The sequence below is a fragment of the Leptidea sinapis genome, chromosome 40 (assembly GCF_905404315.1).
Source record: "Leptidea sinapis chromosome 40, ilLepSina1.1, whole genome shotgun sequence".
NCBI classification, from domain to species: Eukaryota; Metazoa; Arthropoda; class Insecta; order Lepidoptera; family Pieridae; genus Leptidea; species Leptidea sinapis.
The window spans coordinates 130,248-248,740 of record NC_066304.1 but is presented as its reverse complement, the minus strand read 5'-3'; the positions used below and the strand labels follow the sequence as shown (position 1 = coordinate 248,740).

The following is a 118,493-nucleotide window of genomic DNA, read 5'->3' as shown; positions in this document are numbered from 1 at the left end:
AAATAAAAATAATAAGATTTATCTTTATTTATAAATATATATTAATTATTACAGGTATATACCTCCTGATTTCATCAAATTGTAAAAGCTATTCCTCCTAAAGCCTTTCGATGATTCACTGCCATCTTGCGGTGACTAGCGATACTCTGAGATATATTTAAAATTAATACCTTTATAAGTTTATGCTAGATGGCGGTAAGAGGTTTTAAAATGACAACATTCTGAAGTACATTATATTATTTTTGTCGGATATTTTGTTGAACGAAAACTAACATAAATCGTCAAATCAAACAAAAATCTACTTATTCATTAAGAGTCCAGAAAATAACACTTATGAATGCCATAGTTTTTTCTTTCAACCATTTACCACCACTTCGGAAAAGGTTCAGTTTTAATGAGAAGAAGTGGCAAGAAACTCATTGCCACTCTTCTAAGTCGAACATTACAGCTTTATTGATTTTATAATAGTAGATATTAGTAATAAATTAACTAATTAATTAATAAAGGAACTAAATTATCAATGCCTTACACGTGTAAGTAAAAAAATAAAATATGTAAAATTAATAAATAAAAACACAAGAGTTATTCAGTACAGTTGATACATCGTAAATACATAAAATAAGCTTTATGCGAGCATTTTATTAACGATTAAAAATATATAAATATAACTATAGAAATAAAAAAGAATTGTTAAAAAACGTTTGTGTTGTAAAGGTTACAAAGTTATAAATAATTCTAATATTTTTATGAAGAAAAAAAAGAAGCCCGCTGGGTTTATTGCGCCCGTTCGTCTCAGGTCTGAGGCATACTTTTTCGAAAGGGATAGTAATTTTTGACGTTCAATAAGTGATTATTATAATTCTCCTTTTTTGAATAAACATATTTGAAATTGTATAAATACATTAAATGTACCATCACAATAGCGTGCAGCATCGTTAGTACCTACATACTATAAATACATAGTATTATAAGCACATTTTATTCCCACTTTCTAGGTTTTGACTTTTGTTCAGACATACTTATAGCATCATTGCCTAGCATTCTTTACGAATATCGCTTTAATTAAAATAATTGTCAGATCCGACTGTGTTTCAATTTTAATATTAGAAGTAGATAATAGTTGATAAACTATTTCATTTTTCGTGATAATTTTTTGTTAATACTTACGTTTTTTTAATGTAAACTTTACTATATTATACCATATAGGTAAATATTTGTAAGCTTCATTATAATTGCATCCTGTATCTGCCTTAAAATAAAAAGCATTTAGAATTAACTTTAGTAATAATAAATTGTACACCTGTTAATTTTTATTTAATAATAAATTGTCCATAAAATCAAAAAAAATATTTTTGCTTGTCAAAATGCAATCCACGAACTCAAGACCGAGACTAAAGCACTTGTATATTTTTTGTTTCTATTATCAATCAGGTCTTCTTTTGCTGTATCAAATTATTGGCACAGAATTTAGATAAATTTTACCATTTTATAGTAATTAATATAATTTTACAAAAATAAACGAATATGAGCCTTGACGTATCCTTGGCAGTCCTTTATTCAAATTTACTTCATTTCGTGATTTTGCGATGTCAATATGACATAGGTACGGGACACCAAGAAGAGTTAATCTACCCTAGCTACCAACTTCTCTATGGCGCCCAGTCGCGGGTGATGGTGCGACGGCGCTCTGTGTCCGCCGGCCCTGACGCCTCTCTGTTATAGTGACATTGTACATTGTACATTTATATTGTTTTTTCTACTTTTTTTTTAAAACAAAGTTATATATTTTTTTTTATATAATAGCTAATAAAATGCTCGCATTTTGCCTTTATTTTATTTACGGTATGTGTGGATTGATGCATCTACTCTATTGTAGTTTAAGTAGGTACTCGGTAACTTTTTTTTAACATGTTTTTACTTATTACTTTACATTTTTTTTACTAACTTGTTTAAGGCATTGTTGCATCACTGCATATATTGTAATTGAAATGATTTGTAAAATTAATTTGAAAATAAGAATCTGTAATAGCATTCAGTTTTGAAAGAGCAACCTTAGAGTTTTTTGTTCGTTCTTCTCTAAGGACATCTGCCTTCCGAAAGAGTTGTAAGTGACATATTTCAAGTGTAATGCATTTTACCTACGAAATAAAAATATTTTTGTTCATTTGTTTGTATGATAGATATTTAGTTTTAGTAGGATACTAAGGATGTAAATATATATGTAGATAAATTCTACTATCTGAATAAAGGCTTATATTATTATAATTATAAATAGTATACACAAGTTTGAGATACAAAAACTATTTTAAGAGTAATAAAAAATATTGTGATTTCCCATTGGACGCCAGGTGGTAGCCCTGTCACGTAGGCTGGCCTCACCGGAAACAGGTGCGGGAGTTCCGGCGACACATATTATGGGGTTATAATAAAATACAAAGCCACCGACCGATGAACTTTTGAACTTTTGTTTTGAGCTGTTTTAAAGAAATTTATTAGTCAGGATTCTTTTTTTTTATGAAAATAAGGGACGAAACGAGCAGGACGTTCAGCTAATGGTAATTGATACGCCGGAGTGCCGCTCAGGATTCTTGAAAAACCCAAAATTTCTGAGCGGCACTACAATTGCGCTCGTCACCTTGAGACATAACATGTTAAGTATCATTTGCCCAGTAGTAGTAGTACTAGTAGTAGTTACGGCGCCCTTCAGACTGAAACACAATAATGTTTACACATTACTGCTTCTCAGCAAAAAGGCCAGCACAAATAGGCGCCGTTGTGGTACCCATAATCTAGCCGGCATCCTGTGCAAAGGAGCCTCCCACTGGTTCTATAAGGCATTAATGATGATTGTTATATTTTTTAATTTTCAAACAAAAAGCGTGTGTAACTTGGGACAGAAGTGATAAATTAAACAGCTAATCTAAGTTGAACTATTTAATATTAAAATTGTTTAACTCGAGAAAAGCTTAGGTTATAACTTTAATCTATATATATTCTTAGGATAATGTAAATAAAGGTTATTGATTAATAAAATCTTTTATGTATTATAAAATATTATTTTATTCTTAGTTACAATTCTTGAATATGTCGGTACATTTGAATTTTGTGTATGTACATTATACACCACCAATAGAAACAACCATTGTAATGTGATAAAATATTTTATTTTATGCATTTATGTAGCGGAACATAATATAGTCTTACCCCCTTATTCATAATAGTCTGCTAACTTAAAGCATTGCTAATTCTCACTCTGTCTTCTTCTATTGACCTAAGTCAGAGTGTGATAAAACACTCCTTAGCGGCTGTTTAAAGTTAGCGGACTATTATGAATAAGGAAGGGGGTTAAAGTGCACAACAGAGCCCAATAACGAAAATTTGGCCGCTATATATTTATAAAATATTAAAAAGAATATAAAATCAATTCACTTGAGCATTACTTAAATAGAAACAATTAATATATATTTTTTATGCAAATACCATCTGTATTTGCATTGTAGGCTAAATATACAGTTTTTTTCAGACAATTTTATGAACCCCTTATATTAATAAACAGGTATAATTATGTTCCCATTTATTTTACACAATTATATTAAAAATATTATGAATCCTTGCACGCCACCGTATGCCGATCTGTCGAACCAAGTCTGCAAAATCGTATATATGCACTCTTTATAGCAAACATTTAAAATGAATAATCATGGTAAAGGCACGGACGAGTAAAAAAATATAAGGACTCCGTGTCACGTACATAACAGTGAGGCACCAAAACAAGCCGGTAAACGTGTAAATACATAGCCCCACGCATACACTTACACTAGTACAAGCCGATCGGCCGCCATTATGAGATTTGCCATCGTCGGTGACAGATCAGTTTGTGTCGCAATAAAATATTTTAAAATGCCGTCGTGGGTTGTGAAAAAGTGTAAAAACAATAATATAAACGTATTTGTGGATATATGATTATTTAAGGTAGAAAAAATTGTGTAACTGGTATACCCCGTAACCGCACACACACTAGCATAAAGGTGCTTCACTTGCTAATAACACGGCGCGGAGTCCTTCTTTTTTTACTAGTCCGTGGGTAAAGGTACTTGTTACATATTCTTTGGTAAAGGTATGAACCGGTTTGCTGAATGCAAAACAGAAAAAAAGCAAACATTTTGTTTTAATCTGGTAGGTAACTAAAGATTCGATAGATGTTAAAAGCGTTGAAAATTTTAATAAAATCTTGTCCTTCGATTTTTTTTTAAATAATGTGTAACAAAATAGATTCTAACAAAAAGGTCGTAACAATCGGCCTGCGTTCACACCGTGTTATTTTATAATCATTAAGGAATGTTACTCTAATTGGTGTAATAGGCGGTCTAACATGTAGGTAACGATATTATGCTGTAGGCGGAATCTTCCGGTAAGTTTGTTGTATTTGAGACTGCAGTTAGGTATTTTACTGGATTATCTTCATTATAATTAAAATAAGATAGGTGGTACCGAAGTACATATATTATACTTTTTACTAAAGGGTGGTTGGGTTTATTTACATTAAGGTCTGAATATTATTCGTTGTCGACATGTGCTCAATGAGATTTTATATGTTGTAAGTAACCTTTTTTCTCTGGCGGAGTACTCGGGATCTCACTAAAACACAGAGATTGCCAGGCATCTTTTTGAAATTTTATGTTAAAAGTTTTATACTTCTTATGGCACATTTGGGAAACAATAAAATTACTTTAATTATTTGCTATAGTACTAAAACGTGAAATTATTCGATAAATAATCCTCTGATACTATATGAAGCCCACAGACGAATAAAAAAGGAAGGACTCCGCGCCATGATATTCTGAAGTGAACCAATATTACGATAGTGTGTGTGCAGTTAAGGGGGATACCAGATAGGACAAATTTTTTCCCGTTATTAGTCATAGTATTATATAGCCACGTTACTTGTAACTCCGATTTTTTAATATCTGATAGTCAGATTGTTTTCTTAAATAAAAATAAATATCGTGATATTATGACTAAATAAATAAATTATATAAACAGTTACACCTTGAAAGTACGGATTGCGGGTTTAATTCCTGTGCCCGTGTCTTGTTTGCAGTATCTTTGTTTTAACTGATATAAAAATGACGTACTTACGTTTGAAAATTTAAGAATACATACACAAAATTCATTCTTAAATTCGTTTTTTTTTGTCACTGACGTGGTATCAAATAAGTAGATTTTTAGAGAACAAACAAATACCTATGTTCTTTACAGTGATTTGGTTGCTAAGTAATTACACATCATATAGTAACACTTATATAAAGGGTAAAGGGTCTTAAGTTCAGTTCTCGGTACAGCGTCATCTGCCTAGAAAGACAAAATTACAATTCATACTTTTATGTCCGTGACAAATGCGGTCTACCATCAGTCAGTCATTTTGTGTCTTCTAAGACACCACGTTTCTCCACAACGCCAAGTAATGGAAATTTTCACAGACAATAAATTACTGGGCAAATAAGACTTGACATTTTATGTCTCAAGGTGACGAGCGCAGTTGTAGTGCCGCTCAGAATTTTTTGGTATTTTTTAGAATCCTGAGCGGCACTGCAATTTAATTGACAAGGCGTACCAATTATCATCTCGACCCTTATTTTCATAAAAAAAAATATTATCTACTTAGAACACCATTAAAATATGGATAACCCAATTTTTCGGGTAATGTCCCTGTTTATTTTCCGGTCACACGGATGTTACTATCACGCGATGTGGAGGTTTTGTGTTCCAAACATCAAATTAATTTGTATTATGAAAAGAACAAAAAAAGTGTGATTACTACTATTACTACTATGTGTGAAAATGGCCGCTTGTCGGCTTGTATTAGTGCTGTAATAAAATGCTGTGGCCATATTGTCCCGATAAGGTTTAAAATTTGCACATTTACAACATGTTTAGCTAACCAATCCGCTATATATTGTACTTATTTTTATTTTGCTATATCAAAAAGTATAACGTATGTGTACATAAGTATGGTACCCATACATTTCCTTTATAAACCACAAAGACATCAAATTTTTCATTGTCACTTCGAATATCCGAGTTTATAAATAAGACTGAAGCGTAAACTTAATAAAAGGCATAAAGGCATAAAAGGCATTTATTTTCTCAAAATTGATTCCTTTAGAATTCTTTTTGATGTCATTTCTTATACTACTAGATACTACTACCGCTTCGGAAACAAATGGCGCTCTGAGAGAGAAGAAGCGGCGCAAGAAACTCTCCCAGCATTCTTTTTTTTTTGCGCTCTTTTCAATAAAAAATAATATTTGTGTATTTAGTATTGAAATATTATCACCGGATTTTTTGGCACGCTTTTAACAGCTGTAGTATAAAAATACGGCCGGATTTGTCACAGATGATCAATAAAATAATTTGTAGCTAGTGGCATACAGCATTATTCAATGTTCAACTCATGTAAACATTAAGCTTGTTTATATACCGTTTTGTTTTTTAATGTTTTAACCAATTTAGACAGTAATCATGACTAATATATTTTTTTATTTCAGTTATTGAAACAGTTATTAAAACATCCTTATTCGTGTATTTATTGTGCCCTGCACATATTCTACTCGAGCCTACGCTCTTTGATTCTAATTCCCCTTAGAGATTGGCGGTTCTTAAAGCTATTAACTGTTCCTTTTGCACTGCTTCAGTTTTGTATGTATTTTCTTTAGGCATATATTACTTTAAAGAGTCGTATTATCCTCAATAAATGTAAGAGGAGTATGTGTTCCTCTATCAAATATATGGATTTCAACTCAGCTATTAGGCCAGCATATAGCATCAGAATGTCACCACATGCATGTTTACGAAGTATCATAAGTGCGAAGTATCATAAGTGCAATAATTTTGTTATCTAATTTTTTTATTGCTTATATGATGTAAAATCCTTTTGTCTTTCAACAACTACTTTATAGTTGGAGACACTTGTGCCAGCGCGAACGCGACTAACTATCAACTCTTTTCTCCCTCAACATTTGAACAGGCGAGGTCTCACTACCTAGCATTGTATCTCAGCGATAAGATTACAATAGATACTAAAGACGAACTGATCAATGTTCGCTTGGCATACTATTAAATATAAATCTAACCTAACCTGTAAGCTGTTTTTCGATACATCACTAGAACCGATTGGTAACTGTCACGAAGTACTGACAAGTAAGTATACACATTATTTTATTAAAATATTTGCATTAAAATAAAATATCTACCTACATATTGGTTAAAATTGGCAGATGCATTAACGTGATGAGGGATGACTTTGCTGCGAGGAAGTTTTTCTCAGTTTTTCAACAATTTAATTCAAGCATGTGTTTACATACCGTTTTTAACCGTTACTGTAGTTTAAGGTCTGTATTGTCGAATAAAGAAGGAATCATTTTCGTACCAATGCTTTTACTCATCTCAACTTAAACCAACAACCTTAAAAACAAAATAAAAAAGCAAATCTTAAGCAAACCTTGAAAAGGAAAGACCCATTCCACTGAAATCCTTTTTCTATCTTCTGTTTATTTCATTTAAAATATATACAAAAAAGTAAAAAGCTTAAGTAAAATATTGATTCAAAGTGTCTATAAAAATATCTTGCTGCGTTTTGGTTATAATATAAACCGAGTATCAAATACACTTTTCTTAACAGGAATAGCAACGCAAAAGCATAGGCTTAATATTATTTTGTTTTTATTAAAGAGAAGCGGTGTAGAGTAGGGACTGCCTAATGATGGGTTAGAATACATTCTATAAATAGAAGTATTTGCGAATTAGCAGATCTCTTTCATTATCTGTTTAAGGAAAGGTGGTTGTTAGATAGAATAGCAATAAAAAGTTAAAATTAAATTACAGATTTAGAATTCGAAACCACTAGCGCACTATCTTGCCTTGCTTGATTAGTTGAAATGAAAAATAAAAATGGTATACTACGTAAAATACTCTACACTTTCCAATGCAGCCATGTTTATACACTTAGATAAAACTAGCTAACCCGGCAAACGTTGTTTTGCGATATAGATTATTTTTAGAGTTAGACCGTTTCTTGGATATTGAAACATTACTTTATATTTCTAAAATAAAAGATTTTTTTCTTAAATAAACGTAGCCTAAGTTACTCCTTATTACATCAGCTACTTGCCAATAAAACACCCGTCAAAGATTATCCAGCCATTTCAGAGATTAGCCGGAACAAACAGACAGACAGACAGACAAAAATTATAATTTTAATACGCAATTATTTTAGTGCACATTATATCTATTGTTTGGTGGTTTGGTGTTTTTGAAGTCGGTTGTTTTTTTGTTAAAAAAAAAATATATTTTATGATATTTAGTGAATTTGAAGTACACTTACTAACAATTTGTCTAAATATGTGAAGATATACGAAATTTTTCAATGCAGGTATGAACGTAAGTGCTTTTGCAATTTGATTACAGACTTACTATAAGTCGTTAAGGAGTCCCACTGATCATCATATTCGACTACGACAATTACTTGACCATAACTGTGTTATGGTGGATGAGTTATATATCCGGATAGCACAAAAAAGATTCGGCCGAGTATCGCTAATTTGCTCCTAGGAATTGAAGAGTTCCGTTACTTTGTCATTCCGTAGTCAGAAGCTAATCAAACTCTCGCCAACCTATCTTTGAAGTATATCCATTCCAATAAAAGAAGAATCATCGAAATCGGTTTGCGCGATATTGATTTATTGGTAAATTTATCGTCCACTTTGCTATACGTATGTATAACAAATTTAAGACTTTTATGGTTTTCTCATGGATGCCACTGTCAGATCTGGACCAAATTACAATGGGATCACACGGGACGCACCAGCTTTAAAATAACAAAAGAATAATCAAAGTTTAGAGTTAACAAACATAAAAAAATAGAACATACCGACGAATTGAGAACCTCCTCCTTTTTTGAAGTCGGTTAAGAATTAAAAAATTTATTGTTTTATGTGTGATCCTGGAATTGGGGGGGGGGGGGGGGGGGAATGACCAACTAAAGCAAAAACCTTAGTTACGAGGTCGCTCGAAGCAGTCTGCGAACAACCCAGGATTGTTCTGAACTTCTGGAAGGAGCTGGGCTGATTGGACTAACTGGCCTATACTGCACGGAAAGTGGACCCAACTTAGTGGTTTAATTGCGCAAACAGGAGACCCTATACCATACCATAACATGGCTTCTAGGACGGTACGGAACGCTTCAGTCCAACTCTCACTTTTCCGCTTTATTTAGCATCGTAAATGAGAAATCTACAAACTAAATCTTTAGATAAAAATATTTTACTAGTTAATACTTCACGTGCTTCACAATATTCTAGCTCTAAAGTACTTAATATAAATAATCGCATGGAATTTCGCAGTAGGAATAACCTGTTATGCAATGTGTGGTAACATTTTATCAGCATTTATACTGAGTATATAATTTAAGTTTGAATAATCACTGGCATTATGTATGTGATACTGGCGTTACAGACAGACGGAAACTACAATATATTTACTGTTTTTCATAGTGACGTAACTAAAAAAAACGAGTGCGCTTTAGACCACACGAATACATAAGTAAAACAAAATATTAATCAAGAACGAAATGAAATTACGAACTAATCGAAATGTGTGTTGGGACACAGTGGATGTGAAACCTCAACGGACAAAATTAAAAAACAAATATTTCAAAGTTATAAAAAAGTGTTTAAAAATACTTTAAATAAAAATTCAAATGTTTTTGAGAAAAACACACTTATTTAAATCATATTCCAAATAAAACTATTTAAAAAAAAACATAAAAAAATAATATTATTTTAAAGATGTTTAAAAAAAATATGTTAACAAAACTCAACCTCCTTTCGCCTTGCCCGATCACAATTTTCGTAACGCATTCACCAGCTTACCCCCCAAGTCAAGCGTACGTTATAAAAGGTTTACTTCAAAAATTATATTCTAGCACAAGCACTTCAAGAGGAGTGTTCGGCGACACATGGATTAATTGCTCTTATCTCTTGCCTGGTGAGCCCCACCAACCCTCGGAGCTACTCGAATACTAGATACGGGTAGATTACTTGGCGTTACGTAGAGGCACTTCATTGTGTGTCTTCTACCGCATTTCTCACGGAGTATTTCGAGAGTAACCAAGGTTGCTTTGATCACACAAGAGTAATTACTGCGGACGAAAAAAAAAACAAAATTCTTTATATCTCGATGTGTAAGTATATAATAATCTCTTCAATAACATTAAGTACTAGTTTAAAACAAAAAGTTGTGAGGTTCATGTAATTCAATTGGTCAATTTATTTAGTCCCTACTGTGTCTGTGTCTTAAGTTATTACATAATTAGGGAAGCTATCAACATCTAAACAATTTGATTTTTTTTTAAAGTTTGAAAACAAATTAAATGTAAAGAAGATCCTGTAGTCACAACCTGAGAGTTGACCAAGACAAGTTTTATCAATGATATAACACTCGAACGGTTGTCGCGGGTTCGAGTCCCGCATCTTTCATAAATTTTGTTTTCACTTTGTCTAACAACATCTTATAGTGACCATACCAATATTGAAAATATTTAATGTTTTAATTAAATAGACTAACTTGGCCATCGCACTTAACAAACTTAGCGTCAAACCACTATTAACAGATAATGTATCTATGGGCAATTCAAATAACAACAAATAAATGAAATGGAAAGAACGGTTCTTGTCATTCCTGTAGTGCTTCATCAGTATGGGCAACAGTGATCACTTTCCATGAGGTGACAAGTACGCTCATTTGTCCTCCTATACCATAACAAATCTAAAATTCAAAATATTCCATATGAAAAGCTCTTAATGAATATAGCTTAAATACATACTAAATATATAGTAATATATACGGTCTAGCAAAGAGCTTTTAAAACTATTGAAAATTTCCCATACAGCAATTTAAACCTAATTTCAGTAATAATAAAGTGTAATCTCGCTTGTGGTTGATATATTCAAAAAGAGCGGACGAATAATAATGAGATGGACTGCGGATACTTTTAGTTGGATCGTATGATTTTGATACTTGTTTACTAATTAAATTAAAAATTGCATGATTTGTGTATTTTGAAATTAATAATGACATAACTTGAAATAATTCATTTTATATGTTGTAGATTTTAATTGGCCGCTAACTTATAATAATAATAATAATCATAATAACAGGCTGTAGGCTTCACTAAAAAGAAAAACTAGAAAAAGCGTCATAACGTATAAAGGAGACTGAATCATGTACATTTTTGGACATATCTTTCGGAAGGTTAGCACAATGGTACAGTAAAGAGTAGAAAGCCTATGCTCGTGCAACCTATCACCCAGAAGATGGATATTCATTCAATCGTCGACCACGTGTTTCCTTGCTAAATCTTATACTAAGTGAATAAAGAGTTAATATGGAGATGTCCAACAAAAATCACAACTTATGTAATAGACGAAGCAGGATCATAACCACTCTATCAAGAGGTAAGGACTAAGATTAAGAAGAGATAGTATGGATGAGCATAAGATTACGATACAATATTTTAAATTTTACAAAAGTAGTAATTGTTCGAAATAAAATAAACTGTTGGAGTCTCTTCTTTAATATAATTAAATTCTGATAAAGTAAAGTTATTTCTCTATACTATTTTAGTTTGGTTCACTATCACATAAATCTTGCTATCACATCCACGTAATGCACGCACACTAAACATAAACAAACACCCAAACAAACCGAAATGATTTGGCAAGGAAAAGTTGTTATCAATTTTTCTCTTACAGTAGGTACTTACTGTGAAGAGATATATTCTATTTTATATAGCTTTATGATATAACTTTCCATTTATATCTATAGTCTACAAAGTAAATTATAATAAAGTATCATAATTGTTTCGCGCTGCAAAATTTCCACGCAAGCGCGATATCCACTTCAATAATTACTTTTGTATAATATTCGTATTAAATATAGCATTAATATATTTTATATAATTAGCTGGTCTACAGTTATTTTATATATTTTAACGACGTTTATTTTGAAGCCATCAGGTGAAAAAATGTTATTTGCAATCGTATGGTAATGTAGTTTATATAGGCTTTTTGTTTTGTTCCCCAAAATAGTGGGAGGCTCCTTTGCACAGGATGCCGGCATGATTATGGGTACCAAAAAGGGACCTATTTCTGCCGTGAAGCAGTAATGTGTAAAAATTATTGTGTTTCGGTTAGAAGGGCGCCGTATCTAGTGAAATTACTGGGCAATCATGACTTAACATCTTATGTCTCAAGTAGACCAGCGCAATTAGAGTGCCATTCAGAATTTTTGGATTTTTCAATAATCCTGAGCGGCACTGCATTTAAATAGGGCGTATTAATTACCATCAACTGAACGTCCTGCTTGTCACGAAAAAATATAAAATATAATGTAATAAAAAAAATGTCAGATGAATTTCAACCTCTCGGACCAACCACAGAGACTCTAGGCCATCATGACTTGAAAGTAGTAGTTTAAATTATTGATTCAACCTTCTCCGTGGCTTTCTGTAAGTTAATTTATTTTACTTCCAAATTTTTTTTACATACCAAACAAAAGCATGCTGATATAGGTGCTAAAACATAGGTAATAATAACATGAAAAACTAAATAATTTACGAATACCCTCAAAGTTTAAAAAATGTGTACATGTCCGTATCTTGTTATTATTTGCCGTTTTGTATCTTTACGTCCTTTTTGACGATTTAATTAATTTTTATTGCTTTATTTTATTTTATTTTTCTTATTTATATTTCTACTTGGTTGACTGGCGTTGTTGTGTACATAATAAATTAAATTTTGTTTTTTATGAATTTGTCAATAATATTTTATAACGTTAAGATTTATTTCGTAAAAATATGCTCCCTGTTGTAATAATGAAATTGTTTCACAGCAGAATTACTGTCAAACCGTGCGTCAATAAATTATCTCATAGAAAATATGTCCATACAAAACAAATATTGGAAATAAAAATAATTATGGGTCCCAAATCGAAATAAAAATTATCATATCTGTCAAGTTGAACTGCTGCTATAAAGTAATCCCCATTAAAAGCATTTCATTAGTTTAGGAGTTCACTAGGAACAAACATCAGGACACTGGATTTATATATATTAAGATGGTTCCCATAGACTTAAATTATACTAACGTTTAGACGACCTGACAGCCCGACAATGCATAACCTATTGTAATTTTTCAACGTGTGCGTTAGCTAGTGTACAATTCAAAATACTTCAGAATACCCAGTCTCCTTTGCACAGGATGCGTACATGATAGGTACCACAACGGCGCCTATTTCTGCCGTAAAACAGTTATGTGAAAGCGTTACTGTGTTTCGGTCTAAAGGGCGCCGTAGATAGTGAAATTACTGGGCAAATGAGACTTAACATCTTATGTCTCAAGGTGACGAGCGCAGTTGTAGTGCCGCTCAGAATTGCTAGGGATTTTCAAGAATCCTGAGCGGCACTGCAATGTAATGGGCAGGGCGTATCAATTACCATCAGCTGGCGCCCTGCTCGTCTAGGCCCTTATTTTCATTAAAAAGAAAAGAAAATAAAAATACAACGAATACCAAGCGTGGCTGACTTTTTACTACTTGTCATCAAAATGGGTTACAAAACCTAACAGAAGATTCTCTTTAGTTTTCTATCTTACCATATCTCCGTTTAAGATGTTCCTCTCTCTCACACGCTTTGTTCGTCTATACGCTAATATATAGTAAGTCTATATATAGTATAGTCACATACCCGTTGCGTAGACATCAAAATGCAAGTAAATAATAAGGTTTATACGTCAATCCATGAGTTTGTCTTCCCATCCCATAAAAAATATAAGTATATAAGACCATAAAAACCAGCTTTATTTAAAAATGCACTAAATATGTATAAAGTTCATTCCTATAACAGACTTTGTTCCAAATAACTTTATTCGATTATGAAAGACGGCGTCGTACATTCGAAAAACGGTCCATGAATTTATTATACAGCCGATTTCAAATTTAGAACATTCGCCTTGTTCTAAAAATGGTTGACACATTCACCATACAGCCAAATTCAAAATTAGAAACTAAACGCGTTAGAACATTCACCGTCTAGGATTATAATATATATGTACCTATCTTTAATATAATATAGGGCCGTACGAAAGTTACTGTTATCTTGGCATATCCTCTCTAGGCAACGCGTCTATAAAGTATCGTATTTATTATCTCTGCACTCACGAACAACGGTATAGCGTACTTCATGCGCGCGCCTGGTTCCCCCTCCCTGCTATTGTTACAAACTGCTCATAAAGTACCGCTTTAGAGATGGAAAATATTTCTACCTCTGGCTTCGGATTAAAACCAGAATTAATCAACACTAGCTTCGAATATGGAAAAGATTTTAGCAGCAACATTTAAAGTAAAAAAAATCCAATTTTTTAAGCCACCAACATCCATATCACGTTATAAATTACGCCTGTAAAAAGCCTATTTCATATAAATTCCTTATCTCTCTGGCGGCCATTTTAAATGCGGTCCTTTATGAGCATGCGCGTCCATGTATTACCAAGTTTATTTGTAGACGGAGAAAGCTAAACAAACTCGGTACTTGCTGAGTCTCGGAGCAACCCTTCGTCTTATTCTCCGTCCTCCTCTTGCACGACGTTCGGCTGCACTGCTCTACTTAGGCCTGCTCGCACAGCCCGCTATGATATCGTTTGATATTTTTTTATACAGAACAAGATATCAACATCATGATCTAAGCCTTAGATTCTAAGGTGTATGGCTGGAAAAAACGACTAATAGCAGTTTTCTATAAGTGTATAATTATTGTTAAAAGAAAATGATCACTGCCCCTCATGTGATTGTCTGTTTGATCTATGCATGTCCATGCAAAACGCAAAATCTACCGAATAGACTTTTCTTATTAATCTACGAATTAATATTTCATATAATTGAATGTTTGCTCCAATTTCTGTTGATAATATTATAAGGACACGTTGTAAATTTTGATGTTCTGTGACGTTATAATTGTGACACTTGGTGTGTGATCATGGAATCAAGCAGTAACAATGGATCGAATAGTATATTTAACGTGCTTGTTGATACATTTTCAGGCTAGAAGGCTCCAAAATATATATGCATTTTTCTGCAACAGTGTACAGCCTAAAAAAATTCCATTCCATTTAACATTATTTATTGGTGGTATGTATACACGTGAATATACAATTTCATCAAAATTCGTAACAAAGCTATAAATACTTTGAATATATTTTAACATCGTCCTAAATGCTTATCGCTCACACAAATAAACGATGCAATTCAATCGTACGGCTAAAATACTCGTCATCCAAAGTGCTTGTGCCATCGTCAAGGATACTGTAAAATTCTTAAATTTGATCTATAGCAATGAAAGGCAATTGTCGCTAGTTCGAACAAGAAAATATGCTCAGTTAGATATATTTGTAAAATGATGATATTTATATCCAATTCAAGTGTCATAAGACAACGTACTGGGAAGCCTTAGCTACTAAATTGTATTAGTAACCTTTGATATAAACAATTTTTTTTCAGCAACATATAGTTATGTACTGAATAAAAATCTTGAAACTATTTTAACTGTGAGATATAGTTTATTTTATAATTATATAGTAATGTAAACAATTCAATGCCTTGAACAGCCGAAAGCTTTTCAATATCACTGGTAAACCGCCCTTAAGCCCGCGTCCCGCTTTGGAGCGCCTACGTAGTTATAGCGCGAATGTACTTTTGCCCACTTTGAAATAAGACGCCCAACGCGCATAAATACGTTGCTATTCTAATAATTTTTTTTCTGAATAAGTGACAGAACGATATGACTACGAATAAGCATCAAAACTATTAATTAACTCAGATAAACACACACCCCTTAAAACCTTAGTAAGTATTTTAAACCATCATATTATAATGGTTAAAAATTGTTTCAAATTGCTCAGTAATATTTTCTGAAAACCTCCAAGTGTATTTATTCATTTCTGACTACTTTGTAATAAATAAAAATTCTCAGTCTGACGTTTGCGACATTCGTTAATTTTTCTTCGTCCATCGGACAGGCAAAAGGTCCTAGCCCATCGAGCCATATTCGTTAATATTCAATTACAACGTTATATTGATATGTGTAATATTAATAATATAATTATTTTTATTCAGTTTTTTATTAATAACACATCTTTAATTAATATAAGTACATATTTAATGGTAAAAATTAAATCTTCTTGTCTTTCAACTTTTTAAGAATATTTCTTATATACTGGATGTCCTAGAATAGGTGGGACAAACAAGGGCAAACGAAAATAAAATATTTTGCCTATGAGCTTTCAGATAAGCAAAAAAAGTATACATATATGTATCTGTTAATTATTCCTAAAGTTAATTAAAGTTAAGTTTTACTTCAATCGCGCGTAAAGATTACACGCACACAGTTTTTTTATTTATATTTATTATCAATTCATACTAAAAAAATAGTATCAATTATTTGAATATTATTCTTCTGCAACTCCAAATTATATAATTGACAAAAAAGATATGATTTTTTTTATTGAAAACAATATCACAAAAACTCAGTTACCTCTTTATTCGTTTAGAGAGTCAGCTGTCTAGAAGCGGGCGCTTTTTATACATCGAGAGCCCATCCGAGGAGGAAACAAAAAGACTAGATTTATATTTTTTTATTATTTTATTTATTCACTTTTATAGTGATATTTTATATTCGTAAACATATTCGCACTTTTTTATTGTCTCTGTCGTTTGACGGTTGCGAGCTTTCCTGACAGCTGTCATCGAAATAATAAAGCAAAGTTAAAAAATGAAGCCACAATAAAGGCTCAATACTTGTGCACAAGTTTTTTGTCATTTTATTCTTTCATCATTTCCCTTATTCTTTCATGATATTCCTTAGAAAAACTATAAAAGCACATTTAGTAAATTTTAGATTTTGTTTTCATTGCCCCAATTTCCAAATTCTAGAAAGCCATAACCAAAGTAAGTAATATACAGGCTGTCCCAAATTTATGGGACATGAAGGGAAAGTACCTTAAATATCGTAAATAGGGTATTTTACTGAAAGAAGGGTATTTTATCTTATTTTTAAAAGTTAGTAATTCTGCATTCAAAGATTTTCTAAAAATTACTTGCCTCGTCCGGGAATCGAACCGACTTAAATGTAAAAAAACATATTTATGATATGTAAATATGAGAAAGTAGTCAATTAAATGGGTATTTTTTTGTAAATTAATTAATTAAATGCTCAAAATATGATCCTCTTACGCAAATCGCCAATCTCTTAATGAGTCCGCAGCCTTTTGATTTTCTTATAATTTTATGGTGAATACTCGATATGATATGGCACAATTCTGACTCGCCCACGTTCTCGTATCGCTTTTAAAGTAAAAAAAGACTATGCTATAAAGTATTTTAATTATGAAGTGGGTACTTATTTACGAATAATCAATGCTATGGAATGATACTATCTCTACTTTTCAGACGTCGTCGTCGGCAATAAATAACTTTCTTGAAATTGGACTCAAACATTTTACGTTGCTTCTTTTTTTTTAAAATACTATGTTACTTAAGAAGAGTTATTAGTTTTTGGCTATTCTTTCGATTGGCATCGTAAAAGTAGGGGTGTTTTTTTTTACATTTTGTCGGTTCGAGTCCCAGACGAGGCAAGTACCTAATTTTTAGAAAATCTTTGAATGCAGAATTACTAACTTTTTAAAATAACATAAAGTCTTCTTTCAGTAAAATACTCTATCTACGATATTTAAGGTACTTTCCCTTCATGTCCCATAACTTTGGGACACCCTGTATATAAAAATTATGAGAATGGTATAGCAAAAAGTCCGACTGTCACGTGATTTTAGTAACTGTCGTCTTAGTACAAAATGGAATGCTAACCTACAGTACGAAATTTGGTTCCACACAAACCTTTAGGGGAATTTATTCTTGTGATCGAAAATTTTTTTTACATTACTGTGTTTCGGTCTGAAGGGCGCCGAAGCTAGTGAAATTACTTGGCGAATTGCTCAATTGTAGTGCTACTCAGAATTATTGGGTTTTTCCAGAATCCTGAGCGGCACTGCATTGTACTGGGTGGGGCGTATCAATTACCATCAGCTGAGTGTCCTGCTCGTCTCGTCCCTAATTTTCAAAAAAAAAAATTGAGAAATGGTTTTAAATAATATTGGCCGGTGTGTTTTAATTTGAGATAATAGCCTCATTGCTAAAGCTCTTAGTAAATACTAATTAATAATTAAAGACACTCGCAAGAATAGGAGTTAATTCCATTAAAAGTCGAAGTCAAATATTATTAATTTATTTAAATAATAATAGTATATAATAAGCACCTTTCGTCGTCACTAGAAATATTTCTTTTAAATCACTGAATTTATGTTCGGAATAAGTAGAGCTCCTGCGAAGAACATTCAAGAAACTCAACGGCCACTTTTATAAATCACTTAGAGTATTTTACAATGGCTTTAATAAACATGACATTTTTTAGTTTGTAAGGTTCTGCATCCAATATGTTTGTGATAAAATAAATATTTTGTATATATAATAAATATTAATATTAAGAGGAATCATAATAATAATAAAAAGCCTTTTTATTTCTTGTTAACAATATTTTTTTTACAGTTAACACCAATTTACATTGTATTTGTAATTTAAATTTGTTTTTTTTTTAGTAATGTGTAAGATTAAATTAAAATATCATATAAACAATTTATGGGTTAACAAGAACCCCTGTATGAGTAAAGGCCTCCTCCAAAGATGCCCATTCTTGTCGGTCTTGTGCTATGGAGCACCAGTCTATGCCAGCTAGTCTTTTCAGATCATCTTCCCAGCGGGCTAAGGGTTTTCCCCTTCTCCTCTTGCCTGAAGGACCTTTCCACTGGGTAACTCTTATGGTAATATGTGTTGTGATAGTATAAATATTTTGCATATATATAAAATAAGTATTAATATTAAGAGGAATCATAATCTCACCTTATTAAAAAGGTCAAAAATTTTGATCAGCGTTGCGTTACACGCAGATTTCAAATGCTTCGAGTGGATGGATATTGGGGTGCAGCAGACTAGCCAGCGCTTTGTAGAGCGCTAAAATGTGTGCCGGTTTGAAGTGAAGTGAAGGCCTTGCTCAATTTATGGCTTCCTAGTATCTTCAAAATCAATTTGGCTTAACCTTCCAAGTGACCCAGGAATTGGAAATCGCTCTAGATTTGGAAACCTAGTATTACACCCAGGTATTAAGAGGAGCGGTTATCTCAGTTGGGAGAGCACTGGCACGGAACGCCAGAGGTCGTGGGTTCGAGTCCCGCATCGTTCATAAAATTATGTTATCAAATTTTATTTGTGTATTAATCCTAGAAGTGAAGGTTATCACTTTAAAAATATAAGAAATTGTTTAGATTTACAATGAGCGACATCTCAAGTCAATTTCCTAATATGCAAATATTAGGGTTGAGCAGGTCCTAGATCCTGTAGATGAAGCCACAACATGAGAGTCTAACAAAGCATACAAGATATTATGACGATACGTCACTCGAACGGTTAGCTCAATTGGGAGAGCACTAGCACGGAACGCCAGAGGTGGTGGGTTCGAGTCCCGCATCGTTCATAAAATTTTGTTATCAAATTTTATTTGTCATTTTTATCAGTCAATTAGTTGGTTGTTGTATACTATCAATACATTCACAAAGATGGTCACAGATATTATCACGTTCACGTCTCAATTTTATGCTTCAGTTAGAACGAGCGCACAGAACTCTACTAAAAACAATTCTTAATAAGCCGTTTAGGTACCCAACCAACCAATTACATGAAGAGAGTAAACTTCTTAGTGTCCGTCAGCAATATATTTATGGAATAATTACAAGATTTCATGTAAAAAGTAATATAAACTCTAATGATAATAACAGAATAACCACATTTCGTACCCCAATCACTGAAACAGGCTTTGCTCAGTCACAATATGAATTTAATTCGGCATACGCTTATAACTACTTCAGTTAATATAATAAAAATATAAGTAAAAGAAATAAATACTGTTTAACAAAATCTTTAAAATCATGGCTAGTAGTATTAAAATACGACGATACAGAAAACGTTCTAAGAATAAAAACTTAATATTAAATTACTAACATTTATTTAATCTTGAGCACACACACACAATAAAAATAAATAAAACAAACACACACGCAAACACACACACACTTACGCACACACGCACACACACACACACACGCACAACACAAACCTCTTTTTAGTGAGTTTGCTAATTATGTTTAATAATGTATAGACTTTCGGAAGGACCTAGCCTCTGCAACTCAGGGTATCCTATCGCAGAGGGTAGGGCACAAAATATTCTGTACCACATATTATTAGTTGAATAAATGATTATTATTATTATCAATTAACTGAACCAGGAATCCACAGAGTTACGAGACGGATCTTCATCACCAAACGAAAAAGGAAGTCTCCGGCAATTTTCTTGATGACTTGCTACAGCACAGGGGAGCCTACCAGGGGCTCCGTCTGCAAAGGATGCCGGCTAGATTAAATTAGAAAAATCAGGCACAAATATTTTCTCGACTTTAATTCATTGAACTGCCGTCACACTGAGCGATGCCACAATATAGAAACAAATGACAATCACACATACTAATAGTACCAATATCGCAAGGCGGCACATTCAACAGCCAGAAAGATCAAAGTAATGTGAAACATTCTTAATTAGTTCTGAACCATCTTAAATGATATGCCACTGTGGACTTAAATACTTTTGTTAAGGAAGCTATTTTTTTATTTGCATGGCGGTCATATTGGTATCTGTGTGTATTATTGTAAGAGCGATTGATTGATTATTCATAATAAAGCGCTTTTCAAAGGTATACAGCTATATTAGTTAAAACGTGTTTTAAGCCTATAGAACGTTCGATAAAATTCCTTATTCATATTCGTTAGATAAATCTCGCATAACTAATACGTCTCTATAGTACGCAATGTTGCCATTTCTTACAAAAAAACACGATTTTAACTAATTTAATGATGAACTGTCAATGGAAACAGACATCTTTTCAATGTCAATGGTTTGTCAGTTGTCAACAGTCGATGTCAAAATAATTTCTAAATTCAAAAATCAAAGTTTTGAAGTTTGTCCGTTGTCAATCTATGACGGATATCCAATAACTTTGAGCGGGAAGCTATTTAACACATTATTTAACGAACAGCTGATCGATGTCGGCCATGTTTTCTGCGTTCAAGTGCTTAAAATAAGTTTATAGAAGGGTCCTTGCTACTATCCCCCTTATTCATAATAGTCTGCTAACTTAAAGCATTTCTAATTCACATAATGAGCGTTTTAGCTCTAATATACGATTATGGATACCATTTTTTAACAAGCGTATGTTAGCGATGTTTTAAATCTCCGCTAAGTCATTATGAATAAGACAGTTACAATATAATAGCGTATAGAGAAACAAAGCACGCAAGAACACTTCTAACAGATACGGCACGATACATAAAGAAAGCGAATCTCTTGTTAATTTAATTGATTGAAAAGTCATAAACAATCAGCCACGCTAGGCATCACTCCTTAGTATTTTGAGAAACTCAGAACGTAATGCACACATTGACAAATCAATATTGGTCACGTAATATCAAGCTGTCAGGTCGTCCATGGCTCGGTTGCATTGTATTAGCTGTTATAGTTAAGATTTAAGTCAAATTTAACGTTACCAGTAACGCTGACTTTAACATAGACTGCGGAATGTGGTGCACCATCGTATTCCTTGGCATGGTTAAAGTTAAAAATAAATATCAAGTGAATATCAAATATTTATTTGAAACTTTCCACAGGTCGCTATTTAGCTTTTAACATCCACAATAGCTTAACAGCCGTTTCAATAACCTATCTATCATTAGTTTAACTTACTTATGGTAGACAAATTTATCCTTTTACGCTTACTTCCATTTCAATAACCTATCGACATAAAGTATTGGACTATAACGATGGATAGATAAGATCTTGTCATTACACAGTGACAGCATTGTATCCGTAACTAGAGATACGTTATTGAAAACGGCCGCGAAACGGCGAAGATTGTACGGTTACGGTGTAAAGTTATTATTAAGATTGTACGGTTACGGGGTCACGTAAAAATTGTAAAAATGGTGCAACTCATTTTAATATGTTTGTTATTGCTATAGTTAGTTGGCGCAACCCAACCTTAGTCTATGAGGAATACACACTCTGACATCATTTCTACTGTTTAACTATGCATGACCATTATATATACACAGACGACATAATATAAGTACTTCTATTAGTAAGCGATGCGTCATGTCTGCGAATACCCTGTGAATACCTATCATATCCTGTCACCGAGAACCCTGCTTTCGTAGTTAAGTTTTATTTTCTATTTGCTTCACGTTTATAAAGTGATCACATAATACCTTTGTTTATTTACAGTGTGTCAATGTCTCTACTCTGGTAAATAGTAAAATCAGCCTAGTCTCTAAGAAAAAAGCGATTGTATGAAACGTGCAGTCATTGATAGATTGACTGATGACGGCTACAATGTTGTAAAAAACCGAAAGCCGAAATTTCGGCTATCTCCGGTTTTACCACGGTTCACTTTCAAAATAAGCCGGATTATACTTCGTCGTCATAATATTGTAATTACTATTTCAAAGTTATGTCGAATCACTGCACGTTTCATTCGAAACTTAATTTAAATTTTTGTCTAAGTAAAAATTGACCCCGCCCGTCTCATATTACGTAGTCTTTACATCCTCTTTGAGTAAAATGTAAGACTTTGACATACAATAGTGTGATTTCTTGACCTCCATGAAGAAATTATTATGATTTTTTTTTCGCTGACAGCGATGTCTTAGTAATAGAGGTCCACTGACAACACACACACACACTGGTGGCTGTCAAAGTGCTTTTGTGCCTGTTTGATATTCGCCATTTTGGCGCTGTTGGCCATGTAGCGAGAGTCTGCAGAACTAAAACTAGTGATGACAACCGCACGTAAACGAACATCAATAGAAAAACTATTTACAAAAAAAAATTGTGTACTTTATAACGTTGATTCCTGAATTATTAATAACACGGAAAATGACCGAAATTAATTCAAAATGCAAAAATACTTCAGAGTAATGTACGTTCCTCTCACAGCCATTTGTATTATACGTCAAACTTAGTTCTTTGGACGCTCGCGAGTGACGCTTCAAATAGGCACAAAAAAAAATCTATGAAACACAAAAACCCAATTGGTTTAATACAGTTAAATGATGAGTATAGTTGTAAGTTTGCTTGGTTAGTTAAATATCAGCCTTTTACGTGTCTAATATGAAAATAGAGCTACAAAATTATTATCAAAATGACAAAATCTACTAATAAATATATTTCATATTATATATTTACGTCATATTACTTATTACAAAGTAGTCCGATTTTGATAATTCTTTTTTTATTTGGTATATACCCCGAAGTTAGTCCCATAAAAATTTGAAAAATGCACTACGGATGGGTAGGAAAATTAGAAATGTGTAAACTAATGTTAGTTTAACCAAGTTATTTTGAGTCCTCGATTTATTAATTACGTAAAGCGTGAAGTGCAGCCGGGCACGACTCAAAATTACTTAGGTATACTTAAATTTGTTGTTAAGGTCAAATAAAAATAATATTTTACTATTTTTAGTCTAATTGGTGGTTTAATTTTTGTGTTTAAAGGATTTTGGTATAATTACTTATATTTTTTCTGAATTTTAAGCGCCTTGTTATTTTTTTTATGAAAATTTAAAACAACGTAAAGGGCACACACAGCGCTATACGTTGCGTAATTCTTAACTTTCTTTACATTTACTTATATTCATATCATAAACAATATTGCCATGTCGCATAGTTATTAAAATTGCTCCAAGCAATAAAACTAAAAACTCCAGTACTTTCTATAAAAATATTGCGTTACAATGTTTCAATTTTAATCAGGGCAGCCATAATACGCCAGTAACCAAGCAAGGCCAGTACAAACAGTGTGTTACGTATGCACTGGTACAGTCGTGCACAAAATGAAAACGAATTAGATTAAATAAAATTGTGTGCGTACATAGTACACCTGTCAGAAGTGAAACCTGCGTTGTGCAAGAACCTCTGCATGAATTGCATAACACATGCAGTTTGCATATGAAGGCCTAAGCAATTTGTTATGTTTTTAAAGTGATAACCCTCACTTCTAGGATTAATACACAAATAAAATTTGAAAACAAATTTTATAAACGATGCGGGACTCGAACCCACAGCCTCTTGCGTTCCGTGCAAGTGTGTGTTCAACTCTCAGGTTGTGGCTTCATCTACTTCAAATTTTATTTGTACATGAAGTCCTGTAACATGTTTTCAACCGCTATGAAAAACATTACTATGAACGGTACCATATTTATATTCCTTGGTGTCTATAAGACAATCTCTTCTTCAACTATGATCGCCTGGTACCAAAACACTGTATAATACTTCCTATCTCATTTTCTTCCACGTTAGATGTTACAAATGTGTCTGTCTCTTTTTTGTTTCATCGACTTTCAAATTAAAACGATACTAAAGAAGTTTTCATTTCAAAGAAATCCGATCAAGAAGAATGTAATTTAATAATATTAATGTCAGAGTCAGGAATCCGTACAAGCACAAGCACAATTGCACAAGATACCATGAAGTACATTTAAAATAATTTTGTTATGCAAAATTATATTTATTTGCATGCCAGCCATTTTGTCATCCGCAATCCTGGGTTTTTATTAAGTTGTTAGTTTTATAGCGTTAATATATATTTAATAACGTAAGTATCTATCCCTACTCTGTGGGAAAAATACTGTTCGTCCATATTTCAGTAATCTTCAGTTAGCTCTATGAACGAAAGAAGGACGGAGAGACAGACAGTATTGGTCTAAGTAATAGATCCCGGTCGCTCCATTGGTTATTGAACCTTGAAAATGTAAATGAAAAACTTTTTGATAAAATATAGGTACGACTTAATGAAATATGACCGTGATTTAAAAGGGACTATAATATAGTTTTTGAGATAGATACAAATAAAAAATATCTATGTATATATGTGGTCCGTCCGAAACCACAGGGCACTTTTAGTCGTATGTCTATAATGGAAAAGGATTACCAAATTAATTGACATGTTCGATCGTCGGAAACTGTCATGAAAACATTTATTATTTTATATTTTACCTTTACTTGAATATTTGTACGTGATTGTACCGTATACATATAATATTAACAAGGTAGGCACAAAGTGGGCGATGAACAAACAGAATGCAGACGATATTATATGTACATAAGCAACTTTACACTGCGAGCCTTTGAGGGTGGTTGAACAAAGTACAAACTAGTTAATAGAATACATACCTTCGACGTACCGTCTAATGAATAGATCGATGAATAGAGAGTGCATTTCTGGGTTCGTTCCCGGAGGTAATCAACGGGAACCGTATTATTATTATGAATGCCGGATTCACATGATACAAAAAAAATAAATAGGCGAGAGAAAACCTGACGAACGAAACGATACGAAATCTGAGTTTGTGTAGCAAACAGAATGAAAGAGAAGGGACTTTTTGATCACTGATTTCTTGAGCTGCGGACAAAACAAGTAATAAAGATTTTATTATATTTAATAATGTTTTAATAAGACTTACCTTCGTGATGGAATTTAAATTTTATGTGTAGTCAGTATGAATAACTTGATACTGTGAACGCCATTTTTTTTACACCTGACGGTATGTTGTTTCCTCCGCTAAAACTGACAGCCTTATAAGAATGAATATAATCTGTAAGTGTTTATTAATTCCTTTATAAATGACCGTGATAAATGACTTAGAAATCATCCATACCATCGTAGAAGATACAAATATATAATATACATATATACAACACAGCGACAACATTTGTCGAAAGAAAGGTCTCTGTAAAGATAAAATAAAAAATCAAATGAATTTTATATTATTATATTTTCAATTATTATAATAGATTGTTTCAGTAGCTTTCAAATAAATTTCACTGAAATCACCCTAACTATATGTAATCTTTTGCTAAACGTAAAATAATACGCATAGATAAACGGTCGCACGCAAAAATTCGCGCGCCAAAATCGCCAGGTATTCAAGGGATATTTCATGTTTAGAGTGCCCGGAACGCGTTGGGAGATACATCTTCATAACTTATTGTTATTGCGGCATCTGTAGATAACATAGATTAAAGCTATTGCTGTTAATAAGATCTAGCCTGCTGTCACCGTGAGGAGCCTTAGTAATACGATTCCTGTTGCTTATCCTATCCGTACGGAACCCTAAAGATTATATCAATGTAACATAACGTTATGCTAATTTAATATTAGCCAAGTTGTAGTGCAGTAACAAATCTAGAATCACGCGAGCCGCCGGCGTTTCAGGGTAGTTCTAAATAATTATAGGTCTTACCCATGTTGTGACGATACATATCGTGCTGTTTGCCCTATTTCGATGTCAATTCAAATTGGATTTAGGGAGCTAAGAACTTATTGGATGCGGTAATTTTTTGTGGCTATAATTTGTTAGCTTAGTGTGACGTTCACAGGTACAAACTGAAACATCTCTAAGACGTTATAATCTATCACCTTTTAACATTATTCTTTCCGCTACCAAACTAATAATGAATCGTCAGCGACCCTTTCTTGTATTTATTGTGTTACTCTAACGGGAAAAGTAGTATCTTGGCGCTCGCTGTTGCGGTTGAAAAAGAGCCGTTTGCCCATTTTAAAATTACGTGTGAGTTTTTTCGTAAATGAAACTGCTGTTTGAGTGCGAAAAGTTTAGTTGTCGCACGCAAATTTAGATAAAATAGCTAAAATAATTAAAATAATAACAAAAAAAAAACACCGAAATATCAAAAGTGAATTGAGGTTGGCGCGTCTGACAGTTTAATTTAATAAATAAAATTATAATTTAAATTACAAAAATATAAAAACGAATATGGGGTCGGAAATAATTCATAAATCGTCGCATTTGTAATACAAAATAGTATGTGCAACTCGTGCGACAAATTGTCGATTGCCCTGGGTCCCCGGTCATTTAAATGTCAAACACCGACTATCTCTTATAGGTGGCGTTTGTATAAATGTATATCCAATTAAAATTAAGCGAATTTCGTAACACTAAATTCAGTGTAATTATTTAATTTATATTCAAAATTATATATTTTTATAATTTATTGTATAATGACAAGTTAGTTTCCTACAAGTATGTACTCCTACTCCCTCCAAACAACTCTTTGACCGGAGCTTCCTTCCTAAAGCAATTTTATCTCATCATCGTTTGACTCGCCTCCCTCTAGTTTAATGTGAGCCTTTTCCTTAATTATTTCCTATATTATGCCGAAAAAAGCGGCTGCCATGCTGCTTTGTCTACGTGGCAGATTCCTGCTAGAGCTAAAGTACACTTGCCAAACTTACTCTAATACATGTATTAATATACATACATATACCTGTAATAATATACATGTTTTAGCTTTAATATTCTAAGAATCAGTATGAGTTAGTCTAGAGTAATCTGCTACGTATCCGTATTATATATCAATTTTATTTTATTAGTGCTATGAACGCCGTAATTGTTACACGTACCAGAATAATACAAAAATCTGTAAATATAGCAATGTGTGTTTAATGTGGCAGTACCTAATCAATAAACAAAAAAATATGAATTCTCTCTGATGCAAACAAAAAATCAGACCACACAACAGAAGTAGGTACTTTAATACTAAAATATATACTTCATCAGGGCAAGGTTAACGAAATACAACATTTTTGGTACTGTACGATACATATTTACTATGTTTAATTTATTCTGGTAGATTTTAGTAGTCACGCAGTGACATGTTGTATTACTTATTATTATGTCAAAATCACGCGAGCGCGCGGTTGGAATTAAAATTTATTTCTAGATAATAAGAATTATAGGGTTTACTGTTTAAGTGACGATAAAGGGCGTGTTGTTTACCCTCTTTTCATGTAGATTTAAATTGGCTTTGATGAACTAAAAAACTATCTGGATGCGGCAGCTACCCTTAGTGGATATATAACATATGGAAATATATAATTATAATATATATAATTTTACCGCATTTAATGTGAAGTATTCCGAAGGGCTGTTTGACCTGATTCCTGCCACTGAATTCCACCTTCGCTTGACACATAAGATAGGATATCATCCCCACCATCTGGATGAGTGGCGTTACTTCACAGTGCGGTTTTCAAAGGAACTTTCTTCCACGTACAACCAAGCTGTGGAATGATCTTCCTTGTGCGGTGTTTCCAGGACGATACGACTTGCATACCTTCAAACAAAGCGGTTACACTTTTCTACAAGCCTGGCAACGCTTTGAATACCTCTTCTTACAATTTCACCATTTTGCTTAAATTTGAATAATATAATTCATAATTATTAATATTATATTTTATTTACTTAGAGTAATTTAAGCTGAAATCCTTTAGAGCAATTCGTTCCCAATGTTTCTTATCATCTAAATAATCCCTTAAATTGCAATACGATTTATCTATAAGTTTATGTTTAATTTTGTTTTGGTTTTGAACTTGTTGAGTCCAATTATTTAATTATAATAATATTTTTGCTTTAAAGAGCTTTCTAAAATTAGTTTGTACATACTTTATTCATTTCTGCAGCACAATTGCCACATCTATAAGAATTCGTTTTCGCACATCCACTTTTTTGTCACGTATCAACTTTTTTGCATCGCGTGCTCTGTGACAGACAGACAGATGGACAGCGCAATTTATTTTATGTCCTTATCTTGGAATCTAAGCACGCTACAACAAAACCATCTTAAATAGACCCACCTGCCGCATATTGTTTTAAAGCAACTATTAACAGCGCGAAGTTCTGTGTTAAGTGGACTATTTTTTAGGACCAGATTGTAATGAGCCGCCAATTATTGTAGTTTCTACAGGCGCGTTTTGGAGGGAGAGGTCAAGGATGATTGGTCTTAGGTTTTTAGTCTGATGTTAAACCGATACACTAGGCTATATAATTAGTTTCGTGGAAGGGTTTCGTTGCTTTTAAATTTTTGTCTGTTACATTTGTGTTGATACTGCAGTATCATGTAGGTATAATTGGATCATGAACATTATTACTTGTGTAGTTAGTTCGATATTTCATATCGTACGCTTACGATATAAATTACCTGCGACTTCTTAAAGATATGCCACGCGGTTTGTGACAGATGTTCAACATGTCAATGAGTATTTAAATTTCTAAAAAACAACAAATAATCCTATAAAAATAAAGTCAGATAATATCAATAGCCGACAGATTGACCTCGAATTAGACGGAGGCATACCCGTAGGTGAGGACAGATAGGCAGACACACGAGTGATCCAATAATGGTCCGGATTTGTTTAATCGTACGACGTTTTATAAGGTTTTATGGAACCAAAAAACTAAAGTACGTAAGCATATATATGATGCATATGAATTTAAGATATTAATTTAATAATTTTAAGTTCGATGTCCACGATAGCTACACCAAGAACCTTTAAAACGACACCCATATTGTTGAAATGTCATAGTTTTGCACAGCGGCCATCTTGGATTATTATTTAAATTGAATTAAAAAAAATCATAAACAAACCGACTTCAAAAAAACAATAATTGTAACTAGAATTAGATTAATTAGATTGTATAATAATACGCAATTATCTATTACTTTTAAGTGCACATTATTTCTATTGTTGCAAGCCATTTCTGTTGCGTTACAAACTAATTTGTAATGTATATTACAGCTATTGTAAAATACTCTATTTGTTTGTAGAGAGTGGCCGATGAGATTCTTGTATGTTCTTCTTACGAGCTCAATTTAGAGTAGATTTACTAATTTAAAAGAAATATTTATAATGACGATTTAAAAGCGCTTATTTTAAGCCATATTGAATAAAGTCTATTTGACTTTGACTTAGTTTCATGCTGGAAATCCTCATCTAAAATACTCTGATTTTCAATATATGATACTTATGTGAGATGTATGATAAAGTTCAATGATCTTTACTTTCGCCGGATAAATTTTTACTGAATGAATAAACAAATTAAAATCAATCTTGCACGTTTTTTAAATCATGAATGACCAGGCGTCATGTGAAAAAAGTTTTATTTTAATCTACATTGCAGCTTCATACTAATTAGAACCATATTATTATATATGCGTATACACGGTGAATCTTTATGGGTATACTATGCTTTGAATCAGACATTCCTTGGGTCATCTCTAATGACTATGTGAAGATAGAAATGTATTAGAATTATATTTTAATACAATATTTAAAGTGTTAAGTTTTCCCAAAAACTATGCATGCCGCAACCCTTATCAGCTGTTTTTCTGAACTCTCTTTGACCTAAAACAGATGGATAACGTTGATGTGACATAATATCAAATAATAGTAAAATGCCTACCATTCATTGCAGCTGTGAGGCAAAGAATGTTCTCATTTTGCCATGAAGACGAAGTTATTTTGTATGTGCATTTTCTTTACCTGACATTGAAAATCATTCTTAATATGTATCTATTAATTTAGTTATGTATTTCCCAATAAAGATAGGTAATTGTAATCCAATTATGAAACTATGTAATGCAAACATTTAGGTTAAAAAGATCGGCTTGTCTGCGTAACTTATACTCTTTGAATTGTGCTTTGAATCATGATATTTATTGCTCTGTGATTGGAGAATATATGTTCAAAAATTAAGTGTGTTAACCGAAGAAATTAATAATGTTTTGTTATCTAAACACTACATACATAAAAGTTGATGAGGTACAAAAGCCAACATAACCGGCGTAACATGAACGCTAACGACCGTACTAGTGCTGTAATAGTTAATATCTTGGATTACGATGCGATTAGCGATGTAATATGATACATACCTATACGCTACCGGCTTGAGTGAAACATTTTAAACAACATTGAGAAAAAACTAAGGGCTGATTCCACCATTGAATGCGATAAGAACAATTTGAACTTAGTTTACACGTGGAACTTAGTGTACTCTCGATATTATTGACGAGTACTTCTACTTTAGAAAAATAATCCAGACAGGCTGGTCCAATTTCTCGAAAGAGGTCACTCGTCGAATCCAACTCGGATGGGCAACGTTCAGGAATCTATGTAAAATCTTCTCGTCCCAAGTATCAGTGTCGCAAGACGAAGGTTTTTAACCAGTGTGTGTAGTCAGTGATAACATACAGAACGCAGACAAGGTGGCAAGCTGTGGGCTTTATGAGAAAGCTCAAGGTCGCTCAGAGGACAATGGAGAGGGCTATGCTCGATGTTTCCCAGCAAGATCGAATCAGAAGTTTGGAGATTAGTAAGAGAACCACTTTGGTTGAACGTGATAGTGAAGTGGCAGTGGGTAGGGTACATAGCTCGACGGACAGATGGCGGTTGGGGCAGTAAAGTCCTCGAATGGCGACCACGTAGCGGAAGACGCAGTGTTGGTAGACCCCCAAGATGGATGATCTGGTCAAGATCGCCGAAATTTGTTGGATGAGGGCAGCGCAGGACCGACCGTCGTGGAGATCTTTGGGGGAGCCCATTGTTTAGCAGTGGACATCTTTCGGCTGAAATGAAGGTGTCGATGAAGCTGCCAACGTGCCTGTTTAAATGACCAAACTTATTCAGGTAGGTACGTATGGCAGAACTAAGGTCACCTGTCAAATTATGAGGCGTGATTTTTCTTGCATTGAATTCAGCATGGCCAAAGGTGACCACTTACCGTCAGGTGACATGCAGGTACATTCATTCGTGTCATAACACGAATTTAATAATTTCATATGATATTTTATGAAATACATACATTATGTAGTAGTATATAAGCTTCTAAACTTGCCACTAAATATGTCTAAATAATCGTAGATATGCATGCCCATACTCGTACAGTACGAATATACCCGTAAGGGGTGGGCCCCGTATTTCATTCTCAACTCATTACTGCAACCCTTTACGTTTCAACCCTAGTACGGTGCGCAAAAGCATTATTTATTAATAATTAAAAACAAAACTTTATTTACAATAATTGAACTTGCCGTGCATTTCCGGAGTCTTATTTTCGAAATCATAACAGTGATGGAAAATAAAATTAACAAAAAATAACATGAAAAACCCGACTGCGTAAAAGTAAACTAAATAAAAAGTGAACTCAAAAATCGGAAACAAGATCTAAAGAAACTATTTGTAACCGGAGTAATCAGTCCATGTTTTAATACTGCTACATGGATTTGTCATTGTGAATAGAACACTATATTATAGAAAATTGTTTGATGACATTACTTACAAACAGTTTAGGACATATTCCAAGTGAACCAGAATGAATAATACTTTGATCAATTATTGTGTGCACGTATAAGAATCAAGTTTTCAATAAGCAATAAAAAGCCTTAACTTAACTATACTTTCTCATTTATTTTATTTCCTACATCATATTATACAGAAAGACAACAATATCGCAATATTTTTTTAATAAGGCCATAGCCAATAACGACTATCCTTTGGCAGTCCGGTGTGTTACCAGTATGTCTCACGGCTTATCGCTGTACTTTTCTTTTTGGGGCTAGCATGGATCTTTTTAAAACGTTGACTCATAATGTTCGTAACCAACGCACGGGACGCAAGATTGAATTTATATTTTAATAATAATAGAACGAGCTAGTGAAAAGGGGTCCTGAGACTAAACATATTTGTTTTCAAGGATTCACAAAAAAACGCGACGCCGCATAGAATTCTGGGTAAGTTTTTAAAAAATCCAAAAGCGGCCTTGCGTTGTAATGGGCAAAACGTTATACTTAGCGTCAGGAAATATGTGTATGTCGTGTCACTTCTTATCATATAAGATATCCTACCAAGAATTCCGGACAAGAAAATGATAAAATACTATGAGAAATAATAAACGCACGTGAATATGCTGACGGTACGGTTACCCCACCGCGTTGCGTTGTGAGGTGCGCGGGGGTTCCGCAGGCATTTTTCATTCCGACTTGATTAAATCCTGGACCATTATACTGTAATATATACTGCATATAGTATGCACTTTGCGTTTATTACTAGTTATAAGAATTCCTTTTCCACAGACCTAATATTTCATAGATTTTTGCCATTAAATTTCATTTAGGTATATCAATCAGACATTTTAATTAAAAAAATAATTTAAACTAAAACCAGAAGGACAAATACTCGTTTTAGTTGAATAGGTAATTTGTACGTCACTTGATTGTTGAATTGATATTATAATTGTAATTTATAATATGATGCTGAAACAATTTGTTGTATATTTTCCTCGTATATTATATAGCACTGTGTGTACCTGTATACATTAAATTTATGTCTAAATCAGGAGAAATCTATGGATATACTCTTAAATGATCCCAGTAATTGTAAAAAAACTTTTGTCACTATAATCTGTGATAAGACTTTCTAAATAATACCTCAAAGCAATGAAGCGACCGCCTTCAGCACCATTAGTATTTTTTATTTAAAAAAAGAGTCCCGCGAATTTGGTGTGCTCGCCATTTTCAAGTCCGAGACATGTATTTCGTATGGTAGATTTCGACGTACAATAAGTTATTTAAAATAGTATTTTGAACAAAAATATATGAATATTGAAATGGACTAAATTACGAAATTGAAATTCGGGTGTACTGAGGCCCTCGGCTTCGCCTCGTATGATCGCTATAGCTAGTATTCTCCGCTTCGTGAACAATACAGATACAATAACCTTCTTCTTCGCGTGCCTCTCCAACTAGCGAAGGTTGGCAGTCAGCTATGTAATTTTAACTTTTTATTCTTATACTGTACGATAGCCCTAGATCATTAATACGTGTATATAGACTGTGATAGCTGTGAAAACGTCGAGAAAAATTGAGGTTGTCAGTTAACCTCTATTTTGAGCTACGCACACACACTAACACAAAAAAGACAATCAAAGAAATCGCGAGTGTAAGACGTAGCTTGTCACGCACACTAACGTAATAAACCAGGCCTGTTTCCATCGGTTGTCTTGCAGCAACAGGCTCTATCTGCGTATAAATGTAAGATAATAACCATATGATTTGAACCTACGGTGTTGGCCTACTTACCCCTTGTTCCTGTATCTCCTCACTGGGGCAGAAAAAGGCCGAGTCCATATTGCATCTTCATCGATCACCGATCAGTTCTGACGATGGAATTCTAAACAATAAGGAAATATTAATGTGCCACTAATTCCGTGCAAGATGATTGTCACCCGAAATCGGATTGGAAAGATGATTAGTGCCCAGGAACGAGAAGGGAGTGACCACGCGAGCGGGAGCAGCTGCAGCGGCAGAGGACGAGTCACAAAAAGCATCCGGCTCTGGACTCAGTGCGACCGTGTCAGCACCGCAGGCTCCTGCCGTACACATCACCGCGCTCATGCAGCAGATGGCCGCCATGATGCAAGAGCAAGCGCGCCGACAGGAGGAGCAGCTGCGGGGCTTGCAAGAGGAACAAGCGCGCCGACAGGAGGAGCAAGTGCGTCGACAGGAGTTCTAGTTCTGACTCAAAGAAGAAGAAGAAGAGAAGAAGAAGAAGAGAAGAAGAAGAAGAGAAGAAGAAGAAGAAAAGAAGTAGTGAAAAGTGGAAGTCTTCCAAAAAGAAGAAGGTAGAAGAGACCTAGTGTTCGGTGCAGTGTGACGCGTTGAAGGTACTGCCGCCCACAAGAGGAACAGCGGCAGACCGGCAAGTGAACGCAAACAAAGACTCGTTCCTATAAGCGGAGTATTATTTCCAATCCCTGACCCACTTTCGTGTCAATATATAATAAATAAACAAATATTGACACACTTACACAAATTATCTTGCCCCAAACTAGGCATAGCCTGTACTTTGGTTACAAGACACTGATATATTTAATACAATATACAGGGTGGCGCAATAGAACATGCATATTGCATCATCTTTTTTCGCGGGGTAGAAAGTGCGCGGGCGGGGGGAGTCTGCCTCGTTGGGTAGGCGGGATCATGGAGTTTTAGTCACTATGAGTCACTTCGACGGGAAGCGTCGCGCATTTTGCGTGCGCGCATTTTACGAGATCTCTCGTTCATACATCGTTACTAGGCTTTTATATTGTTCTGAATATGGACTACGGCAAATTAGTGAAGCTCCTAGTGCTAATTTAATTAAAATATGGGTACAGCGTTTTGAAGAGACTGGTTCAACGTTTAAACCACAAGCAACAATATTGAGAGAGTTATGCAGTCTGTACGAGGAGATCCACAAATGTCTACTCGCAAGAGATCGTCTGTCTTACACTTATCGAGACGAAGTTTGCAACGAATTTTAAACTTGGAACTTAACGGCCTGCCTATTGTCAATGGATAAAAACATAACATGTAAATTTGTTTCATTTAATTGTAAGAATGTAAAGCGTTCTGCACAATGTATTCGTGAGCTATGTAAATCCTCATATTTAATCGCTTTACAAGAATGCTGGTTGCTCAAGGAGGAGCTTTGTTTCCTTGACACAATAAGCGAGGACTTCAGCTCCACAGGAGTATCTGCGATAGACACGTCTACTGGTATTCTACGTGGGAGACCATACGGAGGCGTTGCGCTGTTGTGGAAGCGTAGTGTTTTTCAAAATGTGTCCGTTATTCAGTGTAATAACCCGCGTATTTGCGCTATCAAAGTAGTGTTACAAGAGAAATCGATCGTAGTGATGAGTGTATATATGCCTACGGATCCACTTGCAAACCTAATGGATTTTACGGACGTACTAAGTTCGGTAAGTGCTATTATTGACAGTTATGGGGAAAACTACGTATACATACTTGGGGACTACAATGCACACCCTTTTGAGCGGTTTTACCATGAACTTACTCAGTTCTGCTTAGAACAAGAGTGGACTTGTGTTGATACTGAGATATTAGGTTTACGGTCCGAGACATATACATTTATAAGTGAAGCTCACGGATCCAAGCGGTGGCTCGATCATTGTTTAACTACTAAAGCCGCTCTTGACTCTGTGAGTAACGTTTATGTATTATATGATGAATTATGGTCTGACCACTTTCCTCTGGTCGTAGAATGTAATTTAAACGTGTTATTACCAAAGACAGTTTGTAAAAATACCTCTCTAAATGAGGTTTATTGGGGAGAGAGAAGCCAAGTGCAAATAAATACATACCAGAGGGAATGTCATGAAAGGCTAAGACTAATTGACTTCCCACATGGGCTTCAGTATTGCTGTGACCATACTTGTAACGACTCTGAGCATAGAAATGCCATAACTAAGTTGTACAGTGACATCGTTAAAGCTTTAGTTGAGGCTTCTGGGGCGGGTCGAAAGAGTATGTACCGTGTAGCCAAAAAGAGAGTGATAGGCTGGAATAAGCATGTAGCCGTAAGCACGGGGAGGCAAGGTAAAAGTTTCGGTGGTGGCTGTGGTATGGGAAGCCAACCTCGGGATATGTTTATAGGGAAATGTGCGAGGCTAGAAGAATTTTCAAATCTCGTTTAAAATGGTGTCAAAACCGTCAGAATCCAATTAAAATGGATATTCTAGCTTCGCACCATTCGAAAAATGATTTTCGCGGGTTTTGGAAGAATACCAATAGAATGAACAGTAAGCCGTCCCTCCCTGTGAGCGTTGGTGGCGTGTGTGAGCCTGAAACTATATCTAATATGTTTATGGACCACTTTCGTGTTAAGCCGCTACGGGAGACTTCTGAATCGGTGCTCAATGTTCAGTCCAACATGGAAATTGGTATCAATTTCAAGTGTAAAGAAATAGCACATACCATCAAACATATGATCAGAGGTAAATCTCCAGGCCATGACGGACTGAGCATTGAGCATCTTCAATACGCTGGGCCACATCTTCCCAGGGTTTTGTCAATGCTGTACAGCTTTTGTGTGAGTCATAGTTTTATGCCAGACGAGATCATACGTACAATAGTTTTGCCTATTGTAAAAAACAAAACCAGCGACCTGGCTGATAAAAACAACTATAGACCAATTTCATTGGCTACGGTCATCTCAAAGGTGTTTGACAGCATGCTTAATATCCAATTAAATAAGTTTATAAAGCCTCATGACAACCAGTTTGGATTTCGACCTGGATTGTCTACAGAGAGTGCTATACTGTGTGTTAAGAGTGCTGTCACATACTATACTAAGCGCAAGACTCCAGTTTATGCCTGTTTTCTTGACTTGTCGAAGGCGTTTGATCTGGTTTCATACGATATCTTATGGCAAAAAATGGGAGAGGTTGGAATACCTTCTGAGATAATCAATATTTTCAAATTTTGGTATGAAAACCAGATCAGCCATGTCAGATGGGCGGGAGTCTTGTCACGTCCATATGGGTTGGAGTGCGGGGTGAGGCAGGGAGGATTGAGCTCATCAACGCTCTTCAACCTATATGTAAATGATTTGATTGACGAGCTCAGTGGCACCAGGGTCGGCTGCTTCATAGACGGAACTTGTGTCAACAATATAAGCTACGCAGACGACATGGTGCTGCTCATTGCGTCTATTTGTGGTCTCAGACAACTGATGGCCATATTTGAGGCTTATGTGGGAGGACATGGTCTTGCCTATAACGCTAGAAAAAGTAAAGTGATGGTCTTTGAGGCCGGTGGTAAAACACCAAATAAAGTACCACCTGAAATGCTGAATGGTACAGCGTTGGAGAGAGTATCTACGTTTAAATATCTTGGTCATATGTTGACTTCCGACCTCAGGGATGACACGGAAATCGAGAGAGAACGGAGGGCGTTGTCGGTGAGAGCGAATATGCTGGCTCGCAGATTCGTGCGTTGCTCAAACAGCGTCAAGATTACGCTGTTCAGAGCCTTTTGTACAACTTTATACACGTGCAACCTGTGGGCCATATACACCCAAAAATCCTACAACGCGCTTCGTGTTCAATATAACAATGCTTTCAGGGTGCTGATGGGGCTGCCCCGATTTTGTAGCGCATCAGGGATGTTCGCGGAAGCACGGGTCGACTGTTTTTATGCGACTGTACGCAAAAGATGTGGATCCCTGGTGAGCAGAGTACGGGGCAGTACCAACAGCATTCTAAAGATGATTGCGAGCAACACATAACATAGAAAATAAGTTTGCTGTATTACTAACAATTAATATGAGTCATGATACTTGAAATAAAGATTTATTATTATTATTATTAAACTGCATCCTTACAAGCTGCAGTTAACACAAGATTTGAAAGAGTCTGACTTCGGAGCAAGGCTCGCATTTGCTAATGAAATGCTTAATCGATTTTCCAATTTTTACAATATCCTTTTCTCAGATGAGGCCCACTTCCATATCAATGGGTTCGTAAACCGTCAAAATTGTCGTTACTGGAACAGTGAGAATCCCAAACTCAAGCACCAGAAACCACTGCATAGTCCTAAAGTGACAGTATGGGCAGCAATCTCTGGTAGAGGAATAATTGGACCGTTTTTCTTTGAAAATGCGCGGGGGCAAAACGTCACTGTTAATACCGAACGCTATGTTGCGATGTTGGAAGGTTTTTTGGCTCCAGAGCTTGAAAATTCAAGAATAGTGAATTCTAGGACTTGGTTTCAACAAGACGGAGCTACCTGTCACACATCAAATGACTCCATGGCGGTTGTGAAACAGATGTTCCCTGGCAGACTGATTTCGAAAAGAGGTGATATCCCATGGCCCCCACGTAGTCCAGACGTGACGCCTCCTGACTTTTTTTTGTGGGGATACCTCAAGAACAAAGTCTACAGCAATAATCCGAAAAACATCGATCAGCTCAAGGAGAATATCCGTGGTGAAATGGCAGCAATTACACCAGCATTACTGAAGAAAGTTTTCAATAACTACCGTTTGCGATTAGAGGAGTGTCGTCGTAGAGAGGGTCATCATTTAGACGATGTTAATTTTAAAAAATAAACTTCAGTTATTTCTTAATAATACCTCAGTTTTATTTTAACTATACCTTTTGTATTTATTTTTTAATCAATATTTTAAATATGCACGTTCTATTGCGCCACCCTGTACTTACTTAAACATACATAAATACTTATAAACATCCATGACTCGGAAACAAACATTCATTAGGTTTGTACCTACCGGGATTCGAACCCGGGACCTTTAGCTCAGTAGGCAGGGTCACTAACCACTTGGCTATAGTGGTCGTCATATATACATACCTTACATTGCTACTACTTACGCTTACACCGGATATTGAGGGACTTATGCAGGAATGGTGTGCAAAATGACGGCAATACGGATAAATTAATTATCTCGTAGTAAAAATTGATCCCCATAATATATTTTATTTTATTTAGTAGGAGCAGTTTAGTTACAAAAAAGACGTGACCATCCATTAATTCACACAATTTTATGGTTTTTTTGACCCTTCGCCGTCCTTGTCACAGGTAGCCACGCTTGTAAAACCCCCTCCCTTCTGGTGTTAGTCCACGCATATCAATTAATAATTTATTTGTGGTCAACTACCTATTCGCACACGGTGTGACGCGATTCATTATTTCATTCACCAAACGCTGAGAGGACAGTAACACACTTTAGCACCAGGAGTTCGTAGAGGATTAGCGGGGCCCCCAACTGCAGACCATCTCTTCCTCGGAATCTCAGGCATGCCTGTCTATTATTTATCCCATAACTGATATTTTTAAAATATGAAGTAATAAAGCTTTTGACCCCGCCTTGTACCTTGTCACACAATGTCACATTTCTATCCCCCCACCCATCATATGACGTAATTTTTGGACTACAGACTAGTAAATACCCAAAATTACTAATAATAATACCAAAATAATAAGGTATTTTATGTAAAAAATCATAACATCACTCCAAGTGATTGATCACTAATCCTCATTTGTAATCCACTCTCTTTGGAAACTAAAAGGACAAAATAGGAGAAAGAAAAAAGAGAAATAATTTCCACATCCTTTATATACAGTACAATACATTGATATACACTTCTTAAAAATAATTAACACCTAAAATACAATCATTAATAATTCATATTTAATTCAAAGCATATTATTTCATAAATTAAAAAGTTCGCTAAAGTCATATTATCCAGGGTTTTTTACGCTATCGCAATATGTAGTCCGATTTGAATAGGAAGGAGTCATTGCTCTTCAAATGAAGTCCTAAGTGAAAGGACTATGCGTGTTATTAACTAATTTCGCGACGCCAAAAATAGATTACCTTCTGTCTTCTGCGCGAGCCCGTGTCGGTCAGCGGACATATTTTTCGTAGATCTAACGAAAGAGACTGAACTTTATATTAAATTACGTGTGGGAAATTTGAACAATTTTGACATAAAAAATAACAATCAAATAACCGCGGTCCATACGTACACGGTTGAATCATGGACATTTTTACTTACGAAAATCCATGAAGTGGAGTGAAGAACGTGAGGTTCTGCAAACCGTAAAGGCGAAAATGTGAACAACAAATGAATGAATGACGAGGGCTACCACGGCTAGTTGCCGGTGGAAAGTGTACTGTGCTTTTGAGGAAGACCTGACAACACATCACAGAACATCTTGAAGAGAACACCAGTGAAAAATATTAGGAGCCCACGGTTAACATAAAGGGTTAGTAAGTGATATATCGATACATTTAGCTTTGTTTCCGAAGCGGTAGTAGTATCTAGTAGTATAAGAAATGACATCAAAAAGAATTCTAAAGGAATCAATTTTGAGAAAATAAATGCCTTTATGCCATTTAATTGCTAGTTTTTTGGGCACAAATCAGACAAAATATGACCAAATTCTCGAAGATTATTAAAATATGCTTCATAGTTTGTGCCACACTTTAAGGAATGCCATGAGAATAAAGTTTGTTTTGTGGAAGAACTATGAACTTGTGTACTTGTGCATTAATATAAACACACTAAGGTGGTTAAAGTGTGTAAAATTAAAGGTGGTGGTTTAAGCTACTGCACAAATTTATAATGCTAATATGGGTGTTCTTTTTTTATGGAAAAGGAGGACAAACGAGCGTACGGGTCATCTGGTGTTACGTTATCACCGCCGCCCACATTCTCTTGCCAGACACCAGAGGAATTACAGGATCCTTGCCGGTCTTTAAGGAAGGCGTACTCGCTTTTTTTCAAGGTAGCCATGTTTAAACACAGCACAAGGAAGCTCATTCCACATCTTTGTAGTATGTGGAAGAAAGTTCCTTGCACGTACTACAAAGAACAAAAACCGCACTGTGGAGGAACGCCACACATTCAGTAGGGATTATATCCATATTTGTGGCGTGTCATGCGAAAGTGGTATTCGGGGGCAGGTATGAGGTGAAAGAGCTCTTCGGAACACTCCCCGTGATAAATCCGGTAGAAGAACAACGCCAAGAGATCTAGCCGTTCACAGAGGACGATCTATAGATTGGAGGTGTACTGAAACGGAGACAGGTCGAGTACTACGAATAAAAGAATTTGCATAAAATTTACAATACGAGAGGAGCCACTACTGTATTAGCTGAAGTAAACTCTGCCTGGTTGATGCTCGTGATGATCTATACGTTTTTCGAATAAGACTATTCTTTACAAAAATTAACGTCTTCGTGAGTGTCGATATAATGTAATAGTCACTATTAACTAACTGGTGTAACTTTAGCTTAAGAATGCGGCTTTGGTCCGATTTAAATGTGTAGCAAGATGGTGGATGGACCACTGAGGCCAATATTGGTATAGCCTATTCAGTTCGGACTACATTTAGCGATAAATTTATTACATATTCCATAATCCTTTCCAGAATTGGACATATCGGGATTTATCACTTCATTTTCCATTTCACAAACAAACCTTTGTGAATAAAATTAATGGTTTAAAATCAATGACCAGCTCTACATTGATATACAGAATACACGTAACATAAAAACGGATAATATGGAACATGCCACAAATTAAACCATAATAATTTTCGACTGCTATATACATTGTCGCATTAACTACAGTTGATTAAAATTTCTTGGTCTAAAGGCAGCTATGTAAGACATTTATTCAGTTCAGATTTGTTTCTGACAGTGACAGTTGATACACGACTTAAAGTGTGCTTATAGCCGTACAAACTTATCTGGCCAGGTGAGAGCGTCGCTGTCATCGCATTTGATGTCGCTGGTAAAAATGAATTTTGTAATAAAGTGGGTTAGCATGTAACAAAAACCATTTTGATCCAAATCTTGAAAAGTACTTATTATCTAATTCAATTTCATTTCCGAATCATTCATTTCAAAATGGCGTTGTTAGTACCTCTTTTGGCCACCGGGCCAGGTAAGTTTGTGTAACTATACATTGTCTTCACACATTTATCCTTCCGCTACCAGTCGGCGAATGATAAATCCTTATATATTTTATAGAACAATCGTAAGTAATCGAATTTTATGTCGACAGTAGGTTATATGATTTATTAAAAAAATAACTTAAAATGAAGGTAGATTGAATATTATTTCTTAACATCCAAGTAGAGAAATAAATTTTCTCACTGTGTAAAAGTATAGCAATTTGCGTTTATATAAATTGATGATAGCTAACGTACATACTTCCTTAGTGTAGTAGGAATATTAATACGTCCATTTTCTGTAAATATGTCTCTCTCTATCTTCGAAAATATAGATAAAAAAAAAACCGGTAAAACCGGTTTGTGTCAATTGGATGATTTTTAATCCAAAGCCGGTTAATACCGCGAGAGTCGAAACGAGACAAGCTTACAAACCAATGCCTACCTACGCTCGTCTCGTGAGGTCAATACGTGGTCAGTGTATATCACTAAAATTAACCGATTTTAACCAGTTAGGATCGGTTTGTATCTATTATTTTGTTTGGATTTGTTTTCTTTCTGTAAACGCGTACGTTCGTGTAACACCGCACGACACCGTTACTAATTTTCAAACTGCTTTGACAAATAACATCGGTGTTGGAAATTATTATCTTCCGGTTTCAACGAATCCATTAGAATTAACTTAATAAACAAAAACCGTCAAAAATTGGTCTAAATGTGTTCTACCTTTGAGTAATGTCAATGTACTTAAACCTTAACCGGTTCGATTTTTGTCGCTTTCCATGTCTTGATCCAAATTTACAATTCCTTTATTACTACAATATATCAATATACACTTAAAATGACATAAATAATAGCTTTCTTATTTACAGCACTCCATGGCAGTGACCCGCTGGTCCTTCTCGGTAGATTATTTGTACAACTTCATATAGCAACTAGTGCTTTCACTCAACTTCGCTTAATACCAATAATATACAAAATAATTTAAACAAAAATCGAATATCGACTACAGCGCCACCAATTAATCAGCCAAAATTCCATACAGGCGAATACATTACAAAAAAACACATAAAAGAAGCGATGACTGCGAACAATACTAACAGAATTAATAAATATGGACAACTAAATATTATGCTTCCTATTTTATAAATACTTAAAAATAAATATAAATTAATATTACCTATATGTATTGTGTTGATCTATGCATATTATGGTCAAACAGAGTAATAAGTTTGTGCCAGACGTACACTTAATATATTATAATAATAGAAAGACATGCTCCATTGTTTATAACTATAGTCAAAAAAGAATAGTATATTACGATACAAGTGCGCAAAGTAGGTCGTTCACCTACGTGCGCACAAGTATCGTATACTATTTTTCCTATTAAGTTCGACCACTATAATTATTTTCAAACATTCCCGCACGCTCGTGTCAACGTGTGGGAAAGTGGTACTATGTGAACGCAAATGCATGCGCAAAATCGAACTTTGCGCACGATAATAAGAAAAGGAATATTCAATATTTCCTAGATTATAAGAGTAAAAGCGATGTAAAAAGACATACCCTGCAGGCTTGTTTGCTGATAAATATGTAAGGGTTTTTCAGAGAAGACATTTCTCTTGATTTCTGTGAAAGATATCTAATAAAACCTAATTTGACAAGTATAAAGAAGTGTTTTCTGTGGAACAGGTGTAACGTAACAGTTGCTAAGTTACTATTGTCGCTCAAACATCTTTCAACATCAGAAGAATCATTTGCCTTATGGCCGATTTTACCAAGGTTCCCTAAGTTATTAAATAACTATGTACCTGTTACCTTAGGGGCATTTATCGGCGTAGCGCGTCAGCGGACCGACGCGTACGTACGCCGGGCCGACGAGCTCGACCGACGATCGACTCGTCAGCGTGACGCGTCGCTAGCTGCGGTCGTAGCTACGCTTGACGTCGGTCAAGCGGTCAATAACAATGAAAACATGATCGCGTTCCAAATTATCAAACAAATAAGTGCGTTCAGTGCTACGCTGACCGAGCGGCCGACCGTCCGCGCGTATGTAACATCGCATAGTTATCAAAATTCTAAAGAAAAATTTGTGTTCTTGCAATTTCGAATACATTGTACAAATTTCTCCTTTAATTGGGCGCTCTATAACAATTAGGTGAACATGAAAGCGAACAGTTGCTTTCAAGGTAGTAGATTTCGGCTATCTCCATTTTATACAAGATTATAGCCGTCATCTATCAATCACTGCACGTTTCAAACAATCAAGCGAATCACTTTTTTCTTAGAGAGTTTTTAACGTGTGAAAATAATGTTACATTGGTGGTGTCGCATGTCTAACTTTATTTTGGCGAGTGGTCTTGAGGGAATTTTGGGGCGAATTCGTACGTGCGATGAAAAGTCGATTTTATGATAATCGTAAACATCGCAATGGCCGACTCCAAACGACGCAACAAAATGCCCTGAAGCGGACACTTACGTCACGTCGTTATTGCGTCACTACAACATTCTCAGATCTGGTCAAGCAATAACGGCAAAAGTCTATAGTATTGAACTTCAAAACAATGATGGCGAAAATCCCAGTGGGACAGCCCCACTCGTCCACCGATTTTGGCATCCATTCCATTTTTTCCATTTCAGCCGGAAGACGTCCACTGCTGGACAGGGGCCTCCCCCAAAATTGTATTGCCCTCATTCAACTTAATCCGGCGATCTTGACCAGATCGTCGGTCCGTCTCGTGCATGGCCTACCTACACTACGTCTTCCGGTACTTGGTCGCCTTCGAGGCATTCTAGGATTCTTTACTGCCCCAACGACAATCTGTCCGTCGAGCTATGTGCCCTGCCCACTGCCACTTATGTTTCGCAACCGTCTGAGCTATGTCGGCGATATTGGTTCTCCTACAGATCTTCTTATGGTTGCTTCGATCTCATAACTACTACAACAAGGAAATCATTAAGAAATCAAAAATTAAAAATAACATTGGGAGTTTCCCCTCTCTCAGTACCTACGCCATTTATGGCAGCAGCGGTGGTAGTGATACAACTGACATCAAAAAGTATTTATTCTCAACGGATCTATTTTGAAAAAATAAAAACGACTAACACTTTTTACAGGCAATCTTGTGTTAATTTACTCTGTGACACTTCTGTGGTATTAAATCATAATAGCTTATATAATTTATTCGTCTAGATTCTAGACGAATGAATTATTTAATCTGGTTCCGTGGTTCCCAACCAGTGGTCCACGGACCACCAGTTGTCCGCAGGAGTCAGACTATGGTCCGCGGACCGAGAACCAATTTCAATATGTGCACGCTGCACATTGTGATGTATTATTGATTTCACGAGAACTGGAAACAACTTCAAAAGGTATCTTTGTCATGAACACGATATCGGAATATTTTCAGAAACATAACATTAGCTGGGAGAAACTCGTTGGTTTCTGTACGGATGGCGCTCTGGCCAGCAATGTTGGGACCACGCTCTGGTCTGGCAACGTTAGTAAAACAGAAGAATCCTAAGGCTACAACAACGCATGGTATCAACCACCGTCTGGCGTTAGCTTCGATGACTCTTCCTGGATACCATAAGAATACAATGCAAACCGCAATACAATTTTTTAATTCTACTTTTTGATTAAAGTTTATTTTCGGATTGATTCAGTTTATTTTTCTTGTACATAAAAAAAATGTATGCAACAATAAAAAAATCGAAATGGTCCATGGCCAAGAAAAGGTTGGGAACCACTGGTCTAGATACTCTATAAAAGATGTGAACACAAATGAATAGCGCCGTACTGTTAGCCTGTATTTTCAGCAACGCAAGCACTCTAAAACAAAGTGACTAACGTATCGCGAGTGTAAGACGTAGCTGTCATGCACACCAAAGTAATAAACCTGGCCTTGTGTCATGCATTGCCTAACAGCAAGAGGCTCTATGTTGACGTATAAGGATAATAATCTAATCTATCTAAGTTCAATCTGCCTATTAATAAATACTGAATAATTTGAAATTTTTAAGTCAAATGTTAAATTTTAGTATTAAATGTTATTGTTGTCTACTGTGTAAGTAGTTGGTGATCGTGTTAAAATTTAATAGGCTAACGACTTTTTAATAAACAGGTGTTAAAAAAGAAGTTTAGTGGGTTTTATAATAAAGAAGATCGATCGAAATAATGCTCGTAAACGCGTGTCGACGACGCGTCTCGCGCTAAGCCTGCATGAATCAACGCTAGTAAGGAACATGTTCAACTTACTCGGGGCCTGTAATCCAAGTACTTGGTGCAGACTTGGTATAATAATATACTCCGCCTGGTATTATCTTCCCCTAACAGCTGTTAGGTAAAGATAATACCAGGTATGACGTATTCTTAGGCCAATGACCTAGCTGGGTTCACTGTTCTCAAACTATTTTCGAGTGAAACAAGCAATGAAATGGCGAGCTGTCAGTATACATACATATATTATATAGTGACGTAGTTTTAAGGGGTGCAGGTGTAAAGTGACATGTTTTATGACAATAAGGGAGGAAACGAGCAGGACGTTCAGCTGATGATAATTGATACGCCCTGCCCATTACATTGTAGTGCCAGTCAGGATTCTTGAAATACCAAAAAATTCTGAGCGGCACTACAATTGTGCTAGGCACTTGAGACATAGGATGTTAAGTTCTATTTGCCCAGTAATTTCATTAGCTACGGCACCCTCACAATAATGCTTCACGGCAGAAAAAGCGCCGCTGTGGTACCCATAATCTAGCCGGCATCCTGTGCAAAGGAGCCTCCCACTGGTAAGTAGTGGTGGTAAGTGGAAGTATTTAGTAACATCAATGACAACGCAGTTATGTTACATACCTATACTACATGTATACCAATAGAGGGGCAGATGTTCTTAACCAACTCTTTTAATTTTCCGTCCAAGTGTTATGAAAATAATCACAAACTTATTACCGAAATAGAAATGTCGCGTTCTTTGGTATAACCTTATTGCTATCAACAGTAATAAATATTAATGTTAACACCAGTCTATTGCGTTTGCATTGAGGCACGATATTTTCACATTTAATTACACATCAAACTTACAAAAGCGGCTATAAGCCAGTAGTATCCTACAACGCTAATCAAGTTCAAATCACAACTTAAGTTCCAATTGACTCTCAGTTATAAGTAATCATAATGGAAAGCCTACACTACTATTCAACTTAAAAATATTTAAAAGTACTTTTTCTCAATTTTTCTTCACATAATGTGTATCACCGAAACATCTCATTTACAGCAGAAGTTGAAAAACAGAAAATATTTTGCTAAAATTTCAACATAAATAATTGCATAAAAAAATGTGATGCTCATGAAAACCATAAATATATCACATTTCTTTCACTCTGGCACATTTTATATCATTCCATCTCATTCGCGCATTCCGTGTACACTCTACAGCGAATGCGAATCTGTCAGTGTTAATCAGAACGCCGGAGGGAGCAGACTTGTTATAAAACACAAGACATTAAATTGTTCAACTAATTAATTTGCTATCAAAGCAATATCCCGATTAAATTAAAATAATGTGTGCTTACAGTATGCGATTATTATAGTAAAATAACACCTATACAAATAATGCTTACGAATGTTAATAAATTAAAGCTACGATAATAACTTAACTAAATATTAAATAACTCAGTACATACATCACTTAGAACATAGTCATATTGTAAAATATAAATTAATTTAAATAAAATTATCTCTTGCAAGAGAGAAAAATATTCTGCTAGAATAGTATATTTGACGGGATTTTTGTTCCTAAGAAGCTTCTCAATGTAGTGTAGTGAAATAATTTGACTGTATAAAAATATATAGATCAATTGATTTTAATTGTAATTGCTAAATTTCAGGTTTAATCATTAAAGCTACGAATATATTATACAGTATGATTTCAAATTTATCTTTCCTTGTGTCTGATCACGGGAAAATATAACATTTTAAAAGGTTGTCAGCTACGAGTGTAGCTTTTTCTGTCGTTTTAAATTTTATTTTTTTTCAAATGCATATCAACCTCCATCAGATATAGAATTACCGTAAAATAATTAGGTTGATCCAATATATTTGAGCGAAACCATGTTTGTGTATTCTCTGATAACTGTTTTAGATGCTTGATTTGGTACTTTGAAATGAATACAATATACCATTTTGTACCTAAGTGCCTAAAAGCCTAACCCAATCCCTGAATGTAGTTAGTGGGTTCATTTTGAGATGCCTGTGTACATTTTGGGATAAGGTAACTGAATATTTTAACCAAATGGAACAAATTATATGTAACAGCGTCGACTTGAAAAGCTCCTTTCATTCTGAATACACAAATGGAAATTTATAAAAAAAAAAAACAAAAACGTAAACTACCCTCAAAGTAAGTTTCACTAAAGTACTAGGACCGTATAACACATGAGGAAGTAAAGATCAAGGCCTTGCGTCGTTGGAAGACTCCACGTCGCTGGAACTACTGGATACAGACTTCTTCGGTTTGTATTCTGTTATAACTACTGTGACGCCACTAACGGTTACCTGACGACAAAAAGAAAACATGGCGTGTTTAGGCTGCAGCACTCCTGGAGATGTGAGCAGAACTAAATCGCACGCTGCTGCTTGACACTTGCATATCAATCCAACTCTGAATTGCGCGCGTTCACATGGTTCGATTTTAGTTGATTGAGCTCAGACACATTATTAGGCGATTAAATGAGTAGTGGACTATGTGAAAAATTAATGGAATGTGTATTAAATATATTGTGTGCGTTTTTTATGAAAATAGCGTGGAGCTACAAATGCGACATTAAATAAACGCAAGACAATTTCGGAGCAACCTTTAAACTTAAAAGCCGCGCGCAAGCGTAGGCACTGACACCTACTTGTACCACGCCGTGTCGTAGCCGTTCAGAACTCTTAAGTTAGTAGTAGTATCTCCCACGTAAGCTTGATTAAAATATTGTTACCTAAATATATAATTTGTTAGAAAATTTCAATTATCCTTTTTTAATTTTTAGATTTATTTTCTTATGATTAGCGTTAAGCAATTCTAACCGTGTATTCATTTAATGTCGCCATTGTAACGCCACGCTGTAAATTAGGATGTTTGAGGCCGCGTAGACACTTAAAAATATGCAATGGAGCGAAATAGAAAGTGTGTGAGGCGATGCAAGTACTGGGCTTTTTTTATGAAAATTGGGGATACAATGCAGTACCGCCCAGGATTATTGAAATACCCAAAAATTCTGAGCGGCACTACAATTATTGCGCTCGTCACCTTTAGACATAAGATGTTAAGTATCATTTGCCCAGAAATTTCACTAGCTACGGCGTCCTTCAGATCGAAACACAGTAATATTACTGCTTCACGGCAGAAATAGGCGCCGTTGTGGTACCCATAATAATCTAGCCGGCATCCTGTGCAAAGGAGCCACTGGTATATAAGGCTGGATCTATAGGGCGTATTTAGACTTAACTCACACTTTACTTATTAACACTTAGCTGAGTGTACGCTTAGAATAATCTTTGATTTTGTTTTTATAGTCATTTGACAGCTGAAATTATACTGAGGTTAAGCTAAGACAGGCCAATGCTAAAGTCAAGTTCGCGTTTTATCACACTCAGCTATGTATTACATAAGTAAAGTGTGATCAAAGTCTATATAGGCTCTATAGATCTCATCATAAGAGAAGGAAGATGCTGTTGTTTGATGTATGCAGACAAGGCCTAACAAGAATTACTAAGATAAATACAAAAATAATTTTGAATTTTTGTGGCCCATATGTATGTTGCATCTCTTCCACAAAAAAGGTTTCTTAATCATAGATTATTATTAATATTAAGAAGAAGAAATACACAATTGGCATATTGTCCTACCTCTCTGGTCTGTGCCGAACTCCTGTCAACATTGTTCAGTCTGGGAGGCCTCCTCTTCTTTTTGAGGGAGTTGGCCGATCGTGGCCTTTTCTGTGAACTTGTGGGCGCTGTGCCAGCCGCCTGGGCTGCGGCGAGTGCTGGGTTAATGCGAGGTTTCCGCGTTGATGTTCCTTTTGAATAATTTTTTATGTAATGTTCAAATAAAATAATTTTAAAAGACATATAAAAGTATCAGTAACGCCTTCTATCAGCTTGCCTTACCGGAAGTTTTTCAACACTATTATAATTAACGAAAACATGGTGAAAACTTAAAAAATGTGGAGACCACTTTAAATACATGTATTTTGATATTTTGTATTAAAATTTTTGAGATGAGTATTATGTAATTCTCTGGGGTAAGTAAATTCCTAAATCAAAATAATATTAATAAAAGAAGAACAGAACCCAAGCACCAAACTAAATTGTGATTTAATAATCAAGAGACTAATTAATAATTTTAAGAATATTTATTGGTGATGTAACAATTGTCTTTCTAAAAGTGTAATTTTTTGCAGTGGAAGAGATATAATTGTCCGAGAACTTATCGGGAAACAAATTGCCTCTTAATAAATTGGTTGTTCCAGTAAAGTTTAGGTTACATGAACACGCCAATGTCCATAATTTTTCTTATTCTGACTAAACAAATGTCAAATTAGTGGACATACGGATGTTCCAGAAAAGTCTAGGTTTTTACATAGTCATGGATGTTTATATGTATTTATGTATGTTAAAGTAAGTATATTATATTAAATATATCATTGTCTTGCACCCATAGTACAGGCTATGCCTAGTTGGGGGCAAGATAATTTGTGTAAGAGTGTCAGTATTATTATGATATACTAGCTGACCCGACAGACGTTGTTCTGTATATAATAAATAAAATAACGTTTTTATATGAATTTGTCAATAATATATCATAACATCAAAAATTACTTCGTAAAATATGCACCCTGCTGATGTGATGAAATTGTTTCACAGCAGAACTGTCAAACTGTGCATCAATAAATTCTCTCATAAAAATTATGTATAGACTCAAAGGAAAAACAAACAAACAAACTAATTTAGCAGCATTTTCCTATTTTTTCACCTTTTAAACCTTCTCTCAACAAATAATTCAAGACCAAAATTAGCCAAATCGGTCCAGCGGTTCTCGAGTTTTAGTGAGACTAACGAACAGCAATTCATTTTTAAATATAAGATAAGACTCGATAATTTCAATGGTTTCTCCCATTTTCACTAAACAATTTTAATCCTTATCGTCAAATTACACTTGGACACTTAACTTGCACAATTATATACCCGCTGAAGTCCCCCGTCCAACCTCCGTTAAATGTCTCCTCTCCCTAGTTTACACTCCTTTTGTAAATATATTAAAATAAATAAGATTAAGTTGTAAATATTATTCAGTACTTATATTTATTAATTATTTAAGTATTTCTATTTGTGTATGTCGTTTATAGTCTTACAAGCATGTATATTATTTGTTTCAGATATTATTAGAAAATTAAACTTTATGTAATCTGAACACAAATTATTACCGTTAAACTTAGAAGACACATACTCAAAGCTTGGTAGTCTAATCTAATGTGATTCTGGCAAATCTGTGGTATATCTTCCACAGAAGCCACAGTAGGAAGAATAGAATAGAACTTACAAGAAAACAAAGGTGTGTCTATTTGACCAACGTAAGCAACTTGGGTATAAGTGAACATATGAAAAATCACAATACATACACATTTGAATGATTCAACAAGACCTGCCTGAATATAGAACAAACAGGGTCTGTTTTAATTCTTAGAGGTTAGAAAATTTACATCAATTTAACAAGATTTAAATTATTTTCCAAAATTCAACCAAATTTACTCATAAATTTTAAGGCACCTTCAAAGTGTTAAGAAAAAGTGAATTTTCCTAACCAAATTAATTTCAAAATGTGTCAAGTCTCAACTTTAATTAAATTCAAGCACAGGTATTATTATCTGTCAATCAAAGTTACCTGTAATGAACAAAAAAAATGTCGAATGTATACAGATAATTATTTGGAAAGACAAATATGTATATATGAATTTTATGTCTATATTATAATGTTGTTTCAAATATATATCACAATCATTACTTTATAAAGTATCATTTTGTGTTATTGTTGTATGTTAACTGAAGAACATTAATTATTTTTAGATAAGATTGTAAATGGGTCCTTAAATAATAATGATAATAATACTGAAGTTAAACATTTACCCCCTTATTCATAATGGTCCGCTAACTTTAAACAGCCGCTTAGGAGTGTTTTTTCTCATTCTGACTTAGGTCAATAGAAGAAGACAGAGTGAGAATTAGCAATGCTTTAAGTTAGCAGTCTATTATGAATAAGGGGTTATTCATTCTAAGTAGTAAAAAGTACTAAAAAGTATTGGCAGTTAGGTGTAATGACAAGAAGTAGCAAGAACTTCATCACACTACTTAATGATAAAGATATAACAGCTAAGCATTTCGCAAAGTATTCTAAACAACCTATTCAAGGTGATGCAATAGATATACTTGCATGCTTAACTAACTTAAGGTAAAAAATATATAGTAAGCAACTCTTGTACAGTAGACAAACTACACACACATTAAAATGAATAAAGGGTTTTAAATGAACATTATATTAACAAGTGAAATATTTTTTTAGACATCACTTTGTAGTTCAAAGATGATTCTGCTCTAATAGATAATCTCATATTAACTATAAAAGTAACCTTTTATAAGGAGGTTGCCGCAATAAATCTGTAAATACCGGAATCAAATTGGTTATTTATTTTCTGATATATGCATTTACAGCATTGTCTCCAAATTCTAGTTTTACTTAATTAATTTAACTGTTAGCAATTATGAACTTAATATTTTAAAAATGTATTTAGCCAAATACAGTTCTCATGGCTTCATATAACATTAACAGTAGATCAAGACTAAACTAACATCTTTGGTTACGGAGTACATGGACTTATATTTATAGCTTTATGTATTTGTTATTTTGTAATTTAATATTTTTGGGCTATATGCTATGTATGTAATTAATGCTAATGGAAACCTCCAACTCACTACAATCACCCTGATGAAAGACCTCTGAATGGTCTGAAGTTAACAACACCAATGAATTGTGAGTAGATCCAGTTTAAATAAATAAAGTCAATTATGTCTCATGATAGTTTAGGATTTGTGGTACCATTTAGGCCTTGTCCATGAAAACAATATTTTATGTTTGTTAAATCTAACCATTAGCCATAAGCAGGCTTCATAATATTCAATCACATATGGGGATTAAGATATCATTGAAATTAAATTTTAAGACATATTTGTTGTTTTGTTTCACTTCTGTTTGTATATGAATGAGTGAACATGAATAATTTATTACCCAATAATAAAAACGAAATTATTTTAGCATTCACAACAAAAAAGTCTCATTACAATAATAAATTAAAATAAGTATGTATTATATAATACTATCAGTAACCATGCTCTAAATTTGACTTTGTCTAGAGAAACCGATAATCACGAAACAGTAGCCTGTACTTCTGTAGACATGGTTTAAGGTTATGTTGTTATAACTGTAGAAATTTTTTCTCAATGGATATTAATGAACTTATATTAAGAAAACCTAATTCTAAATATGATTTAACGTATGTAACAATTGCTACAAATGCTATAATTCGATTGTTATCGACTTTGAAAGAGGCATTTCGTCTATTCCACAGGGCCTACTTAACAATTTATTGGACATGTTATTAAGAGTAGTTACCGAATTCAAAATACCTTTTCTGACATCACACATAGAACATTTGAATGCTTCAGCATTATTTCTATATGTACAAACACTGCAATCCCAATAATTCTCCTCCAAAACTTTGGAAGGCCGCTTGCCCCTTCGAATGGCGTTCTTCTTATCCATTTCAATGTTAACTGTGCTTTAAGAATCTATTTAACATTTATCATGATATTTTTGTCAAAACACAATCATTTTTGAAACTAGAAACGAGTCTGTTTTGTTTGTAAATCATTATTTACGTTAAAAATAAACAACGCTGTTATGCACTTCACGCCATGACAAGTTATTTTGACAGATGTTATAATGTAACTTGAAAGGTCGATAAAACAGAACGGTCACCGCCAAAACTGACGTATGGTGAAATGATAAAGACAACGATCAGTAAAAATCTGACATGCAAACGGGACATGTCCATTCACTAAACAGGGAAACTGCAATTTGATTCCGCAAACTTTCACTGACTGGCCTTGTGATTTATTTATGATCAACGCACGGCAAATTGTAAATGCATAAAATGGAATGTTAAATAGGACTAAGGAATTAGGAAGGATCAATACAACCTCTCCTTTCTATTTAAAAAAAAACTATATTATATTCTTTGTTATTACTAGCAGACCTGACAGACGTTGTCCTGTTGACACGTCTTAAAGGAGAACAACCACTTTGGATGGGGCATTGGTACTGAAATAAAGTTCGTTGTTGCTAGCTAGCGGGATTTATGAGATGTCATGGTTTTCATATTTCATGAAAGCCGCTTTATTCACACTTGCAAATTAAGCTGTATTTTGTAATTGATGTGATTGATTTGTGAGATTAAGACCAAATAATTGTGTAAAGCCATGAATCCACAATATTATTTGCATAACCATGTTAGAACTGTCTACCCCAATGATATTATAGTATTAAAAGAGGTAGATATGTCACTAGCGCGCCGAAAATCAATCGCCTAAATTGAGTCAATTGGTTCCTTTTGTCGTAGTCGCTCTCTCGATACGAAAACAGTACACACGCGTTTGTTGTTGACAGAATTGCTTACAATTTGATATAGGTACAACATTAAAATGCCAATACTATCCTTCTTTGACGTGTAATTGTAATTTAGTGTGCTATTGCAATGTTAAATTATTCATGTGTGCGTTAGTGTATCATTTTCAAACACCGAATGTTGTCTACGTAACCTATCTATACTTTTAAATATCATTGGTCTATCCCCGGACAATGAAAGATATTATAGTATTAAAAAAGGTAAATACCTAATGGAGGCCTAAATGGAGGCAATTGGTTCTTTTGGTCGTAGTCGCTCTCTCGATACGAAAACGGTACGCACGCGTTTGTTGTTGACAGAATTGCTTACAATTTGATATAGGTAGGTACAATATTAAAATGCCGTCTTGGGTTATGGGAAGATGCAGTAATTACGAAAGTTAAAAGAAATCATAGATTTACATACAGTTAAGAAATAATGAATTATAACATTTTATTTGATTTCACAAGCCGAGTCAAGTCGAATGCCGCAGCGTGACGACTCGAGTCTCGAGTGCCGACATAGATTAACGTACAGAAATGGCGAAATATTGATGCTGTCTGTTTCGGGATGATCGAGGTAGTATATTTTAGGAAATGATGTAAATACAGCGTTGTTCCAGTGAATGTTATACGAAATGTAATAATAAACGAGTGCGTATATAGATAGCTGAACTATCAAACTAAAAAAACAAGTTTTAGGGTAGGTAGCGGACGTAGACAGTGAGTGCTATTTGCTTACGGAGTTTTTTTCGGTAACGCTGTCCCTTTCGGTATATCCCTTGCTAACTGCAGAAGAATCAATGGATCATTTTATTCTTCTCCTATTATATTATTGTAATAAACCCTCAACAAAAAGACATTCATCAATAATATAAGATACAAAAAATAATAATTGTAAACTTAAGACTTTTTGGGAGCCGTCGTTAGTAAAATTGTAAAAATGGGATTAGGGACCCTTACTGTAAATAAATTTCGGTTTTGTTTTGTTATGTCTTTATGTTTTTCATTATTTTATGTACAAATAATTCATATCATCAATGTGGTAATACGATGATTCATCATCGTAAATTTAAATATAAATTAAATTATTTTTTTATAAAATCAATGACACTATTTACCTACCTAATTTCAATGCAGTTTTACTACTTTAAAACTTTTACTACAAGAATTCATCAATGAATCGTATTTTAGTCATAAATCACGAAGTACGGTAAAAAATCATATCTGATGGATGATTCTGTATTTATCTATTCAAATACGAAGCAATTAGCAAATTAGATTTATCTCTTTTTCGCTTGCGATAGTTGCATTTACTAATTATTACTATCCTTCTTTGACGTGTAATCGTAATGTAGTGTGCTATTCCAATGTTAAATTATTCATGTGTGCGTTAGTGTATCATTTATAAACACCGATGACCGAATGTTGTCTAGGTTACCTATACTTTTAAATATCATTGCCCCCAGAGTAGTATTTCACAGTATGCATCATGAGTTGTTTCCACCGAAGATGACCACGAAAGGAAATAGAAGGCCTAACTGCAATAATAATATTATGATAAGTTTTTCGTAAATAATTTCAACAAGATCTTTTTTAACTAGCTTCAAAAATAGGAGGCTGGAGGAGGGTTCTCAGTTCGACAGAATCTTTTATCAAAACATACCACAAATTCAAATTCAAATTCAAATATTTTTATTCAAAATAGGATTTAAAATTCAGTCAAAATGTTTATTTCTTTAAATTTTTCTCTTAATGATTCTTTAGGACCTAGGTTATAAATCGCGCGAATAGCCCTCTTCTGCAGCACAAATATAGTATTAATATCGGCCGCACTGCCCCATAACAATATACCATAGGACATAATACTATGAAAATAACTAAAGTATACTAATCTCGCCGTATCTATGTCAGTTAACCGTCTAATTTTCTTAACCGCATATGCTGCAGAACTAAGCCTATTCGCCAATCCTTCAATATGGGGGCCCCACTGCAATTTGGAATCAAGAGTAATGCCAAGAAATATAGCAGATTCCACTGGTTTTAACCACCTCTCCATTTAATAAAATATTCGCATCTACATTTTTGACATTTGGCGCGTTGAATTTAATATATTTGGTTTTATGATTATTTAACAATAAGTTATTGGCGCTAAACCAGTACATGATGTCAGATAGAGCATTGTTTACTTCGTCATACAAAACTTGGCTTCGTTTCACTTTGAATATAAGTGAAGTGTCATCTGCAAACAATACCACCTTGTGTTTTTTTTCTACAAGGTTAGGTAGATCATTTATATAATTGAGGAAGAGGAAGGGTCCAAGAATAGACCCTTGTGGTACCCCCATACCGAGAGGAGTCCCAGGAGATCTCCTGCCATTCACCTCGACCCTCTGAATCCTATTATTTAAATATGAGATCAGAAGATCGAGTGCAGATCCTCTTATACCATAGTGGCATAGCTTTCTGACCAGCGTTGAATGTTGAACACAATCAAAAGCCTTAGATAAATCACAGAAGATACTAAGTGCATTCTGTGATTCCTCCCAGGCCTCAAAAATATTCCTGATGAGTTCAACACCTGCATCCGTAGTCGAGCGTCCCCTAGTAAAGCCAAATTGTTTTATATGAAGTAACTTATAAGTGTTAAAGTGAGTAAGCCGAAACAGGGCGATAGTTGTTCGGGTCAGAAGTTAGTCCCGATTTAAATATTGGTGTAATTTTACTATACTTCAGAAGGTCAGGAAACACGCCATGTTCAATACAGCTATTAAAAACTAGTGCTAGATATGGTGCTATGACGTCAATAACAGAACTTATTATTTTTACAGATATGCCCCATATATCAGCAGTTTTTTTCATTTCTAAGGATCTAAAAGTTTTAATTATTTCTACTGGGCTGACAACACTGAATTTGAAATTTCGTTTACATTCCTTAACATTTTCCAAAAGAAGTGACTCGGCAACACTGGTGGAGGAGACAAGGGTGCTTGAGATGGAAACTGGAATGTCAGAAAAAAATTCTCAAAAGCAGAAGCTACTTCCTGCTCAGAGTGGATTTTTGTATTGTTTATTATTAGATTATATTCAAACTTGCAGTCTTTCGCTCTTCCAGATTCCCAGTTAATAACTTTCCAAGTAATTTTTATTTTATCTGAAGCATTTTTAATTATTTCTCTAATATGCATTGACTTAGCAATAGTACATACTTTCTTAAATAATTTTGAATAATATTTTACATATACAAGGAAAGATGCATCATGATTACATGATGATCTCTCACTATATAGTTCATATAACCGTTGTCTGCTCCTATGAATACCAGCTGTTGCCCAGTTGTTAAATGACAAGAGACCACCCGAGTTGACTGTCTTTGAAGTAAATATAGAAGCAAACTCTGTTTTAATTATTTTGAATAACTTACCATACATCTCATATGGACTACTGTTATAATTCAAATAAAAGTTTGAGAGTTTTTCTGAAACATTGCCTCTATATTTCTCCATTCGCCTATTGTTTACCGGAACAAACATAAACTTTTTAGTTGAAGTACATTTGTTCCCTTCAATATTAAAAGAGGCTAATTGACCACAAAAAGAATGAAAAGGAAACAACCATTATTTTATTAACTTATAATCAATTAATTTCCTTATATTATCCTTTCATAATTAAAAATCGCAGAAAAATAAAATAACAATGTATTTAACAAGCGTTCGCAAAGCACAAGTGAATAAAACCTTACGTCAAAGTCAAAAACTATGATAGAAGTTGACGAAGACATTGACAGTTGACTCATTATATCGATTTAGGATTAGGATATCATCCACATCGAATCGATAACCAGAATAAAATAAATACCTTTATAAATACGCTATCTCATAGTTTAGGTACTAGTATATCGTTTATTACCTCTTTTCTAGTGCAATATTTTTTCCAATCAAATAATCTTAAAAATATATCTATGTTAGTTATTAAGAAATCGTATTCGTGTTTATCCCGTTAGAGAAATAAAAAAAAAACAAACAAATAATAATAATAATACTTTATGTAGTAAGCTAAAGCGAAACCGCACTTCACTATAAGCTACCGCCTGCAATTGTATAAGGCGCAAATTCGGCTTCACATTGATAAAAAATATACCTACTTCACAAAATATTAACATTTAAACTTAGAATAAAAAACACAAGCTTATCCAAAAAACAGTAAAAATATACCTAAATAAAAATACAAATATAATACGAGAAGCGAACTTAATTCTTAGAGTACTTCACCGGAGGAGACGTTATTTGAAAAAAAATCATATTATCGTGTAGCCCAATATAGTGCGATGTGATTTCTTGCTTGTAATAAAACACTTTAGGGTTAAAACGCGTGTAATTGTAACTGTGTTTTTACATTACATAGTTTTTAAGTTTACTTTTATTTTTAAGCGTAGAATTTCAACAAGGCTAGACTAGACTTTAATCTTCCATTAATTCCGGTTCATACATTGTTATAATGATGTGAATGGTGATACACTTTTATTATAATATCGCCAAATTTTTGAGTGTAGGTACTATATAGACGAGTAGGACGTTCAGCTGATGGTAATTACTATATATATATATAGTACACTCATATATATATATATATATATATATATATACACACACACATATACATATATATACAGGATGTCCCAAAGTTATGGCACATGAAGGTAAAGTACCTTAAATATCGTAGATAGGGTATTTTACTGAAAGAAGACTTTATGTTATTTTTCAAAGTGAGTAATTCTGCATTCAAAGATTTTCTAAAAATTACTTGCCTCGTCTGGGTATCGAACAGACTTAAATGTTAAAAAAACACCCCTACTTTTATGATGCCAATCGAAAGAATGGCCAAAAATTATATGATTAGAATTATATTTTTTTTATTTCTTACCTAAATTGTAACAGTTTTAATTTTTCTTCTTTACAATTTTGATTATTCGATATTTATTTTATTTATTTATTTAAGGAAAACCAACACCTAATACAATTTCTTTTACTAATTAAATTTCTGTAGAAACTTAATTAGTAACAGATAGCCAATTACAGGTTTTCACTAATAGAAGTAATATTAAATATGTACGTGAACACTATTTTTCGGCTCAAATTCATGACAATAAAGATACTTTTAAACAGATAACAAAAAACAATACTTAATTAAAAAAGTTGAGGGTTATGCACTGCTTTGCCTTGGAAATGCTTGTAGCAAATATATCAATATCTAATAATCTACTAACATCATTCACTGTTCTACACGCTCGCACTATATATGAGTTTTGCCTATAGTTGCTACTAACAGCAGGAACACAATGTGGAGGGCTAAATCTAAGAGTTTTTTGAGGTACATTAAAATTAACTTTATGCAGCAGATCTGGGCCATCGACATGATTGCTTATAATTGTTAACATAAATAAAAAGTCAGTTATATTTCGCCGTTCTTTCAGTGGTAAGAAGTGAAACTTTTTACACTAATCAACATAGCTGTTAGAATCGTAAGGTACCTTAAATCTAAAACAAAGATATCTTAAAAATCGCCTCTGAACACTTTCTAGACGGTCAACATACGTACTATATGTAGGATTCCAAATTTGTGAAGCGTATTCCAGATTACTTCTAATAAAAGTACAATATAGTATCTTAGTAGTCTTAATATTATTAAAATTCGCTTAATAAAACCTAATGCGTTTGAAGCCTTGTTAACTATCGTATCAATGTGATCATTGAATAGCAACTTAGAGTCATGGTAAACGCCGAGAACCCTCGTACCATTGCATCTTGAGAGCACCTGACCTCTTAATGTGTAATTTGTTTGTAGGATGTTAATCTTACGGGTATATGTGACTACTGAACATTTTGATGTATTAAGTTCTAGTTTATTAGTAAGACAATACTCCTCTAGGCGGTTGAGATCCTCCTGAAGGGCAATTATGTCAAGGATTGATGTTATTGAAGAGAATATTTTCATATCATCAGTGAAGGAAAGTAAATTGGAAGACTTAAAACAGGAATCTATATCACCTACATAGAATATAAAAAGAAGTGGACCAAGTAGAGATCCCTGGGAAACACCACTAGGAACTGGAACCCAACTAGAAATGTAGTTATTTAGTACAACAGCTTGTGAATGATTATCTATGTATGACGAGAACCACCGTAACAAGTCACCCCGTATTCCTGACTGAGATAGCTTACATATTAATGTATTGTGGTCGATTTTATCAAACGCCTTACTATAGTCGGTGTAGATTACATTGACTTGCATACCATTATCCATAGCATCTGTAACAAAATTGTTGAGAAGTAAAAGATTAGAAACAGTAGATCTACCTTTCAGAAATCCATGTTGGAAGGGACTAAAGGTGTTTTTTAAGTTAGCATACAATTGCATATATTATATATGACCCTCTCAAAGACTTAGAGATAGTAGAGTAGATATAAAAAGCTTTATCGGTAAATTGAAGTTATGCTTTTATTTTATGTTTGATTATTATAAAATATATTTTTACTGTCTTCGTTTGGTTGGATACTCTATGGCAGGTTTCTTAGAAGCTTACCGGATGGTGATACTGTCTACCTGCTGGAATTCTCGTGTTTAGAAAGCTTAAAATATAAGCCTTTGGAACCTAACGGTATATATGAAATAAAATGGCAGGTTTACAATTAAAAATACAATAGTGAAGAACATATTCCCACTTTTTTTTAAGATGTCTTAATAAATATATTGTATGTAAGACGTTTATCGCGTAAAGGCATTTCACAACCACATGCTTGCCGGGAACTTGTTGCACAGCCACATTGTGGAATTAATAACCAGCTGTAGTTTCTAGACCGGATAGGACTTAGGGACATTCAAGCTTAGAGTATACTCCTACCTTATAGGCTGGATACACGTCTCTTGACGTTTGTCGTTGTCGATGTCCATTCCTGGTTGCCTCACCATTACCCATCACGTGAAACTCTTCCATGTTTGCCCCCCCTCTTGTATAAAATAAAAAATTGGCAGTTACAGAGACCCATAGAAGAGAAAACTTGGAACTTTTAGTATTAAAATTTAATATTTCATAATGGTTAAAAATAATTAACATATTAACAAGTATACACGTTGAACTTTTCACTAAATCCATTCAAATTCACTTATACCCAGCACTAATGTTGCATGACGCTTATAATTTTGATGATTTTGATTTCAACTAAAAAATATTTTATATTTACTCCCAGCTGGAAAAAAAATTATAGGCATATAATTTATACAAGTATTGACATTTCTAGTAAGAAATCAAGCATCCGATACAAAAACTATTATTTTTGTGCAGTGGACTAATAAAAAAGGGCACGAAACAGAATTACTATTAATTTTATAAACGTATCAACTAAAATGTTCTAATTGTATACAAAACACGTCAAGTTTCAGTTAAAAATTAAACGACATTTTCAAAGCACTGACTCGGCTGTTCAAATACCTTTGCCTCAGTGTAACAATTTAAAAAGTGACATTAAACGCTTTTCCCGCGCTTTCCTAAAACACCGGCGACGTGAAACAGCTGCATTCTAGGTTTTTGTTTTGTGTCTATGTCATGTATCTTGTTGCGATGTGCAACTTGAGTCTCGTGAGTTTTCTTTTTACTCTAAATGTAATGTAGGTACATATTATTCAGTTAGGTACTTTTTATTTCTACTCTTATTATTCGATACAATTTTTTTGTATGAAAAATTTGCAGCGTCACGCATTTGACGTTTGACAGAAATTTGAAAATCGAAAACAAATTAAACGTTCTTTGTATAGTAACCAAAAAGTTAAAGTTTAAATTTTTGGATTTGTTATTAATCATAATTGTGTGAATAATCATGAAGGTTGTAGTTCTATGAATGAAAATTGATTAAAGTAATGTTGAAAGTAAAGTTGATAAATGAATTCTTTTAATTAATTTGTACAATAATCATTCTTTTTCATATTAAAGTGAGCTATATTACTATACCCAAATTTTTGAAATAATTAAATAACTATAAGGTACACATTTTTAATTTTATGGCGCCAAAATGGCGGCCATTTTGGAATACGAAACTAATTCACAAGCTGTTGATATTTCAGCTATTTAGCTATTGTGATTTATAAGATACAGCTATAGACTTAGAATAAGTATACCATTGAATAAACAACCTGACAGCCCAAGAATTCGCGGCCATTTTTAACTCGTCAATCGTTAAATTGGTTACAGTAATTATAGATTCGCTTTACTTTTATATGTTTGCTGTATCTCCGTTAGAGATATTCTTCCCTCTGATATGCTTAGTTTGTCTATACGCTAGTATATTGAAAGTCTATCGATACGGTCCACTGACAAACAGACAGAACGATGAACAGCGGTGTATTAGCAATAGGGCTCACTTCGGTTAACCTTCGAGTATATAGTTCTGAAGAATGTGAAAAAATTTGTGGGTCTGTAGTTGTACATCCCCGTAGCACTTGTTGATCTCCTGAGTTATTGTTTATTCTTTATTCTCGCCAGCCAGCTGCTAGTGATATCAAGTTTCTTGTAGATCTATGGTACTTCGTTGAATTCGAAACACTTGGTAGGCACTGATAGATTGATTTCTAACAACACTAATAATTATTGTATTTAGTGTCAATAAATACCTACTTTAGGAAGTATTTATTAACTTGATTTTTTTGAAATAAAGGTCGAGGCGAACAGGACAGCTATTTTAACAATAAAGTTTTACTATAATTACTAACTTGTTCTATTAAATATTCTTTGCTATAAAGTATAGCAGATTATATAGAAGATAGTAAATAAAAATAGGTTGAGAGTTTCTTATCAGTTCTTCTCCCTATGTCAAAGCCCCTTTACGAACTAATGTAGCTTTCTGACATTTACCAGTGGGTGGCTCCTTAACACATGATAATTGCACATCTAGATTGTGGGTACCACAACGGCGCCTATTTCTGCTGTGAAGCAATAATGTGCAATCATTATTGTGTTTCGGTCTGAAGGGCGCCGTAGCTAGTGAAATTACTGGGCAAATGAGATATAACATCTTAGATCTTAAGGTGACGAGTGCAGCTTTAGTGCTGCTCAGTATTATTGGGCTTATCAAGAATCCTGAGCGGCACCGCATTGCAATAGGCAGGGCATATCAATTACCATCACCTAGGCGTCCTGTTCATCTAGCCCCTGATTGTTATAAAAAAAACCAAGTGTTGTTGCAATATGTTATGTTCTTGTCACTCGCTATGGTTCACTCAAAACCACTCTATCACAATGCAACTTGTAAATTTAACTCGTGTACACAATTACCTCTCATTGTAGTACTATATATATACAAGATACATACGTATATACGAGAACCAAATAATAATATCACTCCATTCTACTGAAAAGTTTCATACTCATATGCAACTACAAAAATTCATTACATAAGTATACTCTTCTTATATAACTATACGTCTAGATAGAGTATCTTACTAAACAATTTGATGTGTTTTTAAAAACCCTCACTTCTGGGATTAATTACACAAATAAAACTGAAAACAAAATTTTGTGAACGATTTGTTTACAGTTTTATTTGTATAAGAGTATTTTGCTGTTAGACAATCGAAAAAAACAGGCCAGGAATATACGTTTAGTGTGCGTAACAAGATACGACTTACACTCGCGATTTGTATGACACTTTCTGTTAGTGTGCGTGCATTGCTCAAAATAGAGATTAGTTCTAAAGTCTATTTTTTTCAGCGTTTTCACACCTAACATAGTATATCTAGACGTATAAATGATGTAAGGGTGTTGAGTGATAATATGCAGAATAAACTCTATCTTGTCCGTTACTGGAACGATATAGTAATAATGTAGTGAGAACGGAATCATGCTTTATTTGTAGAAGTTTCAGGAATATAGATAGCTAAATAAGTTACTTCTTTCGTAGTAGATCACTGAGCTGTATAAATACCACTAGACAGGCTGTTCCATATATTTGACGGCAAATTGTTTGTGCCTATTTGAAGCGCCACTCGCGAGCGTCCATAGAACTAATTTTGACGTATAATACAAATGGCTGCGAAGGAACGTACAAAATATACTCTGAAGTAGTTTTGCATTTTGAATTAATTTCGTTCGTTTTCCGTATTATTTATAGCTTACTTCAAGAATCAACGTAATAAAGTACACTTTTTTTTATAAATAGTTTCCCACCATCTATCAATGTTTGCTAATGTTGTCATCACTAGTTTTAGTACTGCAGACTCTCGCTACATGGCCAACAGCGCCAAAATGGCGAATATCAAACAGGTACTAAAGCACTTTGTCAGCCGCCAGTCCAGTGGTATATAGTAGAGATCAGTGTAGTAGATACATAGATACAGTCACAATTCTAGTAATTTCGCAATATAACCAAACTGAGTCGAAGCTCAGTTTATTAAGCAAGGACTTGCATAATTTTCCCAAAACAAAATATATAATGGCTATGAGGAGCAAAAATAGGTTAACGTCGCGATTTATTCGAGCATCTTAATAACAAAAAAATATATATAAAGCACGTAAGTTATTCAGTCCAATACTTGCACCTGTGGGAGGCTCCTTTGCACATGATGCCGGCTAGATTATGGATACCACAACGGCGCCTATTTCTTCCGTGAAGCAGTAATGTGTAAGCATTACTGTATTTTTGGTGTGAAAGGCGCCGTAGCTAGTGAAATTACTGGGCAAATGACACTTGACATCTTATGTCTCAAGGTGATAAGCACAGTTGAAGTGCAGCTCAGAATTTTTGGTTCGTTCAAGAATAAAACATATAATAATAGATAAACGTGTAAATACATAGCCCCACGCATACACTTACACTTATACAAGCCGATCGGCAGCCATTATGAGATTTGCCATCTTCCGTGACAGATCAGTTTGCGTCGCATTAAAATATTTTAAAAATGCCATCGTGCGTTGTGAAAAAGTGTAAAAACAATAATATAAAAGTATTCGTGGATATATGATTATTGGAGAAAAAATTGTGTATCTGGTGTACCCCGTAACCACCCACGCACTAGCATAAAGGTGCTTCACTTGCTAATATCACGGCGCGGAGTCCTTCTTTTTTTACTAGCCCGTGCTAAGAAAGGTAATTTTTAATTTAACAACAACAAGAAGAGTTCTCAAGGACAGGTTAATGAAGCGACAAACTACAATTATTACTACTCTGCGAATGGAACTAATCCCCGCAGGCAAAAATATTTTTCTATCCATTTCTCTTTATCACTTGGACGATTGAGAATAAAATTGGTGACATATAAAAACCCAAATCAAATAAAGGGTTGGACTAAAAACTTATTCGAACAATAAATCATCTGTTCACAAATAAATCAACCAGTCTGTTTCGTCGCGTTCCCCGTGAATCCGGATACTGGCCGACAAGATTCGTTTTCTTTTTATGCAACCAGTTGCATGCATCCTCTTTTTTGGATGATACGTCACGTTGTTGTCCCTTTTTTATTTGCACCGTGATTTAGCTTTTATATTTTTTGTACAGGTAAATTGCAACGTTGAAATATTGTAAAATTATTATAGTATTTTTTACAATGACATACGGAATGAAGGCGTGCTCGCTAACTATGGACCTTATGAGGAAGCTCATGGTCGCTCAGAGGGCAAAGTAAAGCGTCATGCTCGGAGTTTCCCTTCGAGATCGAATTAGAAATGAGGAGATCTGTAGGAGAACCAAACTTACCGGCATGCCCCAGATGGTTGCGATAGTGAAGTGGCAGTGGGAAGGGCACATAGCTCGACGGACAGATCGCCGTTGGGGCAGTAAAGTCCTCGAATAGCGACCATGTACCGGAACACGTAGTGTTGGCCACCACAAGATGGACCGACGATCTCGTCAAGATCACCGGCATAGGTTCGATGAGGGCAGCGCATGACCGACCATCGTGGCGATCTTTGGGGGAGGCCTTTGTTCAGTAGTGGACATAAAACGATGATGATCAATTATAAGGGAAACGCTCTTATTTTCTGGAATGATTTCAATGGTAGACAGGTTGAAATTATATCTAGGCTGTCTGTTGTAAGTTATTCTCGGCGTTCGATCCAGCATGGGTAATATCAAGCGAGTCCCGTCCCAACTTGTACTATTATATATTCTTTGACGGCGACGTGGGGAGGGTCGTTCCCTTCCCTAAAATATGGTCGAGGGAGGCGATGGCTGGTCCACGCGTCATGCTCGTGAACGGGTGCTACTCGTGGTGGCTGGATGATCTTGTTACCGGAAGGTCTGCTTGATGTGTGATTGATTATTATTATTTTCTTTAAAGTGAAAGTTATTATATATTTTATTTTATGAAATGCTCACATAATGCCTTTTTTTTACGGTATGTGTGCATTGATGGATCTACTGTACTCAATAACTCTTGTGTTTATAAGTATTAATTTTCCTTTTTTTTTTACTTTCTCGTGTAAGCCTTTCATTTTTTGATATTTGAGTATTTTTGTTCCGTCACTTTGCATATATTGTAATTGAAATGATTTGTAAAACAATTAAAATGTAAATCTTGACTTAAAAGAGTGGCAATGAGTTTCTTGCTACTTCTTCTCATTAGCTCAACACAATCAAAAAATATTTTTATTTTTTTTTATGACATTCATAAGTGTCATTTCCATGACCTATATGAATAAGGTGTTTTGGAATTTCAATTTGCCCCGACACAGGGCTGCCGAAATTTATTTTCTTGTGTATTCATTTTTATTTTGCGATATTTTTTATGATGTTAATTTAAATTGTATGGTGTAAAGGGCTATCATTATATGAAATACGTCTTAAGGTAACTATCGTATTTAATTTGATTTGAGGCTTAATAATAAATCCGTCTAAATAGCTTATTACTTAGCACATAATAAAAATATTCTTATACCTTTCTTGCAGATCTATAAAAGAGTAATTATACGTTGTTTTGTTATATCTCAAAGAGAACAGGCATCGCTTTCGATGAAAGCTTCCAGTCGGCTTGTTTTTTCCCGACATCTTTGACAAATTACAACAACAGTATGACATCTGTCAATAGAGTTTATTTCAGTCGAAGTAACGAAAATGAAGACGGGAAGGATGTTCGTTTACATATGTAAATACTTACACTAACAAACTGAAGGATATGAAGTAAAATGTTAAAAAAAACTTCAAGTAAGGGGAAAAAATGTGCTTTTAATTTATATCTAATTGACAGGCTCTATGCATTGACGTACAATAAACAACTAGACTCACAATCGCCTATTAAAAGGTCGTCAAAAAATGTCCGAGCGGCGTTGAATATACGTAACATTAACTTGTACTGTTAACATTAAAACATTCATTCAAAGTACACCTTATTTCGTAGCAGTTATGTTCAAAGTCATTAGAAGTAGTAACACTACGTCACGCGCGAGACACACGCGAACACGAGGCAAGAACGTTTTGTTTTAGCAATTAAAATGTAATAGAATGAATAAAAACGTCAAGTTAGTTACACGATTTTGTTGATTTAATTGCGCACTTACCTGAAATACGACACTCTATCCTTTTAAAGTTTGGATGTGCTGTTATTTGGACAGTTTTTCACTGATTCCTAAGTCATTGCGTGGCGTTGTATTCAAAGCGCGGTCGAAACACAACTGAACAAAAACTCTGCCGTAATAGACGCGTAGGCAGAGGTTTGCTTCAGACAATTTATCAGCGTGACTATGAGTATAGTTGTATATTGTTCGTCAACGGCTCGATGCAAGAAGCGGATGTGGTGTGACACTAATGTTAGTCTATCCGTGCAAAGCCGGGTCGGGTCGCTAGTTTATTTATAAAGTGTTTTTAGAAGGGCGAAGTAGGACCAAGCTGTACTCAAGATCTGGAACAAATTAAATAACATTATATACGTAATAATAATGACCCGACAAGCATTGGTTTCTTATAAAAAAGCGGCCAAGTGCGAGTCGAACTCGCCCATGAAAGTTTCCAGCATAAAGGAAAATTATTTAAATGGAAAGGCAAAAAATCTTTGACCAAAATCATACAGTTCATTTGAGCGCTCATCATTTATACGTATTAAAAAAAACTACTTATTGGATCTCGTTCAAACCAATTTTTGGTGGAAGTTTGTATGGTAATGTACATCATATACATTTTTTAAGTTCTATAATTCTCTTATTACAGAACTTTAAGGGGGAGGGGGGGGGGGGACGTTATGCTACTTTGGAAGGGTCTCTCGCGCAAACCATTCAGTTTAGGAAAAATTGAAAATAGAAACATCAATATCATTTTTGAAGACCTATCCACAGAAACCCCATACGTATAGGTTTGATGAAAACTATTTTATGAGTTTCAGTTCTAAGAATGGGGAACCCCAAAAATATATTGTGTTATTTTCTATTTTTGTGTGAAAATCTTAATGCGTTTCACAGAATACATCTACTGACCAAGTTTCAGCAGTATAGTTCTTATAGTTTCGGAAAAAAGTGGCCTTTACATACGGATAGACAGAATGACAGACATGACGAATCTATAAGGGTTCCATTTTTGGCGATTTGGCTACGGAACCCTAAAAACTCAATTAAATTTCGTAAATTCCGTTCTTAGCTGCCTTCTACTCTACCAAAGGAATATTTCTACCAAATGAGAGAACTGAGCTATATAGATATAAATATTATCTACTTATCAATAAAAAATCAGATAATACACTCACACTTGTAAAGGCCCGAAGATTAACGTCAGCGTATCTGAAGGCAGTGAGCTTGCATGGCTTCTGTGATCTACAAAAATTATTGTTTTTTTTTATCGAATAAGAGAACTTACTTGTAGCGTCTTCCTACTACAACTAGGGAAAATAAATCAATTTTTGATGAAGATAAGGGACGAGACGAGCAAGACGTTCAGCTGATGGTAATTGATACGCCTTGCTCATTACAATGCAGCGCCGCTCAGGATTCTTGAAAAACCCAAAAATTCTGAGCGGCACTACAATTATTGCGCTCGTCACCTTTAGACATAAGATGTTAAGTATCATTTGCCCAGAAATTTCACTAGCTACGGCGCCCTTCAGATCGAAACAGTAATATTACTGCTACACGGCAGAAATAGGCGCCGTTGTGGTACCCATAATCTAGCCGGCATCCTGTGCAAAGGACCTCCCACTGGTAAAAGATATTTGTAGATACTGAATAAATGATAACATTTAGATTAAAAAGAACATAAGATTACAAACGCGCACCAGTCCCTTAGTTCGAACTTTGAATAATTATTGAAAGTAACATTTGATTACATAGAGTTTGTTTATATAAACATTTACACTGTACTAGCAGTCTTCATTTTTATAGTTTGATGATGATGAAAAAGGATGGAAGGATCATCCGGAAAACGTTCACTACTGTCAAACAAAGTCCAAAGATCTCCTCTCAGTCCTTCGCTGCCTTCATCCAACGTATTCCGGCGATCTTGACCAGATGATCGGTCCATCTTGCGAGGGGCCTACCAACACTGCGCCTTGCGGTACGTGGTCGCCATTCGAGGACTTTGCTGCCCGAGCTATGTGCTCTGCCCACTGCCATATCCGTTTCGCAGTTTACATAATTACAATGTAGGGTACGTTGAATATTATCTAGTTACCTTATAATACCTATCACTTTAGATACCTAACTAATAAATACCAATCGTTCATAGATTTGAAAGCCTTGAGTTTTGAACTGCACATTTCTTGATGCTATTAGCGGGTATTTCCATCAAGTGATCCACAAACAAAAAAATTCCAAGTCAAAGTCCTCGAATGGCGACCACGTAGCGGAAGACGCAGTGTTGGTAGGCCCCCCACAAGATGGACCAACGATCTGGTCAAGATCGCCGGAATACGTTGGATGAGGGCAGCGCAGGACCGATCGTCGTGGAAATCTTTGGGGGAGGCCTTTGTCCAGCAGTGGACGTCTCCCGGCTGATGATGATGATGATGATCCTCAAACTCCATGTATAGCGTACAAAAAAGCATTACCTAGCGTGTACAATATGAAAATTCTTTCCGATTCCCCTTCCTTTGCTGTACCATTCGCTGTTATATATAGCTGAACTGACTTCTTCACTCTGTGAAAAAATATAGGGATATTTTCAATGAAATTCATTTAATATTCAAAAACATTATTCAATTTACGTGATTACTGAACTAAATTCACATATTTAGGCTTTTGGTTAAAAAAAATTACAATTTAGATTCGATTAGTCCAATTTTTTGTGCTGCACCATATTTTAACATTGAACTTCGTTAAAATTAAAAAAAATATTGAAGTAAAAGCACTCACCGATCTCATTAGCATATCACCGAAGTAACACAAGAAAAATATTTGCAATAGATTACTCGAAAGAAACACAAAGAACGTGCAAGCCAACATTTTGTCTTCAAACACCTGAAAATATATATATTATTATCATAAACTTACAGCAAACTACTGTATAGACAAACAAAATAGGCGAGAGAGAAGATCATCTCTAGCACCAATACACCAAGATAGAAAAGGTAAGCGAATCTGTTGTTTCCCACTGACCTTATTTGAAGCGCCACTCGCGAGCGTCCAGAGAACTAATTTTGATGTATAACACAAATGGCTACGAGAGAAGCGTACAATACTCGGTCGTTTTCCGTGTTATTTATACTTCAGGAATCAACGTAATAAAGTACATATTTTTTTTGTAAATATCCTTTTTAATTCCTTTTTAATTAAATTATCCTTTGTAATTTTCCTATCATTGGTAGTGTAGCTGTGGTCGTCATTACTGGTTTTTAGTACCGCAGACTCTCGCTACATGGCCAACAGCGCCAAAATGGCGAATATCAAACAGGCACAAAAGCACTTTGACAGCAACCAGGCCAGTGGTAAATAGTAGAGGTCAGTGGTTGTTACTGTATCCAATTTTGATTGACAAGTCGTAAAGAATCAGCAGCGGTTGCCATTAGCTCCTTAGTATTTTGAATATTAAGCCACTAGCTGACGCACACATTGACAAATTAAAATATGTCACTCATTATCGGGCTGTCACATCGTCGATAGTCTAGTTGCTAGTATATTCTAAGCATTAACCTCTACTTTAAACTACTGGACTGGCGGCTGTCAAAGTGCTATTGTGCCTGTTGATATTCGACATTTTGGCGCTGTTGGCCATGTAGCGAGAGTCTGCGGTACAGACAGATGGCCGTTGGAGCAGAAAAGTGCTGTATTGGCGACCACGAACCGGAAGACGTAGTCTTGGTAGGCCCAACAATGGACCAACTATAAGATGGACCAACGATCTGGTCAACATCGTCGGAATAGGTTGGATGAGGGCAATGCAGGACCCATCGTCATGGGGGAGGCCTTTGTCCAGCAGTGGACGTCTTCTGGCTGAAATGATGATGATGATGATGAAGATGATGATGCTGATGATTTAGTGAGACTGAGCTATCACGCTCGGAATTGTAATATACATAAGCAATAGCTAGTTAAGTATACATTAATAAATTACCATAAAATTAAATCCGGTCAGACAAATGATTATCGAGCTTACTAAGAAGTTAAGTAAGGTCGATTTTGTATAAACAATGTCCAAAGTTTTCGAGACACTGAAAATAATCATAACATTTATTGTATTGAATTTTTATTGGGAGAAAAATTCGTGCTACTATTATGGGGGCAACCCCATTTACAGCTGCTGCAGCCATCACTACCAGAGATGTTGAAAAAATCAATTACACCATTACATTATATTGCAGAAGAAAATATGGTACTGGTTAGCACCAACAGTACATTCAACCTCTTTGCTAAGGCTTCTTGTACGTGACGCTGGCACCGCATGGCGCCGCACCGGAACCGCGTACGCACCGCATTAATGCCGAGTTGAATTGTAATGCAAGGATCATAGTTCAGTAAAGAATTACCAACAAAACTAAAAAGCCTCCTGCTCATAGTTTTAATATTGAAATACTTATGTAGTCACTATTATCATTAAGACAAAAAGCAAGTATTTCTAACTCAATGTCGAAATCTTCTATTGTAATTATTTTTTTTTCTAAAAAAATGCACTTATAAACATTTTTTTTTGTATGGAATAGGAGGACAAGCGAGCGTACAGGTCACCTGTTGTTAGGTGATCACCGCCGCCCACAATCTTTTGCAACACCAGAGGAATCACAGGAGCGTTGCCGGCCTTTAAGGAAGGAGTATGCGATTTTTTTGAAGGTACCCATGTTGTATTGTCCTGGAAACACCGCACAAGGAAGCTCATTCCACAGCTTTGTAGTACGTGGAAGAAAGCTCCTAGAAAACCGCACTGTGGAGGACCGCCACACATCCAGATAGTGGGGATAATATCCTAACTTGTAGCGTGTCATTCAATTCAAGCCTGTTTAAACAGCTCTTCGGAACACTGCCAATGGTAAATGCGGTAGAAGACACACAATATCTACGCAACGCCAAGTGATCCAGCCGTTCCCAGAGCACTGGGTCCCCGACAATTCGAGCTGCTCTACGTTGCACGCGGTCAAATGGGTCGAGCTGATACTGGGGTGCGCCCGACCAGAGATGACAGCAATACTCCATGTGTGGCCGGACCTGCGCTTTGTAGAGCGCTAGTATGTGGGCCGGCTTGAAGTATTGCCGTGCTCTATTGATGACGCCCAGCTTCTTTGAAGCCAATTTGGCTTTGCCCTCCAGATTGCCACGGAATTGGCAATCGCTTGAGATTTCAAAACCCAGTATTCCGATACTAGGCGAGGCTTTAAGGGAAGTGTTGTCGAAGAGCAGTGATTCGGCAAATGGGGTTTTTTTAGTGGTAAACGCAATTATTTTCGTATGCTCAAAAATGCGGTCCGGCGCTGGTGCGGCTCCGTTAATGTACAAGTAGCCTTACGTTACATCGAATGAGTCTGTAATTACCTTCTTAATGATACCACACCATTGACCTTGCGAATGGAGCGAGTGCCCCCAAATTGTTTTATGGATTAATTTTATTATAGTGTTATTTTATAAAAAAACGCCCGCTTAATTAATTGGTTGCACCCGTTTGATCATATCTTTTTGAATGCGTATAGCAGTTCTGAATAAAACTATTTCAATTTGAGTTTCTATAGAAAGATAAGTAAAAATAATCTACAAATTATTATTCAAAATAAAATGTTATTCCTATTACCATGAATAGTATTAATTTATTATAAAGGTTTTATTGTTACATTCATAATTACCAAATAAGTTTTTGATGCCACTTCACTAACTCTATAAACACATCGTGAAATTCTTCTCGGTTTCGACACTGGTTCTTGAAGATATTTCGTATCTCATATTGCAGCAATCGAAACTGTATCGAAATAAACGTACAGAAAATATACAGTAGTATATCTGTGCAGCACGTACTAAGTACTACTATTATTTCTGTAAACAGAGAAATATAAATTTACTAGATAAAATATAAAATATTTTTTTCACCTCTCCAGCACGAAAAGGGCGCTATTGAAACTCGCAGCAAAAACGCTTTTTTTTCACGTGACCATACATGCGGGAATTACTCCGCGTTAAAAAATAAAAAAATTCGATCCGTTGCGTTCCGAAACCCATTTTAGCCTAGCGTATTATCTCATTGTCACAAAAATTTATATGTTACTTATCGAAATTTAGATTTATAAATTTTACTATTGCCTTTTTAAAGAATTAAAATACTAGTAAACATTGTTTCTCTTACTGTAACCTATAACACTTTTCTCGCGAGTCGAGGTGTAAAGTTGTATGTTTAACACGAGAGCAAATTTGTCTCGTGCCTTTAAATCACTCACTACCTCAGTAACTGTAAGAATCACTCGCTACGCTCGTGATTCAATTCTGGACCACTTCACCAATTCGTGATTTAAGGTCAGCACTCGCAGAAAAAAATAACTTTGCTCACTTGTTGAACAAATAACTATTAACTGACCCGTCCGGTATACGAATGCACTGGAAAAAAGCTCATACTCTTGTACTCGCTCGGTACCTACGGCCAATCATCCCACTGGTTCAGATCAGAGAAAAAACTGTAAGGCTTGTTCACTGTATTTATAATCCTTCTCATAAAGTTATCGAGAGCAATAGAGTTATTATTCAGGTTCACAGACAGATATCCAGATTTGAGCAGCTAAGCCATAAGTTAAAAATAAACTTACCAGACCAAATCTGATGTATATAGACGAACGGCCAATATCTTATATCATAGGGATCAAAAGGATATGTTATCAAAAATGGCAGCAACAACTTCCATTCGTTCGTCTTGAAATACTTCACAACTACCAAAACTAAAGGACTAACGAAAAACGTCATAACAAGAACTATATTCAAGACCTTTGTCCCTGAAATTACAATATTTAAAAAACACAAGCCTCTATGAATTATGTCTTTCCGTTCTTTACTCTTTGGTTTCTTATTTTCTCGATCTTCAAGATACAATAATGTATTTATAATTGAATTTATTTCTGTATTGTAGTGTACTAAGGTATATGCCCGAGAATTTGCGAATGTGCTGAATACAAAACAGGGTGCTATATAAGTTGCTTTTTCAAAAGATTTCAGATTTATTACTGCATTTATAAAACATATGATGGCGCCTAGTACATCACCGTTGAGCCAAAAAAAATTAATAATATAAACTATACGACTTTTCAAAATCTCTCTCCTTGTATGCCTTGAGTCAATTTTTAAACCCAAATAAACCAAACCAGAGTTCACTTTTTTCATATTAACGCGCAAAGATGAAGCTGACTCCATTTTAAAGAAAAATTGGTCGTACACTCGTTTTTATAGAAATTTTAAAGTTGAATTAGTAAATATCATACTATTTATAATAATTATAGCTTTGATTCGGAATGTTATGGTTAATTATTAAAATAAATTTGAAATATGAAAAGCTGTCATTATGGTAAACATTTTGTAGGATTAGTAATAATTTATTAAATAAATGATGTAGAATTACGTGATACAATTTTCACAGTTGAAACCCTTTACGTAAAATCGTGCACGCGGGTGACCCCGATGTCGCGGGCAGTAGCTAGTACTCATATTAAAATTGCAACAATTTAAGAACTGTATTCCACAATCAGGTCGGAGACCAAAGGGTACCTGGCAGTCAAGAGTAGCAAGAACAATAGAGGGTGCGTGCGTGACTTATTTGATGCTAGTTGAAGAATCCAGATAACCAGGGACGTGGCAAATCGACCTTTGTAATCTGTGCGTACCCCTCTGGGTGACAATAAAATAACATATTGTAAGAACACTTTGTAAACGTCATGACATCATTTCGTATAGGGGCTTTGATATGGGGAGAATACTTGATAAGAAACTCCCAGCTCATTTTTAAATCACTGAATTACAAAATTGCTTTGCCTACTTAATAGTAGGTAAATTTTATAAAATTTATAAATTTTCTAAAGCTCATAAAGTCTTTTTTACATAGCGATAGATATCGTATTCTATCAACGCAACTTAAAGCTTAGGTTCATTGACCGTATTTCCGCCTGTTCTAGAAACGTACGATCAAAGTAATATCGACACGATGTCCTGGATATCCTACTCTAACAAATCTTCGTACTACATATCGTTTATTGTAACAACATCTTAACCATAGACTAATATTTTGAATTTTTAACGATGTTAGAGTGAATGAATTATGCGCAAACCTTGAAAAATTAAATATTATATGTGCTATGTCGCTGTTAAGTGTCAAAAGTCAAAACATAGTTAAGGTGCTAAGGACCATGCCAGACTCTGCACCACCAATTTGGTATCATTTACACAAAATGTAAATATTCAAAAATTAAGTAATGAATATAGGAAGACCATTTAAAATTGAATAAATAATACAAAAATTGCGTCGACTTCCTATTTCTCAGGCGGCAATTTGCATTAGTTTCTACGCATAAACGATCAACAAAATGACTTAAATTACTTAGTAGTAAAAATCCTGTTGAATAGTAAATCACATATTTTAATAATATTTATTAAGTATGTATATTGTATGGCAAATATATCTATACAACTTGAAACTATAATAGCAACGACAGCCTAGAAGGTGTCGTTGAGATTATCGTAAAAGTGACTTTTGATTATTTGTCAAATTCGAATATTCGTCTCTGACTTTGAATCTTCTGATTTTCAACTAAGAGTAGTGTTAGGACCGATAATATCGAAAAATGTTTCGTTCGTTCAATCATCGTTTCGACATTGAATACGATGTAGCTTCGACACGACTAATGCTACGATATATCGAATATCGATTTTAGGAGTAGGCCACCGGAAATCAACGCCCTGAGTCGAAGAGATATAGTAAATCCTGATTGCTTGATGAAAATATTAACATTAACATCCAATAACCCCTTTTTTGTGAAAATTGGAACAAAACTAAACAATTGTCCTATGCTACTTGTTTCTTACAAAAGAGGCATAATTCGAGCAAAATAAATATTTTCAGACGCAGGATGAAATATTGCGTACGAGCTCTACTTTTACATTTAATTATTCATTTGTAACGTAAAGTAAGAATTAAAATAACTACTAATTATATCAATACGGTGTTATTATATCTATTCCGTAAATAAATTATTTATTTTAAAGACATATGATGATTTAGGCTCGTTCGGGTTCTCCAAATGATTGAAAGAAATTATAAAAGTTAATATTGTCGTTTTCTCTACTTATTATTTTTGTCTACTTAGTTTGATTCAACATAACAATGCTCTTCGCTATATTTATTACATTTTGTAAGAAGTATCACTTCGAGGAAGTGTACCAAGAATACTGGCAGTGTTTCCAGTGGCCAGTGCCTGGGTTTCCAGCAGCTCTATGGAAAATCCCTTATAATACTTTATGCATTCTTTGCACTGCACGGGCCAAGTATTTCGACACCAAGGCACACGTAAATAAGACTCAAGAGACCAACACATTTGTGACTGACTAACTAACTGAATCTAAATAATTTGTTATGTTTTTAAAATGATAACCCTCACTCCCCTCGTATGCTTTGTTCAACTCTCAGGTTGAGGCTTCATCTACGGAATCTACTTTACCTGCTCAATCCCAATATTTGCATAATATTAGGAAATTGACTTGAGATGTCGTTAGATTTCCAAGAGCGACATCTCGTTCGCATGGTTCATAAAATTTTGTTTTCAGTTCTATTTGTGTAACTAACTGAAGTATTTTAGATATAAGAAGGAGCAATAGGCTTGACGGAAGTTGCGTTCCACACCAGCAAACCTCCCCGTGCCCCAGCCACTAGGGTTATTACATCAGGACGCTTGCCATCGCGACGGGTATTATAATAATAATAATATCAGGATGCGCGCTAGATTATGGGTACCACAGCGGCGCCTATTTCTGCTGTGAAGCAGTAATGTGTAAACATTACTGTGTTTCGGTCTGAAGGGCGCGGTAGCTAGTGAAGTTACTGGGCAAATGAGACAACATCCTATGTCTCAAGGTGACGAGCGCAATAGTAGTTCCGCTCAGAATTTCTGGGCTTCATCATTGGTGTGGTTCATTTATCATTTTCAGTATTTATCACTTTATTTTAACTGTAAATATTACGTTATATCTTAAATATTTTAATATAAATTAGTAATGAAAGAGTGCGAATATAGTTACTTACCGGGTGTCGGCTAGGTTGCGTAATCAATTTGGTGGCGTAACCAGCTCGAACGCGTCATGACTCTATTGTCTGTTTGGTGTCTAGTTTGATAGCTAACGGACACCATGATGGCGCAATCACTCGCCGCCACCAACAATATATACAGCTCTATAGAGAATTACTCACCTGGTGTCCGTTTGGTTGCGCAACCAATTTGGTGACGCGACCAGCTCGAACGTGACATGACTCTGGTGTCTGTATGGTGTCTAGTTTGGCAGCTTACGGACATCACCGTAGTGTCCCGTTGAAATATAGCCCTTAGTGTTATAGATTGAAAAGACTTACAAAAAGTAGAATACTGTAATCTATTTTAGAGCACAAGAATGTAATATGAACGCATTGCTCTGCGTTCGTCTCGTAACTTTCACGTAAAAAGACATCATACTTCACATTTTACATGAAATAATTCATCTTCGTGGAATTCTAATTTAAAAAAAAACCTACAAAATGTCCCTTTTGTTGTTACTACGTATTACACGCAAAAAATTATTTCAGTGTACGCAATCTATGTGCATGTGTGTGTCATTTTGTTTGCGTGTGTAGGGTGTCATGTTGCATCCCGCTGAGCCAGACACCAGACGGGTGGTGTATGGGAATTTTGAGAACAGGGCTGCCACGCAACTATTATTGAAGTGAAAACATTATTTGATTTTTTTTATATAATTAGGGGGCAATCGGACAAGAGACTGTTGCCGGCCTTTACGTTGAGAGTATGCACTATCCTTGAAGGCCCATAAGTCCTATCTATTCAGGAAAACTGCAGCCGGTACCTGATTATGAGCACCTTATTTATTGGTATAGAATAAGAATGAGCTGTCATGCTTGGAAATGCAACGCTTGTTCAAGTAAAGTCGGCTCGGATTGACAAACGGAGCGCGACCAATCAGAGTGACAATTACCGGAGTAATTTACACAATTATAATTTGATGTATATGATATTTCTTTGTGAATATAGAACAAACAACAGCCTTGCAATAATAAAGTGTGGCCTTAAAACACTAACACACGCAATTATTAATCTATTTATTATTACATTTATGAATATAATATCATTCTAGAATCCATTCTATTTTAAATACACCTGATTGTTGAATGAATAAAAACTCTTTTTTGAAAATAATGATTGCATTTCGTAAGTAAGACCTATGGTAGCCAATTTATATGAATGCACCCTTATCATTCCGAACAATTCCATCTACGTTTCCCTTATGTATTTGTGCAATCTCCTTTCAGCCAGCTCTACTTCACCTACAGTTAGTCCAGCTGACATTTAAACTTTTTTAATTATTTTTTTTTTTCACCAGTTTCAGATTGTGCTTACTAATTAGTAAGTTAACCAACTTTGTGGAAGGTTCCTTTATCCAGGCTGCCAGTCAGGTGGGTACCAGGGTGGCACGTTTTTCAGCTGGTAACAGTAATGTGCATTCAATTATTGTATTACATTTTGAAGTGTTGTGAAATTATTGGACTAATGTGCGAACATCTTATGTCTCAAAGAGACAAAGTGACTTTGGTTTCAATTAAGAATCCTGGGCGGCTCTGCAAAGTGTGGCAGGGCGTTACCCTTACCATCTACTATCTCATTCTTTTTAAACGTATCTTAAATTTAAACTTTTTAATTTTACACTGTTGTAATATAAAATATAATTTAATTTAATACTACTAACATAAGAGGTGCGCGTGGCAGCCCTACCGCGGCCCACCCCTAGTTCCCCGCCGTGTATGGCAAGTGCACACACGTGCATTACGTAAAAACTGACAGCCTATAAATTTGAACAGAACCTGTTCTAGGGAATGCATTGTCAAGACTCCGAGTGGGGTTTTTTTGGACTGGGTTATAACGTTCGTAGTGGGCTTGACTAAAATAATTTAATATATTACGGCAAACGTCAATCGAGGTCAATTCTTGACTTGACTTCAATAGTCTCCCAATCCAGAATAGTGATAACAAAATATTAATTTATTATTTTACCAGTGGGAGGCTCCTTTGCACCGGATGCCGGTTAGAGTATGGGTACCACAATGGCGCCCATTTCTACCGTGAAGCAGTAATGTGTAAGCATTACTGTGTTTCGGTCTGAAGGGCGAAGTAGCTAGTGAAATGACTGGGCAAATGAGACTTGTCAACTTATGTCTCAAGGTGACGAGCGCGATAGTAGTTCCGCTCATAATTTTTGGGTTTTTCAAGAACCCTAAGCGGCACTGCAATGTAATGGGCAAGGCGTATCAATTACCATCAGCTTAAAGTCCTACTCGTCTCGTCCCTTACATTCATAAAAAAATATGGGGATACAGTTTGGTATAGCAGTACCATATCTACTATCTATTGGCCGCATATAAATTTTTCTTTATTTATTATAAAGTCCCCATATAATATAATAATACCACTCAATAGCTAAAAAAATCGTTTCTGAAGGAACCTTCTCTGACGGAAATACAGCACCTCCGGTAGCGGGCCGTTTTAGATGGTATGTCGTCGGCTGGTCCATCGCACAAAACTATTATTATTATCATCTGGACCAAACCGTGCACGACGCCGGACCGATTGGTGTGATTACACTTTGTTAGAAGCCCGACGAGATAGTCCTCGTCCTGTAATCGTTTAACACCACTCACACTCACATCACAAATCACACACCTACAATAATACTATACACAAATAGTCACACACTTTTACACATACATTCCGACATATTTAGAAACACACATATATATCACCGCACTCCCCGGTGACTGCGAAGTTTCTTCAAACTTAGAGTCCATTGGACTGACAGATATGTTAGATCGTTAGTGATCTTCTCTTTCTTTCGAGTCTCCTACCGAGACGCCCCGCACCTGTGAGCTACATTTTCGGCCTCCAAGACCCCCGCCCGGCTTCGCTGTAAAAGTCTTTATTATCAGCACAAAGGAGGTTTTTAGTCGGTAGGGGGTGTTTACACCCGAGTTCGACATATGGGCCCAGTTTCGGGGTCTTTTGTACGTAAATGTATTTTCCTCCTCTCCAAAAAAAACGATTGGTGCATTGGTCCGATGGTCCGCCGTACCAAATCCAACCATATGTTGAGAAATGAGAACATCAAGGAGCGATTAATTACACAAAATATAAATTATTATTCTATATATCAGGTGTAATCATTCACAATGTTCACTCAACATTAAAATTAAATACAAATGTATATAAGGTAAGAAAATAAAGACATAATTAACTCAATTACAAGTAAAATTTATTAAAAGTTTATACAATTAAGTGTTAGTGATTACTTATACATATAAAATAAAAAGCGTAGTGTGTTTGTGTGTGTGTTGTATATGTACGTGTGTTGTTTCTATGACAGTTTCATACGGCTCGCTAAAGTCGCTCTACGATAAGTCTCTTTTGAACCGACTTCAAAAAGGGTTCTCAATTCGTCCTAAGGAGGACAATGTTACTCGCGTCCGTAGGAGATACCATCTTCTCCTAGACCTACCCTACACGTGTCCTCCGGGTGGTGCTAAATGAGTAACAATGCCGAGTGTCAGGCGGCAGTAAATAACCAGACCGATTTAATAAGTCCTAACAAGACTTATCTGTGTGGGTAGTAAATGACCTGCACCACCCGCTACCTCGTGGTCATGTTTCGCGAAATCAGTAGTCTTGGCTTAATCGCCCGGGCTAAGAGGATGATAACCTCAATAAAAAATCCCCAAATCCTAAGGTGGGACACGTGCCGAGAGGATGCATGACTGATGGAAAGATCAGCCTCAAACGCCATCTTCATTGGACCTGGCTCACTTTGAAGTATTGTGCCTTCACACGGGAATAGGCGTACCCCGTGTGTGACCTGTTTATCGACCTCACTCGTGGGAACAAAAATGAACAAAGACTCAATTAACACAATTTCAACTACACAAGATAAAACAAAAAATAAGGTAACTCAGCAAATAATTCATCCTGGTATATTTAACAGACCCAGGTCGCACTCCATCTCTGAAATTAACCAACCAATAATAATGCTAATAAGAAAGCTGGAATAACAGAATTATTGTCACCCCAAAATGACTTAGATGGATCCTGGACTGGCGTCCCTAATAAAAACAAAAAAAGGCAACGTGATACTCCTATCAATGACAGAGCTCTAAAGCAGTCAAAACTGAATAGATACTGGCTTAGCGATTCTGTGCCTACATCTAACTCTTTTTCTGTATTGGAACATGTACAGGATGATCCAAGCCAAACTCCACAAACCGAACCCAAACCACCACCATTGTTTGTTGATAACGTTGCAAACATACGACCGCTAACTCAATTACTGAATACAAAAGTAGAAGGACTGTACACATTGAAAGTCTTACAGAACAAAAAAGTAAAAATACAGCCCCAATCAAGCGAAGCATTCAAAATTATAACAAAGGAATTGGACGATAAAAATACAGAGTACTATACTTATAAACCGAAAAAAGAACGGAATTTCAAAGTTATACTCAAACATATGCACTCGTCAACAGACACTGAAGACATCAGAGAATCACTCGCAGCCCTTGATCATACAGTTACTAATATATGGAATATAAAGCAAATGTATACCAAGAAGCCACTAGATATGTTTGTTATCGAACTACAGCCAAAAACGAATAACAAAGATATATATAATATCAAGGGAATCCTTAATTTCCGTGTTAAGTTCGAACCACCAAGGCCAAAACGCAGCTTACCACAGTGCTCCAATTGTCAGGACTATGGCTATGGCAAGATGTATTAAATGTGCTGGTTACCATGCTTCCGTTGAATGCCCGCGGAAAGTTAGATCTGATGATGTAAAATGTGTACTGTGTGAAGGAAACCATCCTGCAAATTATAAGGGCTGTACAGTCTTTAAAGAACTCCAAAGACAGAAATACCCACCACTTCGTAGCAAAATAGAAGTGAATCATAAGAATGACAAAAGTACCAACTTAGTTAATAATTATAGTAAAATTCTGCCAACACAACTGATTGACAAAACCAAAACATATGCTGAAACAGTTAGACATGAACGGGAAAAACCGAAAATAAATCCATTTAAATATAGCCAAAATAGACAGACTTCAGACGAAGAGACAAACGAACCAAAAGATAACTCTATCGACTCCAAACAGATAATGACAATGTTCAAAGAAATGATGCAGCAAATGACAACTATGACAAACCTACTTATGAACATCATGTCCCTACTGCATTCACATTCAGACCATTAAAAATTGCTATGTGGAATGCCAATGGGCTGTCAAATCATACTCTCGAAGTTATAATGTTCTTAAATACCAACAATATAGACATAATGCTAGTATCCGAGACCCATTTTACGAATAAAAGTTTCTTTAAAGTGCCTAGATACAAAATGTACAATACAAACCATCCTGACGGCTCCGCTCATGCAGGCTCAGCCATACTAATTAAAGAAAATATAAAACACTATGTGACAAATTCGTACTGTAGTAACGAAATTCAAGCTACTAATATTGTAATTGATTCCTCTAGAGGTCCGCTAACAATTTCAGCCCTTTACATGCCCCCTAGGCACAACCTTAAAAATGACAGCTACACTTCGTTCTTTCAAACGCTGGGCAACAAATTCATTGCAGGAGGTGATTATAATGCGAAACATATTGACTGGGGATCACGGATTATAACTCACAAGGGACGTGAACTCAGTAAAACAATACACCAGCTCAATCTCCAAGTATCATCTACCGGCGAACCAACGTACTGGCCCAGTGATATCAATAAGAAACCTGATCTGGTTGACTTCTTTGTCACTAAAGGCATTCCGGCTTCATCCTTGTGCTGTACATCCAGCTTAGATTTATCTTCTGATCATACTGCAATCATAGCCGAACTACGCAATAAACCAGTGCTAATAAAGAGACCCTGTAAACTCCACAGTAAAAACACGGATTGGATTAGATTCAGACAACGATTAAACGATACTATGACTTCTCAAATCCCATTAAAATCTGACTGTGACATAACTAATGCTGTAGAGATATTTAATAAGTGTGTCCAATCAGCGGCGTGGGAAGCTACTCCTACAGTTCATAGCGATAATGACTACATACCGACTTATCCTCAAATTGTAGTGGACCTGGTACAAAAAAAGAGACAAGCTAGGAAAACGTATCGAGAATCAAGATCTCCAGAACATAAACGAATATATAACAGACTGGTCAGAAAACTTAAAAATACGCTAAGTAAAGTTAGAAACGAAAATTTTGAAAACTTTTTGCATAACCTTGACGCCACATCTTCAACTGATTATTTACTATGGAAAGTCATGAAAAGTGTTAAAAGACCTATCACTTTCCAATCACCCTTACGTAAAGAAGATGGAAGCTGGGCAAGAACTGATGCAGATAGAGCGAAATTATTCGGTGAACATTTGTCTTGCGTTTTTACTTCTTATCCCGACTTAGGATCAAGTAAAATAGACGAGGTTAGGGAAAGCATGTCCTTGACCCATCAGCTGTCACTTCCGATCAAATGTTTTTCCAAAACTGAAGTATACCATGCCATTCGTAAACTAGACTCAAAAAAGGCACCCGGCTATGATCTCATAACAGCAAAAACATTAAAAGAATTACCTGACATAGGCATTATATTATTGACACAAATATACAATGCTATTTTAAAACGCGCATTCATTCCTGAACAATGGAAAACAGCTGAAATAATCCTTATCCTTAAGCCTGGAAAGGAACCAGATAAAGTTACATCATATCGCCCCATAAGCCTACTGCCAATAGCTTCTAAACTGCTGGAAACCCTCGTCATGAAAAGACTTCTACCAGAAATCAATAAATCAAATATAATCCCTTCGCACCAATTTGGATTTCGCGAGGCTCATGGAACCGTTGAACAAATTCATCGACTAGTCAATGAGATCAATTCCGCTTTTGAAAAAAGAAAGTACTGCTCGGCAGCCTTCCTCGATATCTCGCAAGCTTTTGACCGAGTTTGGCACCAAGGCCTGCTATTCAAAATATTGAAAATCCTTCCTCCAAACTTCTATCTATTTTTAAAATCTTATCTTACTCGACGTCACTTTTATGTAAAGCTTGGTGAAGAAAAATCTGACTTATATGACATTAAGGCGGGAGTCCCACAAGGAAGTGTTATGGGTCCAGTCCTATACCTATTATATACTTTTGACCTACCATTAACAAAAAATGTACTTGTGGGCACCTTCGCTGATGATACAGCAGTGTTATCTACCCATGAAGATCCGGAAATTGCATCCAATATGCTACAACGAAGTCTTGATGAGATATCCGTGTGGCTGCGCGACTGGCGCATCAAAGCGAATGAGTCCAAATCTGCTCATATGACCTTCACACTTAGACATGGCTCATGCCCTCCTGTAAAATTGAATAACATTGAAATACCCCAATGCGAGGAAGTGCGATATTTGGGTATACTCATGGACAGAAGACTGACATGGAAAAAACATATTTTCAATAAAAGAAAAGCACTTGGCATACAACTCAGAAAGATGTACTGGCTAATGTCACGGCACTCAAAATTGTCTCTCTGTAATAAATTACTCCTATATAAAAGTATATTAAAGCCTATGTGGTCCTACGGAATTGAGTTGTGGGGCATCAAATTCAAACCTGGAAATACTCCAACGCTTTCAGTCTAAAATGCTGCGGATCATAACAAATTCACCTTGGTATATCACCAACATCCAACTTCACCGCGACCTGAAAGTACCAATGGTCAAACAGGAGATTCTTAATAAACTCAAGTCTTATGCAAAACGTATTCAAGCCCACCCAAACGCACTCGCCTGCAATTTGATGAGTAAAAGTTGTTTCAACAGACTAAAGAGAAAAGCCCCTCAAGACCTCAATATTGTATAAGATATTGGCATTAAAAAAAATGGATTGGTCACTGGACTAATACCATTCCAAGACTAATTTGAACTATGTAACCTCTAGCCAAATGCCAAGTGATTAGGCAGATTGCAAGATAGTCAATATTAAAAAAAAAAAATCGATCGGTATTTCTTTATGTATGACTTTAAAGTTTAAACTGAGTTTAAACCTATCAATATGTAGCACATATATATAAATAGTAGTATTTTATGAATATAAGAGGTAAAGGTTTGCATAAGATTTGTATTAAATTAGATTTTTATTAAGTCATTTTATACATTTTTATTTTTTGAAGTCGGTTTATTTAAACCTAGTTTTTTTGAGATGTCATTGAGAATGTAAGTTCTACAATTGTTTCAATCAATAGGTGGTGCAATAGATTGAATTGTTGACACCCACACCACGATGCTTCCTGTTCGATCCTCACCCACGACCTGTCATGACGACCCAAATAGCCCAGTGGTTCGTGACCTTGCCTACTGAGAATCGAATCCTGGAAGGTGCAAACATTAATATAATGAACTAACCGTTCCCACCCGCTTGGCTGTGGGTATTTTAAAAGAAAGGAACGTTGGAATTGGAAAAATAGGCCATAAACCATCGAGGATTAATTTCGCATCGAATGGTTCATGTCGATACGATGTTATAAATGTTTATTTCCGAGTCATGGATGTTTATATGTATTAACGTATGTTTAAGTATAAGTATATTCTATTAAAATTCTGCGGCCACAGTAGTGCCCCCGGCACGTCGAGCAAAAACAAGCGTACCATACTTATCTCGAAGCAGTTCAGATCATATTCAAATCCCTAAAACTACGTTGTGGATAAAATAACAAGCCAAAATTTTCAGTAAGCAAGCAGGTATTGTATAAACACGATATTAAAAACCTGTGGATATTAATGGTTATTGTTATAAATTATGTGTTCCCTGAGATATTTAGTTATACATAGTCCTGAGAAGAGCGAAGTACGACCAAGAGCGACTCAATATCTGAAACAATATATTAATATTTAATCATAACAAAATACTCACTTTTTAACGTGTTTACATGGAGGTAATTTAGGTGATGACTTCTTTATCCTTTTAACAAACATTGGTTCGATGAAAGTTTGAATCTTTTCAATGTTGAATGTCAATTGTCATTTATTACCTCTGAACTTGTAAATTTCAACATATTATATGTATATTTATATACGCCGACAACCGGTGGAGGCAGATCATCCGGTCCAAGTGCAACTACAATGCTGACCACGATACTCAGACATATATAAGTGTAGGTATTTTAAGTACAAAGTCATCACAACAAAATCAAATAAATTTCCTTTAAAGTTAAAATTATTATATATTTTATTTTATGAAATGCTCACATAATGCCTCTATTTATTTACGGTATGTGTGGATTGATGCATGTACTATACTCAATAACTCTTGTGTTTATAAGTATTAATTTACTTTTTTTTCTTTTTTTGACTTACTCGTGTAAGCCTTTCAGTTTTTGACATTTGAGTATTTTTGTTGCGTCACTTTGCATATATTGTAATTGAAATGATTTGTAAAACAATTAAAATGTACATCTTGACTTAAAAGAGTGGCAATGAGTTTCTTGCTACTTCTTCTCATTAACTCAACCCTTTACGAAGTAGCGGTAAATTCAATAAGAAACAATATATATTTTTTTGACATTCATAAGTGTCATTTCCGTGACCTACATGAATAAAGTGTATTTGAATTTGAATTTGAATAGACTGAGTAATTAAATTAATTATGTGTTATTCTTAAGCCATTATTGCACCCTGAAAAATTCTCCGATTAGCCAACTCCTTCACAATCAAATGAGATATAGAAGATCTAGGTCCCCCAAAGCCAGTCACATACCCACAAATGGATTTTTCTAGATTTTTCTCATAATAACATTAATCATCTTATTTGTCAAATATTGCAAATATTAATTACACACTAAGTACTGGAATTTTTCAATCCAACGCCATCTTTGCTAGTAATGTTAAAACCGATTGTAATCCAACAGGTTGACACTTAAATTTTTTGTTTAGCACCAAAGCACGGATGAGTAAAAAAAGAAGAACTCCGCGCCGTGATATTAGCAAGTGAAGCACCTTTATGCTAGTGTGTTTGCGGTTACGGGGGATACTTGTTACACAATTTTTTCTCCCTTAAATAATCATATATGGCCACAAATACTTTTATAGTATCGTTTTTTCACAACGCACGACGGCATTTTTAAAATATTTTATTGCGACGCAAACTGAGATCAGTCACAGACGATGGCAAATCTCATAATGGCGGCCGATCGGCTTGTATTAGTGTAAGTGTGTGCGTGGGGCTATGTAGTTACTCGTTTACCGGCTTGTTTTGGTGCTTCACTGTTATTTAAGGTGACACGGACTCCTTCTTTTTTTACTCGTCCGTGGCAACAAAGATGCTTAGCAAAAATCGCTTCGTCGGCAGTGTTGTTTTTTGTTATACTTTAAGACCATGACATCACAACCAATCATAAAATTTTATCACACGTTGTCAGCACTACAGGGAAGAACATAAGGTACTTTTTATTCTGAAATATTTAAATCCCCTAGCGAGCGCGACACGTATTTATTCCAGACAAAGTGGCACACAAAAGCCGAATAAGAACATGGTATTTGTAATTTGCAGCATTGTTGTGTTTCAACATAGAATCCATCAAGCCAATCTCCCAGGCTGTTAGCAGATAAATTATGCAACCTTGACAACAACAGAGGCCCTGTGGTACCCCAGACCTTGCGGCAAAACATTAGCAGAGACCGTTTTCAGGTTTAATAGTTCTAAAACCGTCCACGTCGCGCTAATGCGGGCAAGACAATCATAGTAGGCCTATTCTCGTTTTGTTACGACCTTATGTCAAAAAGTTATCGTATTTCTGTAATACAAAGTGACGGTTCAGTTACGATTGTGATGACGTTACGTTCCGATTTAGGGTAATTGCACGATGCGTATTCTCGTAACAAGAAAGAACTGAACTGAACTGAAATCGTTGGGAAATGCTGATCCTGCAAAATTTTGACGTTTGGTCGAGTTACCACCTTAAAACATTATCTGATAGAGCATAGATAACCCTTTTAATGGTAGTAGAAATATTTTAGTTATCTTAGAACAATATTGGCAACTTCGACCGAACTTGTCGTTCAAATGTTGACGCGCAGCACCGATCAAGTTATAGTTCAATGATAGGAGCTTACCAATCTAGAGCAAAACCAGGATGAAATCAAAACTTAACTTCAAAGATTTTGAAATTACTCGAATAGCACCGATGAATCTAAAGCAAAACTTAGATAGGATCGAAACTTAACCTTAACGATTTTGATATTACGTGAATAGCACCCCAGTGTGATAACGAACAACTGCAGCGCTGACTAAGACTGAGATCTACAGATTATACTTAGACTTTGGTCAGACTTAACTTACTAAGACTTTACGACTGTAAAACTAAGCTGAGTGTGATGTCTTAGTCTAAGCTTAGTATAATTTAACCTGTCAAATCACTAACGGCCGTTTTCAATAACCTATCTACCCTTAGTTTCACTTACGGATACATTGCTGTTACCGTTTAGTGACAAGATCTTATATATTGACACGGGAGTGGGTCAGGGATTGGAAATAATACTCCGCTTATAGGAACGAGTCTTTATTTGCGTTCACTTATTCTGAACTGGCACATCGCCGGTCTGCCGCTGTTCCTCTTGTGGGCGGCGGTACCTTTAACGCGTCACACCGCACCGAACACTAAGTCTCTTCTATCTTCTTCCTCTTGGAACACTTCCACTTTTCACCACTTCTTCTTCTTTACACTTTCGAGTCAGAACTAGAACTGCTGTAGGCCACGCTTAGTACGGCTTATATACCCCCGGATCTGTCTATTTTTAAAATGATTCTCCCATTCCATCTTTAAATTTAAATTGTACTAGAAAATTCTTTTAACTATTTTTATCCTGCTTACACATTTTCCATCCCTTTTTTTCTGTTCGATTTGATCCTGAACTTACTAGAAATTTCGATTTAACTTAACATAACCCAAAAAATTCCATACACTGGTAGGTGTATCGAACCCGGGTCTACAGCGTCTAAAGTAAACACTTTTCCGCTGAGCTACGAGTATTGCTGACGGAGCCGTTGAAATTAACAATGTCTTGAAGTTTGACACTCTCGTCATTTACGTTGCAGCGTTGCTACGCAACACTGCCCCCCCCCCCCCCAAGACATGATCGTCCCGATCATCGTTGCTTCCGTAGTACTTAGCCACCCAATCAACATGTGCGATTTTCGGGGGACTTCGAGGGGTACGCTGGATCCTGAGAGTCACATCATTTATCCTTGTAATTACTTTGTATGGTCCCTCCCAACTTGGTTGGAGCTTCGGAGACTTCCCCTTTCGCCTTACGGGATTGTGTAACCAAATCAGGGTTCCCTCTTGAAAACTAGGACTATTAGCTCTTCGATCGTAGCGGGTCTTCATCCGTTCACTTGTCTAAAGCCCAGTTGTTCTAATTTCCTCGTAGATGTCAACCATCTTATTCCGTAACTCATCCACATATTCTGTTATACTTTTCGGAGTATCTGGTGGACAGCCTGAGAGTAAATCAGCTGGCAATTTCAATTCCCTTCCAAAATTGGCGTACGCAGGAGCCACCGTAGTCGTCTCGTGTATTGCGGATCTATACGACATTAGAAACAGTGGAATGTCCTCATCCCTGTTATCCTGATGACTGTCCACTACTTTTGCCAGATGTCACTCCGATGTTTGGTTAAACCTCTCCACCATCCCGTCCGACTGTGGAGTATATGGCGTAGTTATGGTTTTATGGATTCCCAAGATCTTGCAAACTTCTTGAAATAATTGTGACTCGAAGTTCCGCCCTTGATCACTGTGCATCTCCAAAGGCACACCGAATCTGCAGATAACTTCATTCACCAGCTTCGTCGCAACGGTGACTGCTTCTTGATTAGGTAGAGCAAATGCTTCCGGCCACTTCGTGAAATAATCCATCACCACCATTATGTAACGGTTTCCAGCTTTGGTGACTGGAAACGGTCCGGCTATATCCAGAGCTACTCTCTCCCTCGGAGCCCCAACATTATACAACTTCATAGCTCCTCTGTTCTGGGTCTGAGGTCCTTTGACAGATGCACAATTTTGCATTTAAACACCAGTCTTCCACATCATCACGGCAATGCAACCAGTAAAATCGTTCTTTAATTTTTGTGAGAGTTCTTCTTATTCCCAAATGTCCACCTGAAGAACCATCGTGATAAGCTCTCAGGATCTCGTTCACCTTCTCCCTGGTAACGACCAGTTGCAGATGGCAATCCTTTCCTTGCGGGGTTTCCCGTTTACGGCACAGCAACCCGTCATGCATCACCAAACAGTTCCATTGTGCCCAGAGACTCTTGGTAGCCGTACTGTGTCTAGCCACTTCAGACCATTTTGGTTTTAGTGATCCACTTGCTAGCCAATGTAAAAGTGGTTGAAGATCCTTATCATTTTCCTGAGCTCTCCTCATGGCATCGTTGCTCCAGTTCTCGTCAATCGAATCTGTTCTGATCAGTCGGATTATTGGGTTTTCTTTCTCCTACTGACGAATGCAAAGTTTGCATTCCGTCGGACAAGGTCTTCTAGATAAAGCATCTGCGTTTCTATGAGTTTTTCCTCCTCGATGTTCGATTTCAAAGTCATACTCTTGAAATTGCTCAATCCATCTGGCCACTTGTCCTTCCGGATTCTTGAATTCTAGTAACTACTTCAAGGCGGCATGATCAGTCCTTACGAGGAATTTGCGACCCAACAAGTACTTTTTGAAATGTTGTAATGTCTTCACCACGGCCAGTAACTCCCTACGAGTTACACAGTAGTTTCTCTCCGGCTTTGTGCTTTCTTCTCCGATAAAGATTTGCTAAATAATGCAATTACAACTTCTTGATCTCCTCTCTTCTGAGATAGTACTCCACCAATTCCGGTGTTGCTAGCATCAGCATCCACTATGAATCTTCCTTCTGTGTCAGGATATCCGAGGATAGGTGATTCACATAGTCTTTTCTTCAGCTCTAAGAAAGTTTGTTCGCATTCTTCATCCCAGGAAAAGGCTCTTTTCTCCTCCGTCAGTCGATGTAAGGGCTTAGCAACATCGGAAAACCCTTTCACAAAGCGTCGATAGTAAGAGCATAGTCCTAGAAATGCTCTCACATGTGTCTTTTCTGTCGGCGTTGGCCAGTCTTTGACAGCACTTATCTTGGCAAGATCCGTCGCAACGCCTTGCTCCGAGATAACGTGCCCCAAGTAATTCACCTGACGTTGAAAGAAGGAACATTTCTTTGGACTCAACTTCAAGTTGGCACCCTGCCGTTTTGTGAAGACTTTTTCAAGCTTCTTAAGATGATCTTCAAAACTTCGTCCCATAATGATTATGTCATCCAAGTAGACAAGGCAGGTTTCTCCCAACATACCTGCCAGCACATGCTCCATCAACCTTTCGAAAGTAGCTGGGGCGTTGCATAATCCGAAGGACATTGTTTTGAACTGCCATAACCCTTTTCCGGTTGAAAAAGCCGTCTTCTCCTTGTCACTTTTCAAATCAAGGGTAGAGAACCACGTCATGCCACAAAGTGAATCTAATGTGTTATCGATTCTTGGCAATGGATAACTGTCTTTCTTAGTTACATCGTTCAAACGCCGATAGTCCACACAAAATCTAGTTGATCCATCCTTCTTCTTCACCAGAACCACTGGAGAACACCATGGACTCGATGACGGTTCTATCACACCATTTTCTTTCATATCCCGAATCATGTCTTCCACTTCTTGTTCACGTGCAAACGGAATACGTCTTGGTCTTTGCCGTATCGGAACAATGTCTCCTGTGTCGATCTTGTGTTTCACCAAACCAGTTCTTCCGATGTCCCCGTCGTTCTTCGAGAACATCCTGGCGTAGCATAGCAGGAAATTTCTCGCTTTTATTAACTGTAGCTTGGTAAGATTGTCCTTACAGCCATCCAGAAGTTTCTGTATGTTCACATCCTGGCTTGCAGCTACGGTCTTCCTCCCTTCTTAACACTTTCTTAACCAAGCTTTCTCCTCACAACCTCCTATCACTGTTCCTTCCCTAATGATTTGCTTGTCCTCATGAGGATTAAACACGGGAACCATCGCAATTTGGGAGTTTCCCACAACAGTCCTGGCTGGGATCCATTTCGTGTCCGATGTCTCTCTCTCTATTAAAGCACATTTACAAGGTCTTCCTCTGTCATCTCTTGGCAGGACTACCGGGACTAGAGTCTGCGATCTCGGATTTAAAGTAGTGTCTCGTAAGCACAACACTTTCCCAAAAGTTCCGCCTTTTATTGGAATTTCTTCAGCTCCATGCTTCAATACACCATGTTTCATGTTTATCGTACACTGATGATTTCGAAGAAAATCCAACCCAATGATGCAGTCATCTGTGATATCCGCGATTACCACTTTTTGCTAGTACAACGTATTACCGATTGAGATTGCCAGCTGATTTACTCTCAGGTTGTCCACCGGATACTCCGAAAAGTATAACAGAATATGTGGATGAGTTACGGAATAAGATGATTGACATCTACGAGGAAATTAGAAGAACTGGGCTTAAAGCAAGTGAACGGATGAAGACGCGCTACTATCGAAGAGCTAATGTTCCTAGTTTTGAAGAAGGAACCCTGATTTGGTTACACAATCCCATAAGGCTAAAGGGGAAGTCTCCGAAGCTTCAACCAAGTTGGGAGGGACCATACAAAGTAGTCACAAGGATAAATGATGTGACTCTCAGAATCCAACGTACCCCTCGCAGGACCCCCTCGATCGGACACTTTTCCTCTGAGCTACGAGTATTGCTGACGGAGCCGTTGAAATTAACAATGTCTTGAAATTTGATACTCTCGTCATTTACGTTGCACCGTTGCTACGCCAATATCCATAGTTATGCCCAATATAGTTATAGTCCAATGCTATCTGTCAATATCTATTGAAATTTAAGTAAGCGTAAAAGGATAGATTTGTCTACGTCTAGTAAGTCAAAGTAAGGCTATCCTTACATATCCGTATCCGTAACATATCTATATATGTTATTGAAAACGGCCGTATAAAAACGAAATCAAAATCAAATTCAAATATTTTTATTCAAAATAGGATGTGAAATCACTTATTGAAAGTCAAAAAAACTACCACCCATTCCAAAGTGAATGCCTCAGGCCTGAGAGGAATGGGCGCAACAAACTCAGCGGACTTTTTTTTTTCATCAAAAATATGTTTTACAATTAAAGTAACATTTACAAAGTAATATTGTACAATTAAACTTATTATTTAATAGCCTGAGGGCGGACGCTCCATTCCCAATCTGTGGTATCATTAAGAAAGTCATTTATGTTATAGTAACCTTTACCACACAAACGTTTTTTAACAATTCTTTTGAATAACGTAATACTTTTCTTTTGAACATTTTCTGGGATGTTGTTGTAAAAGCATATACATCGCTCCACAAAAGACTTACTCACTCGACTTAGCCGAGTAGTAGGCATCATCAGTTTATGTCTGTTCCTGGTGTTAACATTATGGTTATGACAGTTTTTGGCAAATTCACTTATGTGCCTATGAACATACATTACATTATCAAGAATATATTGAGAAGCAACAGTCAAGATGTTAATTTCTTTGAATTTTGCTCTCAATGATTCTTTAGGACCTAGGTTATAAATAGCGCGAATAGCCCTCTTCTGCAGCACAAATATTGTATTAATATCGGCGGCGTTGCCCCATAGCAATATACCATAGGACATAATACTATGGAAATAACTAAGGTATACTAGTCGCGCCGTATCTATGTCAGTTAATTGTCTAAAGTGAAGTGTCGTCCGCAAACAATACTATCTTATGTTTTTTCATTATAAGATTAGGAAGATCATTTATATAGATAAGGAAGGGGAACGGTCCAAGAATAGACCCTTGTCGTACCCCCATACTGAGAGGAGTCCCAGGAGATCTCCTGCCATTCACGTCGACCCTCTGAATTCTATTGTTTAGATTTGAAGTCAGAAGATCAAGCGCAGTTCCTTTTATGCCATAGTGGTAAGGCTTCCTGACCAGCGTTGAATGTTGAACACAATCAAAAGCCTTAGATAAATCACAGAAGATGCCAAGTGCATTCTGCGATTCCTCCCAGGCATCAAAAATATTCTTGATCAGCCCAACACCTGCATCCGTTGTTGAACGGCCCCTAGTAAAGCCAAATTGTTTCAAATGAAGTAACTTGTGAGAGTTAAAGTAACGGTCGGCAAAACCGACACAGGACGATAGTTGTTCGGTTCAGAAGAGCATCCCGACTTAAATATTGGTGTAATTTTACTATGTTTCAGAAGGTGAGGTAACACGCCACAATTAATACAATAATTAAATACTATTGCAAGATATGGTGCTATGACATCAACTATTGAACTTATTATTTTAACAGAATTGCCCCATATATCAGCAGTTTTTTTCATGTCTAGAGATTTAAAAGTTTTAATTATTTCTCCAGGGCTAACAAAACTAAAATTGAAACCCTAAAACATTTTCCAGGAGAAGTGACTCAGCAACACAGGTGGAGGAGACAAGAGTGTTTGTGATAGAAACTGGAATCTCAGAAAAAAAATTCTCAAAAGCAGTAGCAACTTCCTGCTGAGATTGAATTATTGTATTGTTTATTGATAGATTATATTCAATGTTGCGGTCTTTCAATCTTCCAGATTCCCAGTTAATAACATTCCAAGTCATCTTTATTTTATTTGGTGCATTTTTAATTATGTGTCTGATATGCATAGACTTTGCAATAGAACAAACACTTTTAAATAATTTAGAGTATTTTTTAACATACTCGAGAAAAGATGCATCATGATTATACAATGATCTCTCACTATACAGTTCATATAGCCTTTGTCTGCTCCTATGAATGCCAGCTGTTGCCCAATCATTAAATGACATGACAGGAGACCACCTGATTTGACTGTCTTAGAAGTAAATATAGAAGCAAACTCTGTTTTAATTATTTTAAATAAGATATCATACATTTCATTTGGATTAATATTATATTTGAATAAATCCAAATTTGAGAGTTTAACTGACACATTCCCTCTATATTTCTCCATTCGCCTATTATTCACAGGAACAAACATAAACTTTTTAATTTTAGTACATTTTTTATTTTTAGGCAGCGACTCTGATAGGTCAAAATGAGGATTCATCATCATCATCATCATGAGCCGGAAGTCGTCTACTGCTGGATAAAGGCCTCCTCCAAAGATCTACACGACGATTGGTCCTGCGTTGCCCTCATCCAACCTATTCCGGCGATCTTGACAGATCGTCGGTCCATCTTGTGGGGGACTGCCAACACAGCATCTTCCGGTACGTGGTCGCCATTCGAGGACTTTACTTCCCCACCAGCCATCTGTCCGTCTAACTATGTGCCCACTGCCACTTCAGTTTCGCAATCAATTGGGCTATGTCTGTGACTGTGGTAGGTGATCCGTAGGATTCTACGGATCACCTCATTTCTGATTAAATTAGGATAATCATATGCTCATTCAGTCATTCTCATAAAACATGTTATACTTACAGTGGTAAAAGCGTTTAGATTAAGAGTGGCGAAGTTGGCTGCTGTCAGCTTACATGGCTTCTGTGATCTGAAAGACATTAACAATATGTTATATTTTTAAAGTGATAACCCTCACTCCTAGGATTAATACACAAATAAAATTTGAAAAACAAAATTTGATTAACGATGTGGGATTCGAACCCACGACCTACGGCGTTCCGTGCCGTGTTCTGAAAATCATATAATCATAAGCTTGTACAAGAGGGAGTAATCAATTATTATGATACCAATATTCACTTAGAATTTAATAACACTTTTTATTAACTCTTTTATCAATTTTTAAAACTTTCGTGCGGCTTTTTGTAGCTATATTTCTTTATAACAATTCATCAGTGTTGGTATTGAGTAGTTTCGGAATAATCGCAGGTCCTTCTACAGGGTGAGTGTAGTGAGTTCGCGGTAACATCCTGTCTAGCAACTGTGGTACAATGGACTCGGCCGCTATAAATAAATATAAATCTATAATAATTGACTTATAGAATTGCGCGAGAGTAACTTTAAATTAAAAACTTTAAAATAAAATCTGTTCAATTTGTACAAATTGGTAAGCAATCCTAATAATGAGTGTAATTGAATTTTAGTATTAATTATTCCAAAATCAAACTTGTTTATTTCGTTTTGTTTCGCTAACTTTATAGTTAGCAAATATAATTTAATTTTTAAATAAATTTATTAATTAAAATCTAATATATATCATTCTCTTGTCCCGGTGTTTGTTACCAAACTCTGAAATTTTGTGTGCATATCGGGTAGGTTTGAGGATCGGCCAACATGTATTTTTCTTGCCCCTAAATAATAAAGGTAATCGACGCCTAAATATATTTTTTTATTTTTTTGACACACATATTTTTTTTATTTTATTATGATTCAGCATTAAAAAATACATACAACTTCAAATTTTCGCCATTCTACGATCTACAACTATTTTGTATCGCGATTATTATATTATTCTGCTTGATGCACAGATCCGCAATAGGATTGCAACACGGAACACAAAACTAGTTTTTTCTGTTCTGTGGGTTACAAGATGGCAATCTATTATAATGATTATTGTACTACGATAAATTTTATGTACGATATATTTGGTAGGTCTGAGATTCGGTCGTCATCTATTTTTATGCCCCAAATATTTTAATTATTGAATTTTTTTATTACTTTATACGGCAATACAACGTTTGCTGGGTCAGCTAGTTATTTTATAATATGTTACTCAGTGATAACGGTTCTCCATTTGTAAAAGGTATTTTAAGATCGGTTCTACACTCTGTGATTGTATGCCGTACACAACAAACAAAAGCTTGAAGCCACTTTTAAGTTTAACGGTTGTTACTGGGTAAATCGTATTTATATTATTTCGTTCGGAATTGAAACGTAATGAAAGTTGCTTATTAATTCCGCGACAGTCGAAACAAAATGAGCTTACCTACTAAGATAGCGTACCGTACCCTATGCTTGTATTGTCCGCTGTTATGAAGCAAATAATTTGTGTAAAAGTTTGTCAATATACATATTCATATACATATTCATATACATATTCATATACATATTCATATACATATTCATATACATATACAAATATCAAATAAATTGTAACTGCTCCGGAAAGTAATCAAAGCCGTTTGAAATTGCTACGCTGATCCGTTGGAAAATAGCTGGCAGCGCTAGGGTTTCCAGTAGCCCTTTTGAGGCGCGTAGATAGTAGTTTGTACATTCTCCGCGCTTCTCGGCCCGATGGGCAAGTGTCTCTATATATGTAAAACTCGACATATGCGATGCTTGCTGGCTTCGGCAGTCGAAGCAGCAGTCCCAGAACCAATCTTGGCAATGAGAACAAGCAAGACTGTCTAGCCATCTAAAGATGCAAGTTGTGTCCCACACCAATGCCCTGACACCAGGCACATTCCATCACAATGCTTGGCATCTTTATAATGACCGTAAATGGTTAAAGGTAGAATGGAAAAGGACAAAATTTCTTTACATAGGAACTTTATCTTAAAGCTTAAACAATCTAAACTTTATCGGCCTTACAAATAAACTTGGTATAAAGTTATAACTAAGCATAAACAAAGAATATGCTAAATGTTTACAATATCGTTGACAACACTGTCAATACAATGATAATTCTGAAGTTTTCCGAATGACAACCAGCCTTGCAAATAAACGCGGGAAACGTTATACGTCCGAATAAACCAATCGTAAACAGAATGTCTATTTGTAAACATTTTGCATTTTCTTGGTTTATGACCAGTTATAACATTATGCTTATTTTATTTGTAAGGCCGAAAATTTCCAATATAAGTGTAAAAATGTTTAATTATGATATTTTACTTATGAAAAAGGTTATTCATTTTTACTTGTGACTAAAATTACGTCCGGACTAGGAATTAGTAATCATAGTATTGAAGGATTGGCGAACAGACTTAGTTCTGCAGCATACGCGGTTAAAAAGATTAGACAATTAACTGACATAGATACGGCGCGACTAGTATACTTAAGTTATTTCCATAGTATTATGTCCTATGGTATATTGCTATGGGGCAACGCTGCCGATATTAATACAATATTTGTGCTGCAGAAGAGGGCTATTCGCGCTATTTATAAACTAGGTCCTAGAGAATCATTGAGACCAAAATTCAAAGAAATTAACATCTTGACTGTTGCTTCTCAATATATTCTTGATAATGTAATGTATGTTCATAGGCACATAAGTGAATTTGCCAGAAACTGTTATAACCATAATGTTAACACCAGGAACAGACATAAACTGATGATGCCTACTACTCGGCTAAGTCAAGTTAGTACGTCTTTTGTGGGGCGATGTATATGCTTTTACAACAAGATCCCAGAAAGTGTTCAAAACAAAAGTATTACGTTATTCAAAAGAATTGTTAAAAAACGTTTGTGTGGTAAAGGTTACTATAACATAAATGACTTTCTTAATGATACCACAGATTGGGAATGGAGCGACCGCCCTCAGGCTATTAAATAATAAGTTTAATTGTACAATGTTACTTTGTTACTTTGGTAAATGGTACTTTAATTGTAAAACATATTTTTGATGAAAAAAAAAGCCCGCTGAGTTTGTTGCGCCCATTCTTCTCAGGCATTCATTTTGGAATGGGTGGTAGTTTTTTGACTTTCAATAAGTGATTTCTATCCTATTTTGAATAAAAATATTTGAATTTGATTTTGATTTCGTTTTTATACGGCCGTTTTCAATAACATATCTATCCTTACTTTGACTTACTAGACGTAGACAAATCTATCCTTTTACGCTTACTTAAATTTCAATAGACATTGACAGATAGCATTGGACTATAACTATATTGGGCATAACTATGGATATTGTTGCGTAGCAACGGTGCAACGTAAATGACGAGAGTGTCAAATTTCAAGACATTGTTAATTTCAACGGCTCCGTCAGCAATACTCGTAGCTCAGGGGAAAAGTGTCCGATCGACATGTACGATTTTCGGGGGACTGCGAGGGGTACGTTGGATTCTGAGAGTCACATCATTTATCCTGAATTTAATTATTGAATATTGGATATAAAATTGACACACCTTTACATAAATTATTTTGCCCCAAACTAGGCATCAGCATGTGCTTGGCAACTTGCAAAACAATGTTAACTTATGATACGATAAATCTACTTAAACATACATAAATACATACAATAATACATAAATACAAACATATTGTTTTTAATAACAACTAGAAAATCCAAGTTCTACAATAAGTATTTATAACTCACCTGATAAGGATAATGTATATACTTCTCTTGATGTCAGAACTGGTGGAATACCATTGACAATTATATACCGCGTGATATATTTGTACACTCTGAAATATTAATAACATTAAATACACCAAAGTATAATATAGGTATCATTATAAGAACAATAGAAATTACAGACAAATGTGGCACTGTGTGAAGATTCGGTGTACAAGTACCTAGACGGCTAGGTAGGTTTTACATCGTCGCCTATTTCAGTAGATTTAGCAGCGCCATAGACATTTAAATAACTGGGTTTATGAGAATTAACATCATATGCGATGACCTTAGATTAAGGATTGGTATCCGCTGCACACCAACTAGATACCGCACCACCTAAAAACAATAGCTTTTTTTTTTTACAGCAACTAATAGATGCTTGAGTGCGTACCATCTTGACACTCAATGGCATCTTTCAAATTTTGTAACATAGGTACGCTTCGTGTTATTTTACATTGAAATTAATAAAATACAAAAATACATAGTGATATGTGATCCCAGTGTCTTTCTTAAATTTCTTGTTGTATTATTTTTAAAAAGTTTTACAACGCAACCCGGCATTTTAGTTTAAACTATTAGTAAAGTTTAACAGAACATGTGGCACGTCAACGTCTCACATTGTTGGGGACTGGCTCGAGACTTGGGTGTAGTATTATTTGCCGCACTTAGCGACTACGCCTTCGGTATCTAGTTGATGTGCAGCGAAGACCAATCCTCAATCTAAGATTCTGGAATCACCAAGATAATATCATCCGAAACATGTTATAAGTATTATTCGGTCCTATTAGTTCAGTAGTTTCGCAGTATAACCGAACAATAAAAACGACTCACCATTTTTTAGTATAGATGTATAGTTTCAGTTATTTAAACAGAATTAAGGAATTGAAACTTACTGAAGTCATGATCATATCACCAAAGTAGCATAAAAGTGATATCTGAGAAAAGCTCATCAGTAAAAACGTGAAGAACGCGAACACGGCGCCGATATCATTTATGAACTGAAACCACGAGATAATGTTTTAAGAAATTACTTATTAATTATAAACCTTTTGAAGAGATTCACTATAAAAAAAACTACGAACTACTACTACTATAAGAACTTATGAAGGCATCGGGTATTTTTAGAGAATCTTAGGCAATTCAACAAACATTAAGATAGTTTAACCCTACAATAGTTTGCCTGGTTGATGCATCCGCCATATAGGTTTGGCTTTCATATTTACTCCTGTTTCTTTCTTTTCAGAATCCTTTAGGCAGTGTCAGATTAACATCAACAGAGCTGCGTAGCTGGCGCGTCATTCCAGAATGGTGTCAGTCTCTGGCTTTCCAGTCCATAAACTGGCCAAGGTCTTGTTTTCTCGACTTATTTGTTCCTAAGTCTAAGATTCGTCTAGGTCCTGAGTCCTGATAACCTTCACCGTCTCCATGGATAAATGATTCAAACAGTTTATAGGTCAACAGCTATGCGATTATTTCCACCACAACCTGTGATATTTGTAATGTGGCACTCAGAGTAATAAACCTGGACTGTTTTCACTATTTCCGTTTTTGTCATATTATTTAATAAATCGGGTATATGGGAAAATGAACACTTTTATTTGATATTGTATAACGTGTAATAAATAATGAACTATAATTGTGCGACCACTTAAGACGGACTTCCATACGTATGTGGTCATTGTCCTTTAAACTAAATTAAATGGACAACGTAATGATTATAAAAATGTTACGTACCGTGATATTGAAGGCACTGAGGCAGATCAGAAACGAGCTTATTATTATATTGCAGAGAGTCGACGGGGAATACATGACTTCCACTTTGTTTACCAACCTGTAAAAAAATATTTTTACTCCGATCTCGAAAGAGACTGTTATAATGGTATTTTGCCGGATGAAAAAATCATATTAATGTTTCAATACTCTGGCTACTTTTCATGTCCAAGCTACTTCAGTTGGTGCTGGGGCTGCTGTATAAGGGTTTGGCTGATCAGATTTTTCTAGGGCAGGGCAGGCGAGTCATACATAGGTCACAAGCGTATCCTACGACGCAGTAAGACACGTTTGTGATGTCTAGTATTAACGCTTTTAATGTCTTTTTTGAATAATCTGGATGATAAGTATAATACAAACATTGTTCACAACGCTTTAATTCAATTAAATGATCCGTTCTAAGAATTAACGGTTTAAAAAAGTGCACGAATCGCGCAGAAATCTGTTCCGGCGTGACAACGAGACGCAGGGCAGGACAGAGGCATGTCTGCGCCGAACGTGGCAACGCCGCAACGTACGTAGCTCTTAATACGTACCTACATTTGTTACAAAATCTGCTCTGCCCTGCGCTTCATGGACCTGCGTCGTCTGCGTCTCAGCATACGCTTAGCTTAAATCTTTGTGCCGTTTAGACACTTGGCCCGAGGGGCCCAGAGGCGTGGAGAATGTACAAAGTAATATCTACTTCTCTAGGCTACGTGGTACTTGTGTACTCTACTAACTATACTACTATACTTATTCTCGAAAAAAATATAATCAAATCTATTCGTTTTTGTTGCAAGTAGTACCTAATTGGAAAGGTTTAATTAAACAAAAAATATAAATGTTTGCTTAATATACAGGGTGGCGCAATAGAACGTGCATATTGCATCATCTTTTTTCGCGGGGTAGAAAGTGCGCGGGCGGGGGGAGTCTGCATCGTTGGGTAGGCGGGCTCATGGAGTTTTAGTCACTATGAGTCACTTCGACGGGAAGCGTCGCGCATTTTGCGTGCGCGCATTTTACGAGAACTCTCGTTCATACATCGTTACTAGGCGTTTATATTGTTCTGAATATGGACTACGGCAAATTAGTGAAACTCCAAGTGCTAATTTAATTAAAATATGGGTACAGCGTTTTGAAGAGACTGGTTCAACGTTTAAACCACAAGCAAAAGGTCGTCCAAGAACATCTAGGACCGACGACAATATTGAGAGAGTTATGCAGTCTGTACGAGGAGATCCACAAATGTCTACTCGCAAGGGATCGTCTTTTCGGACGAATTTTAAACTTGGATCTTAAACTGCATCATTACAAGCTGCAGTTAACACAAGAATTGAAAGAGTCTGACTTCGGAGCAAGGCTCGCATTTGCTAATGAAATGCTTAATCAATTTTCCAATTTTGACAATATCCTTTTCTCAGATGAGGCCCACTTCCATATCAACGGGTTCGTAAACCGTCAAAATTGTCGTAACTGGAACAGTGAGAATCCCAAATTCAAGCACCAGAAACCACTGCATAGTCCTAAAGTGACAGTATGGGCAGCAATCTCTGGTAGAGGAATAATTGGACCGTTTTTCTTTGAAAATGCGCGGGGGCAAAACGTCACTGTTAACACCGAACGCTATGTTGCGATGTTGGAAGGTTTTTTGGCTCCAGAGCTTGAAAATTCAAGAATAGTGAATTCTAGGACTTGGTTTCAACAAGACGGAGCTACCTGTCACACATCAAATGACTCCATGGCGGTTGTGAAACAGATGTTCCCTGGCAGACTGATTTCGAAAAGAGGTGATATCCCATGGCCCCCACGTAGTCCAGACGTGACGCCTCCTGACTTTTTTTTGTGGGGATACCTCAAGAACAAAGTCTATAGCAATAATCCGAAAAACATCGATCAGCTCAAGGAGAATATCCGTGGTGAAATGGCAGCAATTACACCAGCATTACTGAAGAAAGTTTTCAATAACTTCCGTTTGCGATTACAGGAGTGTCGTCATAGAGAGGGTCATCATTTAGACGATGTTATTTTTAAAAAATAAACTTCAGTTATTTCTTAATAATACCTCAGTTTTATTTTAACTATACCTTTTGTATTTATTTTTTAATCAATATTTTAAATATGCACGTTCTATTGCGCCACCCTGTATTTGAACGAACTGAATATTGGAATGAAAATGAATATACATACTTTATATGCACATAAGAAACATATGAATACAAAATGAGACCAAAAAAGGTGTAACAAAAGGCCAGATTTAATCAGATTCGTCTATACTGCTATTTTCACTGTCGTCACTGCTATCATCACCTACATTAATAATAAGTTCGTTTTCTAAAATATTATTTATTTTCACATCTCTTTCATAATCTTCCCTTATTAATTTAACAGTTCTATTCACAACCTTTTCCCAGTCTCCTTTAGTCACATGTTCACAAGCTTCTTCATATATTTTTAGCATTTTTGTTGTGGTAAATGGGGTCTTCTGTATTGCATCTTGCAGCATATCCCCTAATTTGAGCCCAAATCAACTCAATTGCATTATATTCTCAGTGGTAAGGCGGTAACCGTATAACTCTGTGCCCATGTTCTAACGCTATTTCGTCACTGACGTATCGGATCTTGGTTTGTTTGTTTTCTTTTATAAGACGTGCTAAGTCCGCTTTTAACATATTTATGTTTGCATCTACGCCATGTCAGCTTTCTTTCGAGATTGGGCAGGTGGCTTCTAAATTTGCATCAAGTGGTATGGGGCGTTGTCCGTAATTATAATAGATGGTTCAGGGAGGCTACACAACATTAAGGTAAACCATTCAGTAAACTTTTCTCCATTCATTTCTTTATGATAGTCTCCAGTGGTTATTGACGCAAAAGCCATGAGAGAACCTTCGACAAACCCGTTGTTGGTTCCGGCGTGACAAATTATAAGTCACGATCCTTTTCCAACAGGAACTTTGGACGTAGATGCTGCAGTGTCATCAGTCCAAGAACGGTTTACAGTATGGTTAGTATTAAGCCATGTTTCACCCAAAAACACAACATTTTGCCAATGTTCAATTTCTTTCACTTGCCGTAAAAAAACTATATCTTGCCATCACGATATCAAATCTTTCCATCGATATTTTGCGTTTGTTACATTGTTTATATCGAATTCCAACGGTCTTCAAAATCTTCGTTAAAGAACTTTCCCCACCGAAGAATAATTTAGCTTCCTTCAGTGATTGCACTAACTTTTTTCTTGTTGGATACTCCTTCCGTTATTAGTAGCCGTACACATGTCTTCGGATGGCATCGGCATCAAAGCTATGACTGGTTTTGTTCGTTTTTTCTTTTTTGGTGTGTGAAGTTTATTTTCTTCTATGCCAATCTTGCCATATTTTTCTTTACATATTCGTCTAACAGTTCGTTGTCTTATATTAAGCGCATCAGCTAAGCGTTCAACCACTGACGTTATAGGTGAAATTGGCCCTCCATTTTGAGATTCACGATCGAAATAGTTACAAAGGCGTATAACGAACTCACGTGTCTGACTGTTTAGAACAGTTCTCTGCGTACGTTCGGTCATATAGATGAAATCCATAACAAAAGGCGTAAACAGAGTGCAAATTAACGAGAAAAGGTCAACAGTAATGGAGTATCAATATCCGATATCAGTGACAAGCACTTGTAAGGTAATGTTAATTTATCTAATGTTTGGTACATGGTGGGTACATGTTTATGCGATCACTTTTGGACAATTATGAAAGCATTCTCAAATTTCGTTACACGAAAGTGCAAAACAATTATGTGATGGTTGACTTTATTGCGATAAATAGTGGTAGAAGTGCGAAGTTGCCAAACCAACCTGCCTATAAGTCATCCAGTAAATAAACATAGCGGTGAAGTTATAGTGAAACGCAATCTCTGTTACCTACTCGGAAATTTATTAATTATTAATTTATGCAGCCATTAATTTATCTAGCCTATAACAATTTACTTATACATTGTGAAACAGGCCCTTAGTGCAAAAGATTAATTTAGGGTGACCAGAGCAATGCTTTGCGAGAATACCCATACTACGCCATAAATCGCTTTGAGATGACTTATGACTCAATTCTTATTATTGGTAATCTACTCAGTGTCTTTTTAACAGTCTAGTTTTGAAGCTGCAATACTGGCAGCATTACCGCATTGAATATCACGGCTGATCCGTTGACCGTAGTAGCTTACAACGCTTGGGGTTTCCAGTAGCAACGTATCTATGACAATATAATTTTACAGAATGTATATTGAAGTTATACTTCTTAAGGCGTGTTATGAAAACATTATTAGAGTGAAATTTTAAGATGCGCGCGCATAACTGTAACACAAAAGTAACACGATGAAGTTGGTTCTTAAGATAGTCTGACGTTTGCGAAATTCGTTATTTTTTTTGGTTTTTTCGTCCATTATAAGGATAGGCAAAGGGTTCAAACCCGTACAGTCGTATTCGTTGCAAGATTTTTACAATATAATAGCACGAGGAACAAATAATTTTAAGGATTTTTGCTTAGTTAGGCCAAAGAAGTATTACTTCTTGCGTGCATACATAAGTGCACATACACTTTTTTTAAATATATCATTGTATGGCACTACATAATTTGTATGCTTAAACTTACTCAATCAACTCCTGATGCCTCAGCACGCAAGCTCGCAGCCGCTTTCTCGTTTCATCATCATCAGCGGCCACAACATCGGTGAACCGTCGCGACAGGATATCGAAATTTATACTTATGTACATACAGAACGAGTAGAATAACGTGTCAGGTCCGAACACATTGAAGCATGATATTATTGCTAAAAACCATAACATATTTTTAGTTCCATTAGAAATACCATGATATTATCATAATAATTATAATTAAGAACGACAGATTTGTGTTTTGTCTTGGTTTGGTAAATGTTGATTCAGGATCTATTAAGGAGGGGATTAGTTAGGTAACCTCCACGAGTGCCTAAATGCTAGGGACCTTTAATTTTCTGGTGAAGAACTAGTACTGAAGCCGGTGCAACGTCGGTAGATAATGGCGAATACTGCTTGCAGATGGCTAATAACCTGATAAAGCGTTCATCACCGTGTCTCACTGGTGCAGCAGAGAGCATCCAAGAGGTGCAAGAGAAACCTGGAGGATATGAGTCCTGGGGCTAGCTCGATTAGGTCTCCAATAGTTGCCGGCTTGAGGGCGACGGAGGTAAGGAGCGTTCCTCGCCCGAATAGATAGGCCGGGGTGGTAGCGCGCCGTGAGCGACGTGATTGAGGATTTGACAATGGTTAGGCTACTGACACTGACGGGACCTACCCCTAAAAGGCGTGGTTCAAGACCCAGCGAGAGCGCTGTGAATACGCAAGTGTTTGAGCATTCTTGGCCCAAGCTTGTTCTTAGTATACGTAAACGACCTATGCAATTTTAAATTATATAATGGAAAAATATTTTTTTATATTTTGTATTTTCTTCCGGAACGCTGTTTGGGACGTATAGTGTAGCTCAAGATGGGTTTAACGTTGCTAATAAATGGCTTAAAGAAAACCACCTGACCTTAAACGTAGCTAAAATTAAAATAGTCCATTTCTCTATGCGCAACTAGTAAGACGAAGACTCCTTACAAAGCACTGTTTCACCAAATGACGGTCAAATCTCAGCTGGTATTCACCGATGCGTTGAGAAAGTAACATCCATCAAATATCTGGGGGTAGTTCTTGACCAAAACTTGACATTCAAGCCCCATCTAGAATACCTGTCAGGCCTAGTACGTAACCTTATTTATTTTTTCCGGCGATAACGTCGCTCTGCCGATCCTAACATCATGAAAATGGTATATTTAGCGATATGCCATACTATTTGAATTATTGCATTACGACAGGGGGTGGTGCTGCAAATCTCACATTCTCTTGGTGGAGCGTGCACAGAGGGCTGTCTTGAAGGTATGTTGTTTTAAGCCTCGCCTGTATCCCACAACAAAACTCTATGAATACTGCCAAGTTCTGATTGCCAGGCAACACTTCATATTGGCTATTGTTATCAAACAGCACCCTTTAACAAAGTTTAGGCCAGACTCTACTCGCCGCAATCATCTTGTGGCAGTATCTACTAGAGTAAGGACATCATTTAGCCGCAGATTCTTTCTTGTGTGGACTGGACCTTTTTAATAAGCTCCATAAGGTATTATGTCTGTATGGTCTAAATATGTACAAATGTCGATCAACTACACACGAATGGCTCCTTTTGCAAGACTACTGTCACACAGAGGGACTTCGGGAGGTCTTGGATGGTTAGCACACCTATAAACCGAGAACACCCTATCGCACGCATGTTTATACATACACCCTCTCTGGCTCAAGAACGTAGAGCGATGTTTTATCAAAAGAAGACGGAAGCCTCAATTTTGCCAGCGAAACTTAAAAACAAACAAAAACAGAGGAGTTTGCAACGATGGCAAGAACGCTGGAGTACTACGAGTAAGGGACGTTGGACCTAACGGCTGATACCCGAAATTTCACCATGGGTTAACCGCAAACATGGGGAGGTTAACTACTACCTGACCCAGATGATCTCTGGCCACGGATGTTATAGACAGTACCTCCACAGATTTAAACACGAGGACTCTCCAGATTGCCCTAACTGCACAGACGCATCCGAAGATGCGAATCATGTATTTTTTAAATACCATCTATACATAACCGCTCGGGCAAATTAGAGAAGACACTAGGTACAAGCATAACACCTGATAACCTTATCAGCATAATGGTTACTTCTGAAGTAGCCTGGGATGCAACCAATGCACTGGTTGCACGCTGCATAAATATTAAAAGATTTGCGTAGGCCAAGAAAAGCCACTGCAGTAAACTTATAGTTTGTTTAGTTGGAGGTAGCTTTTGCTTTACCCGTGAAGAAATGCCTTGCGGCGATTCCATGGGGACTAGGAAGATAGAAGAAGAGGCGGTTTTTTAGTCGGTATTGGTCTTCAAACTGAGCCCGACATACGAGATCAATACGATCTTATGATACGTAAAAGTATTTTTCCCTTGCAAAAAAATAAACATACACTCTCTCCCCCACGAACACACACATAGACATACACACTCTCCCTCTCACATTTACCTCTATCCTTTTGATTTTCATTGCTTTTCAGTCACTGTGTAAAAGTGGAATCCTGGTGACCAGTAATACAGGTATTTTATTACCTACCACAGGCACCAGCGATCCACGACCAAAACAAAAGTTTTGGTCGTATCCCCTGTATTTTTAAGTTTTCGCTGTATTGTAATTTTGGTTGTTGGTGAGAAATAAAAAGTTGATCTAGTACTTCCGCCAATGGGTCCGTCTAGAAATACATACAAGTTTTAGTGGATGAAAGCCCACATAACCCCTTCATTATCCTTTGCAGGGGATTTGCGTTAGGCATTTCTTGTATATAAAAAAAAGATGACAAAGAATTACGATTCTAAATAAAATCTTTAAAAAGAGATCGAAAGTAGAAAGGAACCGTAAAGAAGTTGTTATTTTTACTTCTTCAGGAAATAACAAACGAATGTTAATTTGCTTGTTGTTCAATTGTGCTTCCATAACTATCAGCCATTCGAAAATCAAATCTGAGAAGAACGGGAACAAGAATATCATCGGGTCTCTTTTTATAAATAAATCTAATAATAAAATATCCTGAGGGTGGTCGCTCTATTCCTAAGCTGTGGCATCATTAAGAAATTCAATTATGTTATAGTAGCCTTCACCAAAGAAAGGTTTATTTAGCAATAGTTTTGACAATCGTAACGCATTTGTTTTTTATATTGCCTTTCAGATTCTTTCAGTTTTGCTTAATAGCTGATGGAATTACTTATATATCTACATCACGATATATTTATTTATAAGGTGAACCACGGACTAATCTATAACAAAGATAAAATAGAATAATTCTAAATTTGTTGCCACTCCGTTGTTGAGCTATTTATCCTACTGTTATCAAAGAATGCTTAACAAAGTGGTATTTCATGGCAATGGTTTACAAATCACTTTATATGATAATCATTTATTCAAACAAAACAAATCTTTTAACTGTTTTTATGATACTATGATTAAATAAAATTAAAACTTTCAGTACAGGTAAGCGTACCAAGAATACTGGCAGTATGTCTTGTTTTTTTCAAAAAAATAAATGAATGGGAATTTGTTTGAATTTAAGTGCGTTTTTATTGCTACGTTTAGTCTTGATTTTATAATTATACAAATGGGTTAAGTTTTCTTTAGTGTTAATTCCGCTAATATTTGTTTTTAATCAATTCGACACGTGTTTCAAACAAATATTGGTGGAATTAACACTAAAGAAAACTTAAATCATTTGTATAATTATTGATTTCCGCAAAGTAACGCCTACTATTTTAGTACTACTAGTATTTTACCAACTATTTAAATAAAGTTAGCGACAAAATTGAATTGTTCGATATTCTTTACGTCATGGAGCGACGTCATTTGACGGCAAATGAAATGCAAAGAGCTGTAGGGATGTCGCAAGCGGGATGTTATCAATCTCAGGTATCTCGGCATTTTGGCATTCATTGAAATGTTATCTGTCGTTTATGGCAGCGCTACAATAATACAAGGGAACCCGCTGAACAGCATTCAGGCCGTAAAAGGAGTACAAACACGCGGCAAGACCGGTACATACAACTGACTGCAAGACGCCAACCGATGTTAACCGCTCGAGAGATAAGTTTGAGGCTACAAAATTCAAGTGGTGTTGATGTAAGTCCCCAAACTATGCGAAATCGACTGCATGAGTACGACCTACGAGCTCGACGCCCAATTAGATGCCCACCGATACGTCACGGGAATCGCGCTCGTCGAAATGAATGGTGTAGAGAACGCAAAACATGGACCCAGGAACAATGGGATAAAATTTTGTTTTCCGATGAGTCGCGATTCGGGTTTAGGCCTGATACAAGAAGGGTACGAGTGTACCGTCAGCCCGGATATACTGAAAGGCTCAGGTGCATTCAGGAAGTTCATCCATACAGCGGCTCAACAGTTATGGTATAGGTGGGTATTATGAAGAAAGGCGAACTGAGCTCGTTTTTGTAAATGGAAACATGAACGCTAAAAATTACGTTGAGGATATTCTCAGACCTTATGTCCATCCATTTGCACAAATCTTTGGCTCCGATTTTACGTTAATGCATGACAATGCGCGTTCACATACAGCTCGGCGAACCAGTCAATACTTGGCAACGGAGAACGTCCGGGTATTGCCCTGGCCTGCACAATCGCCAGACCTCAACCCCATCGAGCATGCTCCAGAGACGTGTTTTGAAGGACTTGGACGGAGTGACAACAACCCAACAGCTGAAGGATTTGCTACAATTCCATTGGTAGCGAATACCGTAAGATGACATAAACAGTCTAATTAATTCAATGAATAATCGTTGCCGCCAAGTTCTGAATAGCAGAGGAGGCCATACTTTGTATTAAATTATCCTATTCTTTCACAATAAATTCATTTTCTTTAAAAATTTCATTTTATTAAAAAAATGTTTAGTTGCTTATCTACCTTAGTTTCTGCAGTATATTCGAATATTTTTAATTTCTGTTATTAAAAGAACTTATAAAGACAACAGCTGTTATTTTTACATCATAGGACCCTAAAAATATTATTTTAAAAATAAAATATAACGTTATAATTCTAAAATTTTAATTAGTACCTGTTGCTTAGACTTTTTTGATGTGTGTTTTTAAGCTGATTTATTTTATTATTTTTACCATTTCCCACCATTTTTGGTATGAGATCTAATGATAAGAAGTATCTAGCAAAAACTAATTACAACTCTTTTGAGTCGACATTACAATACAGGTAAAGTGATAAAAATAAATGTAAATTAAAAAATAAAAAACCGTCAAGAGCTATTGAATATAGATATATGGATTAATCCTGTGATTAATTCATACAAACTGTACATAAATAAAGGTATAACGCCACTAGCCGCAATTCACAACCAAATGGCATTGTATCTCATTAGATTTTTCTTATGACATTGATACGCCCTGCCGATTACAAAGCAGTGCCACTCAGGATTCTTGATTAAACCCAAATCTTCTGAACGGCACTACAATTGCTTTCGTCATCTTGAGAAATAATATGTTAAATATCATTTTGCCAGTAATTTACGGCGCCCTTCAGACCGAAACACTATAATGCTTACACATTACTGCTTCACGGCAGAAATAGGCGCCGTTGTGGTACCCATAATCTAGCCGGCATCCTGTGCACAGGAGCTTCCCACAATAGTTCTGATATTTAATTGCTCTGTCGAAAACTGAGCTTATGTATACGAAACACAGTATACTTTCTTATCATGCATTTTATATAATTAGCTACAAAATGGCGCTTGCTACAAAATGCAATGATTTATTAATTGTACTAAAAGACACCATGGTCAAGTAAATTAACCTATGCCTATAAACTATCATAATAGGTATAGTGTTTTTATCTTTTGAACATACGCAGGAATAATTTTGATCCTAAAACAAATATCAGTGATGCAACCATCACAGAATTTGCATTAAATATAATTTTAATGCATGTTTATTTGTAAAAGGACAACGGGTTATGTGAATCCTGATTCAGATACAAAAAACCGGTCCGCAATAGATCCGGTGCTTATTTTACGCCAGTTTTAGCTGTCGCAGTCTTGATCAACATTTTTTTAATAAATGTTATCAAGCTATTCTTTTTTTTATGATTTTAACACCCAAGAATGGAAATAGTTTATGAGATGGGTAGGTATATGATCGTATTTGTATTACCATTTGGCGGCGAATAGAAAATTTACTGTGTCAAGTCAGTATGAACTTAACTCGAGAAAAATTTCGCGTTATTACTTTTTATGACTTTCGATATCATTTACGTCAACAGGAAATTTACGATCGACTTCGATTGGCCTTTAGCCATGAAGCCTCATCTCGTGCCACTGTTTACAACTGGTTAAATGAGTTTAAACATGGTTGCTCTAATCTGACCGATGATCTGTGTGAGAAAGAGCCTTCTACGGCTACGACTAAAGATAACATCAGTGTTGTGCGGCGTATAATAGTGACCTATCAGAAGATTCGGACTCTCTAAGGCATCGGTATGAGTTAAGTGCAAAAAATGCTCTACGGACATTTAGCGATCAGGAATTTGACCGAGGCCTAAAAGGTCCGTTGTGGTGACTCAAATGCTATGTTCAACGTACAGGTGACAAAGCTTGATTTACTGTTATTATTCAACAAAAAATTTGCTCACTGGGTGTTTCTCAAGAACTTGCCAACTAAAGTGAAGAGAGGTCGAAGCGTGGGAAAAAAGATGGTGGGCTCGTTCTTCAGAAAACCGCAACTGCAGAGTGGTACACTAACAATTCATTGCCACTTATCTCGGAAACAGTTTGGAAGAAAAGATCTCGCTTGAGGCTTCGCACACAGCCAGACGAACGATCCACTATTTATCGACGTCACACGTGGAACTACTGGACCCGTATAGGCCCGATCTCGCACCTAGCGATTTTTATTTATTCCCGAAAATAAAAGAATAATTTCGCGGAAAACGTTTTGTGGGCGCTGAGGCAGATGTAGCTGCGTTTCGAAAAGCCTTCGGAGATACCCCAGGCCAATGGGCTTCTTCAGTTCACTTTGAACGCCCAGTTTGCGTTCAAACTTCGTAGATTTATCGAGGACCGATACGTTAATTTAGTATGTGAAATTTATTTTTGACATACTCTTGTAAGGTATTACTTTTCTTTCATTTCAGTATTTGCATCACTTTACATACATTGTGATTAAAATAATCTGTATATACAGCCTCATCGTTTTACAATATATTGATTTAAAAGAATGGTAATGAGCTTATTGCCATTTCTTCTTAAGTAAATTAGATTTGAATTGAATACTTACTTGACCAAATCTGATGAAAATACACTAAAGGCCACATCATCTCCGTGAAAGGATTAAAAAAGTATTTAACAAGGAACGGTAATTTTTTAACTGTTTCGCCGTAGTTATACACATCGTAAGCCATAGACAATAGAGGCAAAGAACAAAAGACTAATACAACGACTACCGATGAACATTTCATTATCAGAATCACATTGTGTAGAGTTTTTACTGATTTCTTAATTATATCTCTATCCTTCACTCTGTTAACATAATCTTTGGTCTTAGTCCCCACTGATTCATTAGTGTCTTTATTATCGTCGTCCAAATTAGCTAATTCCACAATATCTTCGTTAATCTCTTTAAATTTTTTAACGGTTGCTTTAAGGATATTTCCTTTGCAATACAGTGCGGTGGATTTAGCACTTGATAATAGACAGATCGTGGTACACGGTGCTATTATAGATAATTCGTCAAAACTTTTACCGATACGTAATCCATCCAGCAACCAGAAGAATTCTGCAATGACATCCATGTATAGCCACGCTAAATTAAAAAAGAATAAGCTGTCTATGGCTAGTCTTGCTGCTTTTGATATGTTTTTATCGATAACGTTTATTCCTGATAGTAATAAAGCAAGTTTTGTCAGCTTCAAGGGATCATCAAATGTTTGTTGATAATTCATTTCAATGAAGAAAATGTAATTACTGCCTGCGTTGAAGTATTTTTTGTAAATGAAATGAACAATAAGCAGACAATTCTTTAAAACAATTTTTAATTACTGGGCTTAAACTTAAAAGGGAATAAAAGGTTTGGCTTCAATATTCCATTTGTGTTTAAGCCACATTATAATTCTCTTTGGTCCGTCATAATGTTTGATTAGAGGTTTTTACTAGCAATAGTTTACAGTGGACATTCTAATTGTTATTTTGAAGTACGTTTCAACTTTGTGTGTTGTTTAAAATAAATTTTATTATGGCTTTTTAATACGACATCAACATTTGTTTGTGTACTACACAGGTATCGGCCAGCGACTTCTTTTTACACTAGTATAAGTATATACTTTACGTAGCAAACTTTATTTTTGGTTAGCCGAGTGATATTATCAAATTGTAGCGCATTGTTTGTTAATGCAATTTATGTTAATTTAGATTGATACCATAATGTGTGTAGCCTTATGCGTTTAGTAAAAAGTTCATGTTTTGATATTATAGCCACTAAAATTTCATTTATATGTATATATTTATATAATCGGATAGTTTGGTTATGTTGAGGCATAAAGGGCATTCATTTTCTCAAAAATGATTCCTTTTCAATACTTTTTGAAGTAATTAAATTATTGCCAACGCTTTGCTGAGAGAGAATAAACGGTGCAAGAAATTCAACCAGTATTATTTTTTGTACTCTTTAAAAAATACAATTTCATAAAATAATCTTAGACCACGGATAAACGTGGAAAATTTTCACATATTTGAATGCACGGTGTTGGAAAAGCTCAATTAAGGCGCATTATGTCTTGATCTGATCGGGGCTGATTGATAAGAGGCTAGGAAAGCAGTCAATGGTAGCAGGAAATAATATGGGAAATGGAGGAACATTGCTTCTGCATATTCCACAAGCAAGCATTAATATATTGTACTAGCTGACTCGTGAAACGTTGTATTGCCGATATTAAAATCGCGTTACAAAAGTAACTGTTGATCGTAGATGGGTGATAACTTGAAGGTGTAAGTTATTTTGTAATGCTGACTCATAATCAAACAAATTTAAAAAAAAATGTCAAAAAATTTAAAAAAAATTCGTGTGGTACCTTAACATTTAGGGGGATGAAAAATTGTCCGATTCTCAGACCTACCCAATATGCACTCAAAATTACATGAGATTCGGTCAAGCCGTTCTGGAGGAGTTCGGTCCCGCACGCCGTGACACGAGAATTTTATATATTAGATTGTGTTGAAAAGAGTAACCCCTAAGTTAATGGTCTTCTCATGGCAATAGGTATTTCAGTCGAAAGGAGCTCGTAATTTATATTAGCCTCTTTATTGTCTCGCTTAAATGTCACCGGTTGTGGCGGCGACATGGGACGGGTCGTCCCCTTCCCTAAAATATGGTTGAGGGAGGCCATGGCTGACTCATGCGTCATGATCGTGAACGGGCGCTGCTTGTGGTAGCAGGATGATCCTATTACCCGAGACTCGGTTTCAGATTCTTAAAAGTTATTATATGTATACTTTTATAATCGCTTATAAAATGCTCACAGAATACCTTTATTTATTTACGGTGTGTGTACATACAGCTACTGTACTCAATAACTTTTGTATTAATTTACATTTATTTTTTTGACTTAATCGTCTAAGGCATTGACTATTTGACGTTTGATTATGTTTGTTGCATCAATGATTTTCTTGCTACTTCTTCTCAACCTTTTACGAAGTAGCGGTAGATTCAATTAGAAAAATATTTTTTTGACATTCATAAGTGTCATTTCCGTGACCTATGTGAATAAAGTGATTTTAATTTGATTATACAGCCCAGCTAAACTAACTAAAACTAACACGTCAGTCAAGTCGTAGTGATTGTTGGATTTCATAAGTTCTTGCAACGGACAAACTCAAACTAGAAAAACCTAACATTTTAATTTAATATTTTAAATTTGTTTCAATAACAGTTTCTAAATCTGTACAGTTATCGCAGATAGAATATTTCTTATCTAATCCTTTGAAAAAGCCGCCGTCTTGTGCGGAATGCCGACAAAGATATTTCAGATAATATTTGACGGCGACAAAAACCGTGCTGAGGGATAATACAAAGGGTCTTTTACCGTTCGGGTATTGAGAAAAAGTAAAGCTTTTGCCCAAACTGCACAGACGCATCCGAAGATGCGAATCATGTATTTTTTAAATACCATCTATACATAACCGCTCGGGCAAATTAGAGAAGACACTAGGTACAAGCATAACACCTGATAACCTTATCAGCATAATGGTTACTTCTGAAGTAGCCTGGGATGCAACCAATGCACTGGTTGCACGCTGCATAAATATTAAAAGATTTGCGTAGGCCAAGAAAAGCCACTGCAGTAAACTTATAGTTTGTTTAGTTGGAGGTAGCTTTTGCTTTACCCGTGAAGAAATGCCTTGCGGCGATTCCATGGGGACTAGGAAGATAGAAGAAGAGGCGGTTTTTTAGTCGGTATTGGTCTTCAAACTGAGCCCGACATACGAGATCAATACGATCTTATGATACGTAAAAGTATTTTTCCCTTGCAAAAAAATAAAGCATACACTCTCTCCCCCACGAACACACACATAGACATACACACTCTCCCTCTCACATTTACCTCTATCCTTTTGATTTTCATTGCTTTTCAGTCACTGTGTAAAAGTGGAATCCTGGTGACCAGTAATACAGGTATTTTATTACCACCACAGGCACCAGCGATCCACGACCAAAACAAAAGTTTTGGTCGTATCCCCTGTATTTTTAAGTTTTCGCTGTATTGTAATTTTGGTTGTTGGTGAGAAATAAAAAGTTGATCTAGTACTTCCGCCAATGGGTCCGTCTAGAAATACATACAAGTTTTAGTGGATGA

At 35.7% G+C, this 118,493-nt stretch overlaps 3 protein-coding genes across 3 annotated transcripts; all 3 read right to left on the bottom strand.

Moving 5' to 3' along the window:
• Positions 1–40,070: 40,070 nt before the first annotated feature.
• Positions 40,071–54,439, bottom strand: LOC126976316 (YY1-associated factor 2). The gene is made up of 3 exons (XM_050824597.1): positions 54,159–54,439; positions 50,328–50,497; positions 40,071–48,989 (listed from the first exon to the last, which is right to left on the bottom strand). The coding sequence occupies exons 1-3, from the start codon at positions 54,292–54,294 to the stop codon at positions 48,885–48,887; spliced, it is 411 nt and encodes a 136-aa protein (XP_050680554.1). The 5' UTR covers positions 54,295–54,439; the 3' UTR covers positions 40,071–48,884.
• A 13,965-nt stretch (positions 54,440–68,404) lies between these two features.
• Positions 68,405–75,937, bottom strand: LOC126976293 (odorant receptor 4-like). The gene is made up of 7 exons (XM_050824565.1): positions 75,370–75,937; positions 74,422–74,608; positions 72,708–72,804; positions 71,510–71,614; positions 71,206–71,294; positions 69,910–69,976; positions 68,405–69,075 (listed from the first exon to the last, which is right to left on the bottom strand). The coding sequence occupies exons 1-7, from the start codon at positions 75,935–75,937 to the stop codon at positions 69,022–69,024; spliced, it is 1,167 nt and encodes a 388-aa protein (XP_050680522.1). The 3' UTR covers positions 68,405–69,021.
• An 11,503-nt stretch (positions 75,938–87,440) lies between these two features.
• On the bottom strand, positions 87,441–115,586 carry LOC126976292 (odorant receptor 4-like). The gene is made up of 7 exons (XM_050824564.1): positions 114,923–115,586; positions 107,627–107,804; positions 102,975–103,071; positions 102,134–102,238; positions 101,220–101,308; positions 97,427–97,493; positions 87,441–87,764 (listed from the first exon to the last, which is right to left on the bottom strand). Exons 1-7 carry the CDS (start codon positions 115,584–115,586, stop codon positions 87,711–87,713), a joined length of 1,254 nt encoding a protein of 417 aa, XP_050680521.1. The 3' UTR covers positions 87,441–87,710.
• Positions 115,587–118,493: the final 2,907 nt, after the last annotated feature.

Bases quoted from the DNA above. Each gene is read 5' to 3' on its own strand.
- LOC126976316 (XM_050824597.1), bottom strand. From the start codon at position 54,294: ATGGATAAGAAGAACGCCATTCGAAGGGGCAAGCGGCCTTCCAAAGTT. The intron at 50,498-54,158 runs GTATTTTGAATT...ATTATTCAAAAG, and splicing joins TATGTGTGATGTCAGAAAAG to GAACATCAACGCGGAAACCT. The intron at 48,990-50,327 runs GTAGGACAATAT...TTTTGTCGTCAG, and splicing joins GTTCGGCACAGACCAGAGAG to GTAACCGTTAGTGGCGTCAC.
- LOC126976293 (XM_050824565.1), bottom strand. From the start codon at position 75,937: ATGAAAAAAGTGAACTCTGGTTTGGTTTATTTGGGTTTAAAAATTGAC. The intron at 71,615-72,707 runs GTAATTTATTAA...ATATATTTTCAG, and splicing joins TGACCGGATTTAATTTTATG to GTGTTTGAAGACAAAATGTT. The intron at 71,295-71,509 runs GTGAGTGCTTTT...ATTTTTTCACAG, and splicing joins GTGATATGCTAATGAGATCG to AGTGAAGAAGTCAGTTCAGC.
- LOC126976292 (XM_050824564.1), bottom strand. From the start codon at position 115,586: ATGAATTATCAACAAACATTTGATGATCCCTTGAAGCTGACAAAACTT. The intron at 102,239-102,974 runs GTACGTAACATT...TCGTGGTTTCAG, and splicing joins TCAGTGCCTTCAATATCACG to TTCATAAATGATATCGGCGC. The intron at 97,494-101,219 runs GTGAGTTATAAA...AATGTCTTTCAG, and splicing joins ATATACATTATCCTTATCAG to ATCACAGAAGCCATGTAAGC.